The 144,179-nt window shown below is 43.0% G+C and overlaps 1 protein-coding gene across 1 annotated transcript; it reads right to left on the reverse strand.

Moving 5' to 3' along the window:
* Positions 1 to 10,148: 10,148 nt before the first annotated feature.
* On the reverse strand, positions 10,149 to 116,022 carry EPHA4 (EPH receptor A4). Its single transcript, XM_075760988.1, has 18 exons — positions 115,871 to 116,022; positions 114,791 to 114,858; positions 109,676 to 110,339; positions 73,900 to 74,055; positions 58,375 to 58,713; positions 37,727 to 37,851; positions 36,381 to 36,540; positions 35,198 to 35,309; positions 29,856 to 29,914; positions 28,956 to 29,069; positions 28,589 to 28,774; positions 24,486 to 24,547; positions 23,762 to 23,971; positions 21,093 to 21,242; positions 18,463 to 18,656; positions 15,791 to 15,946; positions 14,616 to 15,505; positions 10,149 to 12,648 (listed from the first exon to the last, which is right to left on the reverse strand). The coding sequence occupies exons 1-17, from the start codon at positions 115,959 to 115,961 to the stop codon at positions 15,391 to 15,393; spliced, it is 2,961 nt and encodes a 986-aa protein (XP_075617103.1). The 5' UTR covers positions 115,962 to 116,022; the 3' UTR covers positions 10,149 to 12,648; positions 14,616 to 15,390.
* Between the last annotated feature and the right edge of the window lie 28,157 nt (positions 116,023 to 144,179).

Genomic DNA, 144,179 nt, shown 5'->3' on the forward strand with positions numbered 1-144,179 from the left:
GTTGTTTACCATGACTACATGAAAACATATTATACATTGCCGTGGGTTGGACCTAAACCCAAACTCTTCTTAGGAAACAAGCCAAAACCTGAAGTTCTCACCTGGCTTGGATTTGAAAAATTGGCAACTCAGCAGTTTTGAATAATATCTGTGGAAAAAACATAAACTACTAAAATTAGACAAAAGTTTGTTCAGAAGGTTTTTCACAATTGTTCCAGAAAGCTAGTTCCACATTTCTAGTTCATAAAGCAGTCTGAAACCCATCCCGCCCGCAGGGGAGTGCTGGCTGAGCCAGGTTCTTTCACTGCTAAGAGATTCACTAGGTGATTGAATAAAATAACACACAGGTTAAAGTCTTTTTTCTTTTGAAGACAATGATAAAACTCCCAGTGGGGCTGGGATTTAACTTGAGGATTACAGCTGCTGTGAATCAATCCTCTACCAAGTTTAGAGGAGTTAGGCCAATTAACACCAGCCAAGGGCACAACCCTTTCATTCTACCCAGAAAGCAATAATATCTATTATTGTTTTTCCCAGCCAGAGCTCTGCCATTCTCTTCACCACAATTTCCCCTCCATCTCCCACCTTTTCGCATTTCCCAGTTCTGACACTTGGCTTGCAGAGCCCTCTGAACCCTTAAAAATATTTGCTCTCTAAAAAGTAATAGAAAGAAAAAATGTTTGGATTTTTGCTTTGTCAGGAATCTACTTTACTCATGTCCAATTAAAACAAAGATTACAAGTAATCTCCTCATTTTCAGCAAGGAAGGAGCTGGGGCTTTTAAAATATACAAATCAAGTGAAATAACAGCACAGACTGCTAGCCCCAAATCAGATGTGCGTGGAGGCACGTATGCAATGCATTACAAACACCCGCTCCACATCTCAGCCCACATCCAGGGACGTCTCGGGTCCATTGTCCACCTTCTGAACTCTCCAACGCACAACAGACTTTACGTTCTTAGATTATCTTTTGTTTCGATAATCAGTAAATATATTTATGCATTTTTAATTCACCAGAACAGAGTGAACTGTTAATTTGTGACTTCACTTTTCGTTATGTCAACTGTACAATTGAGCAAGTTCTCCTCTTTGAAAAACTTTGTAACGTGCTCTTTGCTACATTTTTGTGTTCTAAGTGGTTCCTCTGCTCCTTTTCCCCTCCTCTTTCTTGGCTTCCCTTTTGTTTCTCAGCTCTGCCCCAGCCACCTCCTTCTACTTTCAGACAAACTTTTCACAGCCTAGAGGCCAGACTGAAGCGAAGACAACCTCCTAACTCATGGGGGCTGTGCAGATTTACACCTGCTTACGATGCTTGGTCTGAACTAAAGTGCTGTAAGACAAACTACATTACCTCTTCACTCTTTCATGCCAGGAAAACCCCAGCTGACTTCTTAAGCCATCTTTAAGGCTGCTTCGCACTTCTAGAAATCAGGGCCATAGAATATGAACAGTGTTTTTTGGTTGCGTGCATTTTTCTTTTAAATTATGGGTTCTCACTGAGAAAGTTTGATTGATTCAGGCAACAAAAAAATCCCATGCAACTCAGTTGCCCAGTCACACACTGAATTTCAAGTAGTAATGAATCAAAGAGGACAGTTCATGAGCTGAATGCTTGGCTGTGCTCTTCAGCAAATACATTAAAACACTCCGGTTTGGTTTACAAAATGATATATAAACAAAAAGAGCAACATCATATATATCAAATACCTAAAATGAGCACACAGCTGAAATGCAGCTGCTTTAAGTGGGTTTCACTTGAACCAAAGCCCCAGAATGCAATGCTGAGGCTGAAGAGAAAAGAAAAAGCTGCAAAACAAAACAAATGAAGCAACAGAGCTCTGATCCCACGAGTCCAATACTGCCCTAGGTGAATACTCAACTGCACGTCACCTCATCTATGGGGATAAATGCTAGGTTCATGCGGTTACGTATGGAAGAGGCATGCTTTTTTTTTTTTTTTTGCACAGACTCAGACTTTGCAATGAACACAATGTGTTCGTGAGTAAGACCTCCAGTTGCTCAATTTTAGATTCCATATGCTGTTCCTGCCGATAATGAGATATTAAAGACTGAGTTAAACCAACATGTCATTCTGATTCAAAAAGGTAAGCTTGTAAGTCCATGGAAATCCCTTTTTAATACAAGCAGAAAGGTCTTAGCATCAGTATTAGTTTGTTTGACAGTCAACAGAAATTAGAACCAATAAGGAAAAGAGTGGATGAACAAAAGATCTACATTCCAGTAAGAAAATAAGACTTCGTGTTACAAAAATCATCTGGTGACTTGTCCTGTGCTAGGAAGCTGTTTGGGTTACAGGAACACTTGGAATTGCCTGGGCAGCCCTATGCCTGTTGACAATACCACATGCAGCTTCTCAGTCACACACGAGGGGCAAATTCATTCTTAGAACACGGAGCACATGTATAGGAACGCGTGTGATGTTTTACAACTGCTTTCTTTGTGAACAAAGGGAAGAAGCGTTCCAGTACCCAACAGCACATTGTCTTTATTTCCTCAATAATTTAAGTAGAGCTGCTTTTCATTTATTCCTGAAATATGTTTGAATCTGCACTAGATAGTACTGTGATGCTCTCTGGATGTGTGTCGTTACAGTAAGCACAAGCCTCTCCAGTCCTGTAATGAGAGCGGGGCTGCCAGGAAATCACAGGGCATTCAAGACTTGGGAAGATGGAAAATCCTCACCAGGATTTTAATTTGAGAGGGGTGAGGGAGGTTTAATGATAGCAATGGAAAAAAACTGGCATAAATGAGAACCGGAGAATAGAAGATATGAATAATTTGGGGCAAGCATAGGAAGGAAACAATCAAAAAACCCAATAAACCAGGACTTTCAGACAAACTGTGATTTGAGGTTATTTGCATGAAGAATAAGTGCACTGAGGGACCAAAGACCCAAGTACAGGTGAAGAAAGCCAGTACTGGCACCGCTGATATGAGTGTGTGGAGTAATTACCAGCAAATGTAATTTTTCAAATGAAAATATGCATGTTTCTTGAGAGAGAAGCAGAATTTCAAGTAAAACCTGCCAAGTAGACCTGGTGACTCTGCTGACAGTCCAGACAAGGCCCTGGCTTTATTTATTGCTCTATCTGGCTTCTTTGATCAATGCAATACAAATTTGAGCTCAGGCCCAGAACTGGCCGTATGGGCTCCTGGAACACAAACCAATTCTGTTCGGCTTTTCTTCCTCCACTGTGAATAACAAAAGCTTACTTCAGTTGGCTCAGTGTTTGACAACAATTAACTTTGGGAGGAGGGAACAGAGACCATATCATTTTTCAACAAACTGCAAAACTACAATCTAAAAAAACCAGTATGCCCCTACTTCAGTTAAACTGCATACACCCCCAAACTTAGCATGATTTTGCAGGTGTTTCTGATTTAAGCCACACTTGTTTGCTGTTTGCTGCTTTCCCCCATGCCTTTAGTAAGCAAGTGACAAGCTAAAGGCTTCCTATGATACAAAACATACCCACCACAGAAGCACCAGCAAAGGCATCAGATCTGTTGTTCCCCAGCTTCTGAGCCCAGAAACACCATCCCGTGGGGTACCCCAAGACACACAGGGGTCGGGTGCATCCCTGGCTGAGCCTGGACGTGCACTGCGGCCAGGAAGGGCTTGCGCTGCTTCCGCAATTAATTCACAGAGACAACATTTGCATCTCCTGATAGCGTAACAACTCCTGGCGCTGCTACCCAGCCCAAAGAGGAAAAAATGACCTCATATCCTCAGGGAACTGGCTCCTTGTGAGTTCCTTCTCCCCTTCCAAGCAGCAGCTGTAATTGTGGCTTGCAATTAAAAGACATGCCCAGCAGCTGGGATACACCTTGGATAATTTCCACAGCTGGCAAAGGCTAAATACACATTGACCACTGGTGGTTTTATACACCTTGCAGAGGTCATGCTGAAGACAACCAGTTGCATTTACCTCAGATGGAAGCAAAAATAACGTAGCTGAAGTCAGGGTAGCAAAAAGATGCAATGTCAACAGTGTATTTGTCTTTTTCTCCTTAAGTAGACTACTCCTATGCACAGGTTAAAAGTAGCCCCCAAGAAAGAATTTTACCAACCAAATCCCTATCATTTTAATATGTCTCAGTCCCACCCAAACTCTTCAAGTCAAGCTCAGGGACAGATTAGTGTGACTTACTTATGTTCTTTTATAAGAACAAAGAGTTTATTTTTTTATTAAAATGTTCCCAAGATATTTCTTACCTCTGTTAGAGAAAAGAGGCTGAACCAGGAAGAAGTCTGCACTTTACCAGGAAGATGATTGCTCTCAGGGACCCTGATTGCTTGTGGCAAAAATTCCCACAGGTTCAGAAGCATTTTTTTAACATGTTCTCCATCGATCCGACGACAGACCTGGTCCCAGCCCACCACCAGACACCTCTGAGTGATGAGTGAGTCCTGCTGAATGAGGGCTTGTGCCTTTGGATCCGGCTCACCTTCTGACAGGTTGCTCTGTATCGTACCAAAAGCATCCCTGTGTATTATGCGCATTTGTTGCCAGCTGGAGTTGTCTTATTGTGTTGCAAATAAACAATAATGATAATAATGATTTTCCCTAGAACACGCACTGACAGCAGCACTGCTGTGGAAATGGTACTTCAACCCTTGACAGGTTCATTTCCAGTTGTGCAAGTAAAAGTAATGGAACACATTTAAAAACCTGACACGGGTATTACAAAGTGTATCTGAATTGTCTCCCAGGGTTGGTCCTGGGACAGGCGAGCCCATGCAGACCATGTGCTCATGGTTACATCCTCCAGAGCAAGCTCTCGCACACCGGTGCAGTCGGTGTGTCAGTGCAACGTCAAACGTAACTTCAGCAGCTGCCTTAGCAGTCATTCTGCCAGAGACGTGGGTGGACCGGGGTGAGAGCAGAGGTGCGGTGCTCAGCGCTGCACCACGATAGTCAGCCAGAACAAAGCTCCTTGTGTGTATACGAGGCAATTTCGTATACACGTAGATAGATACAGATGGATTTTGTACTACGTTGTTGGGATGAAAGGAGCCTCTTTTTGAAAACTCCATTGCTGGATGATACCAGGCAATATTACAGCAACTTTTTACTAGGAAAAACTCCTCAAACTCTTTTCAAAGGATTCATAAACTTATTCCTCCCACTATTTAATTTGTTACTAAGCAAGAGAAAAAAACCACCCACTCTAATCCAGCTCTTGCACATCCATCTGTATATTTTGCTCATAATACTCAGTACTGTTCAATTCAACCACAGGTTTAATACATAACTTACAAGTTATTCCCAGAATCGAAACAGTTGTGTGGACTTCCTTGGGTTTCAGAATAGAAATGCCACAGTCAATCAATTAAGAAAGCTAAAAGTAATCAGTCACCCACGGTTGATTGGATTTAGCAGTTAGTGAATGCTTTTTGTTCCTGCATCAACTACACCCACTTTTGAAGCTGATTAAAAATTTTTTTATGATCTCTTCCACCTGTCAGGATGATAACCTGGCTCCAAAACTAATCAGCTCTAAAAATAAGCACCTCCAAAACCCTGGGTAAGTCAAAAGTAGTTCTTCACAGGCTGCAGCCTGGTATGAAGACAAAAGCAGGCGAAAAGTGAAGCACCACCAGTTCTTGAGGCCAGTAATGCTTAGGAAAGCTGTATCCTTGGGCACAGGAAGAGCAGAGACGCTGCCTGCAAATGTTCAGTAGCTGCCACTGGCTCAGGCTCTCCTCCCTCCCTCCCCCAGTGCAGTAGGAAGCCACCACAGAATTGCACATGGTGTGAAACGGCCTCAGTGCAGGTGAATCTTCAAAACTTGAAACAACAGAAACTGCACTGCTGGTATTTCTCAAAAAATAACAGCCAGCTTATTAGGTTGCTTTCCCCTTTGTGAGTGATCTGCAAAGTCAGCAAAAGACCCTGAATCCTGGCTCTGCTGTTCCCACGGCTCCTCAGGCAACGCTGAGCTGCTGCTGCCCACCGGGACTGTTGGATGGCTGGGAGCACGTCGCGTCCCTGTGCGCCTGCCCAAGCCTGCAACTCATCTATTGGCGGGGCGGCTGCTTAGTTTTCCTTTTCTTTCCTTCATCTGTGGATACTAGAGATCAAAAGTTGGTGAAAGACACATAGATGGCCTGTCTCTTCAACAACCATAGTGGAGCACCCTAAGAGAGTGCAAAAATGACAAAAAAGGTCTCTGAGGATGTCATGTTGCAGTTCTCACCATTTGGCCAAAAAACCCCCATCTGCCATCATAATATGAACCTGAAAACAAAGCCGACAAAGAGAGGAGTTGCGGGGCTCCACAGGAACCTTGCTGTCTGTTGTTAGATACCACTGTTTTGTATTGTTAAACATGTACTTCAAATATTTGCATGAGTCATGGCCAGATAAAAAAAATGGACTAGAAGACCAACCTGAATGTGGTATCACTACTCAAGTCATTGCCAAAACGTACTTGAAAATACATTGTCTGTTGGAAAATACAACTAAAAATTATCTAAATTTTCATGTAGCTAAAGACTAGATCCTTAAGCTGATGCAAGTCAGGGCAGTCCCAGTGAAATCAGTTCATACCACCTGCGGGATAAGATCAACTCATTTATCCTTATTTTCTTATTACTGTCAGTGTCACCTTTCCTAGGCCTTTCACATTATGCTGCTTCAATCAACTCAGCAGCCTCTTTAAGCGTGGAAGAACATAATCATTGAATTTTAACCTCACATTTTTTTCCAGAAGCATTTTTTTCCAAGGGACTTTTAACTAATTTTTCAAAAAGATGAAAGTAAATGCTCTTTAATCCTTGTCATATATTGCAAATCTGCTGGCTGGAAAGTCCCAGGAAGCTCTCAGACACTGATTAATGAGGTAAGCAGATGAGCCGGGCACTCCCCCACTTCCCCCACTTCTCATGGATTTGTAAGTGTTGAGTTTCCAGGTGATCCCGCTGGCACATGGCAGTGAGATGGCACTGAGCTCCATAGTTCTTCGGAAAATTTGAGGCCAGAGTTTTTAAGGGACTTTTGAATTTAAACCTACTGAAAACTCCAGCTCTGACGCCCACTCAACCTCCCAAATGTTTCCATTTTCAAAGCATGTATGACTTGGCCAGCCACAGTTGCTGAACAGCCGAAATGCTGATGCTGCTGAAAGCTAATGACCTTCAAATGAACAGGAGCCCAGCGAGCATCTCCCAGGACAGGGGACACCCATCCATCCCTCGCTCACTGAAGGACCTTCCTATACCTTTGACCTTGCTCAGGCCAGGTGAGACCTGGTCAGACCACCGGTTGCTGGTGAGGAGGAGACAAGACACCCCCTTTCATGAAAGCCACCATCCCAGTAATACCATGAGAAGGACCAATTGAGAAGGCCGTGAAAGGCAAGGAGGAAGAAGGGCCCACGGGCAGGACCTGCCTTGGGCATGTCTCTTGTGCGCAGGGCAGAATTTGCAGCAGGCTCTGAGGCATGGGAGGCATCAGAGCAGCACAGCAGATCGCTCAATAGCTTTCCAACCTCTCCGAGCTTACGTGGCTTCTTGCTGCGACCATCGGCTTACGAAAAATCCCTTCCCCAGGTGACGGAGACATTTTGGGAGCTTCGTCAGCAAGACACTTAATGCAAGGCTGAAAATCCAACTGGGAAGCGGGAGCTCCTTACGTGAGCTGCTGCACCCCTCAGCTACGCAGCTCCAAAACATCGTTAAAAGTTGGCAGTAGGCACCTCCCTGCACCTGTAACTGCCTTCCAGCCCCAGACTGCCCGGCCCGGCCCCGAGATGTGAGCTACTGACCCCACGGGAGGCAAGGTACCCTGCTAGAAATGGGAGGAGAGCAGGGTTCCTGATGGTGGTTTTGTTCTGCTGACCACCGCTTTTCTTTTTTTTAAAACAGTCTTCAAAAAATAGATACCAAAATGCCTCAGCCCATTTAATTCATTACAAGACTTTATAGAACAGAATCATGAGTAGCTTCAAGAGCGCTATAAAAACAAGGATTTCATTATCTTTTGTTGGTCTGGTTACAGGCTAGTAATCCACAGCAGATTACTGGAATATAATTGCCCTCTATATGTATACGTACAAAAGTAAGTTAGTATAGCATATTCCTGTGGCTACTCTCTCCATCCACCCATGGAGAATACATCTCACTAAGCTGATTGGAATGGAATGCTTTAGGTTTTAGTTTTATTTTTTAAAGAAAACCTCTACATATTCATGTAACTTTCTTGGAGGCTCCTGTAAACAAAGAATTGTGTTCAGGGCCACGCCAGAAATACGATATGTCAGAGGTCTGTAACCCATTCACGGAGAATCAGTCAATGGCCCAAGGGTACTTCCTTGCAAGGGAAAGGGTAAAATAACTGAGGTCAAGGCCTCAAACGCAGCTCTAGTTTTAATCATGTTGTTGATTTAGAGCATAACATGCTGCTTTTTTTTTTTCCTTCCCAATTGTCAAAACCCATTTTATTTTTCTTGACATGTCTAGAACAGCCCCAATGTCTCTAGATAAACCATGTCTGTTCTTCACACTGCTCCATGCTCAGCCCATGGGCAGCTCTGTGCATTGTCACCGAGATGCAAATATATAGGCTTTATATCTCACTAGAATCACCTGCCTCATGCTACCGTATAAATATGTGGAAAGACCAAGGGGCAGAGAGAGAACAAATGTATTTTTGGTAAGGAAATATTTCAATAACATCCATATACTTGGAAGAAAATGAAACCATTGGGGTAAAAAGTTTTGACAGGATGATTTTGTAGATTTGGGAGCTAACAGGGACAAAGCAGAGAATCAGAAAGAGAAGGGAGAGTACCCAAGTCTTCAATCCTCGCTGGACATTTTGACTGTTGTTTCTTAAAAAGATGTAAAGGTTTTGCTTTTGTTTCACAATAAAACTAAATCATTCGTAAAACCTTTTCTTTGTGTGCATGAAATGGAATCTGTTTTTCCAGCCATGACACATTCTCTCTTAGTACAGCGGCTGACCGAATAAAGGCGCCGGAGGAACACGCAGCTGGCTGGCTTGCCCTCTCGAGTACGAAAGGACCCAATGAGCTTGCTTTTACAATACAGAAACCCCCGGCCATCGGCGGGGCTGTCTTGGGACCGACGCTGTATGAAACGGTTCTGCTGGCTTCACTGGAATCTTTACCAAGAAGAATTTGCTTCAAAATATTTTTCAAATAGACAAGTTCAAAAGCTCAAGCAAATTTCCAGAAGAGCCACCACCCTTTCTGCGGTACCTGTGAGCTGTGTACATATGTAATTCAGATAGTTAAAGTGCCAGAAAGCCTGTGTACCCTAAACTAAGCAGCAGCATTGTAAAGAAGCGACGGTTAAGGACATGACACCCTTGGCACGTGCCCATACGTGTGTTACCATTACACAGCAAGATTCTTTACACAATACGCACTCTCTCGGTCTCTGGCTTGGAGCCCTCGTCACAGAAACCGTCCTCTTCCATTTTCTGCTGCTCCCGACACTCTCACGCCTCTGGTTTCCGTTTTGTCCCTCACCTCCCTCCTCTCGCTCCTGCTTCCCCCGCCTTCCCCCTCTCTGGCCACGAGTCTCCAACACGAGCCCACCAACCCACCCAAACATAGCCCACGAGCAGAGCAACAAGTGCAGTAACGCATCAGCAAGGTCACGGTTCCCACATTAGACACGAAACCCTGGCCCAAAGGCAGCTGTGAAAACCGTGGGATTTCTGCCAAGGCGACGTCTGGCCCCAGGCAAGGTCCAGGCAGTGGGAGAGGGGAGGAGGGCTACTCCCAGCCGATCCCAGGCGTGCAGGTGAAACAACATTACGATCCCGCAGCTTCTTCTCAGGCACAGCGCCCATGGATGCTGCCTGGTCTCCGAGGAAAAAGCACTGCGACCGCTAACAAGGTCAGCCTGACTGCAGCATCCTTCCCCCATTACAAATACTCAGCACACCACACAATCCGGGACCGCAACAAGAAAAGGTATGCGCGGGAGTTACGCAGTTTAACTGAACTTCGGGGGTGCGTTCCTGTGAAACCTACCGGAGAGAATTCATCGCTTTGGGGCAAACGCCAGGATTATGACTCTGAGTTCTGTATTTGTATCTGGTGTGGATAAACACTAAATTAAAAAAACATGCAATAAACAGAAATAGTCCATTTCAGGTTTGTACAGCAACTACTTTATTATTTTCAAATGCAAATGTTCGCATTGTTTGCTATTTTACAATTTTACAAACTAGGTATAAAAGACCATAAATAAATGACATAAGTTACATGTACCTAAAATTCATGGAGGGGGAGAAAATTACAAATTAAAACAAAATAGAAAAATCTATATATCTAACCCAGAGATCGTTCAAATGCACAAACCAAGAAATGCTGTTAGATTTTTTCAGGATGAACTAAATTATAATATGCCTCATACATTCTAATTTTAACCACAGTCCTTGCATATTCCAACATACTTGCAGTGATACAAAAAAATAAATGCACTCTCTTTTTATTTGTCTGATTAGTATTACAGGTTTTTTTTCCTTTTTTCTGGTTATGAAAATGTCACAAAAGAAAAATACTGCTTTTTAAGTCCTGTTTACTGGTTACTTACCAGCCTTTTGTATTTTATACATATATATTTTTAATACATAAGATCCATCACAAAATTAGTACAGCAAGAAACCCGGACAAACATCAACCAGTGGTGTGTGAGCAGGACAATTTCCTAACAAACAGAGGCTTATCATGCGAGACAGTCCCGGTGATCACCTCTCCCAAAGGGGAAGCAGCGCCGCGGCACTCGCTTTCCTTTCGCCCCCCGCTCCATCCGGAGCAGCCGCCGCCAGCGGCCCTTGGCACAGCTGGCACCTCCCGGTGCCCCGAGCACGCTGCCCGGGCTCTGCCCGCAGCACGGCTGCCCTCGCTTCCCTGCCACGGACCCGCGGCTGCTCCTCTGCCAGCGCAGGCAGAATTAGGGTTAACGATGAGCTCGGAGGGTCAATGAGGAGGAAGCAGGAGGAACTTTGGGACGCCACTTTACGGCTCTGGTCAAGGCTGTGCTCTCTTTTAACGCAGCGCACCCAGCCCCCCCCAGCTCTGCTGGAGCCCCCCGTCCCGTGGCAGTTTGCTGTGCCGCATGGGGTACCGCGGCAGACGCCAGCCCCCCGCAGCCAGGAAGCAAGTGGGGAGCATCACCTGCCCCCTCCAGATACCCAGCGGCCGTACGTTCCCTGGGCTCTAGCGCACAGCTCCGCTCAGAAACTACCTTACACTACATTAACAGCGAATTCTCCAACCACAGAAAGCTTCTCTAGGTAGTACCAGTAAGTCGCAGCACTGTTCCTCGGGCCACGGAAGAAAGAGTGCCTTCTACTGCACTTCACCAGCTCTTCATCACCCGCACGAGGAACAGGACACATTTCACAACTCTCTTACTAGCTACTGTGACCTTACAGCTCTTGTTGTATTTTTGTTCCTTAACTGTGCTGGGAGCAAATGAAGTGTTTTGATTATTACAAGTTTTCACAGCTTGCACACAGAGCAAGGTGCTTCTGTGAATGGAAGAATTGCATATATTTGTTCGCATTCAACAAGTCTTTAAAATCCCATTTTTGCAGATAAAAAAGGCTACTTAAGAATTCAGTTCAGGGTTACCAGTGGATAGATAGGCAGGTGTTGCCTCCGTCACCTTGCCATTGAGAAACTGGTCGGTCTTGATCATGAACGGGGCATTCGTATGAATAAACGACACTTAGGAAAAACTTTAGCACCCTTATGGATCCCATAATCCCCAACTCCAAAACTATTGTCCCTGTTTCAGGCTGCAGAACACTCATTAAGGTTAGTGTGGCAGCTCAAAAATACACTTACAGATACAGAGATTTAAACATATGTTAATGCCTGTGTTGTTGCTACCATTGCAGACGCAAGCTATTGGCCTGCTCTCGTACGACAGGGGACTCCTGCGCTTCCAGAGGTGTTCTGGACGCATTCACAGGCAGTTCTACACACGAGGTGACTCGCACGCAAACACACGCACACAAGCACACGTACGCACCTTTCAGAGGAGATAATAATCCATTATTCATTCAAGGAAAAAAAATAATGTATTTATATCACTGCAATGGCACATTTTGTGTAAAATGTCACTTCAGCAACGTATATAGGCAGATCACAGGAACTGGGTTCTTTGCTGCGGCACCTGGCCTGGTGTCCATGGTAAGATGTGTAGTGCTCCATCACCTGCGTTCGTCCAGATGCAGCAGTGACAGCCAGGGGATGAAGAGAGAAAATAACAACATATATAAATAAAACCAAAGGTAGGAAGGGAAAGCAGAAGGGGAGGAGAAGAAAAATCCAGAAGTCCGCAGGGCTTTGACACAGTACATTCCTCAAGTGACAACTGGGTGCTGAGTCTGATCGAGTTAGTTATCTCTCAACGAAGAAAAAAATCAGGGTGGGTGGCAAGGAAAAAAAAAAAAGAGACAGTAAAAGTCACACTCTCTTCAGGGACAGATGACTGTTCAGTGTGTGTTTTCCAGAATCAGTGCTAGGGAAGACGCAACTGTGGATCCAGAAGGTTTCACATCTAGTCTGTGTTCCTCCATGGTCAATATGATCAATAGGACGGGCTATGAGGCCGTGAAAGCAAAATCTAATTTCCCTGCAGAAAAAGAAAACAGAAATAGAAAACATGAATCTATTAAACAACACGCAACAAGCCAAACACGCACACCTGCCCGAATACCTCCTCTTAGATTTCCCAGCAGAAGCGCTGCTGTAGGCAGCCAGCCCCTCCTTGGCTGCTCCAATTGCTGATACACATCAAAGGAAAAGACCTGAACTCATCTCTGCCCTGGTGAAGAGGTGACAAGGCAGAGGTGACTGAGCTGCCTTCACAGTTTTCATTCTGTAGGGGCACCCTTTTTCATTTTGTGTGGAAAAAATTGGAGTGTTTTGAATTACCGTTACTAGACTCCAAGAAAGCAATTTTACAAGCTGGCCAGAAAATTGGATGTATTTTGTTTTTACGTAAAAAGACAATCTCAACAGAATGCAACAGATTTACAGCAAGAGGAAACTTTAAGTATCTCTGCACTTAAGTAATAAAAGAATTTTCACTGCTGAAAATACAAGTGTCAGGTCTTTAAAATGAGTAATCACTTCTTATGTTGCCTGGCAAAATGACATTAAAACATGCTGGTTTAAGTAGTTTTTTAAAAGAAATCTTAAATTCCTTGAAATAGAAAAACCTTTATAAGTAATACCGCAGAACAGCTTTTACTAAGCTGTCATGACTTGACACGATCCACATTTAGCACCCCATATTCTGAACAAGTTGTTTTCTGAGAAAGTTGGGGGTGAAGGAGAGTTAGTGGTTAAAATCAGCAAGTTATTGTTAAAAGTGACAAAAAGTGATGTGAGTGACGATAGAGTAAGTGTGACTTGTCCAACTGAGTGAGCTGTTTTGGATTTAGAATAAATGCAATTATGAAAAGAATCTGACATATAAAGCCACTACTTCATTTCTGAATTTGCTGTCAGGTGCGGAGTGGGACCAAAATATTGTAGAGCCAAGCACCAGTCTTAGCACCATCAAAATAATTTATACACTCTGTTCAAAAAGAGCACTGAAAGGTTTAGTATAAACAAAATTCAAGCCTTAACGTCTTCAGAGCTTTACCAGATAAAGGTGTATCCTACGTGACCTCATGAGGACCACTGCATTCCTACAGCAGTCACCTCCACCTAGCAACCCAGGGGACGCTTTCACTCACTGAACTTTCCATCCATTTCTAAGAGGAGCTGGAGGGCAGCTTGTGCTCCACCTCGTTTCCCACCCTTGCAGAGGGGCACTTAGACCTCAGCCATGCAGCTTATGCCTGGCACTCGCACCCACAGTTGCCTTGATAATCCAGCCTATGGGGCTGGTTTCAAAAGTGAATTGGGTTCCCACAGCTGATGAGACTGGACCACAGTGTCTGAAGGGTAAACGCCGCTGCACAACATGGAGCTATCACTGTGGCCAACCCTCAAAGTGTGCAAAATCAGGAAGGCTGCAAGCACAATCCTGTTTACTTCTGCTCCCCCTCCCATAAAACCACTGACGCAGCAACTGAGACTGGTCTTTCTAAAACACAAATATTGGTTCTACTGTTGTTCGTGAGAGGGCAGGAAAAGTTCTTGGTTCTTCATGGTGCATTTATGAGTATCTATACTTTACAAGGTTATTCTTACTTTTGATGAGATCCATATGCGTGGGTTTTTCCACCCAAAAAATAGGGGCATCCCTAATGCTCTCAGTGTGAAGTCAAGCTCTTAGTACTGAATTGAGTGAGACCCAAGACATTCTCCTACACCTTGTCTGCACATCCCAACACGCAACAGCTTGAGAGCAAGACGAGGTTTTGAAACAGTGCAATTTTCACTGTCATCAAATAGAGCAAACAATGGGAAACACTAAGCAATTAGTCTGGGAAGACAGCACAGGTTCACACGAACCAGTTGGGAACCCCAAATAATACATACCACAGCATCTTTTCCCCGCTCCCCCCTCAACGGTGATGAAATCCTAGCACAGTTTACGAAATAGAGCACCACAAACACATTGGACACTGCAGTTCCACTGACCTTCTCCGTGTGGCAAAAGGAATCGCTTCTTGAAAGAGAAAAGAAGTCTGAAAGCTCCACAGCCACGATTGTCACAGCTGACTACTGGCAAGATGTTCACAAATTGTCTTTAAGTGGTAGGCTTCAGCACGGCACAGCAACAGCCAATAATCCCCCCAGAAGTCCAGTTTTGCTCAGTAATCCACGAGGTGGGTCATTTCACGTCTCAAGCCCGCACGTGGGTAGATCACTAATCGGCAGGCACTGATTAGCCAAATGATATTCTCACTGAGGTTTCTGCAAGGTATTAGCGATGCATCAAGTCTGCAAAAAATATCCTAGGGCAGATTCTTCATTCCAGTGAAAGATGCACAATGGTGGTTTCACCCACAAATAAAACACTATGGTTGTAATCCTACGGGTCGGGTCACAGGGAAAAGGAAAGTAATTTTGTTTATGTTTTTTAAGCACAGTATCTGGCAGCAAACATAGCATCAAAACTTGAATGTGACATTATATTTATATAGATACACGTATTTTACATATCGTTGATCAACAGAGAAGTACGTTCCAAGAAACAATTTGTTCCAGGTCTGGTTTAAAATGACGGCTTGTCATTTCTGGAGGCCCCCCTCCCAACACACACGCTCAGTTTCCGCAATCTGTACATCAAGCAATGCTGCAGATCTTTATTTCGACGGGCGAGGAGACGAAGTAAAAAAAGTGCAGTTCTTCAATTAAAGTGCATGGATGAGGTAAACTAATTTCAAGAGTTTTGAGTTTATTCAGTACTGGCTCAGACGGGAACCATCCTGCCGTGCATCTGTTGCATTTGGGTGCGCATTGCTTGAACGCTGCTCAAGATCTTGTTCTGGTGCGCGATGGCAGTGATCCCGATCCTTGCCAGGTCACTGTGGAAAGCAAGAGAAGAAGCAGGGGGCTGAGAACCATGGATCAGATGCTGGTGCAGAGAAAAACATTGAGTCAACCGCAAGCAACATAGCAAAAGCAAGGCAGATGTACAGAAATGTTTAATTAAATAAGTGAAGGCATTCTGGAGGCATTTTAAAGTTATCCTCCATCCAAATGAAAGGCATTCCATTCCTTTAATGAGTGTAATGATATGCAGCACAAAGCAAAAGAGCCCGATTAAATCCAGATTTACCAGTTCTTTTGTTATATTGCTGAGTACTTACTCCTGGTTCATATGCACCACAGCCTCTAGGGTGGTATAGCCAGCAGCTGTGAAGTTATCCTTGTATCGCTCCATTTTAATGGCTTGGAGCCAGTCACTGACAGAAACAACCGCTGAGAACTCGGGGGAGCTGGGATCCAGCAGGGCTGTGCTAGGTCTGGATGCCAAACAGTGAAAGGACAGAGAAATGGTGTCAGCCGGAATGAATCGCAAACCAAAGTCTGGTCTCTGCAACAATTCTCCTCAATGATTAGGGAAAGTAAGGGCAAGACGTTCTGCCCAGTGAGACTGGTGACTCTCTGCACAGCAACGTAGATCAATGCAAGGAACTTAACGAAAGGCAAAGTAATAGGCCAATTCCTGCAAAGAATTAATTTGACCCTAGGTTTCTATTTTTGCTTTCAGATCTACTTTGAACCACAATGCCGTTTACAATTTCCACCTCAGATGCAACCAAGTTGATAGAAAATGCTTTTACTTCAAAAAACAAAGAAGATGGCAATGCTGGAAGGCGTTCAGCCTACTGGGTCTGTATCTCACAGGCAGCAATGCGAGACCTTGCCAATCCTGCATGTGTCAGACCTCAGCTCAGCAGCTATAGAAACACCACTGAGGTATGCGCAAAGGAACTGGGAGCTCGCAACCTGCCAGACTGGTTTGGAGGGCAAAACTCAGGGCGGGTTCAGATAAATCCTGTTTCTAGCCAGGTTTGCAGGCAAGCTCAGTGCATTCAATCAAACTCAGGACAGCAGGGAGTTAATCCCCTCTTTAATCAATCCATTCCTGACTGGCGCGTGTGCCAGGAGTGGCGGGAATCGTGCGAGCTTTGATCTTTGTTTGCACTGTGGAATGTGCTTCTCATTTTCCATTGCACAGACTTGCGAATAATTATTTTTACAAAATTTGCTTCTCTTATTAATATCTAAGTTATTCTTTCATGTATATTGTAAATCACAGTTTCATTAAACCATTATAAATTACTACTATCTATCTAACCAAAACAATTATCATTTAGCAATTTATTTGAAAATGCACATCATCAAAGATTAGGTGTGCAATAGCATAATTATGTCTTGCCTAAGGCACCAAGTACGTGCTGGTAATACTTGGTACAACTCTTTTACTGTACTATCTAACACAAGACCAATGATGGCAACCTAATTATATACAATTACGCTTCACATATAAAGTCATATAATATATTAATAATGTTATATGCATATTTGAAATTCATATTCCAAGGAGAAGAAAAATAAAGATCTATAAATAGCCATGAACATGAAATGACCTTGAATAAGCTATTAACTTACATACACACACACACAGAGAAAATGACCTCGTACAGGCTATTAACTTTTGTAAAATCTATATATTTTCAAGAGCACCTGTAAATTGGAAAGAAAGCAAAATGGAGGAGTTCATACTGTGATTCTCAAATCAAATTATCACAGCAGATCATATTGTGATTCTCACCATGTAAATTATTTAAGCCTCAAGGGTGGATACATTTTTGCCAGGCTACCAAGGCCATTAGGGCAATCTGGAAGATATGTGGTGGTAGTGGCCTCACAGGGTTCATAATCCTTCTTCTGATAATGTACATTGTAAGCAAGAGTCACAAAGGGACCTACAAGTTTAAAAACGGAATAGCTTTTTCCAGGATCTTGTTCTGTTGGAGGCTGAAACAGAACCTCTGTTACTCCTTCACTGATTCAAGACACTTAATTTTGTATTGCCCAATGGATATTTTTGTACCTTCCCTTCTACTGAAAAATATCTTCCCATTATCTTCCCCTTGTTTCTCCTCTTTTAAGCTTTTTTCCATATTTGCCGTAAGCAGATTTACCTGACAAAGCAAAGCCATTTGTTAAAAATAGAACAAGTCTGGTGTAAATTAGTAAAGCTCCTATTACTTCAGCAGTGTTTCACCAGCTTAAACAAACTGCTGATCTGTCCCAGCAAAGATATTTTGGTTTTACCCTACAATTCTGGGAGTTTCCTCCCTACTGCGCTGCTTTTGCACGTACCAGGTATACCATGCTTAGCAAACAAAACACAAATGTAATGCGGGATCGGTGGAGACATGAAACTGGCTTTCCACAAAATTAAATTCAAATTCACATAAAAATTAATCCACACCTTCCCAATGCCTGCAAGGCGTTGGCTGTAATGCCGTAACGCCGTAATTGCAAATCCTACACAAATCTAGGGTTTATAAAACTTGATGATGTACTTTTCCTGCAGAAAACCACATCACTGCTGTTAGCCACACCGCATTGAGGCTATCCCATCAAGCCCTTTCACTAGGGGGGAGAGGGAAAAGACGCAGCAAACTTTGTCTTTGCACAGAGCTTGCCTGCATCAGAACTTTTTCAGGATGTGTGTAAGACTCTGCTCTAAACCTGGTCAGCATCAGCGTGATACAGCAACAGCTCTGCTCTTTTGATTTTCCTTTTCGGAGCTAGGAGAGTCTGGGGTGCCCAGTGGGGCTCAGCAGTGTGCCAGCATGACCCCTCTGCTCTCCTGCATGGTGCAGTGCCTGCTGCGCAGTCTGGCTCTGCAGAGCTACAGAGCACGCTTTAATCCCAGCGCAGAGGTTTAGGGGACTCGCAGCTTTGCCTGTCATCTCCACCGTGCTCCCTCGTACATCACCGTTACAGAAGCACCGCTGACCTGGAGCTCTCGCTGCCCGTCCTCTTCAAGCTGTTGGGGTTGCGGATGAGTTTGTCTAGCATGTTGACGATCTGTCCAAATTTAGGCCTGTCACTGCGTTCCTTCTGCCAGCAGTCTAACATCAGCTGATGGAGAGCAATGGGGCAGTCCATCGGGGGTGGCAGCCGATACCCTTCTTCAATGGCTTTAATAACCTATAAATGGCACAATTAGGAAGGCATTAGAGAACATCAGACACTACTCATATCTACCAGCTGAGTATCATTTATCCTAGGGCGATCCAAAGTGTGGAAACAAATCCACAATTAAGTGCAACAACAGGGAAAATTGCACTCAGACTCAGGCAGTTGGCGGTCTCAGAACTGTCATTTCTCAGCAATTCAAAACTAAAAGGGTACAGCATCCAAAGCAGACATCAGATGCAGCAGGGCAATGTATCACAAAAGAGCACATGGGATACAGGGATGACAAAATAGACCAGGTTAGAATTAAGCAACTATCCATGTTGGACAGAGGGTTGGAGAAGCAACAGGTCTACGCAAATCTTTACTATCTGTCAGTTTTAGGTGTGATATGTTGAAGATGAAATTTCCCCCACCATTTTTAGGCTACAGCAGATCACTCCCTCCTCCCTCTCCTGGGCTAGCTCATCTCTGTCAGCAATACAAGCCTCGTAGAGAAACTGCTGTCTCGCCACTGTATGGTCTGAACCAAGAACTGCAGACATGGGAACCCTTTTGTGCAGCTTTACCAAGAAAGTTACAGAAGCCCCAGTGCAGCAGTGGAAGTATTCATTTCATTCTTAATAGAAACCAGAAAAACTCACAAGCTGAAGCCATTTCAAACCCTTCAAAGAGGGCTCCAGAGTTCAGTACTCTGATGGCTTCTTAGCTCTCTCAGGAGAACAGGATGTGACCAGGACTCAATTCTGACATGACAGGGACATCACCCAGAAGCCTTCAGATCTTAATTAATCGATATGACTTTACTGGCAGGATTCAACATGAGACTAGAGACCAGGAGTGCAGAGAGACTGAATTGCACTAAATTCTCTTGCCCTGGTCTTGTCCAATTAGTGGCTAAAATCCACTGGGAGGACAGGGCGAGGGATACACTTATTAGCAGCTATTCAGTGACCACAAACAAAGTGGCTCTCACTACTCCAGAAAGTATGAAGATCCTTTTGATTTCTCTTGATTCAACAGACACTGGGAATAATTCGAAACCCACTTCTGTTTTGCTGTGAAAAGCACTGCTCTCACCATCGTTAAGGAGAAAAAAACCCCATATGTCTATGCCATGCACTAAAAGGAGGATGCAAAGACAGTAATATTTGCTTTCACTGTCCTGTTCAAGCCAGCTTTGCAACACGGTCTAGCACCGCACACTAGCAGAGTATAGCAGCCTAATATGCTAGCTCTGCGTTTGTTGCACTGAGCTCCACGGTGCTGTGTAGACATGCCTGATATAACTGAGACACATCTGGTGTTTTATTTTCTTGCTAAGTCTTGATGATTTCCTGTTAGCAATGGAAGGCTAGATTGGGTGCCAGAAGAGACATTTCACATCAGAAGGAAATTAAAATTATATCCCCCGTTTAGATTAAATGCCATCCGCATCTAGACACTCTTTGAAAATGTTCAGCTCTACATAAGAAAGCAGATGACTTGTAAAATGACTTAACCACTCCCATGACCATATATTCAGATTAACATTTTCTTCTTCCTTTATATGTTTGTAAATCCCCTGGGAAAAGAATTATGGATAATCTATGCCTCATTTTCACTGGGATTTTTTTTTCTCCATTTAATAAAAATTCTATTAGCAAAAGCTGTTATTAGCATTATTATTAAATACTCTTCTGGAATAGCAGTCATTGTGCATGCTCCCTCTTGGAATACACTGAAGTAGTCCAGATGGTACGGTTAAACAGGACATGCATAATTTAAGAATGGTCATTTAGGAAACCTGCTTTTTAATGTCCTCGGGGGGCAGCTATGCAATTGTCACAAGGATGCTCTGACTGATAGTCAGAATTGGATTTCATACGTGTTGCTTTAGATATCCTGCAAGAAATAAAATCATCTGGAAGAATTACAAGCGTACTGGGGCTTGAAGAATTAACTACTAATAGGAAGCCCCATTAAATTCAAGTGTTTTTTCTTAAAGACTTTCAATAAAGTTGAGATTTAATATCAACATTCAAATCTTCCCTCTCTTGACAGTATTACGATCTGACAGTTTAAATACATTCGTTTTCCTTTACTCCATTCTTCTTTCTTACTTCAATTGCTTATAATATTTTTCAAAAAAAAAAAAAGAAAAAAAAACAAAAAGGAAAAAAGAAAGGAAAATTGATACATGCACAAGTTATAGACCCTAACCTAAGACCCCCCTATTCCCTGATCATAGATCAGGCTTGAAGGATTCAAGGAAGTCTTAGATGAAGAGAGGTTCCCTGAGAAAACAGAAATCTACCACCCATGATGTCCTCTTAAAAACCCGGAGTAAATGCCTTATAACCATATAGCAATTGGCACAGAAACACATCAGCAGACATCTAAGGACAAAGATAAAGGCATGGGGGGAAAGGGAAAGGAAAGGAAGAGGAAGCTCAGAAGGAGACTCACATCTTGATTGGACATATCCCAGTAAGGTCTTTCTCCATAGGACATCACTTCCCACATGACGATGCCATAGCTCCACACATCACTAGCTGATGTAAATTTACGGTAGGCAATTGCCTCTGGTGCAGTCCACCTGATGGGGATCTTGCCACCCTGTCACAAATGAAAAAAACCACAGGCTGGTGAGTCACTGACCCAGTATGTGCGTGGCTGACGCTGTTCTACATTGCCATTAAAAATACAAAAGGTTTTCTGTACGCAATTCCAGAATCCTTCTTAAAAGGCATCTACTTTCTTTTTCTTGCCATAAAACTGTCAGATCCAACCAGGAGGCAATGCTGCCCATCTGTTTTCTTTAGTCACAAGGAAGCGAACCAGTAAATTGTTAAATGTATTTTTATCAGCCCTTTAAGAGATCTCTGCTCAGGGCTATGCTGAAGCATGAGAACAAGCCAGGGGTTTTGCAAAGTATATATTAGAGATTTAGTTGACAAAACAAATAAGTACATGCTGTTAATTACTATTTCCTTGCTTGCCTGTCTGACCTGTTTGGCCTGTTTCAGAAAAATGGGATTATAAACGTTTTGCTTTTCAAAAAGGTAAAATCAGGAGAGGATAAACTGGGAAGATTTATGAATACCGTGGTGTTTCCCATGGGCAATATCCCAACTCCTACCAGAGACGTGAGACGGCAAGCAAGCCTCTGGGCTCTCCCCGTCCCTGTGGGAGGAGTTCATCACCAGACCACGGTACAAGGCTGCTTTTGATACCTGTTGGAGGGAGCTGCCTCTTGTTACAATACTTCTTTTTAAACAAATAAAACCACTGGGGCATCTCATTTGGGCCACTGAGGTTCTGCACTGTTTTAAAAGGAACACATTTCATCCCGTTTAGCTGATTTTGCCTTAGGTGAGTGATCCCAGGCCAGAGATTTCTCCTTTTGTTTATGCTAATATGCAAGGTGTTTTTAATTGAGCTTTTGGTTTCCTCCAGTTCCATCTGGGGAACGACTTAAACTGAACAAAGGTTTCAGGGTTTTTTCATTTGCTTTTATGCTTTTCTGATTAAGCGTATTTTGGTAGGTTTTTTTCTCAGCAATCTTCTAGATAGTTTTTATCCATAAGTGAGTGCAGCGTGTGCATACTTAATCATTTATGGTTCTAATATCTCTCTCAAGTGTTTAACGTGGACTTGTTCCAAAGCCAAGTGAAATCAGAAGGGGTCCTTCTCCTGGCTTCTTTGGCCTTTGCATCAGGCCCTTAGAGAATCAGTTGTAGCAGTATGTGCCTTGTGTGGCTATAGGATGCTCTCACTTTATTGAGTTATACTACTAACAGGGAGCAGAACACACCATTCTCTTAAAAAAGGATGCTTTAAAAATTGCATTCTGTTGCATTGTCTCTGGTTATGAAAAAGCTCTATTCCTCCTTTCAGACACAGATGCACAGACATAGTTTATACATGGTTGTCATTCTAAAAAAATATCAATAAGTTCTTTTTATTTAGCTGCTTGAGTACGGTGGAGTTCATCCAAATTTTCCTGATCCTTCATTACTGATACCAAATGAAGACAATGCACTGTAAAGCAAATGTCAATGATTCCCTGTAGTTTACTCTTGAGAGCAAACATAATACTATATCTCCACTCAATAAATTCAAAGGGAAGCTTTTCAATCATTTCTGTCTTGCCCTTGTGTGTTTGTCTAAACTTTGATTTCCCTGAATACAGCTTTTCAGACCTCTGCTTCTGCTTCTTCCACTTGCCACTCATGAGCGAGAAATACCAAGGCTGGCCAGCATTTAATACTACATGAGTCTATCCTTCCCTGTAATGAACTGTGAATCCATTAAAGGATGAGTGTTGGGATTAAACTGCAAAATCTGAGTGCTGCAAACAAACTCTGCACTAGGGAGAACAGATGGAGAATGGTAGATATTTAAAAACGAAGAAAATAAGCAATTAAAAAAGGAGACTTTATAAACTCTTTTTTTTTTCCTTCGTGCACATGTTATCTACAGAGGTATTGGTACAAAGGATGCTAATGGTCAGGATGTCGTTTTGTGGCCAGAAGTACTTGCATTAGTACTATTCCACATGCAGCATATTAAAATGGCTTTAGCAAAATTAGTTAACAGTAGGATGCTGAACAGGAAAGAAACAAAAAATGGGAATGCAGGCCTCACACTTTTCCCAGTCCAAATTATTTACCCAGTCCAAATTATTTAGGTCAAATTTATGACTAGCTTTGTGATGGGCAAAAGTGGATTTATCTTTTTTTTTTTTTTTTAGGCAACATATCTATACTTGCTGTATCAAACCTCAGTGGGACTAGCCACTTGGAAATCATTATCGTATCTGTAGCTATCAGAAGGAATAGAAGCCCAAACTCTAATTTCTGGCATCAGATTCCTGTCACACACTCTAGCACACTGAAGGAACCAAAGGAATACATGGATCACATCCTCAGAGAAGAAATACTGATGTAGCAATAACACTACATCAATTTATAGTAGCTATGGACTCTGGGCCAATGTTTATTTTTAGGTTGTGATATACGTTTTCATTTGTGACTGAGATTATTTTAAAACAAACCATTGTCACCTCCCACACTCTCAGACAAAACCAATATGTAGGCAAGAAAACCCACTGGACATTTCCTTTCCCTCCTTACCCGTGTGGTATAAGCTGCTTCAGGGTCGTCTTCCAGGACCCGGGACATGCCGAAGTCAGAGACTTTGCAGACCAAGTTGCTGTTGACTAGTATGTTCCGAGCAGCTAGATCCCGATGCACATAGCTCATGTCAGACAGATACTTCATTCCTGAGCCAATGCCACGAAGCATTCCCACCAACTGGATGACTGTAAATCTACCATCATTCTTCTGCATATGGGGAAGGAAGAAAATCATGGAGCATTAAGCTAAAAGCTACATTGCCATTGCTGAAATTGGGAAAAAGCATATCTCTGGATTCCCATCTTCTCTCAAATAAAATGCAATGTTATTTCCTCCCTCTCCTGACTAGTGTCTATAATTCACCAGTAAAGTAAAAACCCAGAGGTTCTGCCACAGCTTCCAGTGATGCAGTATCCAGTTTGCCATGAATCTCATTTTAATGAGTGTATAGCATTGCAATGCTTTCAAAAATAGAGCAAATCAGAACTGTTCCCATTAAACGTGGATTATTTAAGGCCCTGCTATTTTAAACATTACATTTATTCTACATTCTTCCACTTTACTTTTATTCTGGTTTTCGATAGGAGCAACACCAGAAAACACAACTTCCCAAGTATAAACATAGTTTCTTTAAAAATGCTGAATTTTCAGTATCTTTCTGCAAAAAGAACCAGAATGAAAACCAGAAAATGTTTCCCAGTATAAAATCTCCTTAGCTTACCCTGAGGAAGGCATCCAAGGAGCCATTCTCCATGTACTCAGTTATGATCATTACCGGTTTACCTAGAGTTCGCAGAAAGAAAAACACAATTCCTTGATGAACACCGATGTTAATGGGATAAAAATGGGTTGCACATGATTTTACTGCCAAGACACCTGGCTTACACAATCTAATTTAATTTGAAAAGCACCAAGCTTATGCCTCAGCTGTGGGGAGCAAGAGAAGAAATACTATAGGACAGAAACATTTAAAGGGCCCCATCTGGAAGGTTAACCCTTTGGTTGACTCATTGACAAGGTTTTCAACTAAAGTTGCTCCTCTTCTCTAAGGAATATATGAAATGATAATTGTGAGCTAAGAAACAAAGATCTGTTCAAACTTGACAAAAATCTTTAGTGTAATTAAATCGCTTGCAGACCAGAAAGCCTTCCTCTTTCAAAATGGAATCTGTGAATGCTTTGGTGTCTCTGCCTCTTTCGAAAGATCAACGCTTTAGGCAAGTTAGAAGCTGTCAGCAGCTACAAGGTATTCCAAGACAACTGGATTCAAGAATGCAGAATACAAGCTGTTCCTCTCAACTTTCCCTGTCCCGAATTTGTATCCCGTGTCTCTCGTTATTTATAAATGAGCCAAAGCCATTTGCCTCATCAAGTCAACCCCAGGATAAATGATTCAATGAACTGTGTCACATGTGGGGCATAGTGCTTCAGGAGCACTCAGCTTTCCATGCTGCAATACAGAGAGCCAAGGTGGGTAATCTGAAGAGAAATTTAATGTGATGTCAGTGACATGGGGATGCTTTCTAGGCACTCTCCTGCCTAAAACAGCAGCAAATACATAAATAACACTTGATGTCATCTTTAAGAGCTTTACAAAGTCACATGACACTGAAACTGAAAACACTTAGATACATCCAAATAACACTAATTATTTCACAGGGTTAAATCATGCTGGATATTCAGCATCTAGATATTTGCAGAAATAGGTCCAATATCATCTCCGTTCTAAAAGCAAGCAATGGGAAATGTAGACGAGTGACTTATCAAAGGTCAAATGGCAAAGCCTGGTCCCAAGACGAGCACTGTTAAGCCCACCTGAAGTCAAAGGAGCACCTGATGATCAGCACCAGGCTGGCACGGCAACTCTTCCTCCCAGTTATGCTTTAGTTACAGGAACTACTATAGAGTTTCTTCCTAAACAAAAGAGAGTGTCCCACAGAAACTCTGCTTTTGTACTATCTGCAGCAGTTCTGAATAAGGGAACATTCTGGGGAAAGAAGTGTTCAATGGACACGTCATCTAGGCTTTAGACAGCTCAATACTGTCTTGGCATCAGAGGTATCAGAACTACTCAACTGTTCCTTGTTTTTGTCACCAGCAGGTGTCTGCTCCAGAACAACCAGCTATGCAAATTACCCTGCCACGAAGTGCTGCAGCGAAGTTCCCCATATCATTTCTACCTCAGTGTGTTTTTCACCAAGATGCTTTTCTCTTCATTTGTCAGGTATTTCTGTTTATGAAGCAACTTTTCTTTTTTTGTTAGAAAACAATACGCTATGAGGACTGACTGCACTGAAAATTTTCTATCATTTCACTTGGCCGACATATATGTGCAATACATCATTTATTTCACTCATCATTACTCATTTCACCTTTTTCAGTCCCAACTTATCCTATCCTTTGCAGGCCTTTTACTATTCCCACTTCTCCTACCCTTCCGAACTGATATCAAAACTGTTACTGTTTTGGGCCCATGCAAATTGGCACGCCCGTGAAATGTCAGTCTGGCAGCTGAAGCCTTTCTGATTTGCAGGAACACAACAGAAAAGCGATGGTATTGCATAAAGCAAGCTGCTCTGGATGAAGGGCTTAGTGACCTAGGCTGAATACTTGCACCCTTAAGGAAAGGGAAGTGATAAAACATCATTCCCCCGCTAATTCACCTTTGCAAGCATTCTTTGGTAGAAGGAGAAAAAACTCCAACCAAATCTGCATATGTCACTGTTTCATTTATCCTTTGCAACTGTGACCAGAACCCTTCCACTGAACAAATACAGCTAAATGAGTTTTAATTAACCTTCTTCAATCAAAAGATACTATGTCAACGTAGAAAGGAAGAAGGGGAGACTCTTCCAGTGCATTAACATGTAATTTCATTACTCAGGCACTTCTTTAGCAGGAGGGGGATAGAGAGAGGAGAAGTTACCATCAGTGAGTCAATTATTAAAGTACTTGACTAGCAGCCAATAATGTATTCATGGTTTTTTGCCGCCTCTCTCAACCCCCATCTACACCGCTATTTATCTCACATTTTAATTTTCAGTTTATTAAATGTGTTCATTTATCACAGCACTCAGAACACCTATGGAGAAATTGAGATAAATGTCGTCTTAAGTAGCCGTGTTTACCAAACACACCAGCTCTGAGGTAACCAAGCTGGCTCGCTGCAGAAGCATCACTTACTGTGAGTCAGGCAATGAAATGTTCTCGGGTCAGGCTACCACCTTCTCGGTGAAAATTTCAAACCATTTTAATTCAGTGACAACTGCATTATGCAAATGCATACAGTCATTTATAACTGCTAGAGCTGTAATAGCTATGGGGTTTCCAGCCTCCATGGGATTTCAACACAAAGATTCCCCTGTTGCCTTTCTTTTACAGAGGTGCTAGAAAAATCACTGTCTGTAGGTAGAAAAATCACTGTGGCCTGACCACAACCCCCCTGTTACAACAACAACAACAAAAAGAGAAATAGAGAATCAGACCTGCATAACTTAAACAGAGTATTATCTTTTAATTTCAGTTTTGAAGGAGGCTCTCGGTAAACGATGGGCAAAATTAGTCCAACCCCTTGTTTTCCCTAGTGGAATTTGTCTCAAAAAGCAAACAGCAACACACTGCATTAGCCATTTTCAACAACTGTGAGAGAAGGTAGACTAGGAGAGGGATATACAAATGAGCAAGGGTAAGATTTCCAGAAACACAGGTGGTCGAGCAAGCATCCAGCTCCCACTGACTTTCAAGAGGGACAGGGATTTTCAGTGGTATTGATGGATTTGACAACCCTCTATGGGAGACACTTTGTTTTTCTAGCAATATTTTACATTTTAACTTTTCATCCATATCTAATTTTAATTTCTTACACTATTAATACCCTGTATTCATGTTCATCATGCACACCATCAGCTGCAGAAGGTAAGTTCCACAAATTCCACCCTTTAACAGCAGCTCACAAAATGACTGTCTGCTTTCTTTGCTTCGCTGAACATAAACCCCTCCATCTGAAGGGTCTTTCAGGATCAGTGATCAGCACTAGGCTTTGCTAACACGCTACCTAGGGCAGTTGAAGTAGGGACAAGAACTACACCATCGCAGTGGCACCTTATCAAGTCAGACCCAAGCACGTCTGTCTCACAGGTGTATTTTCAGTTCTAGCCTACAATCAGCATCCAGCAAGCCCTGTCATTCTTTTCCTAAGGCAGGGTTCCTGGCACAGTGAATGCTAACAGACTTAAAACAAACCCAAACCAACCAAATGAAAAGATCGGCCAGGTAAATTCTACAGAGTGATAATATCGCACCTGTAAATCAGAGAAAACAAATAAGCAAGTTTCACACTAAAATAGCCTACTTCATTTCAAAGGGTTGCTCTGTACATCTGGGCTTTGTACCTTAAACATATGACTCTGTAGTTTTGTTTTGGTATTTTTCCCCCAACCATTTTAAATTCTTTGCTCACCATCTGCTTTTGCCTATCCTGTAACAATCAGCTCAGTCTAGCAAAGACGTGAAAGATGCCTGCTTGGCATAGCAAGAAGGGGGAGAAAAAAGCCAACCCATGCAGTATTAATTCCCCCTACAAAATCTCGTACAAGCTGCCTACAGATAGAGTATCAGTTGAAACCATAAACCCATTTATAGCTGACAACAAGATTAATGACTTGTCCTGCACTGATTTCCTCCTATTAGCTATCAGTGGATCTGTTCCATCTGTCATTTCACAGCAAAGAGGGTAAAAAGAAAAAAAAAAAACCAGCACACACCAGCAGACTTAATTTCTCAGTGACTTCCAAATTGGCCTTGTCATGAAAATGACCTACTTACATTTAGTAACTACACCTTCCAAGTGGATGATATTGGGGTGGTCAAATTGTCCCATGATGCTGGCCTCACTCAGGAAGTCTCTCCTTTGTTTTTCAGTGTAACCAGCTTTTAGAGTCTTGATAGCAACACAGATCTCTCTTTTTCCTGGTACCTTGAGACGTCCGCTGCATACTTCACCAAATTCCCCTATGGAAAAAGGCACAAGAATCCACGGTCATAAACACAAAGCACGCACTTGTGTTGTCAAACTGTTACGTCAGTTCATTTGAGGGAACTGTCATACAAAAATCATAGGATCTCATGTTTCCTAACAGCAAATTTAAAATTATATTTACAGAAAAAAAAAAGCAAAAGTTCTGGCACTTACCCACACCAATAACTTTTTCAATCTTTATGCAGGAGGCATCAATTTCTTTGGCAAATTCTCTCACAGCTTGGTTTGGATCCTCATATGTAAAAGGATCCACATATGTTCTAACACCTGCAAGGCAGAAATGTTTTATTTGAAGTCACTGATCTACATGCTGCTGAACACAGAACATATGAGACTGAAGCCTTAATGATATACAACAGCAAAGAGAGTATACAATAAAAATGTACTGTAAGCCAGGAATGATTGATGAAGGAAGGAAGGACTTAATGTATTTTCCCCCAATGTGATTTTTTTTAATGTAAACATTTAATATTTCCCAATATCGATGTAAGGAGTCAGGCTTTTGCCAATAAAAGAGCTTCAGAAATCACCCCCATCACTAAGAGGCCAATAGCCTGTCTATGGACCCATGAGACTAAAAAACATTGCATTTCCCTTTTGGGAGCCAAGAAATTCTGAGTGCAGGTCCTAGGTTTGGTACCTGGATGACTGAGATGGAAGTAACAGGAGGATTCAGTCCTGGAAAAAAGGCAGCAAAAGTTCATATTTCCTTCCCTGCAGGATTGCCTCTGGCCCATCCAGAAACTGCCTTAGCAGAGTATTCTGGGGAAAAGTCATGCTATCACTAGCCAAGAACAGACGTCTTGCAGTGGAATGGAACAATGGAAAAAATTGATGAACCTTTCTCCCGTCCATCTCCTCAAAAATTTTTACCCAGATACTTCTATTTTCCCTGTTACTACAGTGCATAGCTTTGAAGGAGGATGTTTGCAAGAGAGGAAAACAGAAACATATTCACCTCAAGAGGAACGTCATCCTTTATTTCCCTAGCATCAGAACACAGGACATGTTTTACGGACCAAATCAAAAAACCCAAGCACCACTGCCTTTTACCTTGGTTCAAGTGTTTCTCCTCATCTGCCTCTTGCTTAGCCTTACTGTACTTACTGCGCCTGTCAGAACAAAGAAAAGCATTACAATTCAAAATAAGTATCTTTCTTTGAGACAAGCTCAGTCGTCTGGACCTGCTGAGACTTGAGCTGTTTGCACCTGCCATGACCTGTGCTCGGCAGCTCCCCTACAACAGCCCCTGACACAACGTACACCTACTAGTGGGGTAGGAGACTCCTCTCCTCAAAGTGCTCTAAGTATCATTGGCATCAACAAAGCATCAAGGGAAACGTAAATCTCTGTATTTGCATCTCGGCATTTAAACAAAGAAAGCTTGCGTTTCGGCTACTTTTTCTTCAAATGTATATTTGAAATTCAGTGCAAAAAGGGGCCAAATTGCTTTTAAAGTCTATCATATATGGATGTAAATGCTACAACAGAGATGTTTTGGTAGATTGATTTGCAAACATAATTAGGCAAATGCCAATACCAACACACTTAGTTAACTGCAAATTTAAAACTGGAAACAGTCTATTTACACAGAAATTAGGATGGCAGCAAGAAAACCCCGACCGTCAAAAAATGCAGATCGCAAGGATTTTGTTTATTGTTTTAATCACTGTATAATTGCAGGGGGCAAAGAACTCCTGACGGCAGAGCTCCTCTACTAACGCTCTGAGTTGGAGACAATAGTGTAGTATAGTATGTTAATTCTATAGATTACTGCCACTACTTCTACACCTACACACACGATACTGTATCCAGTTATGTATTTAATTAGTTCAGCATTAAACTTCAATGGATAAACGGCATTAAGAAAAGTTAATCCAAGAGGTTAGTCTGTTAGGGAAGATATTGAGGGGTCAGCTCAGCCAAGTATTTACTGGGATTTGAAGTTCCCCAGCATCTAATGGTATATAGATACATTTGATTTGGGCTTTTACTCATCATTCATTGAAAGTTCAGAACCAGGCGTAAGAACAGACATTGCGGAAGGGCTTATGATTGCTTACGCCTCGGTTGGCCTGTTCCCATGGAAGTCCAAGTCTCCCGACATGTCAGACCCAGGTTAGCTAACGGGCGAGAGTCTGGGCTGGAGTGAAGAAGAGGGAAGGCAGAAGGAGAAAGCAAGCCAGGAGAACAGGAGGCAAGACTGGCACTGCCTGCAACGTGCAACCCGCTGCCTGGAGTGGGGCAGGAGACGACCAGGTCTGCCACGGACACTGAGGTGAGACTGGGTTAAAAGTCTGAAAATGGTGAATGGGTAGAGGAGGAAAATGGAAGACCTACTGGAAGACAGGATTTAAAATGGGTCAAAAAAATCACAGATAACAGGAAGAAAACACGTGACTGAGAGCCTCGCTGGCAGCAAATCTTCCTGAGTCTCACCATTCCCCTCCCGTCAGCAAAACCCTTCTGCCCATTAGCAAAAAGCATCTCACTTCCCACTCTGCGCCTGGCCTGCGGGGAATGGCAGCTTCTCATCGCTGTCAGCTGAAAGGCCATTTCCCAGCCTTTGTCTCTGCAGTCTTTTAGTGCTGGGTGTTAAACACACTATGCCAATAATAAAAACTATAAATTAAACATGAAACAGAAGGGGGAAAAAAATCCTGTTTGACATGTGAAGACTACCTGATCTTTGAACCAAGCCTCACGGCTCCCAACAACATCAACAGGACTTGTGTTCAGACATAAAAAGCAGGTACACATCCAACCATAAATGGTTCGGAGTCTCTTTTCTTGATGAAAGTCAATTAAACGTAAATGGCTCCAAATCACAAGAGCAGCATTATTAAAAACCACACTGGATCCAAACATCAATTTAAACCATTTATTTGCCTGAGGACTTACAGCACTGGTATAACAGAGCTGAGTTAAATAAAAGGAGTATGTTCTGCTCCCAGTTACTGAACTGAGTAAGGAGGAAGAGGCAACACAAATCTCACCCAGTGCCATACAGGACCAAGTCAGCTACGGAGACTGCAGAGATGGTTTCAGGTGTTATACAACTTCTCTCAAAAGAAATAAGAAAAGAAAAAAAAAATAGGTTCTGAATTTTAAGCAGGACCTCTTCAAATTCATTTTATTAATGTTCAGGCACAGATGGGAAATATGAAACACAAACAGGCTTTGCATGAAAGCATTTTAGGAATGAAAAAATGCTCTTTATCTTATTTTTAAAAGTACAAGCACCCTAACAACAGAATAAAAAATAACCCTCCCCCCACTAAAACCCAAAGACATGCAAAAAGCAAAGGGAAACAAAGGGATTACTGTTCAAGCAATATAATTGCAGCTTATTAACTTTAAATAATACCTTCCAAACTAACTACCTACTTCCACTTCTCCCTGTGTCACCTGTTGACCTCCCCTGCTTGGCTTGGGGCAGGACACTCCTGTCTGCCATTGTCCCCGCCAGCAGCCCGGGAGCCCCACGCCACGGGGCACGCGGGGCTGGGGCTGCCTCTCGGGGCAGCTCACCTGAGTGGCAGAAGGGAGCCTTTGTCACAAGTCTGAACCCCGTAATTACAGGGATTTTGGTGGTGGTGATTAAATAGCCGGCATTCAGGAAAAGAACACAGAAGCTTTCAGAAACTGTAGGGGTCTGAGACACAGGCAGATCTACAGGTGGGGGCTGGCGATGAAGAGGAGGTAACAACGGAGGGTATTAGCGTGCACTGAGGTGAAACAGCAGGGACCCGGCGCCACGCCGCTGCTCCCACCTCCTCCTCCCCAAAGAACGGAGGGCCTGGGGTGCTGCAGTGCTCAGGCACCGGGCTGGCGGAGCACCTGAGCCAACCCCATCAGCAAAAGGTTGGCAAATGCGTTCAGCTGTTTACGGAGCATAAGATAAGTCAATCTATCAATCGTTAGAATTTCTGACAGAAACTTTGAGATGACCAGAGAATTCTGCAGGGCCGTCTTACTCCACTCAAGCGCTTTCAGAAAGTGGCTTTTTCTGTTTTACACTTTCCCAAATCCTTTACAACTCTATTTGACATATTCCAATTTCAATCAGCGTTCCTGCAGGGCAGGGTTTAGAAACACTCACACTACCTCCTGCACTCTGCTCTATGCATATGTTCATCATAACCTCAGTTAAACTAACATTTAGGCAGATTAGTTCTCACGTTAACACAAATGCCGTGGTCACAGGACAGAACCAAACAGCGTGAACTGCCTGAAGGCAAAGTCCTTTGACAAATTCTGTTACAATGATGAATTTTGGGATTTGAGCAATGACTTGAAAAAACGTAACGCAAAATTAGTAGTAATAACCACCCAGGGTTCAAAAGTGGGCACGTACAACGTATGCCCAGTTCCCACATTTAGGTGCAGAGTGGCCATGTCTGCAGGCCAAAGCATGGTTCTGACTGTGCAAATATGACTTTTAGGCCATAGCTAGATTACAAAACCTCCTCATGGGGACTGTATGGACAGAAAAGTTTTTTCTCATCTGAAGTCATTTTGGAACAAAGTGTAATTATTTTGCTATTAACTTCTGCTGATGTAGGAACATCATGAAATATCCCCAAAGCCCACAACTCTAAATGACATTGGTAAAGTAGTTAAAATCATTAGAGTAACAGTGAATATTAAAGTAGATTCTGTTTATTGAGAGCTACTTCCAGAGAGCTATGTATTCAGGAAGGCTATTAATTAGCAAGGCACCATGCATTAGTATGCACAGAGCAGTTTCACTGTCCCAGTATTTCATTCATCTTGCTGTGTCTTTCCCCTGCCACAGCCTCTGTGAGACCTACCAGTGCAGACCCACAGGACATCTCTGAACCCATGGCCACCAGGATACTCTCCCCTCCATTCCCACTAGTGCTTGGACCAGCCTTTTGTACCTTCTGCCCACCTGCTCTTTGTCTCCTCTTTGCCCAAGTTGAAGACTTGTGGGCAGAGACCACTGAACAGACAGCGTGAGCGGTGAGAAGACCTGCCTGAGTGCGCACCCGCATCAGCCAGTCTGTCAGCTACCTGGCTCCAGGCAGGCTTTCCTCTGACAGCTTTATGGCCGACACTAAAGAGAATCAATATGAGGGCAGGGGGTTGACGTTTCATTTTCTAAAAAGTGATCCATTGAGGGCCAATCACCAAGCAGTGTTTATCAGCCTTGGGAAGCGACATTTTTTTATAGGCGGAGGAGGGGAAGGAATCATCTCAAAGCAGCTCGACAGGCTCAATTCTCCAAGGTGGCGACTCATAATTAGAAATCCAATGTATCCTGCTATCAATCCTGCCTTAAATAATAAAGTGATCAATAAAAGCGGAGAGGGGATTAAGTCATCAAGCTCAGTGATGCTATTTTCTGTTGCAATGGCTTTTAATAAACCTGTCTCTCCGCATTACATTTTCATATGTTCTGCTCTTCTTTCTTCTTGCCAGCATGGAGGCTTTGAGTTGAACACCCACAGAAAGCTCTAACAATGCATGTCTACTTTCCAGATATTACAATCATAGTGACTTAGCTGCTCTTTAAGACAATTTAAAGAGAGCAAATCAAGAGGAATTTGTGCACATTTATGGCTGATGCCATTAAACTGATAACAGAGACTGACAAAACGTGCATCGCTCAGTTCCCAGGCTTCAGATGCAGTAATGATACCTCCAGTTTTATCTCAGAATTGCACTGAAGCAAAATCACGTTGATCTTTTAAAATGAGTCTGAACACAAAGATGAAGACAGAAACACTCATGCTGTGTTTCTGCTACACTGTCCTCCCATTTGCAGGATTGCTCCTGATGCCTGGGTTGAATTTGGGAGAACGAGCAGGTACTTGGTAGAAGATTATGGTCCTGCTCTGATGAAATAACCATCGATCCAGTCTGCTGTATTACTGCATATGATGCTGAATGACTGCGGCTTCTGTTTTACAGTCAGACCCACTCACACTGGAAGGACTAACCCAAAAGACTAATGCAGACTCACACAGGCTAACACAAAAATCACAAGCATAGCAGTCTGATGGCTTAGTTCACAACAGTGCAGTTGTTTATTCCCTGTCTATCAGGAGTCAGTCCAAGAAAATCTACTGTACCCATACCCATTAAACTTAACTTCAAATTACACTAACCACAAATCTCTAGCTGGCTTGCTTCTCAATGCCAGTTATTGGACTCAGCTTTGCATTTGAAGGGCAAATAGAGCTGGAACTATTGCCATTACATCACATACTGCTTGGTACTAATGTTGAGAAGATCAAAGCTACATGGGAGAAGGCTTCTAATGCAAATGTCCTGTTTATGATGCTAATCAAAGAATTTAGCTTTGTTTGGAGGAGACAAAAAGCTCCCTCATGAAAGAGAGAGGGGGAGAGAGAAGCTTAAGTTCTTACCTCCTGCTGATGACAAAGGCTGCAACGAGAATGACCACAAGAACAACACTGCCAGCCACTGAAACAAGAAGCACTGTGGGATTGGTACCATCGCCAATGATGGGGGAAGGAACTGGAAACAGAAAAGGGAGCATTAGTGTCAGACACCCTCAAAAAATCGACCTAGGTAGCACTCAATGAGGCTTTCTGGCCTGTGAAGGCAGTTTAGATTAGCACTCAAATCTACTTTCAGGCCTTTATTATATAGTCATTTGACACAATTTTCCAACAGGGCCCTAATTAGCTGAAGACATGATGTTTGATAATGATTTGGGGAACTTGAGTTCACTGGGAACAGGGACTCTCTCCTTCTCCCCTCCAGTGTTGCTCAGAGGGTATAATGGCCATTTTTTTTGCCTTTCTAATTGCATTCCACTCTTCTTTCCTCCTCCTTTCTCTCTCAGTGGGGCCAGATGATCACTCCCCAATTGACACAAAGAGAATAAGTTATTTTAAAATGTCTTCCCTCTTCCTCCTGGATTGATTATTTTCAGCTGTTAACATCGTGAAGGATGTTGCCACTAACTGGCATGACCTTACATTGATTTAAGCAGACCTGTATGTCCAAAATAAAATAGGCTTGGTCACATTGCCTTCCTACGAGAAAGTAAACATTCTGGGGGCTAAATTTGCATGTTTCCTTGAGCAAACTGAAAAGCTTTACTGACAACATAATTCAAACTTTCTGTCTCTACATGACTGTCTAAGGAAAAGAGCAAATATGTGAGCTGATATAGAACACCTAACTGATCTATGTCAATAGCTTGCAAAGGGCAGTAACAGGGCTTTATTCTCCTGCAAATGAAATATTCCAAAAACATGTGCAAACATCTACATTTACAGTAAACAAAACAGGTACATAAATCTCTCAAGCATCAATAGCTTCAGAGTGTTTATAGGGTGCGTGTCTCCTTACGCCGCAGTGAAGTATTTTCATTGTTAGAATCTAGAATATAGCATATCCAAATAGAGGCCTCGGGTCAGATTCATGGCATCATTAACAGTCATGCAGCCATGGAAGAACATTTTCCCAGAACAGACACATCGCAGTCCAAGCAACCAACGGGAACTCCCAACACACAGCTCAGTTACGTTTGCACTCTTTGCTCAAGAAGAAAAAAGAAATCAGTGGGCATGTCATTACCTGTGTTAGTTGTGAACTCAAATGGTCCACTGAAGTCTCCATATCCTGCTGCTGTCCTGGCCCGCACGTGAAATACGTATGAAGTCAGGGGGTTCAAGCCTTTGATGTCAGTGTTCCTGGAGGCTGTCTTCACGATGCGATAGCTGCGCTCGTTTTGGTCCTGACAACAAAAGAACACAGTGGTGATCAAGTAAAAAATGCCTTGCTGCACCGTGAACTGTGGAAACCCACTTCCTTGCCAAAATTGTCATGATGAAAGAAGATGAGTAACAACGATGGAATTCTCAAAATATGTCCAGAGGGCTCCTGCTGTTGGCCTTGCTCAATACTCCTAGCACTGCATGCTGCATGGAGCTCTGAGCACGCCAAAAAAGGATGATGAGGCGCTAGGTATGATGCTCATATATCACTGATTATTTAAGAAATCACATAATGAAATCCTTTGGAAAACAGCCAAGCCTTCAAATAGGATCCTCTTGAAGAACAAGCAACATTTTACTCACACATGCTGACACTTTCTTTTTCTTCCTACCAGCTAGGAGCCATATAAAAAAAAAAAAAGATAAAAATATTTTAAGAAAGAAAATGTCTTCCAGAAAGTGCAATCTTAAAAACTGTTCTATTTTTGACTGCAAAATCCATCAGAAATCGTAATAATCTAGCTTCCCTGCAAATCAGATGCCTTTTTCCGTATGCATTAGGGAAGCAAATAAGTTATTATCTTTATAAAAAAAAACCTTAGAAGTATGGATGTGTGTGTGAGAGAGAGCACACACAAGCAAGAGCAGGTAATTGTTCATTTTTGCAGAGAACCTTCAAAGAAAATAGCTCTTTTCATAGTTCCATACTTAAAAAGTTATTTGTAGGAGTAACATCTCCCTCTAACTTGGAAAGTATGAAGAATGTAATTTTCTTTCCTTATTCTCTATTAAAAGCCATCCAGCCCACACTATCACTCTAAGCAGAAGCTATCGGCAAACAGATCTTATTATTATTACTGTGTTATATACTTCGTTAATATACTTCTGTCTACGAAGTAAAGCTAATGTCTCACTTCTGCCCAACATTATTGATTCTCATTATAAATATGCTTGCTACAAAAGCTCAGTTCCTAGGTAGGGAAAAATAACAAAATAAACTCGTACCATACAGCTGGAACAGCCTATGAGTCTATTCTTTCAAGCAACCATTCAAGTGCATGAAATCCTTAACTGGATTTTATTAAACTGAATCTATTTGGTTTCAAATTATGGAATCCTATCTGGAAATAAACGACAATGGAATGAAGTAAAAAGCCCTCCCCAAACCCAAACAAAAATCCTTGTTTGTCGAGTTTTGAACACTACCTTTTCATAGTATTTGACTTCGTACTCCAGGATGACTCCATTTGGCCTGTCAGGTTCCAGCCAAGCCAAGGCAACGCTATGCCTTGTTATCTCTTTGGCCTGGATCAAAGCAATTGGGGACGGAGCTGCCAGAAGGAAAAAAAAATTACAAGCAATAATTTAGTTGTAATGAGGAACATATATTTTTAATCATAGCTTTCACAATATGAGCACTTTCAGAAACTGTGTTTTTCTTGGGGGGGATGGGTTTAGAAGCATTATCTTTCCTGTTTTCTGTAACACAATTGCATTTAATCCTCTCTAATAAATACAGTTTGTTCTTGGATTCTGGGCAATACTAGATAGGTGGGTTTTTAAGTAACAATACAGTTGTCTAAACACCATAAAGTTCATGATGCTCAGGTGCAAACTTCTGTAAGATGCCACGGTGCTAAAGGATTCTGCCTTCTTTTTGTCCCTTGTTAGGCACAGTGCATAGACTTGTACTTTTGTTTTGGTCCACAGTGATTCTCTTCTTCCATCTCCTAAAATTAACTGATGTTACTTCATTAGCCATTTGCTTTACAGGAACGATGAAATTCCCAAGGGACCAAGCCGATTTTCTCTAAAGCTAGGAAAATATTACCACTGAATTCAGTAAGACCAGAATAAAGCTGAATACACATGAATTTGGACCCTCCCACGAAAAGCAGGAAGCTTGTATTTCAAGAGCCTGACCCAATTTGTGCTTCCTAACTTGGCCTGCTTACGCCCGAGTCTGTGAGCAGTCCCTGGAGAATGGGGAAGCTCAGCGCCCAAGGGCCAGATTCTAGCTTTGATAGCTCCTTCCCAGCCAGAAGATATCAGAGATCGGTCCATTGTGTACCAAACTGGCATCATCTGACCCTGTTCCACATGCCGCTATATTGAGGTGATGAATAGAAAAAGCAAGATTACATTGCCAAGGGTAAGGGCTGCGCGATTTTTGGAAAAACTCTACCTAGCAACAAGCTAAACTCAAAGATCCTTTAAACTGTATCTGTGTGCAGTAATAAGGGCTGCAATGAAGAAGATAATGGAAAACATCTCATTGTGCACCCTCCACTTTCAATAGAGCCCCTGCTAATGCTGAAGTTCAGGTTTTTGACTGGCTGGAGGACAATGCACTCTCCCTTTGACTGTGATAGCAGCAGATTCATGGCTGCGCTGAGGGAACGGGTTTTCTGAAGATTTATGAACCTGGCTGCCCCTTCCTTGCTGTTGTGTTGCTGTGTGGTCGCGTCTCTAGCCAGCTGTTATCAAGCTCTTTTGATGCTGACAATAGTTGGTATAAATGGTGGAGTCTCCAGGGATAAAAAGGGACATTCATGAAATTTTTAATCTTATCTAACAAAGCTGTCCTGTATAACCAGAGATTAGAGGTCTTCCTAAATTGAATATATTTCTTCTTTTGTCCGCTGAAGCTGTATCCATGTTGCTCTTTTTTCCCCCCTTTTCCCTTTCTTTTTGTTTCTTTTTCTACCCTTAACTTTGGGTCGATGATCCACGAAAACATTAGAGAGTAAAAAGTATCCTTGAAAACTACCGAGAAAGACAAATAAATAAAACAGTCACAATAAATGAAAGGAAAATTGAATGTTGAAAGCCTCAAACCTACTTGACCATATCAGACAGTTCTGATGGAAGTGAAAATAACCAGTAGATGCCGCACAGTCACAAAAGGGTGTCTCCTCTTGATGTGAAACCATCAGGGAGCTGCTTCCCAATTCACTATTTGACAGTTTGGCATCTCTGTTAGAAATGCCTCCAGAACCTTTCTCTCATTTTCCTTGTCTGTCTCTCACATGCAAAGGCAAATACCGGATGACAGAGGAGACTATAAACACAGCCAGCAGGGAGGATCCAGGTGTGCTTCATCAAGTTACATCCCTGGCATGACTGAGAACCTGCTTAATAACCGGACAGTTCCTCAACAGAGAATCAGACTTTTTTCTCTTCCCCTCTGCAGTAAGAAATACTGCTCAGCTAATAAATCAGAAATCAGATTTCTTACTCTAAAACACACACACGCACGACATTACTGATAAACCAACCGGAAAGAAATCTGCTTAGTTAATCGCTGCCTCATGCAGGGCAGACAGGCAATTCTTTTTACTGAGAATCTGTCACTTATGCTGGTCTGACCCAAAGAATTGCAGAGAGAAAGTTCACTTTCTTTCCTTTATCCTCTTTTTAACCTTCTTGGTTTCCCATTTCATTTTTGCAGGTGTTTATATTGGAATTTAGTGAGTCCCTCAGTATTGGGCTGGTAAGTGCTGTATGAAAGCACAATTCTTCTCTGTTGTAAAATGGCTATTTGCAGCAGCAGAATATATATAAACTACCCCTTCTTGTGGAAGATGCTTAGCTTTATACAGTTTAAAAACTATTTTTTCATGTCTCTCAGAAATGGACAGCTGATCTTAGGCACTACACCCTCCTGGACAAAAGAACCTTTTCCTGGCCTCCAGGACACAAGAAGGACTTGTACCACCAATTCCTTTGCTACTCCATATGATTACAATTGTAAGAATGGCCCTAGTTATTCCTTCCTGTCCTTTATATGCAAATTCATCCTACTTAACTTGCAATCTATTCTTTTGTCCTGTATCCCACAGATGAGCAATTTGTTTCTGAGTTTTTTGTTTTGACTGTACATCCTGCCTCTCCATACGCTATACAAAAATCCTGAGTGCTGAAGTCCAACTACAGGCTGAAGCACCAGAATTGCAAGAGGCTGCCCAGGAGGTCTTTGACATCTTTGCAGCACCGACCCGTAATGGTCTATGCAATAGGATGGTGTTCCTCTGTGGACCTTGAGGAACTGGGCTCAGTAACCACTGTACAGGAGGTACTACAGCTATCCCACTGCACGGATAAAATCCGCCATTACCAATTCTCTCTTATTTCTGCAAATAGCCCTACAAATCAGGTTTATTTGTTTCCTTGTTTTCCAGGATTCACCAGCTGAGCTGAGCAGTCGAAAGACTGTGCTTCTAGAGGAACAACAGGTCCCGGTCTCCTTGGACATATATTACCAAAAGGGTGTAAGAGACCGGTCAGTGGAGTCCAGGATAAAGAGGACATCACCACTGCCAGCTCATCATGGCAACGCAGGCAGCAGTCACAGCCTTCTGGGTGAGTTTATGCAAAATATTTAAATCCTTTGCTCTTCTGCCTTTTGCCTTTAAATTGCCTCTTCGGGATGATGTAAAGATAAGCATGTAGCAGGCTGTAAACCGATGCTTTGATCATGAGCAGAATAAAAGACAGAATTTTCTCTTCTATGTGCGTGGGCTAACTGTTCATTATACACACACATTCCTACACAAAACATACTGAGGACAGCTTGATCAAAAAGAATAACGTACACAATTAAGATGTTCCCAATAAGATCACATAATACTTTTGGAAGAGTGGGAGATCACTGTTTCCTTCACTTTTTGCACATTCCTCCTCCCCACTCCCTGATATCTGGAAAGGAACACTAAGCAAAAACTTGTTTCTCAATCATCATTGCTTACAACAGCAAGTTTTCCTGTCACACATGCACAGATTGTACATACCAAGCACCAATTCTAGCAGAACAGCCCATTTCACAGGGAAGAATGACGAGATATTTTCATGTCTAAAAAGTGGTCCCCTTGAACAAAAGCACCAAGTGTAACTTTCCCTAGTTCAAAGCTCAGCAGTTCCTCTCCCTTAAAAACCCCACTCCCTACTGATGTGAATGTTGCAATTTTCTTTTATCTACTTCCTCAATAACCTGCCATTAAACACCTACTAGCAGTTTTATTACTGCGGTTCTGAGCTTGTGGCCTACAGAGAAAGAAAGAACTCAGATGTACTACAAAAACTTCACCCAAATGCCATAAAGCCATATCCCAAGGCTAATAAGTGCTGAATTATAACAGTTTTGAGGCACTTTAAAGGATGGCAGAAGCAGAGTGTCAGTTTTTCATTACTGGTTCAAATTAGGGAAGGGGAGTAGAGGAAAAAAACAGGAAATAAATGGATGCAATAAAGGCTCTGGCATGTAGGCATCCATGAGTGAAAACAGCCCTTTATAAAACTACAACACATGAGTACTCGGATATCAAAGATACACAATGCCCAGTGTTGTAGTGAAGATGCCTTAACCACAGCAGGGTTTACTTTCCACTCCCCATGATTTGAATTTAAATGGAACATGTTTACTCAAGGGGTCTTTCACTGATTGAAAAATATACCCACAGTTTGTACATTATCTCAGCTAAATTCAAATAACATATTTAAATTTAATTACTTGAAGCTTAGGGGTTTTCATGCTTTTCTTTTTTCCCTCAATTGCACACAACACCACTTATTTGTTCTTATCAATGGCTATGCGCTTTGTCAAGCATCAAAATTAAATGCTTGAAAGCACTAATGATGTTACTGTGATTAAGGGTTTTTACCTTCCAGGGTAGATACTAAAAGCCTGATCCATTATTAATTACTTAAAAAATTAAACAAAAAAATATTCCTGAGAATCTAACACCGAAGAAAATTCCTCTTAGAAATCAAAACAAAACAATAAAAGATCTTCTCCTACTGGGACAAAACACATTTAAGGGAACTTGGCATGTTTCAGGTTTTCTCTCTGAATATTTACCTTGTAATATTGTGGGTTTCTACATGGGATTTTGTAAATTATATTATCAAATAATCTCACAGCAGGAAAAGGACATACAATGCAAAGAATCAAATATGTTTTTAACAATTTCTAAAGGCAACATACTCCAGGCCAGATTCTGGTAATTTTATTCATGTAAGAGAGCAACTTACTCTACTAGCTGTCGCACTGACTTCAAATCAAGTGGAGGGAGAAGCATCCAGCCCTATTTAGTTAAATGTACCAGAATAAATTAAAAAGAAAGCAGTTCTGCTCTCTCCTAAAATGTTGGTGTTCAGTTCCACTTCCCCTTGGTCTCTTGGGCCTTTTACCCACTCCTCTCTCTTGTCCAGGCAGAAATGCTCCAGGCCCCTCACTTCTGAGGAACACCACCCCCCGTGCTCTGAGCACTCCTGGCAAATGGCTTTGCAAACAAAGGGGAATGCATTTTAGCATGACCAAATTTCCAAACATATGCACAGCATATGTATAAGCCATATATGTGCCTAAGGATAAGCACATGACAGGGTTTTGCATATGTGAACCTATGTGGACACATAGATTATATGTCTGTGCATGTCTGAAGAACTCAGCTAGAGTTTGGCATTCCCGTTCTTTGCTGCCAGTACGACAGCTACACCTTTCTCCTAGGGACCAGTAAGATTCTGTGGGCAGAATGTGCACTTTACAAACTAACCACATGAATCTTTTTCTTTTTTTTTCATTATTCCCTCTGTATAAGTGGAGCAAACATTTGTACTAGTGATGGTTGGGCCAGGTTAGGACTTGGACAAGGATCTAGAGGCCTGATTGCTCAACCGAGCGACTGGAAGCCTCCCAAGACATTCCCAAGTCCTCTGTCTTCCCACCGTCTGCCTCTCCCTCCCCCAGGAATGACGACTGGCAAGGAACACCTTCCAGCTTAGAAAGTGAGACATGCCAAGATTCAGGCCAGCATTTCCAAGCTTTAGCATTCAAAACAAAGACTTTAAATCTACGCCACTGGAGTAAAGCGCCCAAGGTTATCCACCCACACTTGAAAATCCTGGCCAACGTAATGTGAAGCAGTGTGACAGCTGAGCTTGGCCTCTTTCTCTCAATCCCTTCAATCAGCTGTAATACTTCTGAACTAAACTCTCCTCCATTACTAGAAATCATGCTGCTCAGGAAAAGCAACAGCTTGGCCACAGGGTGCTCTCGCAGGACACCTTCATCCCAAATAACACGTACGAGTGATCTTCCCTTTCTTTCTGCAACCCGGTCACTGCCAAGGAGCTCTGAGAAAAACAAGTGACGAGCTCTCCAATGTAGGGACCAGCTCACATCAGTTATGTTTGTAATGATGTGTTCGTAAAGGAAGGGGCTAGAAAATGAGATTTTAAAGACTGTTAACACGGCATTATTATGTTTTAAACATTTCCTCTGTTTTAAACTTTTCATTTCTTGCCTTTCCCAAAAGAACCTGTGCTGCAAATCTTGCCAAACCACAAAAGCTGGCTCTGACTTGCATCAAATCAAAAGCTTGAAGGAAAACCCAGGCTGTTAGCAGCAACAAATAGTAGTAGTTGAGGATTACTAGAGTGCTGTATTTTTACCAACCTACTCCAGCCTCAGTTCCTGGGGACATGCAGTAGCTGCTGAGGATCCGCAAAGAACCGGTGTATTTTCTGGGTTGCATGTTCAGTTTTGTGTCAGTTTTAGCGCAGACCACTTCAGCATACCAGAACTGCTGTAATTTAGATCAAACCAATTACTGGAGCTGAGGTCTGACCACAGTTCCCTGTGGTTTACATCAGGAACTGCAATGAGACGGGAGACAAAGAAGACTTTGCACACCCAGGAGATAGCTCGTTCTGGCTATTAATTTCTGAGCACCAGCTCTTGACAGCAATACATCATTTTCAGGTACTGGCCCTCCAATTCTGAAGGCCAAATCATGATGTCAGCTAATGCAATGCAAGTCTGGAGTAACTCCAAAGATCTGAATCTGCAACCTGCAATCCCAAAGATTGCCTTAAAGCAAAAGACTGTAGAATCTACATAGCATTTAGCAAGAGATCAGTATTACAACTCAAGCATGGGCTCTGTTTAGTCTGAGAACTGCTTGTTTTCTTTCTGCTAGCTTGCTAAGAAATCCTGTTGGCATGTTCTGACAAGGATAACTTAATAGTTGCCAACAGAAACATGGCAGAATACTGTGTATTTCCTGTATGTATGAATGCCAGTTTAAAACAAACAGGAAAACAAGTCTTTCAGTTGGAAGGCAATTTATAAAAATCTGTCTGAACATCACAACCACTTAAACCCAGCACCGAAACATTTCTAAATGCTTAAACTAGAATGATTAACACAAGAAGGGTGAACGTACTTAGCGCTGTGAATTGCTCTAAGAAACTCCAGACCTATAAGCAATTTGTTAAGATGGGGAATTAGTCAGCAGCTGTCTGACCTGAGCATGTTTGGAGCCGCTGGTCACAGAGCAGGTCACGTTGCAGTTACTCTTCCCTCTAGTTGAGGTTAGAAACTGACCCAATATAAACAACAATAAATTTTGTAGCCTAAAGAAGCCAACGCTGATGCTCCACTGCATTATAGTGGCTTGAGAGAAGCAGAGAAAATGAGCCATACAGCCTGGACAAAGAGAGATTGCTGTAACTCCCAGAGCCCTTCCTTTAGGGCCCAGACCAGCCACGCTGAAGAGGCGGGATCCCACGACCCGAATTTGGGTTGAGCACTTCTGGGAAGCACGTGCTGTAATCATCCGCTTACTTCCCAGACGCTGGTCCAGCAAGCACAGACCGCCAGAAACCACTGATGCTGGGACATAACGTATAGCGCCCCAGGGTACAGTGCCTCTGGAAGAACCAGAATGAGAAATTAGGGACCGTAACCTTTAGTTATTAAAACGGATAATAATGTTGGAAACAGAGCATTCCCCAACCGCTCCAAATGAGCGGTCTGGAGCAATCTGACCCACTTAGTGCCACCCCCTCAGGGCAGCTCTACCTCACACCCACTCCCTGCTGTTCCTCCTGGGAAGCCCAAGGTAGCCACCAGAGCTAATTCCTCCCCAGAAACAGCCTGTCCTTCACCTTTGTATTGCTGCACAGGAGGGGGGGTCTGCTGAGCCGACTTTTCAAAACAAACTCCTCCACTACCCCTCCAGTCCCTTCCACAATGAAATCAAAGCTACCCTCAAAGACACATCAGATGCCTCCAAACAATACCCCGTCTCATTCTCCAACCCCTTCCCTCAAGTCAAGCAACCATCCACCTTCTCCTCCTCCCCCTTTTCCCATTTGCCTCCCCATGGTCAGAGGAGTTAAGCTATTTCTGTGTACACTTCATAAGTCAACAGACAAGGGGAGTAGAGCTATTTTTAAATTGTACAGGACCAACAAAATAACCTACTGTATCTGTGCCCTACAGACCACTTCTTGCGTGCAGCTTTCCAACCACTTACAATAGTGTTTCAACAATCAATAAAACAATACCGAAAATATTGGCCCTGCTCTGTTAATATCCCAAAGGGGCACGCTTTTGTCTCACATTGCAAAGGATACCTCTCACCTGATGCCTCATGTTCCTATCTGTTAACAGAAAGACTCATCCCTGCGCCTTGGTCCTTATACTTAGCACCAAGCCACCTGAGCACACCGTTACCCAACAGCTACGGCGTAAAGCTTAATCCGCTGCGGGGTGAAGGCATGGTTTGGTACCCAAGGCAACACACCTTGTAAGGCTGTTGTCCTTGGTTCTCACACAGTTTCTGTTTGTTTACTTGAAACATGGATGTCTAGATGATATATATATGTGCTAAATAACTTCCTTTGTCACTTACTTTCAGCGTTATTAGATTTTGTAAAAAGAGCCTCTTAAAAGCCTTTTTCAAATCCAGACAAACAAAAGCTTCTGCCCTACTCACTTACATGCTTTGGAAATACTGAAGTATCTTCTAAACAAAAATAAATAAACGTTATGACTCATTTTGCAACATTTGCTATTTTAATAAATAGATTTGGCCACATTGTTTCATCCTGGCTTCTGAAATGCTACAGTAATAGCAGAGAGTTAGACTTTGCCATTTGGGTTTCTCAGATCAATCACCTAACATCAGAAATGGCAAGAATCTTGGAGGAAGAAAAGGTAATAAAATTATAAACATTTTACTTCAACTGTGATACACAGAACTGATAGGCTGCAACAGCAATTGCAGGCTGGGTCTCAAACATGCTCTCCTGAGCCTGTGGCACCCAAAAGAATCAAAACCCAGGACTCACCTGACAATAAAAATCACAATTCCCGTCTTAACACTTGAGAGTAATAAATCGTTTTGAAGTCACCAAAGTTAAGGAACTGCACCTTTATTTACTTTAAGCTCCATCACACAGAAGAGGCTGGTGCACAAGGTTTGCATTTACCTATTTACATTTCAGCTGAACAACCTATAAATTTTAATTATAGTTGATATTCTGAGCGGTCAGCTGGAACTCCGGTAAAGCACCTTCTGTACAAAGGTTAGATGGATTCGATACGATACGATCTCTGCCTCTGGGCTATTGAGAAACTCTCGAGATTGAATCAAGGTTTAGGTTTTCTGGGCTCACGTCGGTAGCACTTTGTGAAGGATGCTGGGCTGACAGCACTTGGAGATCCTCAGTTCCTCCAGGATGCTGCAAGACACCCTGCCATACTACCCCATCAACATTTCTCTTCTTTGGGGGAAAAAAGATACTCTGCTTTTGGAAAAGTGCCACGGAGAATTGGACTGCAGTACACCAAACTCTCACGCTTGGAGCTCTTCTACCCGGTCCTCTCACTGGAACTGAATTAAGCCCCCTTTCCTTCATCCCCAACGGGCAGATTTCTTCAGGAAATTAAAAATCATAAATAGACCCAATGAGAGAGAAAATTATATTCTACACCCAGTGTTGCTGCAAAAAGCAAAGCTACCTGAAGTTTGCTGTTTAAAAAAAAAAAAAAAAAAAAGAAGGAAAAAAAAAGTGATGAGGGACAAACTGGGGAAGAGTCTTAAGGTTCCTGAAACACATAAACCTTAAAATTAAAGTCTTAGTTCATGATGTCAGTAACTGATTACATCATAGGTGGCACATAATTAAACTTATAAAGGGGTTTCATTATTTTGGTTTTATGTCGGACGCTGAAAACTAGTGCATTATTCATGTAAAATTGTGTCAATTAGAAAAACCCCAAATGGAATAAGCAATTAAATATTAAAGGTGGCTGCCTCAGTGGAAAACAGTCAGAAAGATAATTGGTAAAGTTTCCTGTGCAATGCAGGTGCCATTACAAAGTCTGAACAATTTCAATTCTAAATAAATAAATGAATAAAAAATTTAAAAATCAACCTCACGAGGTTATGAAGATTTGGAGTTGTACAAAGAAATCAGCCATGTTTATTTCCTTGAGCAGTACTGAGCTTTGGTCTGGCCAAATAAAAGCCCGTGAAAACAATAATCCCAAATTAGCTCAGCAATTGCATAAACGGGTCTGTATTCCGAGCCAGGAGCTTCACTTTCAGTCCCCGATTCAGAGCCGACAGGAGGACACTGAGAGCCCACCCCGACTCCTGATGAGCATCTCTGCGGCAGGTCTCTGCGCCCCTCCAAGGCCAGGGCCCCAAAGGGGCTGGAACTGAGCAGGGCACACGATGGGGACTGCAAGGAAAAATAAAACCTTCATTCTAAACCTGCAATTCAATAATACGCGTGCTTCTTACAACAGCATGCAAAGCATTTTTCAACATTATGTCTCTCCTCCTTGTAAGGTTCATAGTTTTGGTTTTAGTTCAATTTTGTCATCCACAGGTCCAAAAATTTGATTACCTTCTCATTTGATCCAGATCAAGCCGGTAACTTCCATTTAAGGATCAGTCAGACTGAAAATAAGCTAGGAAACTACTGTGCTACAGAGCCCCTCTAACCAGCGATGTTCACAGCTTGTTGGTATAACAAATATAAATAAAAATAGTCTCTGATTAAAGAAAAATGCCACATCTGCAGTGGTGCACAAGAAGCCTCCCTTTGATCCCAGCACACTCTCTTCGAATCAGTTCTTCCCAGTACTCGCATAATTGCGGTTTTAACGGTCAGCACAGGCAGCAGTGAAAGCAAACGGCTGAATCGCTCTTGGAAAGGCACCGCTGGGTCTGCACATCTGAAGTACGATGGAGAGCCCACAAATCTCTGCCGCTCCTACAGGACTCCCCTTGGCCGCCCTGTCCCAGACTGCCCGGGGAGCTTGAAAAACAAGGGATTTAACACTCAGCCACTTCCATATTCCAGGCACTTTCTCTCTTATTTATGTGCATGCACAATATCCTGATAAACCAGAAGGGAGGCTGCAGTCATTCCATCTGTATTCCCTTTTATGCTAAGAAAGATAAATTGAGGCTGATTCAGAGGACAGATTTAAAGAACGCACTATGTTATCGAGACAAGCGCAATCTTCCCAGGGAGCCGTTGCAATGGGCTGTCTTGAGATCATGCCTTTGTTTGTTTGCTAAAATAAATGGACACCATACAAAACTCAATTCATATTTGAGACATCTCTTCCAACCCACTATACCTTCCTACCTTGCTTAGCCAAAATGGTCTCATTCTATTATTTATTGATGGGACCATTTAATGACACATAGAAAATTAAAAATAATAAAAAGCTAATTTAAAACTTCAGTGCTTTCCTTTTGGTTTTCAGTAATCTATGGAACTGAAAGACATTTTTATCCAAAGCACATTACAGTTTAAGGGTTTTTCTGTCCGTAATAATCCATGGATACTTTCAATGGATTTTAATACAGACAAAACGAAAGGGATTTTATGGAACAGTAAAAGTATTTAATAAAAAAAAAATCAGAATCAGTCAATCATTTTTTTAAGACTAGGAGATAGAATTCAGTAGCAGGGATAAAAATCCTAATAAATTCTGCAGGAACAGTTCAGAAGGCTGAGACAAAAGTTGTCATTTCCTTTTAAATTATCAGTAGGACTTTTCCATACGGGATGGTTTGAAATACAAACTACCAGAGAAATAAAATACAAACTACCAGAGAAATAAAATACAAATGCTTGAGCTTCCTACATATCTCTAGACTGTATTTAAAATAAATAAATAAATCCAAACCCGCAATGAACTTTTGTTATTATCAGTTTAAAAAAATCACAACTTTCAGAAACCCTGAATCCGTTCTTGGAGCGCGCTACTAAGAGCTGTGGGACTCTGGTTCTTGAATTTAGTAATGAAGGCAGATTACCTTAATCTAAGGAGACGCCATGAAATCCTTCAAGTAGATGCAGATAGAGGCTACGCGTTTGCCTGCTTTGTTTGGGAGGGGAAGCCCACTGGAGCCCTGCCATAATAATAAAGCGCTCCCTGCACGCCAGTTCACACGTGGGGCTAAATCTGAAGTGACATTTCTCAATGAAAGGAGCCGTATTCACTCGCGTGCTCAGCATTTTGATGTCCACCAAAATCTGGCAAACGTGATTATAGAGATCCGGCAGGCATGCCACAGCTCTATTTAGTCCTCATGGTTCAACGCAATGCTACACAAAAAATAAATAAAAAAATAACAGGCTGCCTTGGGATGGCATTCTGGGAGTATGATTTCATGCATATGGATGGACTCAACACATGTTTTGCAACTCCTCATACAAGGACGGAATATCTGAACCAAAGGGGGCTGCGTTACCCACCCTCGTGGGGTCAGTTCAGCATCCTGTCCTCCAAACTATGAGCCAATGCAGAAACGTTGGGATTCAGGGACTAGCGATGTTTATTTGTGCTACTCTGCATGGCATTTTAATTAGTAACTGTGCGGATTTAAAACCTTTGAATGGACACACAGGGGCAGTTGTGCAGCCTTGCTTTTGTGTTCCCACTCTCTCAAAAAAATCCTGTTTGAGGACATCAGCAGGGGGTTAATGGAAGCTTTGATAAAGTTCTCCGAAGCCTTTTATTGTTGCTCAACTACAGACCGGACTCTGCTGTCTCCCTGGCTGCTTTCCAATTAATTTAGTCAGCTGCAAAAACAACTAGAAAATTTAGAAGCCCATCTAAATATTTGGTAGCCACAAACATTCTTCCCCTTCCATATGAAAGTATTTCCGTGCCAACATTTAAGGGAAGCGCTCAGACCGGACGGCAAGCTTCACGAATGTGAAATGTCAGTACACTGCCAGCGAAAGGAAACGCGCAGTTAAATAGTCCAGAGCAAAGAAAAGCTGCGGGACCGTATCTTCCTCTCTGCCAGTTTGGTACCTATTCATCTGTACCAACATCACTGAAACCAGAACTTGATCAGATTTGATGCCTCCTAAAAGTAAATTTATATAATTTAAATATGGTCAACTCTACCCAGTCCTGAAATTAAATGGTTTTTTCCCCAGGAGGATATGTAACTAACTTCCATTTTCCATAGCAAACCATGAGATCTTTTTAAAAATGTGACCAAATTTTTATTTAAATGCTGCAATTACACTATCTGACATGCAACTTGTCTAAGCTGTTCACTGAACCCTGAAGCTGGTTATTTACTAAGGATCTTTAGAAAGCACTACTTTATTTTTTTTTTTTTTCCTTCCGACCAAGACTTGTATCCTCCACCTTGAATACAAATTCATGGAAATGGGTGGTGCAGATGGCTTTGCCAGCAAGCAGGCAGTTGTTATTTTAATTATTATTTCTTTGTGGAAAGCTGTAGTTACCTTAAAATAATAATTTAATCCCTCCCAACAACAGTTTTCCCGGTTTTGTTTTTAAGACAGGAGCACGTATGCTTATAACTACACATTTATTACAGACCATCAGTTAAAACCTGTGCAAGACCATAGAGCTGTTAATAAGAAACTCCCACTTGCATCTGCCTGCTTGGAGAAGCTCCTTACTCAGACACATTATCTTACACACGTATTTAAACATTCAGTAGAAGACATCTGAAGCAGTCAACACATGACATCTTTGAGGCTTTGAGGAATCTCATGCTAAACACTGAAATTTGCCAATCCAGAAGTATTCCTAAGTGCTTCCATGCAATTTCCAAATTTCTTGTGCTGGGATCACTTATCTTCTTTGTGGATCTCCCACTGCGTTTATATTTGAAAGGTCTGTGGTTTCCCAAAACACATTACTGGGTTTGCTTCAGAAGTCCTTGCGGTAACTCCCTTCGATGTAAATCTTCAGATGGCAAAAGCCAAAACACAACTCCCTCGGAGAGCCAGAGCGAGGGAAGAACAGGGCAGGTCCTTGTCCTGCACAAACTGGCAGGTCACCTCACCAATTACGGCGGGTGAAACCCTACCACAGCTGACAACTTGTCCCAACTCTTCTGCTTGAAAATGTGTGTACGGGGGCGGGGGGGGGGGGGGGGGGGGGGGGGGGCGAGATTGCTGCTTATGTCTAGCAGATAAATGTGAAGCCTTAGAAACCACACTGGTTTCGATTCAAAACGAGAAAGTTGCATACAATTAGCCTCGAATTCTGCAAGATGCTGCAACAAATCACTCGGAGTGTCACGCTCACGGATCACCCCTTTTTCAAGTCCCTGCTTACTAGTTTTGAATCTCTTTCCCTATTGAATTCACGCTTGACACAGCTCCATCTGAGGAACAAGGAGACTGCTGATCCATCATCCTTGGTACAAACACCTTTAAAGCAAAATAAAAACACGCCTCTGCAACTCCCCTTTTCCATTTCCCTGACATTTTGCAGAAAAAAAGAATGCAGCATCTAGAAGTATCACACACCCCCCCATGCTCTGGACATCTGGCACGTATCCAGATGTTTGCCAAGAGATTATTTTCAATCAGGATTGGGGGGAACTGGGCGGCCAGGGCGCTGTGACTGTTAATACACACCCAGCTACGTGCATGAGTTTCCTCCCGGGTTTGTGTGCCTGTAAAAGGACTCCTGGAACAGGCTATTTGTATCCTTTGGCTGCAGGGAACAAGTAACTGGAAAGGGTGGGACTATGCTAGTAGCAAGTACTTTGAAAAAAATAAAAAAAAAATTTAAAAAAAACTGAATCGACTCCTGGATGTCTGGGAAAGCTACAGCCAGGTACTGCTGTGCCCAGCACGTGGAGTGCCAGCCTGCCGCCTGGGCAGAGACAGGGACTCACCCACCTTCACAGCTCCCAGGCTGGGCTGTCCAACTTGCTGCAAACCTCAACACTTTCCAGCTAGTCCAAAACACTCGCCTAGTAACAGCCTGTCCCAGCACCTTAATCCTGCCCTCCGCAACACCCTAAATCTCACCAGCACCACCCCGTCCTCGCACACCCAAGCGAGCCAGGTGGGCAGCTGGACTGGAAAACCCACCAGCTGTGCGGGAGCTGACCTGCCTGAGCCTCCCCGTATCCTCAGCAGGCACCAGGGAAGGTGAAGTCAGAACAGAAAATGAGTTATTTTGCCAGCCTACGCTATTTTAGAGGGTCTGTGAAACTCTGACAGAACTGTATAATGAATCCTGTCTTCAAGTTCACAGAGCTCCTTCCCCGGCTATTTGGAGATGACATCTTCCTTGGGGTTATACGGCCCTTCAAAATTATGTTTCAACACAACAACAAACAGCTCATCACCAGGACTGCATTAAAAAAAAAAAAAAAAAGATTTTTTTTGCAAGATCTGAGCATAAAACTATAGTACTCTGAACAACTACAGCCATTGCTATTTTTGAAAGCAAAATTAACTTCTTCTACCACCTATCAATGAGATTCTCAATAGGCATATAAATATCACCACATACAATATCAAAAAATGTTATGTTCCCTCTCAGTGAACAGAAATCATTTACTGTTATTTCTACTGAAACCAGGAATATACTCGAAGAACATGATGGAGTTTAGAGGATCAGATTATCGATCGATCTTCAGAGTATCTGTTAATTTTATTTTCCAGTAGTAGTTTTAGGGTGTTCATGCAGTCACCTAAAGAAAGCTTGGCAACTGAAATCTGCTTAACAGTGTCTTTTGATGTTTCACTACCAAGCAATTCTTTATAGAAGTTATAAATATCCAGGAAAGTAGCACATTAAAAAGAAAATACTGAAAACCTTAGGTTTCCTGGCCTTGGCATGTTTTGCTTTTGATCTGCCTGAGCAACTATTACTTTGTCGATATGAGGAGTGTACGCTGACCAAGGGCAATGCATGTCCATGAATTTTTACTGACTGCAAATTTAGCTCTGCACAGGCTAAAGCACCCTGGCAGAATGTAAGACCTTATATGCATTTTCTGCGCTGTTCTGTACAACACGTGAGGAATGCTAATCAGCATTTGAAAGGAAACGTGGGCTTTCAAAGATGACCCAACAAAATGCAAAATGGGAATGTATATTCCCCTACCAAAAAGTCCAGTAGAACTTGTGAGTCATCTGGAAGCAAGTAACTCCCACTTCTCCCCCTCTTCTTTCTAACTTAAAATACAAGCATCCTCAAGGGATCGGCATATCTTTTGGATTTTTTTTCCTTTTAGTAATGGAATTAAGAACAGAAACAACAAACAAACCTAAAGGCTAAATAAACCTGAGTAACAGTTGACATCTTCCTTCCCTGCACTGACTGTCAGTATTTCGGGTTCATCACAACTGCAATCTGTCCCAGAAGAATACTCGATTCACGTGGGTCTTCTCGGCAGCGCTCAAGTCCTGGTGGCACCGTGACCCATTTTAGTTCCTGCCTGGAAATGGATAGTGAACGACTGCAGGGCTCTGAGTGACGGTGAGGGACCGGGGAGGCATGCAGAACAGGGGGGGAAGGACTGCAGCACCGCCAGCCACACCGCTCTGCCTCCGAGATGAAGCGGCTTTGAGACAGGCGAACAGACAGCTAGACAGCCAAGGTGTGGGGGATCGCAGAGACAAAGGAGCCAGAGAGAGGAGTGAGAAAAGAAAGAGCGAAAAATGGGACAGAGTGCCTGAGATATTCATAAGAAAGATCAGCTCTTGATCCTGAGCACAGGCAGCTTGAAAACATCCAGCCTGATGCAATAGGAGAAAGAGTAAGTTTATTTATTTATACTGTATTTTCATCCTAATTGGCACATCCTGCCTCCACCTAGCTGTGCTGGTCCACTTAAGGAAATGCTGAGCCCAAGGTAACCTAACAAGGTAACAAATCACCAGGCAGTCTGTTTATTCAGAAATATCAACTGTTTTAACTCCACAAGCAAAGGAGCAAGGAAGGCGCTCATCCCTCATAAAATACAAACAAAGAGAAGGGAACAAAACAAGCATCATAATGAGTTTGGATTTTAAATCTCATTTAGAGCTTGTGTAGGCTCTCTCCCCATCACTGCTCCCCTGCCTTATGAACGCCTTTAGCAGCCGTGCAAAACCTTGTCCTTGCGGCGCTGCCCCCTCGGACATGAACCTGACTGTCAGGTTGGACCTAAACAGCTGTAATCTTTAATAAAAATATAAACTGTTCAGCACCTCTTCAAAAAAACAAAAGCTTCCTGCTTGCTGTGAACAAGGTCTCTTTATTGTGAGATTTACTTTTCATTTTGAACAGCTTCGCAGCATTATCCTTAGCGGGGGAAAAAGAGCCGGGAGATTTCTGAGCTATTCAGTGAACTGCCTGGTAGGGTCTCTCCTTGAAATTAGCTTCTCCTAGCAGCATCGCAGGAGAATTGCTGGTTTGCATCTCTTCCACAAGTCATTTCATGTTTTTAAAGGATGGACAGAGTGCTGATTTCATTTGATCAAAACCAGAAAGCCACAGAAGTCACCACTGCTGGTGGAGACCCTTAATATCAGCATTTCCCTATAATCATTGTGCTAAGGGCGCTGGCTCCAAATTTCAACGGCTCAGTGATTCATTCTTTGCTTTTTTAATTTCTTTTTAATCTTATATGGGAAAAGAGTGACAGTTCCCATCTCAAAAAATAATAACAATTATTATACTAAACATGTAGAATAGTGAGCTGAATTTACTGTTCAAAATTCTTAAAATGTCCCAATATTGAAGTTTCACTAGAAGACAGAAATTTTTACTTGGTTCAAAGCCTGAAATTTAGCTTCTATCTTAAAAAAAAAAAAAAAAAAAGCTATAAAACCCAGGACCTTTTCAAAGGAAGCAGGAAAAATACTTTTTCAAATGCTTTTTGATCCTACTTTAAATGGCAAAAGCTTATTTTCATTTAAATATTTTTCTACTGAAAAGAGTTTCTAAACAAAGGGGGAAGTAAACTGCCTCATTTCATTATCTCCAGGAATAAAACGGTAAAAGCAAACAAAAACCACCTGTGCCTTTTAACTGCACCTTTTATGTCACTGCAACACACTTCTTCAATTTTGTGCTGAATATACCAGTGGCTGATTTCTCATTGCTTTCTGTCCATCTCCAAATGCATACCTTGCTGACACCAATGCAAGCAAACACACAAATATTCGGATTTCTGATTCTGACATCTAAAACTGTGTTCTAAAATTTCTGTATATTTTTTTCAGATTATACTGTTGCAATTTGGAAGCTCAATTTGAGACTGCTGTTAAGAGGGAGAATTTCCTGGTCCCTTGCATACGTATCATCCCTACTGAATTTAACTCAAAGATGCACGTCCTGCAAACAATTCCAGCAAATTCCTCAGAATACAACTCAAAAGCACTGGTCCTATCTAAAGAACCAGGGTAACGAGATTTTTTCCTATCAAATGTTGGAAAGCACAAGCACAGATAGCAAAAACAGTAAAGTCGTTTCCAGATTTTCATTGTTGGTAATTTCATTTTTATTAGCAAAACAGGAAAGAGTGTTATTAAAGGAGGAGCTTGGCTCTAATATGAATTTAGACATTTCTGTAAAGAAACCAAGGTAGCTTTACATTACTGTAAGAAAGGTGCAAGATCAAAACCAAGCCTGTGGCAGTGCTCTAGCGTGACATGATTCCTTTATAATGAAATATAGTGAAAGAAAATGAGTGGCACAAGAATTTTAATGCACCCCAGACACACATTTACAATGATTAAACAGATCAGTACTTGTAAAACCCAAGGGTCCAACTTTACAAACCTTTACTCAAGCAAACAGTTTCACTGAAATCAATGGGATTATTTGCATATGTAAGGACTATTTATCTCAGTTGAGATCTGTAGGTTTAGGACACACATTTCTATTTAGATCTTCTATGCAGCAGAATACACAAAGTCGTATGAAGAACGGGATGGAGTTAATTTTCATTTGTACCAGTACAGTTTTCTCCGGCCCTCTGAAGCATTTGATAGACTGGGCATGTTTCATAATTGGAAATGTTGGCAAAAATACAAATTTCCTGATGTGAAGAACTGCTACTCACGGATAATAAACAAAATCAATTCTTATTTGCATATTCAATCAGATTTTGGTTTGCATATTAAAGCATAAGATGGTGGAATTTTCACACGGTAGATGGATCCCACTCACTTATTCATGCATATATGCATCCACTAATCCTTACACATGCCAAAATCAGCCAGAAATACTCTCTTTGCTAGGCATTCATAGCACAAAAACACTGTCCCTGCTGCTGTTCTCAACCTTCTCTTTTCGTATAACGTATGACAGCATTCTCCTGCAGCTTTCTCCCAAGACTCGGTAATAGTCCCTGTTCTCTATTAGTCGTCTTTTCACTAGGCAAAGTGATGGTTTGAATTTTTGAATCATAATTTCAAAGAGATGCTGTCAACTGTATGTGTAAAGAACAAAAAACACCGGACCAGATTTTCAAAGGAGCTTCAGCGTGGACTTGACAATTTTGCTTGTAACTGTCACTGCAAAATTGAATGTCTCTCTCATTGTTAATATTGAAGTGCAGTGGACCACAGCTAAAATTTGTAGATTTAGACTTTGCATACCTATTGTTCATGCATCTACTGGGAGACAGAATTCAGAATATTTATATAGTCCAGTACTATCAAAATATAAAATATTAATATTGCCCCATACACCATAAGTCTAACGATAAACGATAACCCTGTAAGCTATGCTCTAAGGTGCTGAATGCCTGCAACATCTGCGGGACTTGAAGGCAATCAGCGCTGTGAGCGATTAGATAACAGGTTTGATGGTCCTGTAGCCAGTCTGACAGCCTAGATATCTAATTTGCATATAGAAGTGTCATATTCAACTGTATATAATTTTGTGCATTAAATTAAAAATTCAACTGGAACCCTGTGCTTAAAACCCTAGCTAGCTGCAAACAAGAAATGTTTTCATGTAATTAAAGAAAAAAAAAAATCACACGAATGATCATGAAAAGTAAACTGCAATCTGCTGCAGCAGCCTTTACGATGTCAAGCACAGGGGACTGAAAAAAGTAGAACTGCCTAGGGTATCTGAAATAATCAGTTATAAACAGAAATGGTCTTTCACTCTCCCACATGAGTGAAAAGCAAAAATCAGCCAGCATGAAGATGAAAGCTCCTATAGAATTTCTAAAGTAATGCCAGCTCTGATCAATTGAAATATTGTTAGCAGCAGGTTAAGGAGGTATTTATTTAACAACAGGACAGAATCTAATTGACTTTGCAGGAGAGGAGAGAGAGCAGGCAGGCAAACGAGCATCAATTCATTCTTCTTTTTGAATCTTACACAGCCCTTTTTGGAAGGGGGCAGAAGCACAACCCAGCGGTGCCCCGAGTGCGTATTTTGCCCTCTGCAAACACCAAGGGTACGTTCGTGTCCACGTGCAGTGTCTCCCCAACAAAGGGCCGAACCGCTGGCGGCCCTGGCACTGTTGTCCCGGGCAGCTGGGCTGTTCTGCAGAATGCCTCCCAGTGTCCTCCCAGCCTGCTGCACAGCAGAGCTCTGCTCCCAGCTAAACGAGTCAAATCCTCTGTTTTTCTAGCTCTAACTATCCATATAAATAACCAGAAAATAAGGGTTTGACCCAGTTATGCATCTTAGGGCTCCTTGCATTCGTTTGCTAATGCTAAATGTAATGGAAATCACAGCTTTCCTAAAAAACAGGCAGAAGAGAGAAGAGAATTTGTGTTTAGGTTCCTACCTGCTTGGTTAGTTGTCACAGTGACTGACACAGCTTGGTCCTGGGTGGGATTTTGCTTGGACACTCCATTCACCGCCCAGACTTCAAAGGTGTAGTTAGTGTGTGCCAGGAGGTCAGTAATGGAGACTTTGGTGGTTTTCAAGCCGTTCTGCTGAGGGCTGAAGTGCACGCCGCTGCCACAGGAGCGGCAGCGGCCGAGGTCGCCAGCCCCACACCTCTTGCATACCACATTGTAGGAGATGTCTTCCCGACCACCTTTGTTCTGGGGGGGGCTCCACTCCAAGTTCACCGATGTTTCGTTGACATTGGAAATCAGGTTCTGGGGAGCAGACGGAGGGCCTAGAAAGAAAAAGTCCACGTGTTTTTAGTAACTGGAAAAACCTTATGTAGTATCTTCAGACGTAGTGTCCTGGATGATACTGAGCATGTGCAACTCCCAGTTAAGTCAAGAACAGTGGAGATCACACAGAATTTTACCTCTCTGTGTTCTTAGTGAAGGTGAAAAATTAACTGGTGGGTCAAACTCTGATCTCTTTGTCTGAAGAATTAACAGTATTTTCCTGATCTAAATGAGCCTGAAAGCCCAGTATTGCATTGAACAAGTGTGGGTTTTTTTCACTTTCAGTATTTATACTCATTATGAAAAACTTAAAATTGACGTTTTACATTCATTTTTCCATGATGTCCTGAGCAAAGCATCAAATACACAAACTCCTGCTTCACCTGAGACTTTCAAACCTACAGGCAGACTCTCACTGAAAGTGCTGATCTGCCGATATTTTTTTTCTTAAGAATAGCAGTGCAGTATTTTCCAGAGAAGTTGATGTCAGATCACATTCAGTGAACACTGAAGCCCATCAAGCAGGGACCTGGACATGACACTTTGGGATGCAGGAAGGAGATTCAGGTAGAAAGCCAGACACAGAACTAAGGCTTTGAAGGACAGAAAATAAAGGTTACAACAGGGGAGTGCTGGAGAACGTGGAAGAATTGGGGAGGAAAATACGGTGAGCAACTGAAAGAAGAGCTGATAGAAGAAAACTGGTCAGGAACAAGAGACCATACAGAAAGCTTGGAAATAAGGCTGAATCAGAGACACAAGGTCAGCTCTTGCACCACAGGGACAGGAGGTTTTAAAACCTGTAAACACGCTGCCAAGCAGTTCCCAGCCGGTTCCAGCATGGGAACTATGGGACTGGGGACCGAGCCGAAGGCAGGCTGGGGAGGACCTCCCTGGGCAGGAGAGGGGCAGAGCACCGGGAAGGGGCGGCAGGAGCGGAGCCAACCCGCAGGAGGCAGCTCCCCCCGGCACCTTCAGCAACCCACTGGGACCGCAAGGGTCGGTTCTGCCCGACCGGGCAAGCGGCCTCCAGCAGTGCCCTGCCTTGCTCTGTAACCAGTGCACAGGCAGAAATCTTATTTATATGCTTAAATCCCCACAGGCCCCAAACCTATAAGCACATTGAAAACAGAGAAGAGCTAATCCTGTGACTCTTAATCCCATTTCAATACAGTTGAGGTGAGACACACTTTCTGTACCCTTATATTCAAAAAAGGATGATTCAGAGCAACTCCATGAAACAGATGCATATTTTATACATCACAAAAAGCTCCACTGATCATTGGAAGGCAGCCTATCCTGGGGTAGAGCATGAGGGTGCTCTGACTACACACGCAGGACTTTGGGTCAGGACATAACCTAAATACTGTATCAAACAGAAATGAAACAGTGAGAACAAAACTTGTAAAATGTAATGATCCAAATGGGAATACAATAAAAATACCAGTCCTTAGTAATTATGCATAGTTAGAGTTTTAAATACAAAAATTCTTACCAGAAAAATACTAGAAATAATTTTGTAGAAAGTCACAAATTCAATTTTTATTCTAAACACAGGCAGCCATCAAGGTAAGATGGGAACCTAATACATTATGGTGAAATTCTGCTGAAATTACAAAGTGACTCAAGTGTAGCAGCGAAGAGGTTAAGCCGTTAAGAGGTGACTAGGGTGAAGATTAATTCTGGCTGCCTCAATTCATCAGGTGCATCTAAAAGGAAGCTGGAGACCTGAGCACACTGAGGAGGACAAGGTTTTGAGGGCTGCATCACGTCCTTGGGTCTGTTCTTGAAGCCGCCAGGATGTAACACATGTTCAACAGGAGACAGGACTTTTATTTTAGGAGAGACAGGTAGGTTAAAAAAGAAAAAAAAAAGTCTTAAATTACATAGAGGTCAAATGTATCTACTTATCTTCAGTACCTAAATGAAAGGCCTCTGCTGCAAGAGTAGCTGAGCCAGGATTGTTTCGCTGTGTTCACTTCAGAAATACAAAATTAATATATTCATTTTTAAAAGAGGGAAATCCTCCCTTCCTGCCAAACCTTTGAAACAGCCTCCGAGTTAATCGGGGCTGACAGGTGGAATTACTGCAAGGAGAAGAGAGAGCCCGCGCCAGCCCCTGCGATGGGGAGCCCTCCTGCCTGCTGCACCACTGGGCTCCCATTCATGACTTTTATTTATATGCTGGCAGCATTTAGGATTCCTAAGCACAAAAACCTTTTACTCAAAGATCAGTTACCAAACACAGTAAGAGATGCTTTCTGTTCCAAAAATGCTTAGAAACTAGGAGAGAAAGAAAAAGGAAAGAAATGGTTTTTAATCTCTGTTCACCACATGGAAACTGAGGTAGAGAGAGATGTGGTGAGACAACAAGGGCACACAACATGTGCCTCGCACATCTGGGCATCAGTCACAACTCTCCCAAGTCTCTGCCCAGTGCCTCTGCCCCATAACCAGCTCTCCCTCCCCCAAAAGCTGGGTTTGCCAGCTCCCCTGGGCAGGAGACAGCGCTCTCTGCTTAGCCTGCGAATACACGAGCCTCCTTTTCAAAACTACGCTCCGAGTGCAATGAGGTGGAAGACACTCCTGAAATCATCAACTCAAGCGGCAGCGCCGGAACTGCTGAGCAGGATCTGATCTAAACCCCATCTACCCCAAAACTCCCCGAACCGCCTCACACCAGGGCTCTCTCTGCAGGGCACACGGGTGCACAAGGTGACAACATTTGTCCCTCCACACTGTCCAGGAGGCAGGAGAATAAATAAAAGCCTCTGGAGGAAACCAGCAGCCTCAGGAGACCGCAAGCTGAAGTCCTCGCCGTGCAGCAAAGGTCTGACCTCGCCGGAGCGGCTGCCGGAGCGGGTGGGAGCTGAGGATGTCTGTCCTCCCAGGGGCTGTTCAGCGCCTGGCAGCAGCAAGTCCTGACCAGAAACTGCTCCTGTGGGAGACGGCAAGAGCTTTACAGCGAGAAAAAGCAAAAGGCGTTTTCTTACAGAGCGTTCACTTGCTGCAATTGCACAAGCGAGAGCATCGACTCGGCACGCAGCCAGGAGAGCTGAGATAAGGTGGTGCCAGGGCAAACACCTTCCCTCCCTGAGCAATGCCCGGCTCTGCCAGGGCTGCCCTCCTTTCAGGGGGATATCTGCGAAGCAAAGTGAGGAAGGTTCATCCTGCCACAGTTACCGTCTGAAAGAGGTGCCTTTTAGCTCAGATACAGCAGCCAGTTTGGGGTTAAACTCAGACTTAGTCTGATGGCCATTAAGATATTTTCCAAGGCTCTAGGTCCAGTTTCACGTGGGAAAATGTGCCAGAATCAATCAAGTTCCTCAGAAGCAAAAAGTCAGTAATTAGTATGTGGGACAGGGCATTGCAGTGTCTAAACAGAGACGCAATGAAGCGGAAAACCAGGGAAGCAGATGCTTGCAGGTCACAGAGATGAGTGCACCACCTCCAGCATGAAAAGGAAGATGCGGGGGAGTCTCCAAATGGTGGGCTGACATTACAGTGAGGGGAAAGGCAATTTCTTTTCTTTCTGGAGCACAGTCATCAATGGAGCTGTTGGCACTGGGAGTGGGGAATAGTTTCAGATTGATGGGCCTGGTTTCAGATGTTGAAACACGGGGCGTATCTGCTGCTTCAATGGTGATCAGGATTTGCTTTGTTTCTGACAACAGAGCCACTGTCGCTATATGAGATGAAAACCGCTTCAGGGCCGTGGCAGGCTGGAAGTGCCAGCGCAGTTCCCGCATGAACCCAGCTAGCAGGATCTCACACGAACAGCATCCTGGCCAGACCACCACCCTCACACAAACCCCCTGTCCTCCAGCAGAAAAATCTAGTTGTGGAGCAGATGAGAGGGGAGGCAGGGAGCTGTGCCTCTGAAACATCTCCGATTTTGTCCCGAGTCCAACAATTCACAGCATTTTTCTTAAAACTCCTGCTGATGGCAACATGCTACTGCATGAGCCATTCAGCACTCTGCAAGCATGGAGCTAATACTGCCACACTGCCCGGAAGAGCTTAAAAATGTCACAGTTCCTACAGAAAAAAAATAATCTAGACATTCTTATTTTGAAAACCAACTAATTTTAAAGATCATTTTATGATGGTAGGAAGGCAGGAGCTCTCGCTTTCCCTGCTCAAGACACCAGAACGTAAGGGACAGATCTGCAGAGCCGCTCACACTTCTCCCACTGGGGACCGCAAAGAGGACACGTTTGATCACAGAGCCTGAAAGCCGGATCCCTCACCCAGCCCATTGACCAGCACCATGAGCAGACACGGGGGACTCCTCTGTGGGAACATAGGGGACGGAAGTTTTTAATTTTATACCTTCCTGGGGCTCCATAAATCTCGCTTCACAATAAACCCATCAAAATCAACTGAGCCATGAAGCAAAGGGAAAGGTCCTGGGTGGAGCCGTTCATTGTGTGTGTCAGGGCCGAGGGAAACACTGAGGAGTCTGTTTAGCAACAAATAATCTTTGTCAGGCTAATCTTGCTATCTTCCTCATCCCTCCTATTAGGTTTACTTGAATGTATTGGGCAATGCAGATTGTTTGGCTTTCTCTTGCTGCAATAAGCTATAGCCATTATATCTACCTGTCTCTTTCACCCACAGACAGATCCGTCTGTCTTAAGGGCAATGTTGTATCCTACGTCAAATGAATATGCAGGAAAACTAGAGCTTCTAAGGGGTTAATAGCATGACCATTACTTGTACTAAAAGGACTGATTTATTTTAGCACTCTTATTACAACCTCATGCTGCGTTTTAACTTTTCATCAATATTTCTCTCCCTCCCTTCCTACAAAACACTCAAGTCCCTCTCCAGTCAGAAGCCTCCCGCACGCCACTGCAAGTCTGATAAGAGGCTTGATGAAAACCATGACAAGGATCATATCAACACCTGACCAGCTTCCTCCTACCTTCCAGACCACAGGACATCTCCGTGTGCTACATTACCTGTGTGCCAGCTCTCTGTGGATTATAGGTCTCTGTGGGCATAGTTAAGGAGCCTCTGTGATTCATACCATGGATTAAGTCTGGTCCAAGTGCTGAAGTGACTCACGTACAGCTGCAGTGAAGACCCAGTAATGAACTTGCTGTCCAGGACTGAACTGGCACCTGCAGGGTGCAGATGGCAAGGGGCCACGGCTGTGAAGCAAAGCAGGCTGCAGACTAACACTGGGCATAATGGCATTTCAGTAAACTCTTTATTTGCAAGGAGAGTAATACTTTGCATTTAAATCAGCTGTCCTACACTCTAAGGGTCCCTCAGAGGTTGTTGGCTCAACCATCAACAGGTTGTTTGCCTGTTGTTTGGATACCACCCTGCTGAGGAAGTTATCCCAAAGCCCCTTTCTTCTGGCCACCAGACAGTAGCAGTACAAGTGTAGGAGGTTCAACCTAGTAGAAGTAACAAAATCATTCCGCCAAGGAAAAAAAAAGTCTACCCTGAACACAATGAACAATTTCAAAGGCAAATAGCACAAAGATGATTAACTGCAACTGAGTGAATATTCCGGCTGCCCTCGGGGCTTGGTCACACCCAGCCCTTCATGCACGCCAAAGGGAAAGCACAGACACCAGGACCCTCCGCATGCCCAAGGACGGGGTCTAATCAGGGTGCGCCAGGGCTCCAAGTTCAGCACCACCGTGAAGCCACGAGTCGAAAGCAGAGAGCCTCTCCTCCAACAAACTCCATATACCACAAACCCATGTCAAAGAACATGCTGTAGCTGGGCTCCTGGAGCTGGAGGGACTCCAGCAAGACAGGCAGACAGGCACGATTTGTTGGGTGTGCAGATAGACTCCAACCAAATCAGCCCACCCTTTCTCCCTACAGCTGTAAACCTGACCAATCTACGCAACTGAAAAATACCTCTGGAAACTAACCCTGGGATCTGAAGGTAGAACTGTAAGTGCACTGGGCTGGGGAACTGTATTTAAATAAAGGTTTTAATATCCCTGGTTTTACATCTTCCTTTTTATTACTGATTTGCCCAGCGAGGTGCTTCTCTTAAGTCTCTGTGGGTGTATGCAGTAAATTCAATTACAGTTTTCTACAACTGGACCAGACAGACTTGTTTGACATAAGGAATACTGTCTTCACTAAACCAGTTAATTTAGTTCAGCAACAGTGTATGGTTAGGAGGCCTGGATTAAAGGACAGTGAAAGGAGAAGAGAAAGAAATGATTCCCAGCAAAACAGCTCCCAAGTACCTTTGTTGACCCATAAAATGGCAAGAAATAAGGAGGACCTTGTGGCTTGGTTCTCTGCTGTCCCAGGTTGATAGGATGCCAGAATCCCAGTTTTAGACAACTAGCAGCTCCAAATTTTGGCCAAACAGCTTTTGTTCATGAAAGCTATAAGCAAGTAAAAAATTCTTTTTTCCTTCTCTCAGAGGTCCCGTGGACAAAGCACTGAAGATAATGTTGTGGGCTTTGGTTTGGCCAATTTCATCAGACCCAAGTAGCCATTATATACTATTTTCTTAGGTAGAAAAACAAAAACATTCCAAAACAAGCCAAAAAGCACCTCAGCACAGGGTTCTGACACTTAATGCCTTTAAAGTGAATTTAGCACTTACAAGAACCCGCTCTGATGGCGCCTAAAATAAAGCTCTCTCTAGCCACGAACAGCGCCTGCCCGCGCTCCTACGTCACAGCCTGTCCCCTGGCAGAGGGCTCCTTACCAGGAGCTCCTTTTTTTTTGTGCCAGCTTAGTCCTCAGCCACTAACAATGGTAATGGATTATTTTGGCAGCAACATTACCCATTAAGGACTAAACTGATATTATCAGTATTTGGACTGTAACCACATCTGTTTACTACTAACCTATGGTATGGTTAATATTTATTACCTTGAAAGATCTATCTGTGGGAGGAGATCTATTAAAAACACAAGCTGAAACCCACACGCTCCATGGAAGTGCTAATGGAGATATTTCAAATATATACCCTCAAGAAGGCAAGCCTTCATTATAAGCATCCTGTCAGTCACCAGATCAGTGCATTTAAAATGTACCCTCCTTTAAAAGAAAGATGCTTTCAAAAGATATGTATGTGACTGAGTAACAAGCAGGATGAAGCTTTTGAGCCCTGGAAGGAGAAAATGATTAAAAAAATAATTTACCCAGTTTGTGTGTGCACATGTGTAAAAGCACATTTCTCTATCATGTTACGGATGTGTCTGCAGCCAGAGCGATGGATAATTATTTTCAAGTGGGTTGTCACCCTGCATTCGCTCTGTGTTCCCCTGGCAGTGTGAAATCAGAAGGAAGCTTCATTGGCAATTCCCACCAGACATCAGAAAACCTCAAGCATGTAGAAAAGACTTTAATCTTCTTTAACCATTCCTGCACTCTCCTTGAGGAAAATATCACCTCTTTTTTAAGGCAGAAAAAGTAGACCTTAGCTTGATAAGGATTAAAAATTATTCTAACAAACAGTAAAAATAATCCGATAACCTGCTGCAGTTCAAAGCTTTCTAATTCACCCTCAAACTGAGAAAACCCTGTAAACATACTGTTAAATGCAGCAGAGTGCCAGCTACGGGTGTTTGTTAATCAAAGTCAATCAGGCAGACCAGCAGGCTTCAACAGGCTTTGGACCAGGACTGACAAAAGGATCCTCTTCATGCGCCTGCTCCAGAGATACTGACCCTCTTCATCTCTGGTGATTACAAAGGGAACTCAGGGTATTCAGAAATCTTGAGCTAATTTGCTACATAATAAACAAGATTCATACAACAGGGAAGGTTGCTATGACTCACCATCTTTAAAAGGAGCCTAGTATGAACCAGCCTGTTTTGAATCAGCAACTTGGCCTTGGCTATACTACAGAGGAGCAGTTAAATCTTTGATAAGTTACAGGAGCAGCAGGCACCTGGGAGTAAGCATCCAGCTGTCTAATAGCAAAGAAACTTAACTAGAAATTCTCTGTCAGAAGCAGTGAAAAGTTTAGCACATCTTCTGCTACACAAGATCTGAAAGCCAGCTTTTGTGTACAACACAGCAAGAATAAAGAGAACAAATAAAGAGGTGCAAAAAAGAAAAGATCCATACAATGAACAACTCCAAAGATCCTTGGACCATATCTACAGAGAGCAATGAAATGTCACTGGAAGTACACCACGTACCTTTGAAGGGGCTAGCTAAGAGGCAGTACGACTCTGCTAAGGCTTTTAGTCATGTTGCCAGCCTCACCAGTGTTGCCATACTGCTGCTCTCTCAACAAGGCCTTGTGATGCCGTTATTGTACAGACAGCCTTTAACAATTCTAATCGATACTCTTAAACTTGATCATGACTCTAAAATTCATCTCCCTGGAGGCAGGGCTGAGTGTGAGGGTTTACTGTTTTCAGAGTGGATGCAAAGAAAGTAATTATTAAATAATCAATGTCTTTAAGCTCTAAGTTCCCTCACTAAAATGTCTGGCAAAGTGGTGCCAGGCACAGCCTTCAAGAAAAAGCACTTTGGCCTCTTCTTTCCATCTCATAAAGCTTCATTAAACCTGTACAACTGTGGAGCTGTCAATAATGTTTCAGCATGTGAGCTGTGAAGCCCTTCAGATAAGCCTTTGTTGTTGATCTTTAACCATCTGAAAGACAAGTTATAATGCAGAGTAAACACCTGGGCTGTGTAAGTTTAGGCTTAGAAATGAAGCCCACACTTTCCTGTGACAGTTGTATATGTTGCTGCCACTAATTGCTTCTTTCAGCAGTTGTGGACAGCTCTCCTGTTGCTGTGGGCTAATTTACACAAGCACTGACAGTTCGGACAACCCTCGCTTGTCTGCCTGGCCATTCCTGACCATTTATCATTATAGATTAAGTGTTTTTACAACTGGTGAGACCAAAGTCAACAGCCCGCAAGATGCAGCAGCCACTTGAAATATCAGTCATCTGCTCTATTTCCACCCCCCACCCCCCTTTCCGCGCACGGCTAGCATTACCACTGGGTTTTAATACGACAAGTGATTTGGTAAACAATTCTTAATTTATTTACTCGGGAAGACTCCTTTGACTTCAGTGGGAGTTCTGCCAAGCTACGGATCGTGGACCAGCGCCAATGATAAAATGCCCAGTTTACTGGCATGTACGATTTCCTATTTACTTGCCAAAAGAACCCTGGTCACCAGTTCACAATAGGCTTTGTTCCTTTCACCTGGAGAACAATCCAATCAGTATTTCCTCTTCTCTCCAGGCTAAGGGAGTTAAGTGAAGAGGTCCAGTTACCAATGGCAGAGGTGTGGGAAAACTGATGTTTGCAGGTGCCACCCATGGGCTCTGGATTTCTCTTCCAAAAACCACCACATAAGAACATTTTGCATTGCCAGGTATGCTAAGACATGTTATCGCATCTACTCTAATACGCTGTGCTGCAGACAATATCACCTGTGTTCACTTACTCTTTTGAGATAAAAAGAAGAATTCCACTGCGGATACCAGAAAGTTATCTGACAGTCTGACAGGAAAGACATCCTGACATCCACCCAGAAAAATAAGGTTTTCTGTCATTTGCCCAACTGCTGAATTTCTTATTCTGTTAGCCCTCTAATTTACTTCAACAACTCTACAGAACTGTGTCCTGACTAACCAAATCAAAGTCCCCACTTAATTGAGTAAATGTCTCTGTTAATTTAAGGTTCTGGCCAGAAAATCAGAAGACAGCTAGTAAACAGTTGCTGTATTTAAAGGAGTGATGATTTTAAGTCTACTGATTATAAACACATTGTCAAATTACTCCCGTCTCTTCCAGCCATAACCACTCCCCTTCTTATTCAACATTTTCTCAATTCCTTCAGCCCGTCACCACAGACGAGGTCAGACAGCCTTCTCCTTTGAGATTCCCATCACTCACAAGCCCTTTCTCTCGCTCCAGCAGTGATGCAGCAGTGGATGGTCTATTTTCCCAGCCTGTGTAGAGAAGAAAAATCATTCTCCCCATACTGACTACCCACTGTTACCTCTGCTCTTGCAAGTGCCAGACTGCACCTTAAAAGGCATTTGGACATACTGTTTACATAATGAACAACCTCATATGATGTCTTAAGAACAAAATAATTTACTTAAGGTAAGAACATATATAAAGATGTGGAAGAATTATGTCATAAATTTAACTTCTCAAGATTAGAGGCTGTATTGGCGTATACTTCATATTCTAGAGAAGGGGCTCCAACAGCAGGGGTTAGACTGAAGTAGTGCCAGAACAAGTGTGCAAGCCCTGGGAAGGAAGCATGGCAAAGCCAGTGCAAAGCTGCCTACAACATACTAGCCAGCATGACCGCACATTGTACCCTACCTTCTTATTCTTCTAAAAGCTAGAACAGTGATAATCGGCGTCTGTCTGGAAACTTAAAGAGGCACAAGTTAAGTTGAAGGAAAAAGAACACATTTGTTTATTTAGAAGTCTAAGCAATCATAATAAACATATGCTCAAATAATCAGCTCCTGTGTAATGACTCATTTGCAAGCACAGTTATTAGGTAGGTAAATTCACTCTTTTTTTGAAAATGCAGGTCAAATATTTATCTCTGAGATATATTAAATGCAACACAAGATTGCACTGAGGGCATATATTAGACCATAACATTTACAAAATTGAAGTGTTTAGGCCTTTGAGACCTTTTTTGAAGCCTTGACCTTGGAAACAAATAAGGACAGTGTTATTTTAATGTGCGTTCGAATTTTAACAACACAGTCACACAGCTCTAGTGGAATCCACATTGAGTTTCCACTGTAGATTGCTCATCATTTCATTATGGTTCATTATGCTGATAACTGTCAGAAAGCATTAGGAGCAGAAGCCTTGAGTAATAGCACTGAAATGGTAATTTAAAAACAATATACTTTCTGGAGGAAATACAGCAATGCACTAAATTCAATTAGAAGAGGCGAATGTAAAGACAAGTAAGTGACGTTTGCTCTTTGAAGTCAGGCTCTTCGATTTCTTGATAACCTAAACTGGAGAAAGCCCTTTTACAGCAGGCACTTTTCTCTTGCATCTCACTAAATTTGCTCTCATTATCTCTAAGCTTCTCTGGTATAAACTGTCTTAAATGCAACCATTTCAGAAATATTTCAGGCCACGCCAAAATATCAATCAATCAGTCACTGTTTGGGTGGCACAACGGTCTAAATTATTCAGGGTCATTTACTGAGGCAGATTTCAAGCTGGACAGTCTATGCTGGTAATCTCTCTTTTGTAAAGGGCTCCCAATTAAAAATCATTAATAATCTGAATCGAACAGACAATATAAACAATACAAAACCGTCCTGTTCTCACTCATAATGTGAGCATTGTTTGTTAAGAAACAGTTAGAGAACCCGACTCATTAACGGTGGGGACGCGGGACCAACCAACGCCCATTAACTTGGGTGGGAATTGCACCTGCCCACGCCAGGCAGCGATTCACAGAATATCTCCTTACGGAGAAGGAAATTCAGGGATGATGACCATGAGTGAGATTGGATTGTTTTCCAGCCTCATGGATTTGTGTGTTGGTAAGGCAATTTATTCTCCATTAGATTGCTAACCTTAGAAAGGTCCATCCTCTCAGCAAATGCTGAAATATAATGAAGGTTTGAATAGTTGCCTTAATGTTATTTTTGCAATGCTTCCAAAAGGGAAAGGCATCCCTGTTTTCCACAGCTTGTGCTCAAGCATACAGGTCAATCATACCATCTCCATGCCCAAGCACACAGTTGACAAGCCCACTGTGCTTCAGAGTTGAAAGTCTAAATTCATGAGTTAGGTCAAAGCAGTGGATCCAGAGCAGCTCTGCTCCTCGGTGGTGACAGACACATTGATGATTATCCCCATGAGGCAGGCTTGAGGGAAAGATGCATCGGTTAACACGTGTATGTCAGGGTGTCTATGCCTGGCCTTCTGACATAGCCCACTCCACCATCTCCTACGCTCACATCCTGCCACATTCTTCTCTTACTTGTACAAGGTTTAAGCCAGACATAACTACTCTAGCAGAGCTAAAATAGAACAGAATACTAAAACCAGAGTTTGAGTTATTTGTTTAGATTGGATGCCTGGCTTACCTGAAGGTTAGGCACAGTTTCTACAACTCAACAACGGATGGATATGTCCAACCGGCATTATGGAATGAGAAAACTCTGGAGCCCCTCTCCTGACCACTGCATCAGGAAGTAGGTGTTGCTTTTATTACTTACCATGGGAATTGCAAGAAAGAAAAAGGAAGGGGAATTCTCCAATTCCCTTTCATCCACTAGCACAATCACACTAATGGAAAGTCATAACGGTCTTCCTCCCCCAACCTAGAAGGCGAGATAAGTGACGAGGCCAGCCAGTTTATTACTAAAGGAAATCAATAGCCAAGGGTCAAAGCTTTACAAAAACACATCCTAAGAAGACCGAAGTTCTTCATCTTAAAAAGTGTTTAGAAATAATAAAGAAAGGATCAATCCACAGTCCATTCCAGGTGTTCTCTCCAAATTACCCAATGTTACTTTTATTCACCTGGTCTAATAGTTCTCCAAGTGAACAGAAACCTGATTTTACAAGCCAGTGGAGCAGAGTCTATCTTTTTGCTAGAAGAATGGATCTCAGATACTGTGTTTTATTTCTTCATTAGTGCGCCGTCACACTGAGCGATTACTAAATGCAGGGCTGAATGAGAATACCAGGGTTAAAGAGAGCATAATGAACAAAGAAGGTGCCTGATTATTATGGCTGTCAGCACAAGGGAATTGGGTTTGTCACCTGGTTTAACCAACTGGTAAGAACTGATTAGAGTCTGAATCCGTCTGAAAGAACCTTTGATGTTTACACTCCCTTCTGTCTCCACATCTTGTCAGGAAAGGCAGACAAACAGGGAGCTTCTTCTGGAGGGGCTTCCTTCAGCAGAGACCCTCTAAACGCTGTCACTTGCCTCAAGTGCACGGGCAGAAGGCCATTAAGTGTGGGGGGCATGGCAAACAAACAGCCCCCCAGGAGCCCCTTGCACAACACAGAGGTACACCACACACATGAGGCTGCATTTTGTGTGTGCAGGTACCACCATCGTAGCAACGTTCAAATGCTGCTAAGGCAGACCTCAAAGAGGGAATATTAGCAAGCGCAGCAGTGAGTGATATTAGTGAGCACAGCAAAGCTGCCCCACAAGCAAGCTCAGAAATAACCTCTTTGACTTCCCTCACCTTGGATCACAGAAAAAGCAGCCCTTAAGCTACAGGAAAATTCAAAGCCATGAAACGGGACCTCCAAAGACAGGCCTGTTTTCCAAGACCAGGTGTCTGTGGGGCTGTGGTGTTGGCTTGCCTCTGCATGCTGAATCCTCCTAGACTGCCACAGAGATGATGACCGAGGCCAGCACCATGGCCCTTGCCTTCTCTTCTTTCCTCTTCATATTTTCAGGGCAAAAGACCAAGATCAGGGACTTCAACTTCGACTGACCTCTGAAGAGAGGAATGGGGAAGGGTGCCAGAATGAGGTCCAAGACTTGACAAAAAAGGGCTAAGCTTGCAGGGGTACATTTTGCAATACAAGAAAACATACATATCATTTGCTCACAATTCCTGCATCTGGAAGTGTTTTGCTCTCTCCTCATACTTCACTTACTGCACATGCCTATTTAAATTCAACTAGTTGATTATTAATTTGATTTCAATTTGGTCAGGATATCACTTGCAAGGACCAGGGCTTTATGAGAAACTTTTGCTGCTAGAATGTTATTTAGGGTGTACTTTCTGAATAATATTTTTATTGTTGCAAAAAGACATTTTCCCTATCAAAATGGTCAAGCTTTATCTCTCCTAGTGTAAATTATATTATAAAAAGCATGTTCCTACCCACTTCAGCAAGTTTTCACAACACAGTTAGACCTCCATCCCCAGTCGACACTTAGCAAGGGATATATGGACCTCCAGCTCTCCTACTAAGCAAAAGCAGCTGCTGCTGGCTATGCCCAGGCCTGCTTCACCACCACCCAGCAAAACTCACAGCTGAAAAGGAGGAGATCACTGAAGAAGAGCTGGAATCAAGGGGGTGTGGGGAAAGGATGAGTGCTGGCTTAGTTATGGACAATACTTTGTTTCTGCCTTGTAAGGGAGAAATTAAGATTTAAATAAATGTGAGTCATCTCTCCTAAATGAATTTGGAATATATTAAAATGTTACAAAAGAAGTATCTCAGCCTTCCCTCACTCACAGACACACACACTCTCTCTCTCTCTACATAAATATACAGCTGAACTCCAGAAATCTGGAAGCATTTCCAATAGCTTTGAAGGAAAGCCACACATGGCTATCCCCTGGTAAAATACAGCCCTTTCACTTATTGTTTCAAACTGCTCTGTTCCTAGAGAAGCGAAAACTGAAGAACTAGATGATCACGATTTAATGCCAGGGCATGCCTGGAATCCCAGGTCTTCAGCTGCACGAGCCGTTAACCAACACATAGGACAAGGCGTTGTTCCAGCAACCCCGTGGGTGTGCTCAGGGCTCTACGCCTCTCGCTCTCCCTGCTGAAGGCATTTTGGTGGAACTAAAGCAAATTCCATTTGCTGTACATGATGTATTTACCTATAAAGGCTAAAATAAACCATACTTTGCTTGTGTGTTTCATTAAGATTTAAGATTTATTATTACCACCCCTTTGAGAGGAACAGTTTTATATTCCTAAGGATCACCAGCTATATTTTGAGCAAATTACATATATAATGAGATTATAAATATTACCTATTTACTGTAGCTCATACAATTACAAAAAAAGCTTTCACAATTCCTACAAATATCAATATTTAAAGAGATGAAAGGTGATGTGATCTACTGGACAGGTCCTCAGACTGGAACTTTGATTACTCTAATTTCCAACTCTTTTACTGAGGTGTGCGAGTCACTCCTCTTTTGTGGCTTTGTCTCCTCCCAGTCTCCTGATTTGGTTAGACTGTAAGCTCTCAAGGGTCAATGGAACCATGTCACTGTTAGGAATTCAGGGCTGAGAACTAACACTTTCTCTCCCAGAAATGTGAACCAAAACACAAACGGCATCTGCAAAGGGCTTAAGAGCTACTGAATGCTGCTCTTAGAAGCGGGACACTTCTTAGAGACACAGATCTCCGGGCAGTACTTCCTGCATACACAGCAAAAGAAAGACAGGAGAAGAAATGGATGATAAAAGGGGAAGAGACTGTTCAAAGACCAACTTACGAGTGCAGGGCATGGAGGCAGCATCATTTTCAGCTCGGAAAAAACCCCGATCGCAGGTGCAGGAGGTAGAGCCTTCCCAGATGGAGTAGCTGTGAGGCGGGCATTTGGCGCAAGCCACATCTGTCGAGAGAGCCTTGTAGTATCCGATTTTGCAAGCTAGACGGAGGAACAGGAAGGGAGAGTGTTACTTGCCCAGGCTGTGATCATAAATTGCTGGCTTACTTATTCACAATTGAGGCAGGAGACATTTCAAAGAGATCTAATGATGTCCTTTTAGCCCCAGGTGAAGAATTAACAATCATCATGCTCTTAATGAGTCAGGGGATACTGATTTCTAATTCCAACAAGAGCCATTTTAAAAGCTGGCTTGGAGATGGTAAAAAAAAAAAATAAATTATGCTTTTCTATTGACACTGCCAGAAAATCAGCTGCCTCTTTGTGCTTACTGTGGAGTTGCATGTTGCTTAACCCACGTCCACCTGCATTCACACACACACAGAGCATGACAAAAGGGGTGCAATTGGTTTATTCCATGACCACTTAAGGAATGGCAGCTGACAGTCAGACACTGCCAATTTTTAAGAGGGAGTGGGACAGGAACCCACTGTGATTGGCAGCAAGGCCCTCAGCCTAACATGCCCGGAAATGGCACGTCTCCCTCCTGGCAAGGCAGAATTCATTTGGCTCTTTCTCGCCAAGGGAGGAAATCAGCAATGCTCTCCCCAGCTCGAAGCCAGGAGATAGCTGCCACCAGGTCCCACGTGCAGTTGCCAGGCTTTCGGTGACATCATCTTCATAAATGCAATGCTTACACGAATGGCTACTTTTACACCACTTGGAAAAAACTCATTAGCATCATTAACAACACATTTTAATGGTGGCTAACAGGTATGTCATCCTAGAAATTTCTCCCTCGGCTAAAGATAAAAGCCCACCATCACCACTGGCTTTCAGCACTACAGAGAACAGAGAAAATACCCAGGCACCCGAGCGCATAAAAAGGAAAGGTTGTTCCCAGTATTTACTGCGTGACTCACTCTCACATCTCGTCATTTATCACCTACGCTACCTTTAGGGTTCTCATGCTCTGCACAGGCTCCAGTACACGGGGCGCAGGCACCCACACAGCTGGGGCTCACTCTTTCTCTTTCTCTTTTCTCTTAGTCCCCCTCCTCCTTTCCCTCTTTCTCTTATGAAGCCCTCCAAAGGGAGACAGAGAGGGATTTTAGTAACATGTCTATGAAACAGCAAGTAACTTCACTCTTATTACCCAAATTCAATTTATGGAATTTCCTTAACGAGTCCTATCTTTACGAGGTGCCATGCACCATCCATAAGAGCACTGGGAGATCGGTCCGCTTTCGCTCGCTGTGGCTGTCGCTGGACCAGAGGATCTTACAAAACTACATTGCTCAAGTGACTAAGATTTATGCTTCCAGAGTTTACATGCATCATGTTATTAGATAAGGTTCAACTTGCAAGGTGCTTTTTGGCCATGCTTCAAACAGCCTTGGGGTTTCAATTAAAATCAGAAACCGCAGCTTTGGCAGGAAGAATCACGGGGGTCAAACCCAGCCTCCCCACATCAGAGACAATTAGTCCCTGAACACAAATACAAGCCCACTGGGTATGGTCTATCAGCAAGGCAGTCACAGTACACAAAGGCAACTCATGTAAAACAGCTTATTCTGCTAGTGATGTGAATTGCCCAGAAAAAAAAAAAAAAAGAGAGAAAAAAACAACCCATGGAAAATTACCTTTCATTTTTTTATATGATTTGCAATATCTCGTGAGTTGTACTATCACTACATGTGCTCTTGTGCCTGGTTTAACAACAGCAGCAGTCAAGTGGTAGATGCTGATCTGAGATTATTCCTGGTTTTCACTGTCACAGCTCAGATCAGAAATACACCTAAGCCTGTATATGACCAGGACAGACAACAACAGGCAGAATCTTGCTGCCATATATAAAGACAAGGCATGGAAAAACAGAATACAAGAGGAGACAGCAGGCTGACTGCTCTTATCCATAAAATTCTTTCTAATATTCAAGGTTTTTAAAATAAAACATGTGAACTAACATTACTGTTAATGTGAACTTCATCATTCACAGAAATTATTAAATGAAGAGCTGCCTTTAGCATCTTCTGAGTATTAAAACACCTAGATGATAAACAATCTAGCACAAGGCTGTAGATCCTGCTCGGGCTATAACATGCTGTTGGAAAGGCAAGAAAATGTCACAGGTAAAGATTTTGGAGACCATTCCCCCTCCTCACTGTCTTTTCAGACTCAATGGTTTGAAAGGGAATAGATGGATGCAGTGGGTACCGCAAGGTCAACAGTCAAGGATTTTTTCCCCCTCGTTTCATGCACTGTATTTTGTTTTCTACTATATTAAGCCAAGATCATTAATATTTCAAGACCTGAAGAAAGCTCTTCAAACAAACACAGTGGCTGCTCCTAAAGCACACACAGCCATTTTGCTTCAAAAATCACCTACTCCTGACCACATTAGTTTTCTTCATTTAACGTGCTCAGAGATTCACCACATTTCAGCACGTGGCAGAAAAGGGCATAAGAGAACGTGTGGCATTCAACCAGCAGTTCTTTGCCCCTAAGAGCTCCGTGGTACCATCACTTAAAAACTCAAATCTAATCCTGTAAAAGCCGTTCTTAGCATGAAGTACCGCTGACACACCTATTACAACCAGTGCCTGTTAAGGCTACGGATGGGCTTTTTTTGAAGGTTAATGATTTAGTAGGCAAACAAAAAGCCTGTACAGAACCTGTTCCCTGAAAGTCTTTATTGCATGCTCATGACAAATCTTCATGTGGCTGCTTTTCTAGGAAGGATTTGCTGGGTGAGACCTGGCATGAATGAGGTTCTTACACAGCTTTCGAAAGATACCATTGTAAAAAGATTAGTTCACATGTGCAATGCAAACTTTGAATTCAATTCCTTAGCTTTGCCTTAATTAGTTCTTTCTGTTAGGTTTTCTTTTTTTTTTTTAAGGAAAAAAAAAAGAAAAATCTCTTCTCGCATTCAGATCACCCACAAGCATAACAAGGTTACAATCATCTGCACTAGAGCCAAGGAAAATTCTCAAACAAAAATATTTTCAGCATGAAAAAGCTCACAGTTTTTCCTCAGAACAAATCACATTGATTTTAAATGAACAACAGGTTGAAATAATTATGCTGATATCTTTGAGTTCTAATGGTGAAATCTACTTGGTTTCTATTTCTTTTAAAGTGAGGCAGGATTTGTCCAACCTTGCTGGTCATTACTATATGGGGGGTTGTTTTGTTGTGTTTTTTTTTTTTTTTTTTTTTAAATTTACCAGAGTGATACACATTAAAACCACAAAAACTGCTCTGAAGAATTATGGAGCTTCAGTCAAATCACTAAATTTTCTCAAGCTGTTTTTCAAACTCCATTTTCTCATTAAAACCTGATTTTCAGACTCATGGCTTTCTCAAGAAAAAAAAATAAAACAAGAATACATGTGTGGGCTGGGAAGTCTGCCTGCTTGGTCTCTCCAAATGCTGAATTTTCTATTAGAAAATTTCAGCCAGCAATTTCAGAATTTAAAGCCTGGTGGATGGGGTTCTGGTCACATTCTTTTTAGTCACAGCTACAAAAAAATATATGTATTAAATTGTTTTTAACTTTTTAAATAAGCAATGTCTTTTTCTGATGAGGGAGGAATCTTTTAAAAAATTGCTCTTGCAAATTTAAAGTTGTTAAAAAAAATCCCCCAGTGCTTGCTCTTAAATTACTCCTCTGCCCTTGTTGAAATGGCAATGAGTTTTTCCATCATAGTTTGGAAAAGGCTTGAAATGCTTAATAGTTCTTAAAAAAAAAGTGTAGTGTCTTGCAAAGGTTTGGATAAAGAAACAATCCCAATCTCTTTGCTGACAAGTTCCTACATCATTAAAAATGCAGTGCGTATCTTAAAAAAAAAATCTCAGTGAGCTCCACGTAGAGGCTTTGGTAGTGCCATGGATGCAGGGCTCTGCTCTTCACCCACCAGACAGCTAAGCAGGACTCTGAACCGGGGAGGGAAGAGACCCTGGAGCCAGGCAGGGCTGGCTGAGCTCTGAGAAGATGACGGGCCAGGGAAGGTCAGAGTAAGCCAGCCCTGAGCTGGCACCGCTGGGCAGGAGCTCCGGCAGCAGCCCTGGCAACCAGGGACCAAGGCCAGATGGAAGAGTTTCTACCTGCTGCCTCAGCCTCTGCTGAAGAGAACTCGCAACCGAGAAAAACACTGATTTCCAGATGCTATTAAAGAGAATGGGGTGAATAAACAAGCACAGAAACATGGTTTTGCTCAAGTAAATCTAGTTAAGTCAATGAACTTATATTAGAAGAAAATTTGACATAGATGTTCTGAAGTGCTGACTTGCAGCAGCACCAAAAGGGACTGTGGAGGGGAGGTGTGGAACAGGCACGGGAACACCAGACTGCAGAGCTGTCACCCTGCAGATCCCTGTGCTAAAGGCCACGATCTACAACTGAGTTCTGCAAGGAGAGGGCCCTCAACCAGGACAGGATCGGCAACTGAACACAAGCCACGCTCCCGCTGCACCTCTCCTTCCCAAAAGGGACCAGCGCAACACTGACAACATTTATTATCACAGGCAAGTGAATAATGTAGCTAAAAATTTGTGGACTTAGATGAAATTTCAGAAACTACGCATTTAATAGTTTCCATTTTTTGAAGCAGAAAAATAAATCAGCTACACACTCAGGAAAATTTCAAAATTCCTTGAGATGCAATTTTGAATGCAATCTCCCTCCACACACAACAGAAGAGGGGAAACGAAGTCAATGATTGTAGCCAACTTTAATTACAAGCCCTAAAATAGTATTCTTGGTGAAATGAAGGACAACGCAAATAATTTAAGAAAAGATATTTCAGTATCAGGCTTATAAATTTCAGTGAGAAAAGAAATTTGTGTTTAAAGACTTGAAAAAACACTTTGATAGCATATTTCATGTCTTTCAGCCTGGCTAGTTTTTCTACAGCTCTTCCCTATCTGGCAATATTTTAAGCTTATGTTTTAACTGCTCCCTTAGGAACAAAAAGTTACTTTTATTTTTCCCCTCTAATGTTGTTCTTATTCTTTAAGAGGATGGATTTTCTCTCTCGGATTGTAACAAAACCACATCTGCCACATAAGTAGGCAGCATCTCCTCAGCGCTCTCTTACTGTTATTACCATTTCTGAACAGATTTTTGTGTGTTAATTATAGAACTCAATTGTTTGGATAGTCTCTTTTGATGAGCTTTCTGCCCCGCACCATGAACCCCTCCGTTATTGTACAGCTGTTTTACTTCCAAATGCTCATCAGGGTTTTCTAATTGTCAAGCTGTCCCAGCAACTAGTTCTTTTGACCTAAAAGTCAAAGAAAGGGAGTCACCCTTGTCTCCCCAACACGAATACCACAGGAGTCCCAGTGGCCCCCCTAATACCTACGAGACAATGCCTTTCCAGATCATTGCCACTACAAGCATAATTGGGTTTTGGGTGAAATGAGAAGATTTTAAATAGGATGAATTAATGAGTTTCTTGTAAAATTAAGTCGTTCTCCTGGTCCAATCTAATTACTCACTGTAATGCCCCTGAGGATGATAAATAAGGATTCTTAGAAGCCAGGAGAAAGGGGGGAAAAAAAGAAAAAGCAAAAGCTTTCTTTTGAGCCTTTCTCAAAAGTCAAGTTGTAGAATTTGATGCGATGTACCAAATGCTGTTTCCAAATAATGTCACATTCCTTTTGGTGTCCACATTGTAAGCTCTTTGCCTCTTGCAATAATGACTGTACAGTTGCTACAAATTAAAAGGAGTTCCCCATGTTTAACTCATATCTCTGATAAGAAAAAACAGTATTTCCACACGCTAAACATATATTGCTGTTGCATGAATGACATGAGGAAACACAAACACAACCCCACTGAGAAAAAGCCTAGACCGTTTGACTTCAGAGCACTTTTACTCCATGATTGGGTACAAACCTGGGAAGTTCAAAACAGAAATAAAGGGATCTTTGAGCACAAACATACTATGACATGAAATCCAAACCCTGTTTAAGCCACTGAAACTGTGCACGCGGGTACACTTGCAGGCACACCCGCAGCCCTCCTGCGCAAAGCCACAGCATACACTGAGCAGAGAAGCTTTTCCACACAGCCAATCTGAACAACCTTAAAAAATAAAATATCTTTGGTTACTTTTTTCCCTAATGTAGCAACCTTGGCTACAATCTGCAGCTTGTGCTGTGGTTTGATTTTTTCTAAACGCCAGGGACTGACACTGCGATGACAGGAAAGCTGCAGCCCTGGCAGGAGAGGAGGAAAGCACAGCCGCTTTGGACAGCCCACAGGCAAACTCCTCTGCGGGGCTGTACCAGGCTTCCTCCGACAGTTCCTACAGCGGGGACTGGAGGTCTGGCAGCCAGTCGCTGCAGGTGATGTGACCATGCTGCTGCTCACCGCGCACTCACGTCCCTCCTAGAGCAAGCTGCAAACAGAGCGCAGCCCCCTCTCCCCCACTGCCTCAGACAGCCCTGCGCACCAGGCAGCTTCCGCTGAGCTGCCGAGAGGCTCACCTTCCTCCGTTCCCCAGGCACCCAACACGGTGAGAGGAGAGGGCGACAGGCACCCAGCCCCAGGAGAGCGCAGGATCCCCGGGGGCTGCCTGGAGACAAGGCCACCCACCCCAGCTGGGCTCGTGCTGCCGGAGGTGGCAGCTGTGCAGCCGTGCACCGGGTTGTTCCCTTCCAACCCACGCTGTGCATGACCCTTGCAAGGCCAAAGTCCACATCCTCCAACAGAGACCTTATCTGGCTGGGTTTTTCCCAGTGCAGTAATTCTAAACCTTAGAAGACAGACAGACACCAGGCACGTGGTCTCCAGCTGCACAGCACCGCAGAGGCGACTCTCCATCAGCCACCTGCACCCGCCCGAGCACCTACAGCAGCCACTGCGGGAAGACTCAGCCATTCCAGACCAAACGATGGTAGCTCTACTGCAGATGACTGTGGCTGCCCTTCTGGCCATCAGGAAAGGCTCAGCTGCAGACAGCAGGATGAGGAAGAGGAGGCAGCATCCCAAGGCAGTGGCTGTAGGTAGTCACAGCAGTACTCTAACTGCCTGGTGTGCATCCATGGTGAGGTGATGATCACCTCATTGACAGGTGGCCAGGTTTTTATTTTTATATTTTGGCTCCTAGGAGACAAGAAATTCAACTGCCTATTTCAGTTTCAGAAGTTAAAAGCAGTGAGGAGCAAGAAGCTAAGAGATCTCTGATGTGGAAACGAATCACGATCACCATCCAAGGTCTCCTCTTGAATCCCCAGGAGGGAAAGGGATGAGGCCCACACGTGGGCTTCTTCACCGCCCTCCTCACAAGCAAATTCCTGAACAAGCCAAAATCTGCTCTCCCGAACACCAGGGCTTTAGTTTTTCTTAATATACATGAAGTCCAGTGAAATATAACAGGAGAAATTAAGAAGTCGCTAGCTCGGCAAAGGTCACAAGCACAACGGGACAGGACATCTTATACAGCAATCTGTTCAAGAGAGAGCTACAGGCACAAAGCCACCAGGTGTACGATACAACAACCAGAATGGCCTATTAATCCCAGCCAAGGAGGCCTTGTCTGACCAGGTATCATTTTTCTTGGTACAGCCTTCAGAGCCAATTGCCAGATATTTTTACCGTGCAGCCCCACACTTGGACACCACATAATGCGGGCACAGACCTGCTGGCATCGTTATACTTCCAGATCCTCTCCGTAGGGACAGAGTTTGCATCTTTGGAGTCCCACTCCTAAGCAGTACCAGTTCTGCTGGGTGTTACCCAGAAATGCTGTGCTTGTCTTCTACAGAAACTTTTCAAACCAACTTGTATCTCATACAAAAGAAATATAATTATGCTATAACCCAATCATTTTAATAGCTGAAACCTACTTTATCAGTCACCCTTTTCTAAGGAAACTAGACAGTCAAAAGTATTAAAGAAAAAATTAAATAAATATACAATCCATATGTTAAATAAGTTCAATAGGCACATACATAGAAAAGCCCAAAAATGAAAAATTAGCTTTTATTCTTAAAAACTATTAAGAATTATTCTGAACTTTGCTACACAACTGATAGATCACAACTGCTAAAAAAAAAAACCTCTCAAAAAATACAGAAACTTGAAAATATCATATTTCTATGAATTAACAGCTTATATATGCAAAACCCATCTTTGCTATAGCCGTGGTATTGGGGGGGGGGAATAATTGGGGGTAAGTTTGACATTTTCCACATCACGACTGCACCCGATCTTTGACAGTGCCCTGATCTTGCATTAGCACTGTCAACACTGCCTGCATACGCTGCATCCTGCCCCCTGCTAGGAGGGTCAGCTGAAAAGTCTCATCAAGACATCGTAAAAGGAAAACCAGCCCCTGGACAGAATATTGCTGCATTGGATTTTTGTCTGAAATTAAAACAAAAATTAGAAAGCTAAAAATTCAGGGTCTGGGTGAAACAATTCCTGACTGAAAAGAATCGACCACGAAAACCCCTTTCTCAGTGAGAAGTCAGCACTTTCCACGAGGAATGAAAATCCCAATCTGCTCTGCTCTCTACAGGAAGATATTTGCTAGGACTGGCAATAGCAAGTGAAGAGGCCGGCACTGCACCAGCGGGAAATGGAAAGGACTGTTTGTCCCTGCGATGTCTCCGGGAGGTGTCCCTTCCTTTCCAGGCAGCTGTAGGATCCAATTCAGCAGAGTATTAAAAGCACGCATAGCTTCACATTTAAGTGCTTTAATGAAGAGGGATGTACTGCTGAACTGGGGACTTGGCACCTCAAGGGTTTGCATTTTTGGGGTTTTTTTAAATATTTAAACAATAAACAGATGCCCTGGTACGATAAAGAAAAAAAAAAATTGCTCTCAGAAAGAACAATTGAGCGGCTGTGTCCTTTCTCGGTGCAGAGAGTACTAACACTGCTAGTGCACTTGTGCAAGTGCTAAGAGGATCTTTAAAATATTACTGCCTGAGTCAAGTGTTCGGATGTTCTCCATTCCAGAGTGCTCAAGCTGTCACTGTGCTCGATCACAGACTTCATCTAACTTTGAAAGTTTAATCACCTTTATACAAGCTGTGAGATTTAAGAGATGAGTCAACTAATCAGTTTCAAATAATTACCCAATTAGAAAAACAAGTTGATGGTTTCCCTTGAACAGAGGCAGCACAAAGATAATCACAAAACTCACAGATTTTTAAGCAAACCTAGGAAGTTAAGGGGTTTTAAAATTTAAAAAAAGAAAAATAATTATTTTTGTTCTTTAAGCAAGTAAATTTTACAGAAAAAAAAATCACTACTAAAGTTTTACAATATACTCCAGTGAAAGCTGATTAATCAGCCTGAATCTCCGCATTAACAAGCCCTAATCCTCTTGTCAGGAGACCTGCTTACAAGCTTCTCTCCCCAGTCATGTAAAAGCACTGATGGGAACAGAGATACGTATCTCAAAGCACTGTCCAGCCAGCCTGGGATTATCTCTCATCTCCTACATCTTAACAGCTCTGTAAAAAGGCAATTAAACTTCCAAAGTTAGACAAAGTCTGTGATAGAGCACGGTAGCGGCGTGGAAAGGCCTAACACGTAGCTTCCACATTATTGTTCAAAATGTCTGTTTGCTCCAAACACAAGCATCAGCTGGCATCAGCTGAGCGCCTTGGACTTAGAAAAAGAGTGTACCCGTAAGGTATTGAAGAGCATCTAACATGTTATTTTAAAAGTGCTTGTGTTTTACACGTGCTAATGAGACCTTGCAAGTTGGCTGAAATAATTATTACTTAATACTCTTTAACGAATTGTCTATTGTCAAGAATTTGTGGATTGATCCTGTGCATAAATCCTTTAATGCTGTCTCCTTTGTGCAAGTGGAATTTCCCTCTGCAGCAGAACTCAGCATAGCTGTAATGTTTTCCGCTACTGTTTGAACTTGTATCATGACTGTGATAAAGCCACGTCATCCCAGCAAACTAAAGACTACAGTGTTTTTCTGGGCTTTTTTATTCTTGGGTTAACTGTGAACAGCCCGGACAGAGTTCAAGCTCATATCTCCAGAGCTATAGCAAGATGCCTTAATATGGTTTAATCATCACATCCTCTCTAACTGGCTGTATGACATTATTTAAAAAAAAAAAAAAAAAAAAAAAGCATGCACTATTTTGGTCTCCCCAGAGAATTGCTTGACACAAAGCTTTTGGAAGATGCCTAAATATAGACAGTTCTGGCGAGATCCGGGTCTATGCAAGATAACTCTGCACTATTTTTGACCATTTAACAAAGATGCTGGGAACACAATGGCTTCAAACAAACACTGCTTTGGCTCTCCCCAGCACTACAGAAAATAAATGGAGGTGCTTCCGAGAGACTCCCATCAACATCACTGTAAAAAACTATCAATCCTCTACTAAGTAGAACATCAATCAAAATAGTGGCATGCAAATCATGATCCATTAAGTACTTCACACTTGATTACCCATGACATTTTAGAGAGGGTCATACATTGATGAGTTGCTTCTCTCTTCTTTGCCCTTTCCTATTTGGAGTGCATGACCACTTTTAGTTCATTACCAATGCAAAGTTTAGCACAAAGCTTAATTTCAACACGAGGAAAACAGCTCAATTATTTGTCCTTTTCTCCTTAAATTTGCTCAAACTGTATGTTTCTTTATTCTACACAGGTCACACCTTTTCAGAAGTGTTGGACATGGGGCACGTGCAGGTGCACCCTTGTTTAAACACGGCATTCACTACCAAAGGCATTCTGAAAGTGGGAAAGGAAGACTCAGACCATCCAGGATTTCTCTAGATACCTTCCCCCCCTCCCCGATTTTATCCTAGATGTGAAAATCAGCCTGAAGATTTGCTCCTCATTGGGCTAACTTACACAACCCCAAACATGCAGGGAGGCACCTGGAAGCCATCCTTCTACATTTGTTCTCACTTACTGCCTGATGCCTCCCAACAAGGTGTGATCTCATGGCTACAGGGGAGACCAAGACAGTCACCCAGGTCTAATTCCTGGCTCTGTTGCAGAGGCTGGGGACAGCTTGCCTGACCTTCCTCTAGCATTCATGCACACAGTGTGTATCACAGTATTCAGAGGAAAAAATCATTCATTTCCTTCCTAGCTGGTCTGGCCTCACCTTCTGCTCAGTAACTTCCAGCTCATCTCCCTGTGGATCACGGGAGGTTCCCAGATGTGGATACCACTTTCTCACAGGAGTTAATGGCAAGAAAGAAGCAGGGAGCAGTGGAAGAGAAAGCAGGGCTGTTCCTTTGGGCCACCTAATTTCAAGGGTGTAACTACACAGACACCCAGAGCATAAACTCCAATATCCCTGCCTCAGTTTATCCACTGACAAAGTGGCAATAAAATTCACAATAGATACATCTAAAAGCTGTTGTGAGGTTTAATTAAGCAATAAGCACATACAGAACGCTTGGAGATCTCCAGATAACAACGCACCCATAGAAGAGAGGAGGTGATTACTTCTGATGAAACAAAATCTCAAGGCAACAACCCGGCATACTCAGCAGGGAATATCCAGGGCTGTCTCAACTCTCCTTTTACAGCCTTGGTAGACGAAGCTTGTGGAGATTGTTTACCTGCTCTTTTGCATCACAGGTTTTGGCAGGATGTTTGAGAGGATGCAGAGAAATGCCTGCATGGGCTGAGCACTCAGAGCTGTGAAATACAGTCCCTATTTAAAAATCAAAGAGCAGGGAATCTGCTCCTGTCAACAAGCCTTTCAATAAAGAAGAATAATTTAGCAAGAATAGATGAAATCTCCCACCTTAGGGTGATCTGGGTGGCTGTGAGGAGAAACGCGTTTTGGCAGTTCCCACATTCTTTTGTCAAACTTCTGTTGTCTGGGAAAGAGTGGAGTGCCAGAAGCCCTTGCAGGTGAATACCTTGGCTGTTTCAAGCTCACTTGATTCACAGCGATAGCATGTTTATCTAGATATTTGGAAAGTTATTAATGAGATCAGCAAATCCTTTCCATGTATAAATTATAAATCACCTTCAGCAATGCCATGTAAATTATCAAGTCAAGTGAGAACACGCTTATTTATCTGTGACAGTCTTTTATCACCAATAAATAAAAGAAAGAGAGAGAATTATCTGGGGAGAATCGTATTGCTCGTAGCACTGAAGCACAATCTGTTAGGTCACGAAGGAAAACACCAGTGCAGCAGAACCCCTGTTAAGTTGCACACCACGACATCCTGAAGGAGGTGCCAGCAGTGGCACTGCACCAATCTAGGAGGAGTCCGAAAGCAGCAAATTTGCTGTCCAGGCTGCACTACTGACCCTCTCAAGTGCACCCAGAATGGTTTGCCCCATGCTGGTGCATCAGCACTTGCTCTGTGGAGAGCAGGTATCCCCCCAAGCCTGCACTCAGTGCCTCTTCCCATCACCACACCTCCCTGCAGAGTGAGGGAAAGGCGCTGGATGTACAGAGGCTGGTTTGGGGGACCTGTCTTAGCAGTCCCAGCAAGCAAGAGGTTCAGAAAAAACATAGCCAGAGAGACACCAGTTATGAGTGGCTGCTGCGAGTTCAGTATAAGAAGAATTACAATTTGAACTAGACTTAGTTTTTAAATCCTCTCCTATCCTGAATTCACAAGACATCACACACTAATTCCTCTTAGCTGATGTATGGTATATAACAGCTCTGCCCATCCATCTCTGAGGTCTGGATAACCCACAGATTTACAACACAGCTGCTGCTCCGAGTACAGGATTTGGCCCAGTTGTGCACTGCGCATATCACCTGGTAAAATTTGAAAGTAGGTTTGTTTATGGAGGCAGCCATTTAATGAATGCTTTAAGCCAAGCTTTGCTTCAAGTGCTCTGCAGAAAGTCTCCCTTTGTATGAGAAGGTACATAAAAATATATGAAATTAAATAAAATCCTGGGGAAAATAATTGCAGAAACTGATGTTAGGCGTGAACAAAAATAGTTGCGATAGGTCTCTTCTCCCCTGGCTTAGCCTTTGCAAGGCAACTCCAGGGAGGCTCTCAGCAGACACACTAGTGAGCTTGTGGAAATGATGAATTAGGAGAGGGGTGGCAGGGGCCCTCTGGGGTGCTCCAGGAGAAGCATTCAGAGTATGAATCCATCCATACTGGAGCAAAACAGCACTGGCTGAAAGCTTACCCAGTGGAGGTGCCTATTGCTCCTGTGGGAGATGGGGCTCACACTCTGGGCACTGCAGGAAGCACACAAACCAAGGCATGATAGTGCAGTTTCAAGACAAGACTGACTGCAGCACGAGGAGGAACAAGTCCACAGCTGACCCAATCGCTAAAGCAAATTAAGCCTTCTCAGGTGGTTGGGTTAATGCTAGCCAGCCCTAGTGAGCAAACGACAGGTTTCATCCCACTGTCTATGCAGATCACTGGAGGCCAGTCCCATCCCTGGCATGGGCAGCTGATGAGCCATCCCCAATAGGGCTTTGCCACATCACCCTGAGCCTCCTGCGCCCCTGGCCAGCAGAGCAGGTACCTGGAGGGCACAGCCTACGGGCTGGGATACAGGTCAGGACACAGCCCAGCCTGCAGAGACTTTGCCCCAGCAATGGTGACGCACAACAAGAAAAGCTTCCTTTCAAATTCCTGCTGGATGTCACACAGCTGCTAATTAGGAGAAAGTGACAAAACAAACACAATTTTGCTTCTAATCTGGAAAAGCATCCGTCTCCGACAAAACTATTGGCAAATAAACCTAACAATAACATCCCATTTTGGCTCAGAGGCCCTCGTGGCTGACACGATAAAGCTATTTATTCAAGTATCTACATGATACGTAAATTAGTGCAAGATAATAAACAAAGAAATTAATTGTTGTAACCATGGAGCTATTCAGAAATGGCCAAAAGCACCGCTGACTTCAGTCCAGGCCACAAAAATTTACTCTAGGAAAGAAACCTGGCGGCAAGTCTCATCGAGGCTTCACACGCTCTGGAGCTGGCACGTGACTCGCGTCCGCCTCGATTGCCCCGCGCTCTTCCCACTACAATAACTTATCAGTTCTTATGAGCACTACTTTTATCTACTCTGACTAAACCATATCAAGACTTAATTTTGCCTCAACAATTAACAGAATGCTATCAGCAGCATCAAAATGGCATCTAAGATAGCTTAGGAGAGTGAGGTTTTAAAATATTGTCGACAAGGTGATCTTACACCAGTTAAACAAATATACTCGGATATGCAAGACCATCTATTTTCAGCACATCTTCCACTTTTCAAGAGATCCCAAATTCACACAGACTAACTTTCACTTCCAAACTTCGGCCAAACAGACCTGAGACAGAAACGTTTCCATTTTTCTCTCTTTGCCAATTATTAGTGGATTAATCCAGAATTAGACAAAACCACCCTGCAAAACTTCACTGCCTTCCCGGTGTTCCCATGACTGTCAAGTTTCATACAGTAAGGCACCACACAACTACAGATGGATGATCCTCAAGAGCAGCCCCAGCAGCCATTTAAGGCCACCAGAGACTTCTCCCCTGCGCACGCCCCGCAGAAGGGTTACTTGCACTCTGCCTTTGACCACCAAAACAGAGTTCACTGTGAATTTGTTCAGTTGCCTCAGCCAGAAGTTTTTCAAGGACCATCGTTTGCCTGAGCTTTCAAGCATTTCATCACTTGATTATCAAAATCTTTATTAGCCTACCAAAAAAACACAGAAGAATTTGTTCTTTCAAAAACTAAAGATCAGGTCAGCATATTAGTTTTCCATGTTCCTTACTTGCAATTACTTAACACTTTTTCTTGCCTGCATTCATTCATCAAGAATACATACTCAAATAAATAAACCCAGGATTTTCTAACAGAACCAAAACACAAAATTTGTACATAATTGAAACTTGAGGCAGTTAAGCAGAGCAGGAGGAAAAGTGCTGGCTGCAATGAATTAGTTATGGCGTGTCTGATGTGTCAAGTTTATTTTCTAGATGTATTTTTCCTTTGTGAAGGTGCAGCCGAACAGCAGCCACTAATGGGTCAGTAAATTTGCACTGTGCCAGGCAGAGCCCCAAATACATGAGATCAGCAACCAACCAGGGAAAGAGGGGACATCATTATTCACTGCATTTTATTCTTATACATTCGCTTACACTTTGTCAATGTGTCACTTAGAGCTATTTTTTTAGGCTGTGCCCAACTTGTCATAGGACATAAGCAATCTTTTGAAACACTCATATGAATCACCTTTGTCAACAGTAAGTGGGTTTTGACATTGCAAATGCTTAGTGACTTTATTCTGAAATACGCAAACAGAACTGTTCATCTGCACAGTAATTTTAGGGCTTCAGACGAATACAGGGTCTGAATATTTAACTAAAGGAGAGCAAATTCTAATTAGACGTCCACCGCCCAGATTGCCTTAAAGCAGCAAGGAAAGAAGGAAAGTTGCCCCCACATGGGAGTAATTACACTGGACTCCTCCATGGCCTTAAAAACCATCTCATCAAGACCCCTGGCTGAAGGCCTCCTGGCTCCATGGAGGCAAAACAGGAGTCTCCCTGCTCGGGCTGTGCCCGGCGAGAGGCTGTGGGCAGGAGTCTCGGCAGGGCTCCTGCCCCACTGCGCACGGGACTCATGGACAGGGGCTGAAGAAGGCAGGTCCAGAAGACAGAGCAGCTGCCCTGGTATATTAAAAAGTTTCCCAGAACTGCTGTTAAGGAGCAGCCTCAGCATCCAAATACTTTAATAGTTACCTGAACATTTGCAGAGCTGTGCTGACTCATAAGCCAACTGCACTCAAAATTCTGCATCTGGGGATTAAACGTGCTGCCTCAGAGCTTGTCCGCCTTGTTCCACGCACAGAGCCCATGACAAAAAGCATTTGCAATTCAAAGCACTCACGGATTCAAGGTCAGAGTTTTCCAGTTTCAAGAATTCTTCACATATGCAAAATCTAAAGCACTGATACCAACAGATTGATTTTTTAGCGTCTACCTCAAGAAAGTAAAGATGAAGGCAATCATTATTTCAGCTTCTTGAGGGGGACTTCCCTGTCAGTGTGTGTTAGCAACTTGTTAAACAAAATGTTTTGTAGTAAATCACATGGAAATGTGAACTCAGCAAATGCCAGAGGCAATGACAGGCGGATATAAATGACAATTAGAAAGGTGTGTCCGGATGCTTGAGGTATGAGCCATGATAAAGCGCTTGTGAAATTTCACCTGCCCGGATTGGGACAGAGGTTGTGGCCTTCAGAAAAAAAAAATATATAATCAGATGTGCTAATTAAAAGTAAAACTATATGTCTGAACAGACATCCAAATATTCCAGCCTCAGCAGGGAGTAAAACCTACAGATTGTGGGAATTAGTCTGAATCAGACCTCATTAAATGGTCACAGCCAAGGTTGGAGAAAGACAGTACAAGCCAATGGTTACTGCAAGCACCTCTTCAGCTGGTGAGAAGACTGAATTCTTTTCACATAATCATTCATTTGCACTCATGGGCTTCTAAAATGGATTTAGCAGATCTTTGTTCACCTTCTCTGAGCTGCTTTTGACTTTTTAGAAAATATATGGGACTGATAACAATCCTTGCAAATTTTGACAGACATATACTTTGGCTGATTAAATGTTTAACATTAACAACACCCATTACCATCACCAGCAGCTAGAGATGACTAACAAAGAAGAACATGAAATCACATTACTGCATTCAGCAAACCTTCAGAAAATGCTACTTTTCACAGTCAAAAATAGCATACATACCTTACCAGCCCAGATTTCATCAGCCCATTCTGTCAGCAGTAAAAGCTCTTTTCTAGGCCACGACATTTTCCGTTAATGCAATCTGATTTGCCACTGCATTTTTAGAAAGCTGAGGTGAACGTGTGATACTGAGAGAGAGCGGTCGGTAATCCAGAAATGAAAGTCTAAAACTCCTCATGTAGGGCAAGGTCAAAGAACAGCTGCCTACGGAAAACCCCACACAGAGGGACTTGCGTACCACATTCTAGCCATGTAGTCCCAGAAGCTTTATACTAAGGATACTTTAAATAAACAGTAATATACTTCTCAACAAATGATTTAAAAATGTGGAGATAATGACTTCTTATTTGGCTTTATTACAAGTATGTCACCTGGGTAGTTTTATCTGCCACATTCGTTGATCTTTAACAAGTTCTGATTATTGCTCACATTGTTCTGAGTGTTATATCTGTTCCTAGTAACAGAGAGAAGAAAACAAGCCAAAACAAAACATAATGGTATATTTAAAGCTACAATGTAATAGTTACCTTCCTGTTACCCGCCTTCCTGTTTCTAAGAACTATGGTACTGTACAGAAGTAGTGACGAAAGAGCTCGTGACAATTTTTGATAGAGACAACTATCATTCATAAGCTACCGGTAAACTAAACAAAAATTAACAAGCTCCATAAAGCAATTAAAATCCAAAGTGTAAAGCAGATGTAATGACTCAACGGCCTGATCACTCCTCTCATAAAACCAGTCTAATAACACACGATCTGAGCCTCTTCGCATTGCCATCAACATAAATTTAAGTAGCAAATTGAAATTCTCATCATTAGTGCAGTTTCACCGATACAAAAGTTGTAAGGCAGGAGAAGCAGACCCAAGGGCTGTGCACTGAGAAGACTCACAAGAAACTGCACTAAATCTCAGTGTGGTTAGGGTAAGCGTCACTTCATGGGCCAGAGGCCAGCTATCAGTCCTTTGCTGCATGATCAGCGCAGTACGTGTTGTTTTATCAAAATCTCACTCTCTAAACACAATTAAATGGGCCCTGTCACGCTCATCTTAGAGTCAAAGCACATCCTTCCCGGCAGTGAAAAAAGCCTGGAATGATGACCTAAATATTTTCCATTCGGTTTAAAGAAAAAACAACCAACCCACCCACGTCCAAACCACAAAAGTTAAAGATCAGCATGTAAAGTCCCAGTTTCTGCATTTTAAACCTGTCTCATTACTGGGAGGACAGCCCTCCACCTCCCCTTCTGCAGTAGCAATAGTAATACTGCTTACAACTTGTGATTCAGACTTAGGTGATCATTCTCATTCTAGACTTGTACCCAGCTGAAAAGTTTCAAAGATGTTGTAAGCCTCAATGCAATAAGACAACTGTCCTTGGTCTCCCAGATAAGGCTTTTTTAGTGTTTACAATAATCAGTATGCATTCCATGCATATTTACAGACATCTTTGTATCGTTTCTTTATAAAGACAACTTTGGCCCTCACAAAAGAGGCTGTTCATGGTCTTAGGTAATGCAGAGTATATTAATTGGGCAATATCTCACACTTGTTTTGGAACGCTAACCCGAACAGACCCGGGCTCTCCCTGCACTGCCTGGTGACTTGCTGACTCTCTGGGGGCAGCAGTGAATCAGGAACACAACAGCACATTTGTGAGGTGAAGTTCAAGTATGCTCGAATGTCACAGTACAGCTTGACCAGTACCCACAAACCACAAAGTCTGATGGGTTGAGATTTAACAACCTAGCTTATGTGCCAGATATCATCGATAGTTTGGGATCAGCTTTTAACTTTGGCTGGAGGAAGAAAGTTCAAAAATTAACTAGATACTCCCTGTCAATATACGGGACCAAGCCTCTGACAGGAACGAAGCAGCTATTATTCATTGCTTACGCAGCTCATATCGAAGTTAGCCCTCGAAAGAGTCCATGCTGCATAGTAATTTGGGACACCACCTGCCTTCAGAAAACGCAAGCAGGATGTTTAAGCAAATGGATTGCCATGAATCAGAAACCTCCATAGCTTGGGTTTGAGCAGGAGAGCTCAAAGCAGCCGAGGATTTGCATGAATGCCACTGCACCCTTCCCTCCCGCTCCCCTGAAGCCCTCCCTGAGGACGCGCCCTAGGCAACGCCTGCAGGAGGGCTGTGGATGGAAGTTCAGCGTGGCTTAAACACCACCCTGCGGTGCAAGCAACTGAAGGAAGTGGAGCAGAACCTCTCTGAAGTCGGAGGTTGCTCAAGGAGCCCACGGCTCCAGGATTAAATGAGGCAGCCTCACACTTCTGATGTGTGCTCATTGGCATTGGCTTCTCAGGGCCATAAAACCTACCCAGCCCCTTCCTCCTTTGTTACCCTTAGGACTGCAGGTGTTGACTCAGCAAGGCTGAGGACAGCCTCGTGGGAAGAGGCATGTTTTTATAGCCCTTCCAAATCCACTTTCTAGCAAAGCCTGGTCCAGAGTCCCACTCCTTTTTTCCCCTTCCTTCAGTATTTTCCAAACCAGGACCGAGTGTTAGTCAAATACTTTGCTATCCTTAACGGTTTAAGTACCTCAATTTGTCCAGCTTATTTTGTCCCAGTACAGCCAGCAGCTACGTAATATGGCTTGCAACATTACCTTCCCTCATATATTCGCCCTTACGTTCTTTCTCAAAATGAAACTGTTAAATCACCACAAAGTAAATGCAGATAACCAGAAAGACACTTCTTTCCTTCAAACGCTTTCCACTGACAACAGACAAATATTTTTGGTGACTTAGATTTTTAAGAGTTGAGCAATCACATGTCAGTCTACAAAAGACCACTTTCAGTTTTTGATTACGTCTTTTGCTCTTACACACACACACACACACACACAGACACAGGGAAGCTCAGCCAGCAGCTCCCACTCGATCCGAGCCAACACCTCGCAGGGCGGCGGGCTCCCTGGCGCTGGCCCAGAGGGAGGAGAGGCGGCTCAGGTGCAGGCTGTCGGCACCCGCACCTCCGCTCCTCTGACACATCCTTTCTCACCACTCGCACTGTCACTGTTGACCCCAGCCCTTATTTCCTGCTACTCCCTCCCAGTTGCAATGACCTTCCCAGTAAGGGCTTTGCATAACAGCCTAGGGTACAAAAAAAGTGACTAATTCTTTGCATTTCCAGTCACACATGACGATCTCCTAACAGGCAATGGCACTGACAAGTCCTTCCTGCAACAGCCTATTCAGCAGACTTTTTCTGTGGAAAGGCATTCTTAATCATACCTTAGGGCAATTAGAAACCCAAATAATTTTTCCCCTTTCTCTTCCCAGTCACCAGATGGCTGTGCCCTTGAAGTACAGCCGAGCCAGCCGCCGCGCGGGTAGGGCCAGCTGCCCCAGGGAGCGAGGAAGCAGGACGGCCGAAGGACCTCGGCACAAGTCCCCAGGGGACACGACTTCAGCTGAACCTGCTGGGATTCGGCAGGATTGCCCAGTGAATGAGAGCTCAGGCAGAAATGGCTGGGTCAGAAAAGGATGAAACTAAACAGATAAGCATGAAAGACTGACTTTTAAATGGGGAAGAGCATCCCAGGGGTCAGGGCAGGTGACAACTTGAGATGCCAGTCTGCTGCCCCCAGAAGTGCTCAGTGTTCTTCAGAGTTAACTGGGGAGGTACTAGGGAACAAAGCACCTTCACCCCCCTCACATGATAAAGTGAGGTCCTAATATCAGGTAAACAGGGTCACTAAGCTTGTCATATTTTATTGCTTTGGTATTGCAGAATAACACATTCAGACTCCTGAGAGCACTACAATAGTCTTCATGAGTTAAGAAACTTTAAAATGTTAATACTAAAATCAGTAGGATTTCTCAGCTAAAAAATACACTTCCAGTTTATTAAAAACTAAAACCCTGTGATTTGCTAGCACTCACATAATTCAAAAGAATAATCTTTCTCTGGCACTTCACTAAGCTCAGGAGTTTACACTAGCAAACAAAATGAGCGTTGTAGGTTGAAGTTACTCTTTGATCTGGTAAATAAATCCATAGTGAGTTCAGGTTCAATTACAGCATTTAAATTTATGACATCTACAGTACCGCAACAAGTTAGCGACAAATACTAGTTTCATATAGAAAATATGCATTAACATGCACAAGCTACAAAAAAGAAAAATCAATTGGCTCTATATAGATGTATCAAAACATACTTTGGCAGTTTTATACAATCTTTTACATGTATTTGTCAATACATTTGATTGCAGTTCTAGTTACTATGAACAACCCACTATTACAAAGAAATTTCTAGTTTGACATACTGAAAGTAAATTTCGCTTTACTGATATTTGCGTGTGCGCGCTTACATGCATATTCACAAATGCAGTTGTTGTTACTGCCGAAATTTCATTTGCATGCAAAATACCTCTGGTGCAAATTACCAATAACATAAGGGAGCCCATGAAATGTTAAAGACTTCAAAGGATGAGAGAAAAAACTATTTGCATTTTGGGCATGATCCAAAGCACATTAAAGTCAAGGGGAGTCTTTCCATTGGCCGCAACAGATGTTCTGACTTGAGGAAGTTTTGATGCAAGTTATTGACATAATAGTAGACCAGCAAGACCACAAAATCCACTTTCTGAAGAAACTGAAAGTTAACTCTGCTAAATACTGAGTTACTGCATTTCGTCATGGCCCTGTCTCTCAGCTTCTCCTGGGACAGTCTTTGCTGCCGCTCCTGCTGTCTGCTGCACATCTTTCTGTTCCGATGCCCCACATTCATTCCAGTTTTTACACCTACATGTTCTTCTCTCTTGTTGATGGCTTTTAAATTCTTTCTCACTCTGCAGATCCTCAACATTGCAATAGTGTTATTTATTCTACAAAACTGACTTATGAGACAAGTACCTATAAAGGACAATATAAGAACTGCCAAAATACGTTTTGATAGATTGCTACCTATAGAGCATACAGATATCAACTGCTTTCAGTCTTTGAAAAACTGCTAGTGGTTCTCATAACAGAAGTAAACTGCTAGCTGCTCTCATCTATTTGAGAATAACCAGCTTAATCAATATTGCTTCAGCAACCTCTGTTCTATTCCATCAATGTTTTAGTGCAACTTTTCATTTGGCCTAAACACAATAATGCCTTCTACGCCACAGCAGGAAAAAAAACAAACAAAAAACTCCTCACATAAAGGATGGGAAGCACAATGTGGTAAAAGAAAACAAGTGACTGGACTTGCAACAGTGCAGTATCAGGTAGAGAAATAATAGCAAGCTTATTTAAATAAGCTTGAATAATTTATTCCTTTTGGAAAGGAATATTTTTCATGGCATGACCCAAAAAGAAGTGAACCAGTAAAAGGAGCATTTCTCCAGCACAAATATTATTAACAAATGCCCTATCTATTCTATATGTGTCACCCGTAAGCAAAAATCAAACTCACTGCAATAGAACAGAAAAAATGTACTAGGATGTAGTGTACATTTTTCTTCCTCTCTGTACTTCAAAGTCATAAGCGCTCCTCATATTTCACAGTAAAAGGTTTTATTTCTTGGTTCCCGCAGCTCAGGTAATGATATCGTAACTCAAAGGTGGTGCAAGGCTCGCTATAGCTCTGACCTCGTAAACTATTTTAATATCCCTTCTCCACATCCCAGCAGATATAGGACTGCACCTGAGCAGCCAATATCTCCTCAGTAGGTACCTGTTTATTCCACTTGTAAGTGAGCACATGTGCTGCACATTAAAACCAACCTGGATGCAAATAGAAGGTTTCCGTCTGCATGAGGGAGGCCATCTCTCAACAAGCCGAGATAAATTTGCCAAATACCTGAGGTGCGTGGGAGGGAATGCAAAATTAAGCCAAAACACAGCACAGACTCAAAGCAAGGCACACAACACCGCATCTGCAACACACATCTACTCTGGGCTTCCTGAAGTGTTAGAGACAGCGTGTTGTTTCGGAGCGATGAAAGCAGTACTGCTGCCAACGGCGGCGGAGGAAGGACCCAGACAGAAGCAGCATTTCTGCTTGTCTTTCCGGGCAGGCCAGTAACTGGCAGAGCTCCTCATGGCTGCTCCACCACTTCCCTGCCCTACCGTATCATTACCACGGGCTCAGATAAGGAGCGGTCACTAAGACCAGTAAAATCCAGGTACGAACCTCATGTGTAGAGCCACGAACTTTTGGAAAGGCAGGGCCTGTTCGGTGTCACTCTGGCTCTGCAGGCGACTGGAACAAACCGACACAGAGGTGTCCAAGGTGCCGACAGAGGGTTCTGGTTAGCTGAAATTAGCTGGTTAGTTAACTGGAAAACTGAAATGCAGGAAAAGAACTCTAGTAGCCAAGAGACTTCCTGGGGAGAAGGAGGTCAGGAGACAGCACAATCGAGTCTCTATTTCTAGGTCAGACCGAGAGCTACCCTTCAGCTGTAAGATGATGGTGATCCCATAGCAACCGTGCAAGAGCATTTACCACAAGAGACGAGGCTGGAGACAACCCCAGTTAGCCTATTCCCTTGCCACGCAGGAGGATAACCTGTACTTAAACCATCCTACTAGATGTCTAACTTTTTCTGAAAAACCTCTTTCAGGAACAAATCGAAAAAGTGCTCTCAAAGAAAAACTATTTCTCCCTTATCATGTTTACTTATTTGTTATCAAAGGTCTGCTTGCCAGACTCCTGATGCTGAGCTCAGGGCAATAAAGAAATTACTCTGAGAAATGACATGCAGACTGAATGAAGATATAGGAATTACAAGCTAATACAGAAACAAGATGCAGGTCAAATCAGCACTGGGCTGTCTTGGTAGTATCTCTATAGAGCATCAGTAACGCTTAATAAAATTAATTTTACACGAGGCTTCTGGTTCTTCAGGGTTTTACTAAAAAACAACAACAAAAAAAAGTATCTGGAAGAGAACAGAGGTTATTCTCCAAAAACAGCTGTAAGGTCTGATTTTCTGTTTCTGAATAGGCATGACTCAACCACAGCCTCACAACCATGGCTGACAACTTCCCTGTACAGACTCAATCAGGGCTGTGTCATCAACCAGGTCCAAGTCTCTGGACTGTGGAAAAACTCCTGGGAGACATTAAGAGCCTTTTCCCAATACCTGCCAACACTATGGCAAGGGAGAGGAGGAGCTTTCATCTTTCTCATCGTAAGAAGTGCTGGGTAAGTTGCCAGAGTATCACATTTCCATTTTCGCTTTAGCTTGTTTTATGATGGGCAAATTCTGACCTCTGCTAGACTTTGACAACCCTTACTAATTCTGTTCAAGTGACATAGGTATAATATTTGACCTAATTGCATTTTAAAGCCCAAATAATGTCTTTGCACTCTAAGCTGAGACAGGCAACTTTTTTCTTTACCCTAGCCACAAGTCCCCGTGACACAATACTTCTGACATATTGCAAATTTCTGAAGAGTTATTCCTTCCAAACAAGTGTCTTCCTTGTTATTTAGCTGGGCTGAAGGGCAGTTCACCATCATTTATGACAGAGGTGCAGAGACAAGCGAATAGCAATTACTCAGCATTTGTTAAAACGACGGCCTCACCTTTAATAATTGCACAGTCACATTTCTTTGTGCAGGGTCAACCAGAACTCCGGAAGGGAGACTTGCTGATTGACACAAATATGTTTGTATTTCAAAGGGCAAACTACAAAGTCAAATAAAAGGCAGTGTTTGCACAAGAGTTAACTTAGCCATTTGGCATTCTCAAAGAGCTCAACAATCCCACGGAAAAATGTCTCTCCTTTGCTCTGCTACACTGCATTTTTAACTCAGACTTTAATACAGGTGTACAAAGAGGTCAAATTACCACAATCCCTGCAGAAGGCTAGCTAAAATCCAACCATGAGAGGACTTAGTAGTGACCTTTAAAGCAGCACAGCAATATGGTAGGCAGAGCTCTTTCTCCCCAGTATTCCCACAATGAGCTGGAAGCTGCTAAATACTCAGTGCAAGTTAGAGCTACAGGGTCCTCTGATGGCACAAAAGGACCAACCAATGTCCAACCAAAGAGGAAAGACAGAGGAGACCTCCTTTCTCACACTTTCACGCCCCAATCACAGTTCATCTTGAACTAAAAGGACCGGCACCGCACAGCCACTGTTCCAGCGCAGCCTAACGGGAAGGAGATGCGATAGTTACTAAGGTCACATACTGCTCTGGGACTGCACCATTCTTGTTGACAAGGGCAGTTCCCTGCAGTGCTGGATCAGACCCATGGTGCATCTCCTTCAGCCTCCATCAAAGCTAGCGCTGCTCTTTTGTGGTGGACAAGGTCTCCTGCTCTTTTCTGGAGCCGGCCGGCTGCCCCCCTTGGCAATGTTATGGCCATGCTCAAGCTCCTTTCCTTTCTGCAGTGGCCCCATGGTCTACTGCAAGTGACTAGGTGGATTTTGTTCTCCTTTCTCTCACAAATTAAAGTGCTCTATCTATCCTAAAGCTATAAATGAGTGCCTTCACAGTGCCCACAACCCTTTGAGCTCACTTTCAAGCTATTGGGTGTGTTGAATTCAAGGCTTCCAAGTACATTAATTCTGGGTACATCAAAACTGGATCCCAAGTGCACGTCTTCAAAGAGTCACCAAGAACTTTAAGGTGAATCGACTGAATGGATAAAGGATCTGCATATAGATAGATTCAGCCAAAAAGGATGGAAATAGTCTCATGGGCAATTAGCAATGCACCTTAAGTTATACACACTGACTTCACCTCTTTAGTTGATTCCTTTCAACTTCTCTCCCCAAATAGACAGGCCTTTGAACCTCAAAGCGTTATAAAACAATGTACATTAGCAGCCATGTCTATATGTATGTATGTGTACCCAGCACCCACTAAATTGTCACATCCAGCCTAAAGTATTGGATCCAGTATTTTAATCTTGTATGGAGTTTTGGAAGTCATCCAAATTTGGGTCAGCGTGACAGAACTGTGTCTGAAATTAGCACAGGAGGACAGTTTCTAATGGGAATGACTTCAGCAACAAACTGCAAAGAAAGTTCTTTTGCATCAAGTGTAACTATTGCTACTCTGGAGATTAAATATTACCTGGAAAGTACTCTCATTAACTGCAGAGTCCTTGATTAATGAGCAGGTGGAGTGCGTACAGGGACCTGGTCCTGATTTCAACTGTCTTATTAGCTCAACCCTGGACACTTCTGATCACCACAAAAATAAATGAGGAAATCCAAGGACTAATTATGAGTGGACAAAACGTGTCAACCTAATAACTGTGTTATGTTACTGCAGAGATTAAGGGGAGCTTGGCAGATGTGCAAGATGCAAACACCAAAGCCACTAAAAAGAAACAGCAACAGAATTCAGCTATCTTCTAGCATCTCTGGTGTGTGAGACCACAGGAAGCCTCTCAAAAAATAGTCTCTATTTCAGAATGGCTCCAATGCAATCGACTACTGCAACTGCTTGTTCATTGTTTTAACACTGATGGGTAGAGGAGGAACCTTCAAAGCTCACCCCACTCCCAGGAAGGGGTGGAGGGTCTGTCTCTCCCACCATTGCACAGATATCCAGCACTGCCCAAAGGCCCCGAGGGGCCTTCGTCAGAGCGCAGAAGTTTGGCAACCAGAAAGCCAAGGGCAGGGCAGAGCATCCACCCGCAGCTCCTGGAGGGTGCCACTGCAGGTTTGAAGGCACATAGGCCGGGGCTGCAGACCACGCGCTTGAGAAACCAGAACAATCATCTTCAGTTTGTTGGCAAACACAGTTGTATGTAAGCATCTCCTGCTATTCTACTTATCCAGCAGCCACTGCCCCCAAGCATTTCTGTGAAACAGTAGGGACTACCCACACACCCTCTTTTTAATTTGTGTTTACTCATCTCTTGAAAAAGCCCAAAGAACTCTTTTACACACTCCAGCTAAATACAACAAAACTGAATACACCAGCATCTGAAGAGGAGTTCAGGCAACTTGTGCCCTACAATTGATCTCCTATTTCTCCCTACACTTTCCTTCTAATCTTCTCCATAATTACATGAGCTGCCTGATCTTCTCAAAGCCGTCAATTCCCCCGTATCCATTTTCAAATGGCCATCCTTGAAAGAGCCTGGGCACCGGATCAAGCTGTCTCAGCTTGATGCAACCCGTGCCACTATCGATGGCTCCCCTGAAATGCACGGGTGCAGCTGGCTGGACCCGATCAAGGGCTGCCCGGACTCAGCCCTGGAGGAGAGCTGGCCAGGGAAAGGTATCGATCCGGTCCTTTTAACATGTTAATTTGACCAGTGGCTGCTTCAGTCATTGCCAGGCTGGACACTTCAAAAGGAAACTGTTTTCAAAGCAGCGATGTCTTTTTCAACTGTAGAAAACACTTAAAACTGAAAACAAATTAATTCAAGCACCAAGTTCACAGAAGCACTGGTCGGTATTCTTCAGCTCCCCAGACAGAGATGTTTGATGTATGGAAAGACAGACTTGTTAATTAATGCTATTAAAATGTGGCCTGGCAAGAAGCCTCTGGGATTTAAAATAAGAAAATCCACACCCTTTAAGCGTACGCTTTAATGTAAAGATAGCCTATATTAGTATCAAAAAAATTCAGCCATAACCTCTTGAAATGTTCCACTGATTTCTCCCACCACCACTTCTCAGAAAAGTAAAATGTAGTTAAGATTAAATTTCTGGAATTCAGCATCAACACTGGAGAACATTTTGGCCTTTCTTATCATTGATAATGGGGAAAATAAAGCTGATTGTTCAATCCGTTCAGACAGCTGAGAATGCATGGCAAAGGCCAGACAAAACGCTCAGTGTGACAGAGGCATTATTAAAATATTTCGGAAAGCAGCAGCATTATTGACTAACGCCTTTGCTACCAACACACGATCTTCGATCACTGGCTAAATACGATGTGAGGAATGGATACAATGACAGGATTTAATTAACGGTCTGTGCAAGTACTGAAATATGTTACATACACAAAATTTGCAGACAGAACAGAAATCAATTGAGTATTTTGCAGCCGTTTCTGTGGCTCACATCATGCTTCTAGTAAAACCAGAGACGAGCTGTGAAAACCAGAAGCACTCTCCAAGCTAAGAGAGATAATGAGCTGTAGCTCTGACCCGCAGCATATTAGCCTGCTTTCAAAGATTAAAGAGCAGAAAACTTGGATTTCCCTTCAAGTATGTCTCTATTTCCAAGGCTAAAGTCAGCGCTGGTCGGGAAGCAGAAGAGCTGAACACAGATGAAGGAAGAGCCTCAGCCACCAAGTTCAGCCTGCTCCTCCGGACCCCAGCCCAGGGCAGCTGCGACGCACCAAGCCCAGCCTTGGCTGCACCTGCAGCACCAGCCACCCCCCTCCACGCTCACCTGCCCCCGCGGCAGGAGGGAATTCGGGATGCCGCTGACCTCTAACCCCCGGCCGCAGGGTACAAAAAGCCCATCGGAAGCCATGGGAGAGCTTAGGCAAACGGCGGGGAGCCGATTGTCAACCTGATGCTGGCTCTGGAGCTGGCAGCATCATCGGAGAAAACTTAGTCACAGAAACAAGGCATGAAGAGATAACACCAGAAAATATGAACAAAATGGAACTTGTTTCCTTGCCACTAAATTGTTAGCTTTATGGGACTTCATGCTGAACGGTATGAAAAAAATCCAATTTACTTTGAAGCACATTAGTCTAACATCCTAATTATTGTTTACATTGCCATTTGCCTTCTATTAAGAATTGAATAATTACCCAGCGCTCCATAGTTTAAAAATACAAGCAAACAGGATTATCTGGGTAATTAAGACACTGTACTGCAGCTTTGTACTGTGGCTGTACAAAGTATTCACATATACAAACAGAAGCAATAGTTATCAATTGCCTTAGTTCAAACGATGTTTTAAGGAGTTCCAGCATGCAAGATGGGTAACTCATTAGAGAAAGGCGACCGATGCCGTTTGACAAGCGTGGAAGCGGGGAGAAGCTACCTCACCGCTAGGACGCTAGACTGAGTCTTCTCTCTGGTCTCATCTCAGCCACAGACATCCCGTGCGCCTCTGGGAAAGCCACCTAGTCTTCCTCCCTCCGTCCTCCAGCCGCTGCAGTACAAGAGCATCCCTCCTCCTCCTCCCGCCCAGCCTGCCGAGACCGTAGGCTCTCTGCAGCCTGTGCCGTGCTGCACCAGGCCCCCAGTAAATACAAGGCCTGTTTCTGAGCACACCTCTTTCAGTGGGTTTGTATAGATGATCTGAGTTTTACAGATTCCTTTAGTGAGATTTAAACCCACCCATCTAAAAAAAAAAAAAACAACACCAAACCCAACAAACAAACAAACAAAACAAAACAAAAACCCCCCAAACTGAGTTTACTCTAGGCATCCATGACTAAATGAACCAAAGCAAATACCAACTGTACAGTATAGCTTTTTTCTTTTTTAAACCTCAATAGCCCATCTATATTGTACTTTAAACAGCATGACCTCCCCTTCTGGGTGACTATTAGGACAAAAGCAAAGTTTTTGCATGTTCTTTTGTTGTTTTAAAGAGCCTTTCCTCCATTTAATTACACCACCAGGTTTCACACTGCGCAGTTTACTACCCCTGTGAAATTACCTTCAAGTTAAACACTAATTGGACATCTAACAAAAACGAAAACCCCCCACAACCTTGTTTTTCCTTCTGGTTTCTTATAGGATGTAGCCTCAACACAATCAGGGTCCCAATTTCATACCACTGATTTATAAAGACACAAAATGAAAAACGGTACTTTAAAGAAATACAGTACATTCATGCAGCATGTGTTCTAACTTACATCAATAAACCTTTCAGCAAATCCTTTCTGAACAAGCCTGTGTTTTGGGAGCATTTAATGAGCCTCAGCTTTATTTCAAGCCAAAGGCAATTTTAAGTAAAGTTGAAATAAAGAAAAGTTAAAAAGAAAAGAAAGCCACTAAAACCAAAAATAAAATAAAATATGGGTTCTTGTGTAATCATGAGGCTTAAGAAAACAGAACTTTTCTCACAGATTATTTTCTTTTGATAAATAAAGACAGCAGTTCATTTGTGCACATTTACCCAAGTGCTACCAGCCCCTTTTCCCCTTTGCACCACACTACATCCGTTGGCCAGGCCAATTTCTGCTCCCAGCCCAGCAACGCGAAGGGCACTACACAAGGGCTGCACAGGTCAACTCAACACGTAGAAAGTGCCCTAAGATGTAGTCCTTTTTCACACACGTGCGTGCACGCACTTAAGCGCGGGGGATCCCACCTCCTGAAGATGGTCACTCCCCCAGTTGAGGCTGTAGCTACGGAAGGGCTTCGTGGTCACCAGTGAACATCTAGAGGAGATGAGACCCAAGGGCCTGCAGCCCCACCGGGCATGAGAAATGGCGCTCCCTGCGTCTCCGGCCATCGTTTTACAAATGAGGCCAGGGTTTCAGAGCATAGCGCTTTCCCACATGCCCGCTCGAAGCAAGCAAGTGGGCTGCTAAGATTGGGGAAGGAGTGACAATCAGTCATAATCAAGAGGAGACCTCGAGACACAAGGAGCACACTGTGCAAATATTACACTCTCTCTTAAACAGAGAGATCAAAAAAAAAAATCAAAACAGAATCCATTTGGCATAAAATCCAAATCTTTGAGCTCTGCATAAACAGAAGGAGATTTTGGCTGGCGTTTCCAAAGGAAGCTCTTATCTCCTTTGTGAAATGGGGAAATGGGTGTGCTACTTTGCATGAGGGTGTATACAAAAGATGTAAATGAGGAATTTGCTGCATGCAAAAGGCAAAGCGGCCGACAGCTGCCAATCCCCATTCACAGGGAGAGCTTCCTTAGTCTCCAGCAGGAGGAAAGAGAAGGGAACCAACATGTTTGCTTCCCAGGGAGGTGAAGCAGGCTCTGAATATTCATAAAATGGCCATTTAGTCATGGGAGCGTTAATTGTCTCTGATTCACAAAACTGTGTGACCTCACCTGCTCCCCGCAACATATCAAAAGGATGTGGCATAATGGAACAAAACCAGATAAGATATTTATCTCACAAGTTTGGGGGGCTTTTTGATGCAGTCTCAAAAGACTGAAGTGTACTGCTGCGCATTTCTTTAATCATTTCTCACAAGCGCAATAAAGACTAAGCTCAGCAGAGCATATTATTAGACAGATAATAACCCTTACCCAGCCAAGATCTAAATACTGAAGTCATCACACACAAGATGAGTTGTCTGGAAAGTTTTGTTTTGCCTTTTTTTTTTCTTTTTTTTTTTTAAGAAAAGAACACATACAAACCAGAAGATGTCTATATGTCCCACAAAAGCCTACCCAAACCTTCCATGAAATTCGTACTACTACAACTGCTCATCTGGCTTTGATTCTGAAGACTGTGCTTTTTACTAGTAACACACAGAACAAGGACCAGATATTGCTCCCCTGTGTACCAGTAGAAATTTTGTCAGGAATTCAGAGGGAAGAAATCCCAGCCTTTCTCCAAGAGATCCAACAAAGGGACAATTGCTTGACAACTGGGAGGAGTCAGGAAGGAGGAAAGCAATACAGAGCCTGCAATGACATTTAAATGGAGATTTTGAAATGCACCAGGTGGTACAAAAATCACAGAGGGAGCAACCCTTGGAAGGTCTATTGAGCTACATGAGAACGTAACAACCAAATCACTCCTTCAGCAGAGAAGGGAATCAGCTAAATTTGGTTCAGACAGACTGTGTTTCAGTATCGCTCCCATACCCCTCCTGGTAGCTTCCATCTTCTCAGCTCCTTTTAAAAACGTAACATGTTGAGTCTGTGCATTTTTTCCCCTGCCAAAAATAATCAACCTGAAAAAAAAAATCCTTTTGAAATCTCAAATCTGCACAGTCTTAGTCACCCTTTTGATTACCCTTTTGTGCAGCCAGACTGTTCATCAGTGTTATTCTGACAAAAAAAAAAGTTGTCTATGACTAAAACGGGAAAGTACACACAAATTACTTCACTTCCCCACCCATACAAAACCCACCATCCAAAAATCTTATCACAGGAAAAAAAAAATAATTAGATTGTACCCTTCTGATGTAAACTGAACTGCTGCTTTCAATGATCACAGCCACTCTTCAAAGCCTCCGAGATAAAAAGAATCTTATCATTCAAATTATTACTTCTTAGGGATGCTCTTATCAAAGTTCGAAGGAAAATTCTAAAAACAGCAGTGATATGAAACCAGGACTGAGCCCTATTTTAAATGACACTGGATTTTCTGCCAATTGGCCAATTCGCAACTCAAAAAAGCAAGTGTAGATGAAGACAAAGCTGTTGGCTCTCATAACCTTTACAATATCACAGTAAAAATCTCAACTGTCTCACATATTTATACTAAATGGCAGGTCTGAAATTGAGATTTGTAATTTCACAGCATCAAAATCATCACAGATGGCTACAGTCTATTGCTTCTTTAATCTGTCTTTTCTCCCTTCCTGCTTGTTTTCCCCCTCCTCCTTTGAGTTAAGAAGATGTGTTTTATCATAAGGAAATCATAACTAAATCCAAACCACATTATATTGCTATGTAACAAAATTTACATAACAATGATGCATACAAGTAAGGTTTAAAAATTAGTTTAGGTCTCAACTTTGCCCTAAAGCACTACTTATCTTAGCCTTGAGATGTGGCACTAGTTGGGATAGTCATGTTCCATCAACAATACTCCATGTTTATGCTCTCCTAAACAGATAGTCATTAATGCAGGAAGTTTGGAGGAGATTAAATAATAAGGAAAAAACCCCAGCAAGTTGGGTTGGGTTTTTTTTTAGCATGAAGTTCACAGCTATAAGTTCAGCTGTAAGTAAAGAATCAGTGCTCACCTGATTCTACTACTAATCAGGACCAATTTTGTGGAACTGCTCCTACGACACACCTGTGAAGCTTCCCAAATAAATATGGATTAAATATTTGGCTCCTTTCCCTTACTCTCCTGGGGTTTTTTTGCATATATACTGAACATCCATATGTGTGTGTAAGACAATTATCATCAATAAAGTCAGCTGGGGAAAAAAGCAGTGAGAGGAAGGACAATTTTTTTTGTCATCATATTTAAACACCTCCATATCACCAACACAATTTTTTTAAAATCCTGCTCAAGGTCAGAGAGTCATTAACTCCCACGACAGGAACCACTTTAGATGTGAAGTGGCTTCCCATTATGCTTCCCACACACACATCAGAAATTAAGCAAAAGCAGCTCAAGGAAAATGTATTATTTAAAACTCAGAACATTGAGCGAACTTGAAGCAGCTTTTAGGGCAACCCAAGCTCCAGCTGGTCTGTCCCAGCACTGCAGCAGAGGGCAGGTCCCAGGAGAGGACAGGGAGCTCCGACGTCTCCAACAGATCTCCCAAGTGCAAAGCCCCGATCCACTGGTCTAAACTATTTCTGCCCACCGAGCTTTTGTCAAACATTTAAGATCTTAATCAATCCTAACTCTCACCCTAGGATCACAGGGGAAGATGGATGAGGAAACAGACAACCTCTGACCTTTCCTTGTATTTGTCCTGCCACAGTCAACCTACCGAAAAACAATTGAGGTGGAACCTGCTCACCAGCTCCAGCCCCAGCCGGGCACCCATTGACAGCCTTTCCCAAACTCAAAGTCTCTTCCCCCACCCCCAATCCTCTGTACCAAAACACAGGAATCCTCCTCACTTCATCCTCCTCCTCCCCTCCAAAAACCTGCCAGAGCAGAACATTTGCTGAACTATGAAGTTAAGTGGGGTAAGAAAAGGGGAAGCCTCATTCAGCAGTGTCAAAGGCCAAACTGCTTTAACGGCCTTGCTGGAAACCAGAGAGCAAGCTGCATAATTCTGGTAAACTTCCTGAATTCATGAAGAGGAGCTTCCCAGTAAACTGTTCTGGCTGGAGAATGGCAAACGCGAGAAACAGAAACCACAAATAACCGCTGATGAAATGGGTTTAGCGTTTTCAAATTACATGCTGGCTTGAATCCTCTCAAAATGACTAGTACAGGCCAACTTCACTTTGGAGCACTCATGAGACAGAAAGTTTCTACCTCCTTCGTAAATATGGCATCACCTGATCTTCCTTTTACTTGGGAAACAGAGAATTGGGTTTCCTGAGCCTGAGCTTCCCAGGTATGGCTGAGAACCGGTAGGAAAGCTGACATTCATCCCCAAGGTCTAGTCCACTATCACAAAAATAAATTTAAAAAAAAAAAAAAAGCATTGCACTATCACTACCGCCCACCAGCAAAACCTCAAGAGATTTCCCTTGTAAAACACAGGATTTGTTAGGCAATTAGCTCATCACATCTGGGCCACTGACACTAAAAAAATGGTAGATCTGTGTCAATCAGAGTGACCCAGTACTGACCTAATAGGCCTTCTGGAGAAAGCAGAATAATCTCCGTGCAATAAATTAAGATGCTTTCCCCCCCCATTCACTTCCTCCTCTCACAACCCAGGCTGTAAAGACGCTTCGCTTTGCCCAAAAGTTAGAGCTATTGGAAAGTAACAGCATCTCCCCAGCACCAATGGCTCTCCCCAGCAGCACCCAGTCAGTACCACAGCCACAGGGTCTCATGTTTAACCACACACAGGTTTTCAAGTTTCCATCTCAGGGGGGTCCAAAAAAAAAAAAGAAAGAAAAAAAAAAACCCAGAGTAATTTACCCCAGCCAGGATGCCCTGTCATCATGCTGCTCGCTCATCTTTCAGTTCACTTTACAGCCCACGGCAATTTTATTGCTGATACGGCACACTTAGGCTTTTTCCATATAGCAAAAAAGGCTAGAAGTGAAGGCCAAAGTTTATACTTAGTGCTTCTTTCCTGCCAAAGCTTAATTTCAACACGTAACAATGAACTTCATATTGACTGTAAATTATCATTTAAAAGAAATCAAGTAGGACATTCAAAAGACACTGTTCTCTTAGGAGTCCAGTGGAAAAGCAGTTCAGTTACTTGCTCTGCTATCTTTTTCTCAGTCTCAAGATGAAAAAAATGACCTAGTGAAAAACACACCAAGCAGATGTAAAACAAAGTCATCTGGCTCCAAAGAATATTTTCCAAAAACATGGGTCCAAATCCACTAAGGAGTTAAGCACCTTCCATTCAGCATCCAGCAAAATTAAGCCCACTGAGATCTGTGCAAGAATCCATTTAAGTTTGCTCTTAATTTATGCTTACATGAGCAACAGTTTAGAAGCTGAGGCTAAAGATATTTTATTTCCCTTCTCTCCTTCCCTAACCTTTTACAACTTCTTTTTCCAGAAAGGGGAGGTAAAGAGAACATAGGTTTTGAGGTTTTTTTCTTTTCGGGATAATCTGTCTTTTATACAAACTTTAATCCCTAATTCCACAGCACACAGGATGGTGTGTGTGGGAGTGTGGGGTGGAGACTTTTAGCATTTCTAAGAGTATCCTAGCACCTCTATTATTCAGCTGACAATAGAGACCCTCTGAGAAATGAAAATATTTAACAAAGGCAGCAGTGTCAAATATCAAAGCGTTATTTAGTGCTAAAAATTTGCAACAAGTAAAACACCAAAGACTTCCCCTTCCCAAAGTGGGAAAGTACTCCAGCTAAAACTCCGGCTCCCCCCTCCCCAACTGGTTCTTACCCCACTGCATTACCCAAAGGGGACTTTGTCAGAATTTCCTGTGCTTAACAAAATTCACTTCAGATAAAACCTTAAAGATTTGTCTCTTTAAATAATGGTAGCTCAACTGCACTGTTTTGCAGCCATTCACATTTTGGTGACTATTGTGAGCCAATTCAAATTTAGGCGCCTGCTAGAAAATGTGTTTCGCCTTCTGCCTATTATGGCAGTATCATTTGTTTTGCATTATATAATTCTCAGCCTTGCCACCTGGAGCTATTGGACTTTTTCATTAAACCCCTCTGTCCCACCACATCCCACAGGGGCTGCTAATTACTGGCTTTATTCCATGTGCTCTCATCTCCGATTCAATTATGTATTCAACTAAGCCCTAATGAAGAGTACAATATGGCTCATCCTACCTTGGCATTCACCATTGCGTTCTTCATAGCCAGCATTGCACAAACAGTTGCCAATGGGCACCAGCCATTCGCCATCTGCCCCACAGTACATTTTTGGCACATCCTTCTCTTCCGAGTTGTTGACGCAGGAGCCGCGAACCTCCACCAGAGAGGATGTATCAGCCCCGGTAACGGTGTCTGGAAACTGTGCCAGGTTTCGAACTGTCAACGGGCACTTCTTATAGAAGACACGAACAGACACCAAAGCAATGCAGGCACCGACGTCCTGAAAAGCCAAATAAAACCCTTTCTTGCTGAGTGGTCCCACATCCCGTATCTCTGTGTTCAGCTTCATGATCCTGTCACCAATGTCCACCTGGGTGAAGCTCTCATCAGCAGCAATGGTGTCGATCTTGGCAAACTGGCTTTCTCGAATAAAACGCTCCTTATCATTGTTTGATTCATAGTAATAAAGGTTGAAAGTCTCTTTGCAAGTTCCCATGACACCCGGCAGGCTGTTGCAGTCTCTTAGCGTGAACTTGATTTCAATATATACCCTTTGAGCCCCTTCACGGGGAATCCAATCAGTTCGTAACCAATTATTCTGGCTGGGCTCCATCACATTGCAGACTTGATAGGTGCGGATCGGAGTGTTCTTCTCATCCATAATGCTTACTTCCTCCCACTGCAAAGACGGAAAGGGGAAGAAAAATACATCAGCATTAAAAGAAACAACAGAGCTTCATAGCGAATGTAATCTGCACTTCCACAACTAACATGGAGACTGTATTTTTCCCCACTACAGGAAAACAAACAAAAAAAAAACCAACCAACACCAGCAGACCAAACCACAGCCAGGACCTCAACTACTTGATATTAAAAGAAGAATCTGTTCAGGAGAAACAAGCTCCAAATCAAGTAACACCTCGAGGAGCAAGCCTGCGTTTTACAGGCCCTCTGAACCAATCTAAGAATGCTCTACCGACTCATTACGTTTATTCACGCTGCAGTTCAGCCCACAGGACCCTGCCTAGATCAGGGCTACACACAGCACTTTACAGACTCATAGTATAGCACTGACACTATGGCGGTGCCCCGTGGCAGACAAGGCAGGTAACGCACAGGCTCCACCTTGTACATGGAGAATATCAAACAGTGAGATCGCACGACTTAGTTGCACAAAAAGCACAGGGCAGAGAGTAACACCTGCGTTTCTGGCATCGCGACCACATATTTTAAACTCTTAAGCCACCCCCTATTATTTCTCTAAGCTGCCAACTACTTTCTTGGGCTAGGAATATCCCAGACACACTCAGCAAATAGTCTTTACTTTGGAGCTGGGCAGAAATAGCAGTCTACAGAGAACCCAGTCCTTGACTTGGGTGGCACTCAGAGATGGAAGGACAGGTAAGGAGACATCATCATCAGTCTACCAGCAACACTGCTGTAACTTTGCTATCCAAACAAAGTTTCTTATTAGTGGGAAGGTGGCAAAAGAAGAAACATTACACATCTTGTTCTAGAGGAAATCTCAAGAAATAGCTACATTCATGTTCTCAAAAACCCAAAAAGGTTAGCAGAGAGGGTAAATGCTGAAAGATCAGGGTAGCAGTATGCTTCAAAACTCTTACACCCCTTAAACTGAGTTCAGGCATCTTCAGAAGTGCCAAACTAACAGGCAATGTAATTACAAAACAACAACAATACATGCAATCCAAGGAAAGTATGGAAAGAAGAGACCTGGCCCTAATTCAGTAGTTCAGCATGATGAACTTAGAAAAGGAAAGCACACATAACCAACACTTTCAAAAAACATTGTTTTAACTATTATCATAGAGAGAAAAAAGTTTGTCCCGGTTCTCTCCTGGTAAGGAGAAAGGGGGAAGTCGGGGCATTAGGGAGAGGTTTCTTGACAGCAAAAACCCCACAGCATTCAGTATCAGAAAAATCCTTCTTAAAAAATAATACATTAGATAATGATATACTGTCTGGGTTTGCAGGCGATACAATGAAGCATATAAAATTATCCTTGGAAAATAGTAGTAACTTTAAAGAGACTTCCCAGAAGTGCTTTTCAGAACTACTGAAGCCGTGGCTTTGATAAAGAGAAGCCTTCTTAATGTTAAAGAGCTTCTTGTCTAACATCCTGCATTCTTCTCACAAGGATTGCTCTTATGCAAGTGATTTTTACTTAAAAAGATTCCAGCTTAGCTGAATCCGTTTATAGAACGACAGTAGTTAGCACCATGAGTCACTAGGAGCAGAAAGAATAATATTTTATTTGCTGCCTAGAGATAACTGCAAATTAAAATGAAGGGGGGGGGGGAAATCAATACTCAGCATGTCACTCCTTTTCACAGAAAAGGAAAAAATAAATCTTAAAAAGTCATCTATCAATGTAAAGCACAACATGGTGTTAGTAAGAAGACAGAGTTGTTTAATTTACAGTTGCCACAGAGCTAGTTTACTGTTACAATATTATCTTTATGATCCATCACTTTCCATTCTACTTATCTTCAGACTGTCTACGCTACCTATATTGTGTGTGGTACAACAGAAAGGAAGAAGCAGAGGGAAATAATACTTGTTGATGGGATTTCCTTTAGTACATGTATACAATGGAGGATGCTGGTAGAGGATTCAATAAAGAGACTGCTGAGGTCAACAGACAGACTGCAACTAAATTCAGCAAGTTTCAGGTCAGGCTCTCAACACGCCCCTGTCTCCTGACAAAAACACAAATATATAGACCTGGGTTTCTTATTTCATAAACACACGTACACAAAACAAACCTAAGTGTGTCTTAATGCCAGAGCTGAAAATAACTACAGCCCCAAATTTCCAGCCACTATAAATTATTTGTAACTCTAAGGATGTGGTCAAAGCTGGAACTTTTTGCTTTCAAGCTGAAATTAACTTTTGTAATTCAACTCTTCCCACGGTTTAATGATGCAGAGTAAAACATTCTGGGTGCAAAACCTGCTTTTCAACTGTGAAATGCAAGAGTAAATCATTAATTACATTTATAATGCAATTCATTAATTTCTCCAGGGCTACTATATATTTGATTACTGCTAGTCACTGCTAAACGACTATGTTTATCTCCAGCCCTTCTTATTCACACAACTCTCACACCTCAGGAACTGCATGGTACAGACCTAGAAAAATACCTTTTTTAATACGCAATAAGGTGTACACAGTTAAAAACTAGCAATGAAGGACAGAATCTTCCTGGGAAAATAAAAGAAAGGAGTTCATGTCTGCCGCTTGAAATAAATCTGCAGCATATGAAGTTAAAATAAATGCTTTCCAAGCAGTGTATCTCAGAGACAGCCCGTGTACTCTTAAATTTTTCACTACCGGCTTAAAAATAGAACACACGTATGTAGGTTTAGTGAAACAACTCACATCCACAGTAAGAGCACACATTTCCTTCTCAAGCTTGCATGGCACTTTCAGAGAAAACAAGGGGGAAAAGGGGGAATCCAACAGCCACTAATAATGTGCAGCTGCCCTCTGATCATCAATTCTACTACCGACTTAGTAAAACTGGTATTTTAGGTCCTATTTTAATATACAGCGTAGATATCCCTTGGAGAGAGGTATGAAAGACCCCCTCTCATTAACTGACCTTTCCAGGGTATAGGATTAACAAGGAAGCCCGACTCTCACCGAGATAGAGCTGTACCTTTCCACACTGTCAAAAGATGAGGGCAATTGCCTGCAATCAGCAGTGAATGTGCACCGCCGGCACTGCCAGAGGCCTGCCAATCACTTCCCCGCTCTTTGAAAAACCGAGTTTTGGGGACAGCACAGTATGCTCAGGCAGAGCACAAGCCAGGACTGTAGTCAAGTTCACCCAGAACAACAATGGGGGAGCAAAACAATCCCCCATTCTTCCATGTTATGGTTATTCAGGGCTTATGCATAATGCATCACCAACCAACGCAACCCCAGATTCCTTCCACTCGCTGCTGTTTCCTTAGCTCTGCTTCTTCTAATTACGAGCAGGAATGCACACAAAAAAGTAAATTTGTAGGTTTCTTGAAGAATCCAATGCTTCATTGTGCACAGGTCCTGATCTTTCAGCATTTTTATTTTTCAGTTAGTTTGACTTAGTTACTTCTTCTTAAGCTTACTATGCTGCTTTACTCATTCAATATTATAAGGATTTGATGGGGTTTTATATATATATATGTTTAGTGTGCATTGCTAGCATTTTTCTTAAGTTGTTCACCTTAAGAAAGAAAAAGCCTGTCCAATTGCTTATTTAAAAACTAAAACAAACAAAAAAACCCCAACACCAAAAGATCTCAAAGTACAGTCTTTACCAGGTCCCACCAACTCTAAAGTCCAGCATTCTCAGGAGTTTCCCACAGAGGCCCTGGGCACCCTGCAGGATGGGGTGCAGATGAGGGAGCAGCAAGGTGCTCATCCACTAATATAAAATTAAACTAGTAAAGATTCCTTGCCTGCAGCTCACAAAGGAAAGGGGCTCTAAACCCCAGCAATGAACGTGTGAATCTCTTAATGTCATCGCATCACCATCAGGCAGTAAATTCAAGCAATCTTCTCTTACAATCGTCTCTTTGAAAAGTACATAAAAAGAAACTCCGAGGAATCACTGTGAAGCACTGGGTGCTTCAGTTTATCTGTTCAGACACCAAAACATATGATGTGTACACTCTGAAATAGGACAACTGTCCAGTCACGCCAAAATGTCTATCTTGTATATTGATCCCTACTCCTTCATCCATAAATAGAACAGCAATTGCCCTGAACATCCCCCAGCCGAGACAGCCCATAGATATAATAATTACAGTCAAGAATGCCAGTTCAGTCACCAGATCACATTTCTTGTTGGTATTTCGGTTTTAAATAGGCATCTAAGCCCACGCCTCAACCAATCTCCTCATTCTGAAACCTCTTTTCTGCCCTTTTGGTTTCCACTTCTTCCATGACAGAACTATCCAAAGGGGGTATAGAGTTTCTCCAACAAAGAGTAATTCACTTGGTAAGCCAGGGAAGAAATCTGACCTCCTCACCACAATCAACAATAATCGAGCCATTAGGACTCTCTGAAAGTTACTAATCACCCCCTTTACCCTTTTGATCAGATAGTGGTTTAAAACTTACCCCTCCTTCCAGGGGACTCGCTATCCACCCCAGTTCTCCCTGAACTGATCTGGAATCCAGCAAGGTAACTGCAGAAAGGTACAAATAAAATAGATTAAATTCCAGCTGCCAAAAGGCAGTATTAAATCGTTTACCTGAGCGTTTCCATATGTGTGGAGCACGATCGCATCCACCTTCAACTTGAAACGAAATGTTATTTCCGACTGCGCCAATACCTTAAGCGGATTGGAACTCGCCCTGGTTTCGATCCGAGGGATCGCTCGTTCATTCCTCCGCGCGTTAAAGCCGCTCGCAGGGCGCGGAGCGACCAGCGAATTCCCGCGGCACGTCTGGCAGAGGACACACCAGAGTGCGCCCGCTTCAAAGGGAAGAGCGGTACCGTGCCGGCTGGCCGGGAACGGTGCGCTCCCGCAGCGCTGGGCACGCCGCTTTTAACGCCGCCCGGTACCGGCGCGACTGCACGTCAGCCGCGAGTGGGAAATCGGTGCTTGTCGGGACCTCGGGAGTCGCCCCAACCCGGCCGGGAGCGGGGCCGGGCTCCCAGACACCTCGCGGGGGCTTCTCCGACGGGGCCGGCGCCCCCCCCCCCCCGCCCGACCGCCCCGCGGGACGGCCGCGGGCTTCCCCCCCGCGGAGCCGCCGCCGAACCGTCCCGCAGGACGGGCTGCGGCGCGGCGCCGTCGGGAGCTCCCGGGAGAACCGGTTTAATGAGCCGCCCTCCCGGCTTGGGGCTGCCCCGGTGCGGCGGAGCCGCTCGCGGGAGCGCTGCTCCCCCCGCGGGCCGGACCGGGCCGGCTGAGGGCACCGGCGGCGGCGCAGTGGGACGCGCGGGGAAGGCGGGGGCCGCTCCGCCCGGCGACACCTGTGCCGTCGCCGCACCGGGGCGGCCCCCCAGATCGCCGGGCGGGCGGATCAGCGGCCGCCGGCCGCCCAGCCACCGGCCGGGGCGGCGCGGTCCCGGCGGCGAGGGGAGAAGCGGTGAGGGGGAGCTGCCGCCCGCCCGGGGAACACCGAACTTTCCCCCCGGCGCCCCGCTGAGGGAACGCGGAGCCCGGCCGCGGGACGCGCGCGGCGCCTCACCTTCGTTGGCGGGATAGACCCGAGAGCCGGTGACGGCCCCGCAGACGCCGACGAGGAGCGGAAGGAGGGCGCAGAACGGGACCCCGGCCATGCCGCCGCCGCTCCGGCCGCTCTATCCCAGTGGAATAACTGCCTACATGGGGCGCGCGGCGGGCGATAGACATTGCCAAGGGGGCGGGGCGCCGCCTGCCCGTCAGAGCGCGCCGCCAATCGCCGCCCGCCCCGCGCCGCCCGGCCCCGCCCCGGCCGCTCGGCGGCACGGAGCAGCGCGCGGGGACGGGCGGTGTGCCCCGCGGGCGGCCGGGGGCCGCGCTGCCCTGAGCGGGGAGAGCGCAGCGAGCGGCCGCGGTCCCGCCGGGTAGGCGGGCGCTCCGCGAGGGTTCTTAACGTTAACAATGTCCGAACACAAAAAAATGACAGAAAGAGGGAGAAAAAAAAAAGAAAAAACCGCAAACAGTTAGGAGCAGCCCTCACGCTCTCCCCCGGTGCTGCGGGGCGGCGGAGGGAGCCGCAGGCGCTCCGCGCAGACGGACCTTCCCTGCGCCGAGCCCGGAGCGGCCCCGTGTCCCGGGAGCCTCCCGCCGCCCCGCCCCGGTGCCGCGCGACCGTTGAACAACAGCGCCACCTGGCGGGGGCGGCGCCACCCGCGCGCCCCTCGGTGCCCGGTGCCCCGGGCGGGGGGGGGCGGGGGGCGCTGGGCTCGGCGGGCGGCGGTCACCGCCAGGAAGCGGGTCTTCCAGCAACGCCAGGGGAGAAGCGGGCGGCTCCGGCGGACCCGCAGCAACTCCCGGCGGAGCTTCCCCGGCCACAGCGGCGGAGCACGAGCCCCCCCCGTTTACCGCGGACGTGCAAATCGTTAATGCTTTTATGCACAAGAGCAGCAGCCGCGGGCGGGGGGGCTTAGGAGAAAGCCAGGGCTCGGAGCGAGCCCTTCCGAACGCTGTCATTGGCACTGCCGGGAGCCAGGCGGACGCACAGGCTCATGCATACGCTCCCTATGGAATATACGCGTATAAAGATCCCCCGATTCAAAGCAGCTGCGTGCCAAGTACCACCTGTGTGGGCTGATGGCTTTAAAGCACCGCGGAGGATGTTCCTTTGCACAAGAAGTACGTAGCTGCACCTCTGCTTTGCTTCAAACGCTTTGACAATGAGACTTAAGAAAAAAAAACAAAACCAAGCCAACTCCCTAAATGCGTATTTACAACAAATCCATGGTTTTAAAAGTCCGCTAAGTCCTCGGTGTGCCAGGCAGCGTCAGCGTGGCAAACAGCGTCCTTCGAGCAGTCCCCGGTTACCGAGGTGCCCGGCGGCCGGCTCCCAAAGCAGCAGAGGGGACCGGCGGGGGACGGGGCTCCGGCGGGACGGGCTGCGGAGCCTGACCGCGGCTCGCGGCCCCCGTTGGCGCTACCGTTATCGGTAACGGGGCTAAACCGCCCGCGCTGCCGTTGCTTCACGAGCACCGGTTCGCCAAGCGCCTTCTGCTCCCGGGCACTGCCACCACCCTTGGTTTTCACCTGAGGTACTTGGCGGTGGCCCTGCCTCAGTTTCCCCCAGCTGAGCGGGGCGGTGATAAACCCCTTCGCCTGCGGGTGCGGCTCCCTCCGCCTCTGCTGTGCCCTCGGCTGAGCGCAAAGCCGGGAGCGGTGCGTGTGTGTGCCCGTGTGTGTGTCCCCCCCGCCCCGCGTCGCCTCCCCCGGTAACGCGGATCCTCCCCGGGTTCATTCCGGCACCCCGGGTTCAGGGAATCGCACCCAGACTCACTAAAGATTTTTCTTCTGTCTGGGGTAAAACGAATTATTGCCACATTAACTTTCATTTAAGCACAGAACCCTTGTGGAAGCTGGATTAGTTAGAAGAATATTTTTAATAGATCTTAAATTTTGACTCACAATTTTGTGCAGCAGGAAACGTGTCTGTCGATAACCAGCTGATTTCTCTTTAAATCACTCTGCTTTTCCCCAAATTCAAATATCTGAAAAACATAATGCTTATAAAAACTCTAACTACTACTTTTTGCCTCAGAATATAGAGTATCTTTCACCTGTTTTCATCTTCGGTCAAGATCTAGGTAGGATGCATATTTTGGTTTTTAAAACAGCTTTTAAAAGGTTTACTAACGTGGTATTTACAATGAGGTTTTTGATAGTCTGAGGCTGAGATTGTTTTCCTTTGCCTTGAACATTTATTTTGGAGCACCCACTAGCAGAACCTTAAAGATAACTCTGCAAAGATAGCTGCTGTATTTTTCTCTTTCCGTAGAAAATAAATCTTTTAAGCGGCTGCTTGGATAATGGGAGTTAGAAAACAGTACAGCACAGTCAATGCAACTGTTAAAACTTCTACTTCCTGACTTTAATTATCTACAAGAATTCTTGGCCTAATGAGGAGGAAGAAAAGGATTAGTTCCTTTTTTATTATTCACACAAAAATAAAGGCAGTCCTCAATTAAAGCAATCTGAGTTTTCTTTTTTTCACATCTTTGATGCATCTGACAGATCTACTATAAGTCAGGATAAACTTTATGGGAATAGAGGAGCATCAAAACACTTTTTTTTTTTTTTTAACTGAAGTAATTTTTGTTGCAATGCCAGAAAAGTCAGTTGTCAAAATATTAAATACTTTGAAACCTTAAAAATATTTCTATTATATTAATGCAATTTAATTTGTTAAAAAAATTCACGTAAAATAAACACAGACGATGCAAAAAGCCTTGCAAATGTCATAAACTAAAATGTTCACAATTCTACCAAATCCACTACATTTTGGCTCCAATAAAAGTTGGGGTTTTTTTAAGAAGCCTTGCCAAAATAATCACAATTTCCTTACTTTGTGTCATTTCAACGGATCGTAAAAGCCCAGCTTGGTTTTAACAGATGTCATCAATACTTGGACTAAATTCTGTTCTCTTGTAAGTAACTTCACCTTACAACAAAGTACCTGACATCAAAATTTATTCCTTAAAATTTTGTTACAGCCTTTGGATCTGTTACATTTTTCTTAACTGCCTATTAACTGAGCAGCCTGCGCTGCTGCCAACCTGCCGGCTTATATTATTGTAACTCACTATCAGGAGTGATTCGGCTTTGATGGGAACTAATCGTGTTTGCACCATAATCAAGTTTACACCATTTAAGTGGTCAATTTAATGCAGCTCGAAAAAGCACAGCCAGCGTCTCTTACAGTTGTCTCAGATCCTGTATTTGTCTCAGCTCCTCAGTGAAACTGTACTCACTTGCAGCACACACTGTAATTATTACGAAAATGTGTTAAATGTTTGATCCTGTCTGCTTCATAGAGGTCAACCCCAGCTGAATTATGTAGAGACCTGTTTATAGGACTCGAATGGTATAGACAAACAGGCACGTGAACATACAAACAGAGCTCTTGAGAAACTGTAAATCATCTTGAAATGTAAGGACTGAAGGATTGTTGTATTTCCTACTCATTCACAATTTGTTTTCCTCTTATTTTAGAACACTAAGGGAATATATTAGTATACAAATAGTTGGGCATTGACACATGTGGTTTGTCTTGGATGTATTTCTGTAGTTAATATAATTTATAATAGAGCATTCTGAATGGATATGAAGTGTCTCTCTCACTTATACGTATATGTATACGTTTATATATGTATAGTTGTTTTACATTTCTCCCAACCACAAACACAACATTCATAAGTTAATTACATTACATTCCCCGAAAGGGCTGTGATTTTGGATGAACATTCTGTTCTATTTTTACTTTATCTTTTCATTCTCCATTTTTCTATGTCCACCTACTCGTGCTCGTCCATCTCCCCAGAAGCTTTTTGCTGTCAGTCAAGTGCCAACCCCAGCAGGAAGCTCTGTGTGTTCATGGGCCTCCTGAGGCCCAGCACTACATTTAGATGGGGGGGGGGGGGGAAGAGGAAAAAGAAGAAAGCGGGACAGGAGGAGGAAGCACAAGCTCTTCCTTTAGTATGCAATTCCACAGCCTGAAGGAAAAAATTCACCTAGCTCCTCTGAAAAGCCTTTTCCCACAAAAATGCAATCCCACTTACTCCACTCCCACACAACTTCCACGCTACTTGGCTATTTGCAAAGGAGTGTAAAATAACCCCAGGAAGTTTAACACACACAGAGAGTCTCACTGTCAAAGGGAACAATGCCCCAAAGGTGCACCTTTGTCAGGCTGGGCACCACCGAGTAACTGCCGGCTCCTTCCCAGTGCAAGTGCTCAGATGTGCCCAGCCTTTCCCTCCCTGGATCTACTGATTCTTAATGGACCTGTGAGTATTAAACATTTGCCGATAAATTACTTGACAGAATTTGTTGTTAGCTATTTGAGAATAACAGCTTTTTATTTGATATGAGTAAGATTTCATTCCTCAGGTCATGTTTATGTTAGATGAAGTTGCAGTCTGTAATACAAAAAGCCATAGTGGGAGAACATCTACGTGAAGGTAATATGCATTTCTGCAAACATCTAGCTGGCAGAATGATTTTGTTTCAGCTGGGATTAGCAGGAGTTTCGCTGCTGACCTCAATAAGAAAAGGATCAGGTTTATAGCTCATTTGCAAATCCACTCTGCAAAAAAGTGAGCTTTAGGCACTGCAGATTATTTATACTTCCTTTTCTTAATCGTGATCATCATCACAAGAGTTTCCTATTTACTACTGCCTTGATGCTGATTACAGGACCTGTGATAGTGTCTTTATTCAGACTAGGCACATGCGGCGACTTGACAATACACAGACAGACAGTTGCACAGATTTTTTTTTGCCTTTCCTAACCACCGGTGCTAAGGAAAACTAGATAATCGTAAGTGAAATGTAACAGGATTTTAATGACAATTGAAGAAGTACCTTTTATTGCATTGCTGCTGACAACACAACTCAAATCTCATAGTTAGTCTACAATTTATAATGTGCCATTATCAAGCCCCTGAAAGGAAATCCTATCACCAAAACTATTTACGAAGCCAGGAGTGTTTATGATGCAGTTTTATGCTTCCTAAAATAAACAAACATTAAAGGGCACTGGCAAAAGGTAAAATCTGAAAAGCAGTACAGATGGAGCAAAGGGAAGGGAAATAAATGCACCAGGATGTCTAACCAGGTATTGCTGCTTTTCACCTAATAAGCAGATCAAATGTGATAAATACAAGTGCCCACCTCTGCAACGCAGGTGTCAGCTTGGCTCGTTGCAGTTCTCACCCTCATTAAGGCCAGGGGGCAAACAGGAGCCTGCAGGTTGTTTCATGTGAAAGTGTGGCCAATAAACCAGTGCAAATAACTGTGTAAGGCTGCAGGTTGTTTGCAGTGCTAGCGCAGATGCTTGGCAACCCGGAGAGGAATGCGCCTGCCTATGTTTCATTGAAGGGTTATTTAAAGCTGTGGAGGTTAGCAGACACCTTAATTATTACAAACTGCTTTCGAATATCGCTGGCTTTGTACTGCCAGTCCTTAGCAGCTGTGCTTCTTACTCATTCACGATCATTTGGGAGTAGCGTCAGCTTTCAGAAAATAAAAGTTACTGGGATGAAGATGCAGGGCTGGCGCGCGCTGGCCTGGCAAGCGGCGGTTCGCGGGAGGATTGCCGCTGGCAGCGGCGAGGGCCACCAGCCAGAGCGGAGGCTGCACGGGCAGGTTCCTCCTAGGAACTCCTTGGAGCGGCTGCGAGAGAGCGCGCTCCATTAATAACGAAACAAATGTAAGTGAAATAGCCTCTGCCAAAAATTGTAGGGAATCTGTTTGTAGCAATTTCAGAGGGGCCTTAGTTGAATTTGAAGGGTAAAAGCTAAAGTCTAAGCACAGAGGATTGCAAACTACATCCAGATTTCTTTACAAGCACACACCCTTCTTTCTGCAGTGGGAAGAAATATTTAGTCAGACAGATGTAGTTTTCCTCTTTCAAGCACAGGGTCATAGTTTAAGATTTCTGAACTAGATTCTGGCCTGTACTAAGGTAAAGTTGAATTTTAGTAGCAGCTTAGCTACTAAGCTTTAATAGGTAGGCAGAATTGGGCCCTTCATGTGAAACAGAATAAAACTAAAATTAATATAAATGAAAAAAAAATGTTTCCCAGATTTGTTTGCATACTGGAATTTTAGGCTTTCTACCATAATTTACTGCACATATTATTAAAAAAAAATAAATACAGGATTACTTTTATAGCACCACTAAATGTTCTGTGTAAATAAAGATAATTTTTGTGCAAAGTCTCTGAATTGTCTTTTTGGTAAAATAATCGAAAGAACAGAGTGTCAGAGCTCTAATTAATTTTTATTCTGTGTGTTCAGAGACAGCAATCTTTTCAGAGATTATTTATGCAATGATGGTACCAATCAAACTGTGCCAGAGACAGGTTCCCTACAGAGCACTGAAGATTTCTGGCACTTCTAATAGAGTGTAAATCCTAATTAACTCAGATTAAACCATCCTATCTGAGATAGTCCTCCCATTATTATGAACAAAATATTTGCAACCATACAGAAGAAAACTGTTAGTGTTTAAAGTTAAAAACAAAACCAACACCTCCTGCTTTTTTAATGTCTGGTGGGTTTTTAGTAGTAGGGCAGAGGAAGACTCTTTGTCTTTCTTTAGAATTAACTATTAAATTAACTATTTTAGAACAATAAAATCCTTGCCTTTTGTTTTAAAAAGTAGAAAGCACTTGTGCGGTTTTTTCTGTGCATGCAGGCATGACTGATACATTCACAGGACAGGAGAGAGATTAAGACTGGGAATTTACATCTGGGAGAAGGGGTCTGCTCTGAATTCTGCACAGACTTCCTTGGGGATGTTAAACAGTCACTGCAGCAAAACTTTTGAAGTTGGATGTAGATGATTACCTTAAATGTCCACCTTAAAACAGTGATGCTAAATACCTATCAAGTTGGAGAGATGCGTAGGCATCCAGTGCCTGTTGCTCCACTTTTGCAAAGAATATGGAGATGTACAGTTTCATTTGGTAACGTCTATAAGGCACCGTGGGATGTGTGGTCTATAGGTTGGCCAGCTGTAAAGTAATAATGATGAGCTTCCCTCAGAATCTGAAGCGTTGCCTGTGTTTCTCTGTCCTGATTTCAGAGAAGCTATAGATACCAAAGAATGGTTGTTTATTATCTAATAAATTATTTGTCCTATTCTAGGGGAACCACTAACTGGGGGAAGTGAGCATATGCATGTGTTCTAGCTCAGTATTTGCACTGATTTTATGGCAGAATATTGCAAATTCTGGATTAACTTCATATAAACTAAATAGTAGGCACAGAAATTAAAACCTGCAAGAATGACAATGGGAAAAATCCACCCTTTGCTTTTATGTCAGAAAAGTGGCAGCTATTATTGTCCTCAGTACTCCCACTGATCTCGGACGAGTTCAGAGAATAACGTAGTTTGTTGTGCTGGGCAACACTGCCACTGTATTTCCTTGTTCTCTTTTTATTTACACCCATCTGCTGGGTCTTGTCATGTACTGAGATACTCTTGTTTAGCTTCTAGCACAACCAGATCTCAAATCCACTCTCAGGGATCTGAGCATCACTGTAGCATTAGAACAAAAGATGTGCGCAGGTCTGTACCCGCATCCTGCACTACACGGGCATGAACCTCATTTTAAGAATTCGTTTAATTTATGGCACACAAATTAGTTCCTCTTATTTCGTACGCTGACGGCACCAACAAATTATTTTTCTTTGGTTGCAATCACTCTTTGTCAAGTCCCGTTCCTCCCTGAGTTTTCCTTCAGCAGTAACCATCTCATTCCTCTAATGGAAGTCAGCCCCAAACCCTGAGTGTATTTTCTTGTACGCAGGTCCGTAATAGCAGCAAAGAGCAGGAACACGTCTCTCTGAATTCTACCTTACGGCAAGGGTTCCATTAGAAATGACTCATTGGTATTGCTTTACTGAGACAGTCAATTGTAAGACTTTCCTAACACATATACAGCTGATAATTCCAACAATGGTTTTTTCCCCAACATTTTCTCTTGCAGTATCCTGAGGTAAACAGCAAAAATATAAAGTTCTGGGAGAAATGTGCAACCACAACAGCTTTTATGGGCACAAAAATGCCACCCTTCCCCTCAGCTATCTCCCCCGCCCATCACCCGTACTAATTCTTATTCCCATTACCGCACTGGCTACAGTTTCTAACGCAGACTAAAATTAGTAGTGTAAAACTTGCTTACCCTAATCGAACAATGGGTTCAATTCTAAGGGAGAGTGTGACTAACTATTTGCCTTGACCCGTTGTGATCCCTTGTCCCCCATTTTAAGGGCTTGTACAGCACTAGGAAAACAGAAAAGAGCCATTTGCAGTATGTTGGAAACAAAAGGAAAGGATTGCTGGTCATTTTTTTGTCCACTCCCTTCTGCACAAAGGGAACATGCATAGTGAAATTTATGTTTTTTCTTCCCTTGATTACTATCTGAAACTTTCATCAAAATATATCTTTGAGAGAGATCAAAGTAAAAGACAATGTAGATTTGTTTAAGTTTCCCCCACCATTCCAAAATATCAAATAAAGAGCTGTAAAAGTAAACCAGATTCCCAGTGGTGACATCTGTTAGTATAAGGATTATTCAAACATCTCTAGAGTTTTCCAAAGAAATGCCAGGATGGCTTCCTACCAAAGGCAGCTCAGTCTAATATCCTCCTTGGCTAAATCCACATCGAAACCGTGTTTCTATATTTTGTTGGCACTGAGAAACCCACATGCTTGTCTTGACATGGAAATAAAGAGAGATTCACTGGGAATCTGAAATCTGGGGAACCAGTTTAGGCTGACCTTGGGATTAGAGAAATGTCTTTCTGTGAAGCTGAACACAATTGTCAATGCACAGTTCAGTAACAAATACATTGCTGCCGAAAGCAACTTTACCATTTGGTGCAAGACAGTTTCAATAGAAGAGGATACCCACGTGATCGGGTGGTCTGTAAAGGAATAATTTCTGTCTGTTTTGGATAGAATGACTGGTTTTACCTATGAACACACACACACAGATGCGAACATCTACGAAACCTGAATAAGCCCGCTGCCAGGTACATGGATGGAAGAAAAACCAAGAAGGACCCACTAGAAACCATGCTGTAAACAGAAACAGAGGCCATAAAGCTACTCCAAAGTTGTTCCCAGCCACGTCGTTCTCCACTTTCCTCATACCTCTCAGGTGGCCTATGCAGACCACCCACAAACTCAGCCTCGTGGAGAGCGTTATATACAAGACATGGGTATTATTCCATTTGTATTAGTTTAAGAAGCCAGTTCTCGCCAGTGGAATTGCACCAGTAATGGTATGAGGTTTAACACCAGCAGCTCCACACCCCATGTGGAAATACCATGATGGTTTCATTACACTGGGAATTTCCTAGAGCCCATAAACTGACGAATGAACTTCATCTGAGGATTGCAACAATATTTATGGCATTGAGAACGAATCCGTTAGAACTCGATGTTTTCAAAGCCTGAGCACAGTTACTAAGAAACTTAATTTGGGAGAGATTTACCAATACATCAATGAAATTAAATATAAGATGACAGCATTTACCCTGATTCCAACTCATGATGTTTGTGAGTGATAATGATTTTTTTTCCTTTAATTAAAATTCACTTGAAAGTGTTCTCTAAATAAAACATTGCTTAAAATGTAGCACCTCCTTAAGAGTCTATCGCTCAGACGAAGCTTTCGGAAACAATCATTGTAACTTAAAAGGCACTATAGGATATTTAGACTAGAGTTATCTCACACCATGTTAGCTGGCTGCTTTGTTATTTGAGCCTTAAATGTTAAACATGCGGAAGCAACATAAAAGGATCTTCCCTGTAAAGCACATTTTCCAAATTCTCCCTATCTGTTATTTAGAACCCCGTAAAGATCTCTGTGCATCTACCCATCTGCAGCCACATTTATTTTTACATGTTTTTGAGTGCATATCTCTCAGTGTCATAAGGTCTTCATAAATAAATCAACCTACTTAGATCTGCATGCTTTGAATAACAAGTCAGCCACCAAACCAGCAGATGGATACATTTTTAATTAGGTAAGCAGTCAATGCCTTTTGGTTTGAAAACTCTCCTGTTTCTCTTAAAAAGACAGAAAGTAACCAAATTAAATCCAAAACTGCAGAGGGACAGCATCGTGGCTTTAATCTGCATGTAGCTGCAAATCAGCTCAGAGCCCAGGCTGTGCAACAACTTGGACAAATGCAATATTTTATATCAAGCAAACCTCAAAGTGAAATATTTAAGGATCTTGCAAGAATACGTTGTAAACAATATGTATTTTTCAATAACACATGTGGTTACTTATGCAATCTTCTCACTTGAGCAAGACTCTCTGATCTTAATTCATTTACTGTGTTGCCTTTGCAATCTCTCAAGCAAAATATTTTTAAGCAGCAACTTTTAATTTACATAATCAGACATACTTTCCTGAATAACATGGAAGAAACTCAGAATTAACAACATGTTGGACTGCTTAAATAATCCATGAAAAGAAACTTCAGCAGTTCCAGTTAACTTCTTCCCACAAAAAGGTTTTCGGTTTTGGACTTGGAACAAAATTTAGCATTATAGATACACATCTTATCCGTACTGAGCTTTCCAGACTCCTCTGAACTTCCCCGGCTCCGGAAAGTCCAGGTAAAGATTCCAGAGCACATCAGCCCTGGGGTGAAGCCTGGCCCATGCTGGAGAGCCCCAAAGGAGACCTCCATGTGCCCAGGACTTCCAGGCCACCTTGCTGCCCACAGGAATGGGTCAGCCTGGAGCCATCTCTCCCACTGTCCCCACCTCGCCTCTCCCTGATATGTTTTCCCTATTGGCTCTGGTTAAGCAAAACAAGGCCTTTTGGGTCCATTTAATTCTTTTTCCCATAAGAGTTTGGAAGTTTTCCTGGGGTTTCCCAAGTGGTCTTCTCTCACTCTTCTGAACTAGTGAAATGAATCAAATGAATCATAGAACAGTTTGGGTTGGAAGGGATCTCAAAGATCATCTAGTTCTAACCCCCGGCCATGGGCAGGGACACCCTCCACTAGACCAGGTTGCCCAAAGCCCCATCCAGCCTGGCCTTGAACACTTCCAGGGATGGGGCATCCACAGCCTCTCTGGGCAACCTGTGCCAGTGCCTCACCACCCTCCTTATATCTAATCTAAATCTACCCTCCTCCTTCAGCTTAAATGAAGTAACTAGCAGCCTGGAGAAAGCAGCAGCTCTGGCCATCATGCCTCTTCCTCAGCCAGTGCAACAGGTTGCAGCTTCATGGGATAAGAGGAGACACAGTGGCAACTCTGACTGCCCAGACAACGCTGGCACTCCCACTTCTCCTTTCAAGAAAGAGGAATGACCAAGAGGTAGTTTTATCTAACACAAAATTAAGATTGTTTCAGTATGACCAACTAGTCCAGAAGATTCTCCTTAGAATAAAAAGGCTCCTCTGGCAGCAGGGAAGACATGGCTTCTCCATGAGCAAATGACTGCATTCTACTTGGCTAAAACCACCAGTGCACCACATCTGGTGTGTACCTTCACCCCAATTAGCAGCCTTTTCATGCACAACACCCAAAATTGTCAAAAGAATTTGAGTGCCCAATATGAGGGTCTTATATCAGTACTGAGGCGACAAAATAAGGGGGGTTTTTGATCCTTATTCAGTTTTATGCTCACCAAAAAAAAAAAAAAAAAAAAAAAAAAAAAAGATTTTAAAATTCACAGAGTAGAGAAAAAGTCCAGACATAAAATATGATACTTAAACAAAACAGCTTAAAAATAAATGGACCAGGTTTAATCTTTGATGTCACTTCCTTGGATTTCATGATACAACACCTGAGGTGAATTTTTTCCATTTTACTTCAGCAGGCTCCTTTTCCTGCGTATGCTTATGGTAAAATAATAACCAAGTTTCCCATATGTTAAATAATAAAATTCAGTTCTATCATTTCTTTCTATCCCTTTACAGTTCTTTTCAGTTGACTAAATGGAAAATACTATATCTCTAGAGCTGACTGGAAAAGAAATAAAGGTCTGACTCTCATCCCACTTTTATGGGGTTTGTGCTGATGTAATTGTACTGATTTCAAGGAAATTGCTTCAGATTTGTGCCATTACTTAGATCAGAATCTAGATGTCAGTGGACCCTGAAAATACCCAGCTCTGCTAAAAGGTTCAGGATTACTCTCTGAGTTTTACATCCTGAAGTCTAATTGCACTGTGTAAAATAACATTTATTAAAGATCAGATATGAAGCATAAAGATGGCAATTATTTGAAACTTTAGGATATAATATTTGCCCACTGGTCTACATGGGCCATTATGCTTAAAAAATGTAGTAGTAGAAGAAATAAAATTTCTCTTATATGTGGTACGACTTTATATTCTGATTTGAAATGAAAATACTGTAAGAGGGAGAATATTAGTAGGGCACGCTGAAGCCAACTTGTATTGTCTAGAAATTCTTTTTAGTTGATAGTTACTGTCCTGTGCTACAATTTTCCTTGTGCCTAGTTTGAGATAGGCATTGCAGCTCACAATTGAGAGGGAAGGAAAACGCTGTAATTTCACAGTTGCTGCTGATAAGAACTCACCTGCATTTTTTTTAAAAAGTGGAAAATTACAGTGGGACACACAGTGCCCTGTGCACCCTGAACCTCTGCTCCCACGTGCACCACCAGTGCTGAAAAACTCCAGCACAGCTCCCAGCACTCTGTAGACTGGAAGGTAGGTGCCCCTTGGCAATCTGGGGGGGGTGTGGACTGAAAAAAATGGGATGAAAATGTCCTTGCTGTATTTCAGCTCAGGGTTAGCAAATTACAGCTCAATATGACAAGATGAAGCATAACATAGCTTGGGTCATTTGCATTCAGGTATTTTTGTACTGGGATTTGGAGCCTTGTGCTCAGGCTGCCCTATAGGCCATCCATATGGCATCGCTCTAACTCGGAGGAATAGACTCCGTTAGACAACCGCCACAGTCGTTGCTTTACTACTTTGTACAGTTTCTTGGTAGGAGCTACGCAGCCAGTAGTTCATGTTTCGTTCTATAGGCAACAACAGAAAGGTGGAGCCTTTCTATTGAAACAAAGGGATTTATGATTTGTATTGATCTGATGATCAATATTGGAATAAGTTAAAGGAGTATTATGCTTGCTCCATTTAACAGGACTTCCAGACCAGTGTTTTGAACTGCAAGAAGAATTGGAGTAAATTTTAAAACAATATTGTTTGTGTTTTCCTCCAACGCTGCTCTGACCTCCTCTACTAGATCCTCTTTTAAGTAAAAGTGTATAAGAGCCTGAGGAACCCAATACTATTGCTTAATTTTGTCTGCCTTTCATTAACATTTATATGAGTTTATGCCATGCCTTTTACTGTTTTCCAGCTGATAAATGTTTTTTTAATATTGCGCACATATCATTTTGCTTATAATCAAGGAAGAGAAATTAAGTTTAACATCTGAGAGCTTTAGGCAAAAATGTCAGGCATGGACCAAATGACCACATGAGGGTTGCAGACTCTCTTTGTGCCCCAGATTGGCTGGTATTGTTTTGATGCTGTTGCGCTGGAGCAATAGCACTAACGTAATTATGAGATCAAGCAACATCTGGTGGATTTGGCACCCAGCTCACAATCGATTGTTAGTTCGGGTCAAAGGATGAATGTGCCGTAAGTGCACATTAGGGTGCGCAATCATAAAGCTTGCATTAGTGATGAAGGAGGAATAGCAGCATTCTTGAGTTTCACCACCCAACAAAATTGATGGCCCACAAAAGAGCAGTGGCACAACACACAAAAGTGATGATGCCAGAGAGACTGATGCGCTGCAGGCGGTATTTGACATCTTCTGGCTGTGGGCTGTTGTGTGTTGTGATTTATGTCACCGTAATGATTGATTACTTTCAGATCATTCCCATTCTACCATATCTCTGAGAATTTCCCTCTTCTTCAAACATCTTTTTGTTCCACAAGCCCTAGGCTGCAGATGGCATCAACCCACACATCTCCATTGTTTGAAGCCTACAAGAACTCCACCATTCTTTGGGGCAATGCTCATAGTTGAGTAGCTAGTGTCCAATTAAGTCCTGAAACTGTGGCTGCGGGCACTTTAACCTCTTTATCCCCTTGCTCTTTCAGGAATTTCATTGTGTATAACAGTTGCAACTCAAGGATGCCTAAAAAAAAAGTCATCAAGAAAGAAAATCAGGAGGAGATACATTTTTCAGGTTATGGGAAAGTGCTTCAAGTGATGGCTACAGCTGCATCTGTCGCACCTCCATAAAGGTTCTTCTGATCATGTTTCACGAAATGAATTATCATCTCTGGCATGCAGCATTACAGCAGACTCCGTGTAAAGACAACAGGCTAAAGCTTCTGCATGCTGGGAAGCCAAAAATGCCTCTGGGATGCTTATGCAAATCATCAGTTTTCTCTGATATCTCAACCATTCTGTGTGACACATAAAATATCAATGACTCAATATTCAAATGATGGGAAAAATGAGAATTCAGGGCTCATATCAAGAAAATATTGATTTTTTTAAAATATCTTTTTTATTATTTTGGCAGATCTAACATGGCATGATATCAGGGGAATTAGTATAGTGGGTAGCGAATATCTTAGCTTCTTCAAATCACAACAAGCAACTACAACAGACTTTACTAGTCTCTATTTTCTTCTTATTAGGAAGCAACAACACCAATAAGAACATATTTGCTACTACTTTAGTCACCGACAAGAAGATATCCGAAAGGACTCCGAGTGGACACATTCTACCACACCTATCCCTTTGACTTTCTAGGTTTCCACAAAAGGCTTTTTCTGTCCCTGCGTACATGCAGTACTGCTGCCCAGTGCTCCCTGGAGCTCTGTGTGTTCTCTCTTTCTCTTCCGGAAGCCCTGGGAAGCACAAAGGGATATACCATGAGTCACAGGAAATCCTTCCAGTTGCATGTTCCTCAAGTACCATTATTCAGACATAATATTAAGAAGTACATAAAAAGCTTTGTTTATCTTCCCTCAAAGCACATACTGATTTGTTCTTTAGGTAGGATATGACAAAGTCTACAACAAGTTCATTTATCAACAACATCTGTTCTGAGCCAAATAGGCAGAGGGATTAGCTCCTGTGGAAATCTAGCAAGGATTCAAGATGTAGGGCAGGCTGAGGCCCATCACTGCTGTTCACCTGCCACACAAAGAAGTTTCAGTCTTATCAGGTTCCTGTCTGATCAGAGTCCAGTAAGTGCCACTTTCACTGTAAGTGCACCATGGCGGTGTCTATGGCACAGGCATCAAAAGCCAGTCAAAGCTTCCACCTGGACTCAAGGAGGTCTGGTAATGCCAGACAAAAGACCCAAAGTACAAAGATTGTGCCAAAATTAAAAAAAAAAAAACAACCTGGAGAAAGAGGACAAGATCAATAGGTCAGCTTGTGCTGGCTGAAGTTACAATTGATTGCCCTATCTCTTAAAACCAAAATGATCTTAAATCATGCTATTTAATATTTATATGGATAGAGTTAATTTCTCAGTTCCAGTGCTGCACATCTCTTGCTTTGTTTAATTTTCATACGGGTAACTAGGGATGCACCATATCTATCACTGGCTCCAAGTCTGGATGTCTCCTCAGAATGAAGATTAGAAGCACTGATCTATATTTTTTCTTTTTTTTTTTTTTTTTTTAATAAGTATCTGAAGAGTTCCTGTGAAAGCATTTAATGTAAGTGGGTCACAAAGAATGAAAGCTGTCCTTGGGCAGCCTTTGAACAGGCACAAATATGTTTTCCTCCTTATTTCTTTTTTCAGCAGAATAGAAAACATAAGCCCCTTTCTGTAAGCAGTATTTCATTTTTAACAGGCTCTACAGCTCCTTAGAAATAGTAAACAGTGCTGAATGTAATTCAAATAGTCTTTGATACACACACTCTGGGCCTGATTCTCACTTAAACTAAGGTTTGCATTATTTTTATGTCCACCATAGAACTATTCTCACGGCTGGAATCACAAGGAAGGCTTTAGTCTTAGGGAGAAGACAGTCCAAAATATTTTGAGAGGGGAGGAACATACTTGACTTTGCTAAATCAAATAGGAGATACCATGCTGCAGAAACAACACTGCCACCCACAAAATGAAATGCTTGACCCTAACTTGTATCGAAGCCTTGTATTGACCCTACTGTACCGAAACCCAGCTCTCATTGGATTACTTTACTTAAAAGCCATGGAAGTGTAGAACTTCTCAGATTCAAGTAAAGACAGAGAAAGTGTTTCTGAAAGAAAACAGATGAGCCCGTGCACCCTGCCATAGTCAGTAGTTGCAGTCCTGGCCACCCTTTTGCAGGAGGGGGGAGAAGACCACAGTGTCCCACAACATGCTGTAGCGTCCCAGCTCTTTGGCATAATAATCTTAGTCTTACAATGTAGATAAATTCAATATAACTGGGTTAAATGAGCTAAGAAAAAAGGAGATATGTTTAGAGCATATAGCTATGGCTTTCTTTTGCCATACTGCCTTTTAGCCGCCTTCTGATGCCCTTGTGGCTGTTCACAGTTGCCATGAGCTACAGAAACTCTCAAGTAATAACAAACTGTTCGAACTGACTGAATACTTGCATGGCTGGATGAGGCAATGGAGAGGAGAGCCTTTCTTCAGCTGCTATTGCCCCAGAAAATAGGTTTGATGACTCGCTCTTACCAGCAAAAAGACCAAATAAGCATTTGCTTATTGGGCAAGATGATGTTTGCCCAAAATCCAGTTTACTTCATTGCTAAGCAATGGTGAATTGTGTTTTTAGAGACAAGTCTGCACCCTTCACCAACATGAAGCATCAAAATTTCAAAGACTATGTCAAAGGTAGAGACTTGCATGCAATGTGTGCTCCTCTTCTCTCTGCTGCATAAACTATATGCTCTTCGCAGTACTGTTTTAATGAAAATCATGAGTACGGCTCTTATTCAGTCAAGCACTTAAGCTTAAGTATTCACTATAAAAGCACCTCTCTTGACTTCCTCAGGATTACTTGTGTGCCTGCCTTTGGCATTTAAGCACTTAGTTGAACCAAAGCACATACTATTATCTAATGAAAATAACTAAATATATTAGATGCGTACAAAATTTGTGATCACCATTCCTGTGGAGCTCATTTCGTAGAATGGATCCCATTTATAGAATAAAACAGGATAGAGGTTTCTATTGTTATTTCATCTGAATCAAAACAAAGAGACCGAGGAGTTACAAGTACAGAGTCACAGACCGGCTGAAGCTGGCAGGGACCTCTGGAGCACATCTTATCCAACCACCCTACTCAAGCAGAGTCACCTACAGCAGGCTGCCCAGGACCATGGGCATACTCGAATACTAGCAACACCTTCAACTTAAAAAAAAAAAAAATACAAAAAAAATTTAAAAATATTCATTTTATGAGTGAGTTTACAGATTCCTGAATTCCAAATAGCAATGAAGTCCAAGCAAAGGCTCACAGGAAAACAGAAACTGTAATGGACATCACAGAAGAAACTCTCCCCAGTCTCTAATCTGACAGCACCTGACGATCCTAAGATGATAAGTCATAAATCACTTTGGCCTAAAGACTTGACAGTGTTCTTTTTATGAAGTACTATCTCCTGCAAAAGGACAAAATCTCTCAGTTTAATCTGTATACCTCTATTTCAGAAAGATCGTGGGGACATGACGGAAGAGAGAATTGGGTTTACTCTTCTGAAGAGAATAGGAGCAGCTGTGCAACATTTTTTTCTAAGTAAACTAATTTTTTGATGAAAATTACACATTTTTAGATTTATTGTTATACCATAAAAATTCTACAGTACCTGCAAAATGCTTGTATGCAGCAGAATCATTCCATACGTTTATCACGGAATGAAGAAACGTGCTTTATGCAGAGATGACCCTTTGAAGGTATTATCCAGCGTAGTACTGGACCATGATCCCTACTGTTGATAGGGATTTTGCAATGGAAACAAGTCCATTGTCGTGGAAAGCAGGATTGGCACCACAGGTTGTGCAGTTCCCAGATCAGTATGAGATCTGACACAGACAGCGCTTGTACTTTCAGTGTTTGACTCAAAGTCACAGTCAGCAGAACCTACGGGCTGGGGTGGGCTCTTCCCAAAAACGAAGCAGTGAGAAGAATGGAGTGGAAATATTCATTTCTAGACTGCACATGCTTGCCAGGCTCCTACAGCAGGTGTTTCTATACAAAGATGGAGTAAGCTACTGTTAAAAAAGAAAAAATAAATAAATTCATCTACATGCTAAACACAGTTCCAGCAATGTTTCTGTGAAAATAAGCCAGACAGTAGGCTCAGCATACGTTTGCCTTTTTGTCCCCTCTTCCAAGTGGAAATAAGCCTGACATGTGGACCTGTGCCTGAATTTCTGGTTCATGCCAACAGAACGAAAGAGGTATTAAGATAAAAATCACTCCTAAAACTTCCTGGGTTTCCACACTCCTGTCATGTTTGAGATATTCACGGAGAAGGCACATTGTATCTGGAAGCACAGCAAGGATCTATCAGTGTGTTCTCAGGAAAAGAATAAATCTCCAGTAACTCCACTAAAAATCAAACAATATTCTGGTATACATGACCAGCACATAGCTCATAAAATCTTTCCCTGGGAAGAATCAGCATTTTGCAATTTCAGCTCAGCCACTGTAACTTTCCTAACATACTCTTCTAGACAACATATTTATTTATTTATTCCATTTGCAAGGATGTTCTGTTAGGGCCTGCAGACACCTGTACATAACAGCCATAAAAATCACAAATACATTCGCAATCCCTGACTGAACAGAGTTATTGAAAAGAAATTCTTCATGTTCTGTACAATTCCTCTATGCGTTAAGCTACTTTAACAGAAGCAATTGTTTTTCTTCCAGCTGCACCTGGAACACAATCACTACATTTACCCTTGAAAATGTCTGCCTGAAAACTACACGTCTCCCAGGGTTAAAGAGCTGGATTTGGGTTTGGGGTTTTTTTCCCCCCAGATCAGAATCTTTTTTAACATAAAAGCTTCGGAGGTTTTCTTTGAGCTATTTGGATGGCTGCAGCCCTGCACGGGGTCAGCCAGCAACAAGCAACCCTGCCGTAATGGTGGGCTTTCCGCTATTGCCCCTCCACTGCAGCCTGAACGCCCTTTCCTCACTCTGTGGAGCGCGCGACTTCCCACAGACTGGTTTATTTCTGCAGAATTCTCCAGGCGCACAAACCATTCTGTTCTGGTGAGCTCTGCACGTCTTATTCATGGTAATTACGCTCACATCTTTGATCTCAGATGAGATCTCTTGTGCATATTTTGTTCTATTTATGTCTTTGATCTTGTTACTTGTTTTCCCCCCCCTTTTTTTCCAGTCGCCTATCTTTTAATTTGAAAGACATTCATCCTACAGCACTTTAAAGACAAAGGTGAAACACTGGCACATGTATCCTGAGTAACCTTGCAGAATATACAGTAGTACCGAGCAATTTTTTGAGCAGAGCGCATCTGGGTTTTGTCTCCCAGTTTAAACAAGCAGTAGCACATCATGCTGCTGCTGTCAAGAATGCACCTAGGCAGCAGAAAGTAATATGTGGCGCTGAGAAGAGTATATTAAAAAAAAAAAAAAAAAAAAAAGGGTGGTTATTGTGATGACCGCAGTGACAGCAGATTACCCCGGCAGAGAGGAGACGCACGGGACCCACTAGTGTGCATGACAAAATCCGCTCTCCATGGCAACAGGCAAGTGGCAGGGGGAGAGCGCGGCAGGAGCCCTGTGCCGAGCGGGGGCACGCCGTCCCGCAGCCCTCCCCACCACCCCGGCCAGGCTTCGCAGCTGTGTCTGTGGGGGAAAGCTTCAGCCTCCAAAGCACCTTTACAGTAGATTTGCCCCACAACAGGCATTTATAAATAAATGAAAGGAAGCAATAAATATTTGTGACTCCTCAGGTGCTTGTATTGTTAATACTAAAATACTCAAAGCATCACAGCTGTCCTCCGCCAGCCACCGGCATCCTGCGCAGCACTGGCTCTGGTGCTTAGCAAGGAGCTCCTCAGTGGGCCCGGAAGCATGTGCCAGCTCTGACACTTTAAGTCAACGGGATTTGGATTTACGGTCGAGAATGAAAATGCAATACTGTTTTGCTAAAGCTGGTTCTTCACGAGGTATCAAAGCAGAACAGAGGAGTAAAATTTCCAGGGCTCAGAATCACTATAGTAAGATGACCTAAATTTACTACAGTGTTTCATGGGGATTAAGCTGAGGGATCTCCAGTTATGAGAGAAAAAGCATCGGTAGGTAAGAGCCACAAAAAACAACTGCCTCCAACCCCACATTCAGTCGAGACTCACAAACACTTCTTTACTGTGAAACAATTGGCATTTATCATTCCCCCCCAAGGTGCTGGCTTGGCTAAAACTGCAGAGGACTGACAGCAGATCTACGTGACAGAACCATGACGAGTATCCTCTGCTCTCTTTATCGCCTCACAGGCAAAATCTTATATCAATAATAAATACAGAATCATCACAGGAGGCTACAGGGCTGGATAAGGATGAATGACAGTTTCCATCTCAGAATTTATACAGATTAATCAACACTTTTGCACTAGAATTTATCAAGCTTTGGGAAACACGTGGATGAGGGGCAGAAGAGTTCATTGGGAAAGTTGTTTCTAAATGCCAAAGCCTTTTACCAAATCTCAGTGCAATTCTTAAGCAGCCACATATGTTCATACTATGTTCTAGCACTGAAAAGCTCATAAATCCCTGTTTGGCTTCCTCTGAAGCGCATGGAAGTTGTGGGAAAGCTGCTATATTATGGTAACATAAAGCCACTAGTTCCATAGTCTCTGCTTGCAATGTACATGTAATTAATTTCTCTGAGATCTCAATTACCTCTCTACTCATCCTGTCATGAAAGTGGCGTTATTATCTCAGCAGGGAATATAGTGTCACATTGCTTACTTTGCACAGGTTCCTCTCCATGTGACTAATCCTTCACCCATGGCTATAAAGGCGCAGGGTTTGGTTGCTAAAAGCCCTATGAAAACAGCAGGCGGAAACTGTAACTCCCAGGTCATCCCTAAGCTGATACAGTTGTCACAAAAAGTATGAGTAAAATCTGTTCTTCAGGTTTTTTTAATTATGCATAAACAGCAATTCATTAAAAGATGTAGACGGTGGACAAAAATTTCTTAAGGATAGAGCTAAGAAGATACAATGTTGTTAGATTATTACTATTTTGAAAAAGAGAAGACAGAAGCGTCAAGCAATCTCCGTCTCTATTTGATTGCCTCAGTTGCAGCAGCACAGAGCAAGTGCTCGTTTCCTTTGCGCTGGAATTCATTCTGACCTCCTCGGAAGCAGTGCTCATTTTTCCTCCTGCCTTCCAAAAGCGTATCAGAAATCTCACTTTCTTATTGTGGACGAGCATTTTCCAGACTACTCTCATCTTTTTTTTAAAGCAGAAGCAGTGAATACTTTGCAACCAGCACCTTTCTGCTGGCAGGATCCCTCCCCCTGCAATCGATGTGCCTTCTCAACCTGAGCTGCAAATTGCGCAGCAATTATATCATTCACTGTCTTTGATGATGTGCAGACATCCAGGTCCTTTGCAACCCAACATGATACTATATGGGAAAATCCTTTAAAATAAATGGAAAGAAACCTCCATGTGTGTAATCCCATTTAAAAAATAATTCTATGGCATGGGAGCCCGTAAATCCTTGTTTGATTTGAAATTAAAAACCAAATAGAACAAAGATGTTTTAAATCTTTCCATACATGTTCTTCCATGATCCCAGTAACATGGGTTGCACTACCACCTTTCAGAAACTATTCTATACTCAGTCATTGCTTGGTCAGACAGGTTTCCCCAAATCCATTCCTCCTGTCCCGTTTTAGTCACTGAATCATTAAAATAAATAGGACAAACAGGATCTCAAGAGGTCTAAATTCAGACCCCTGTCCCAAAGCAGGATACCATTCCAGATAGACGTTTGCTACCTATTCTCAAGATCTGCAGCACCGCAGTGAAGTGCTGGCTTAGCACCGCAGTGAAGTGCTGGCTTAGCACCGCTGCCATTTCCTCTCCCCTCAGTACCGACACCTGCCCATCGCACGGGGGTCCGTATTCTCCACCTGGCCCTTGTCCCACACCTCCTTTCCTGAGCAGCTGGGGAAACTCACCCCCCAGCTCCATACAAGCTTTCCTCACGTTTCTACAGACCCCGCTCGTTTATCGGGGCTTTGACGATAACCAGAGAGAAGCGGAGCAGCTGCCTCCCCCGCGCAGGGTCCCGGTCCCCGGGTGCCCCCAGCTCCCCGCAGGCTGAGTGGGGCTGCCAGCGCTGGGGACCCTCTTTAGCCTGGGGTGCTGAGCCTAAACCCCTCTTTTAATCTGCCCTTGGCAGCTTCAATAATTACAGTTAGAGAGAGGGCTCAGAGAGTACAATCAGGCCATAAAACTCCCAGCTACAACATTTCCTGAAGTCAGTAGCATTCGATGTGAAAAATGAGGCGGTTTGTGTCTAGTAGTGGAAATAACACAGCACTGCGTCCGTGCCTGGGTCGCGCCGCGGGAGAAGCGATGCCAATGGGAGTTCCTGGCGCCGAGGGCAGGGAACAGTGGGCGGCTTCAGGAGGGTACGGGGGTCGGAGCGTGGAAGCACAGATAAGAGTGGCTGGGAGCGTGGAAAACTGCCAGGAACGCTCTCGACTGCATAACGTTTCTGCCATTTGGGGAAATTACATAAAACACAAATTTTTTTTATTTTTTACTTTTTTGTGTGTGTGAAGAACACCACATTCTCCCAGTGGAACATATTTTCTCTTTTAACCATTGTTTGTCTGTGCTCAGGGAATATATAGATTACTCTTATATATTAAAATATCTATTTGTCTGTACAATATAGATTAATCTGTATTCTATATTCAGCTACATATTCTATATTCACCTATAAAATATCGATGAATACACTGTCATAACTTGCAAGTACTTTAACGTAATTTTAGATCGGTGCCATAGGAGAATATTAGCAAGAAACTGAACTCATTCAAACGAAAGAGAAAATTTAAGTGAAGCAGCTATACTTCTTTTCTCCCCAGGAAGAGCTGTGGTCATTTTAGACAAGATTAGAAAGTTCAAACTTCTCAATACCAAATTTTGTGATTTTTTTTTTTTCCTCCTTTGCAGAAATATTCAGTCAAAACATTTTGGCTGCAACGAAAGGGGTTAACAACTGTTAATGCCTTTCAACTGCAAAGATTTACATCATGATCATTTCTTCACTATGCGAATTTCATGTCTTAGAAAAGTATCTTAATTTCAGATTGAATACAATGGTTCAGCACTATAATTACCCCCCCTTTCCTTCTCTTATGGAAATAAAATTCATAATTCTTCCTGTCATTTTTACATATTATATTCATGTCATCAGTAGTTTTAAAGTTTCTTTTTTTTAAGGTAGTTACTGGTGGTATAATAAAAGAGAGAAAATTAATTTCCTGTAGTTTGAATCAAAGTGCCCCAGTGTCTCAAGATGCAATGTTATAGTAAAACTGCAAAGTTAATGGAATATTAAAATCTGTCAGTCGAGCTTCTCAGGGAAAAATAGTTCCTCGTCTGAGGATTGAGAGCGTGATGGTAAAAGGGGCTATGTAAATCACCAATTAACTGCTCAGAATTAAAATGCAAGAGGACCTGTCCTTTCTGTTTACAGAAATGAGAGCTGTACTGCAACAATCAAAAGCTCCTTCTAATTTTTAGGTAAATAACAATTACTGATTCCTTTTAAATATCATATGGCAATAACAGTGCTCCAAACACAAACAGTTTTTCCGTGCCTTTGCTGGAGTGATTAAAATGTTGAAGGCATCACAGCGAGTCCCCGAGCTCCTTGACAGCTGTCATTGCTATTGAACACAACTATAACAGCCAGAGAGAGCTTTATTGGTAAACTGTTCTGCGTTGCCACAAAGGCAATCTCACCATTTCACACAGGCATCTGTTGCCATATTTTGGAGCTTTATTCCTTCCCTCTCAGACGGAGCCAGTGATTTGGTGCCATGTGCAGTCTCTCCCTCTTTATCAATACCATTTGGTGAGGTTTGTGCCACCAGGGCTCGGAAGGTTTTGTTTCCAGGAAAATGAGCAAGGAAAATACATTTTTGCAGAGTATAATGGTCTCTTTCTGCGCTAGTCATGTGCAACAATGGAGCCGAGGGCTTTTCAATAGGGAGTGGTGTGACTTCAGTGTTTAAATATAAATGCACAGAGTTTTTATGAGAAGTGCTGTACCCTTCCAATTTACATCTTTTTTATGGTAGGAACAGGAGAAAGCTTCACCACAATGAGCTGTAGCTTCAATAAAGACAGATCAGACAGCCCCCACGTCTGGCTGTGCATTGCCGCACAGTCGCAGCCAGGGCAGCACCGGAGCCCTCTGCCAAAGGCAGCCCCTTCTTCCTCCCCTCCTCGAGCTGCGCTGCCCATCACGCCGTGGCACCCGTATCGCGCTCATCCTCGCAAACGCCCTGGGGCAGAGCGAGACAAGTTTGCTCTACTTTCTATACCTTACAGACAGTAAACTGAGGCAGATTGAAATAAGACTACCTGCTCAAAATCACCCAGAAAATCTGTGACAGGGCTGGGAGCTGAACCTCAGCTTCCCAAATCCCTTGCTTAATGGTGGGGAGGTGTTCCTGGCCTCTCTGCCTGCCTGCCCCAGCATCTCAGCTGCGCCCCAGGCAGGCCAAACGTTGGAAATCCCCGGTCAGTGGTGGGTAACGCTGTCCTACACGCTGTACCCAGCTGAGCCACCTTCTGCAGGTCCCCACATCCCCCAGGTCCCTTACTAGCACATCCCCAGTACACAGCAGCAGCTCCCTAGACTTTTCCAGCACCTACCCCAGGTACACTTAACACCTCTTCCTCCTTTCGCCACACCTCCACATTTGGAGAGTAGTGTGGCTGCCGGGCTGTACCCACAGAAGGTAGCCTTGGGTAGCAGGAGGGACACAGTGTCCCAGGGAGCAGAAGGAGAGGGGCTGGGGCAAGACCTGGGATTAAGCTGCACTGAATATTCTTGGCAGGGAAGAAGTGATGGAGCCCAGATGTGTAAAAAACATTTGGATGTTTGTGCTGGATGCTCCTGGAATGATAACCAGGTTGTAGGGTACAGGTTTCATCTGCTAACAGCTGCAACACTTCTTGGCTTACCCCCTCAGTGGAAATGGGAAATCAGGAAAGAGTGATGTCAATCATGAAGACAAGGACTACTGCAATATCTAAAATATATATACATCTTCAGGTGCTGAAAGCAGTTAATAGCAACTTGTATTTATACAGCTCTAATAACCCAAAAAGAAATCTTAAGAACAGCATGATTCGAACAGACATAAAAGTAATTTTTATTCTCTCAGTCCAGATAATGCACTCCTTCAAATCTCTTTCCACAAAGCAATAAGCAATTCCCTTTTCTGAAGAAATCATTGCCTGAAGAACATTTTTAAGTCAGAGAATTATGATGTCTTTTCTATGTTCTGCACCTTTAAATCTGTCAGACTACTACTATCCATTTTAGACTTACTGTGTTCATTCATGTGTGCAGACACACACATTGTGTCATGGAGACTGCAGCACGTTCTTTCCTGTTTGCTGTTTTTAAATATAAGATAAAAGTTATTCAGACTGCAACGATCTGTTTATTCTTTATGGAAATATATAAAGCTTTATCCACCACTGCAATGCATTCGTGTTTGAGGTGCAGCGTGAGAGCTGCTCAGCAGCACAAAGGAATACCAGAACTAGAGCTGGTTAGAAAATAGATTTTCTGTCCTGCAAAACAGTCCAGGATTTCTTCTCCTTTGTTGTTGCTGTTCTGAATCAGACCAAAAGCTACATTTCTAAATGTTTTCACATGGTGCTATTCTAGGGGAGGGAAATTATTTTTTGTTTGATATATCAATCCTCTTCATTTTTATGTAAAATGCACATTTGAAACCAAAAGCATTTTATAGCTACATATTTGCACTTCAGAAATGACAAAACCCAGTAAACTTGGACTCCCACTAAGTTCCCATTCCCTTTTTCCTCGTCCAGTCCCCATTTTGTGAAAGGCCATTTTGTCAAAGTACTATTTTCTACATAGGAGCTGTTTTTTTCAAAAGAGGAAAAAAAGAGGCCAGATTCAGGTAAACAGAGGAGTCTCTGAACAGTTAAAATTGCCCATCTGCACAATTAAATTGCAAGCATAGGGCCTTAACAGTCGCTCTTCCCTATTTGACAAGTATGGACAGTAACTTCTTACAACCTTCAGAGCTATCTCCATATTTTGAGGTGTTCCCAAGAGATGCCCTAACCCCAACTTTCAGATCGGTTCCTTTCCCTGTTATGAAGCATCATCTTAAATTTCAGACTATCTCAAACAGCTCTAGGAAATTCAACACCATTCCAAAGAATCATCCCCACACTGGGTTAAAAAAAGAAAGTGAACAGAAGTACTGTTGCATTAAAATAAATGGCTAGCAAGTGGTCCACATAAAGCATTGCTATCTGATGCCTGAAAACAGATTTGACTGAAAAGGTATGCTTTCAGACTAAGAAAGCAGAAAAAACTAATTAGACAAGAAGCAACCGTGAACAAACATGTTAGCAGAATCAATAACTGGAACTGATCAGCTATTTCTTTAATTGTGCCAGCTGGGCTCTAGCGATGTGCTTAGAGGAGCATAATTACCCGTTTCGGTTGTACAGCAGAGTTCTTTTTCTTTTCCTCTCCTTTTATTCACCCTCCTTTCTTTTCTTTTACATTAGGAGCTGGTCATATGCCATTAGAGAAAGAAAAACAGGGTTGAGAAATTAGTGGAAAATGGGCCATCCTCATACGTAAGATGATATTATACGAATAATTAGAAGTAGCCCTGAACAGTTATGCCAAATGTGACCTAATAAGAAAGTGAACCATCAAGGAAATGTAACTAATTTCTTAATGTAAAGGGACATTGTGTGTGCTGTGTGCAAAGCAGCACTGTAAAATAAAATAAAATAAAAAGAAATAGGGACCATTCTCTTTCATATTTCAACATGCGTACCAGGGATTGTTCTAATTTGTAAGGCTGTGACTGATCCAGGCACAGAGTTCTGCTACTAAAGCAGTGAAGTCTACGCTGTACAGCTGCCTGCTACCATTAGAAAGAAACCAGGACAGACATAAAATAAAGCACAGAAAGGAGAGGGAAAGCAGGGAAGAAAGAGAGAAGGGGCTCACTGATTAATTACCAAACCAAAAAAAGCCAGCCCACCCTTTCTTGACTGATGTTTACCCGTCTTTAATTGACAGCAAAACAAAAGGATTTAATAACTTCAAGGCTCTTATGGGCAGCTCCATGGAAAATCCATAGCGGTGCAGAGGAAGCTTGGCTTTTTTGATCTATAGCAATGGCTAAATGGGTCTCCATTAGAGCAATGGCTACCCCAAAAAGTGAAAATTAAAAAGTGAAATATACATTTAACCAGCAACAGGCTAATATATCAAAAGAGTCAGCCTATCCCAACAAGGGGCCTGATTCAAAACACATTGACGTGAGTAGAAAAAAGATTCATGCCCCACAAAAGCTTAAGCTCAGAAACTTGTCCAAAGCTGATCTAAACCCTTTATACAGCTGAAAGCCGCAAAAAACCAAGACTGGTCCTATTTTCTGGTTGCAGGCAGGTCACCCCCCCATCACAGGAGCAGTCCTAATTGGTGACACGACCTGGAGAAGCCCAGCGCTGTGCCGGGGGAGGCTGAGCTGCACCCTGAGCCTGGAAGGGCTCTGCGGGCAGCTTGCTCCGGCACCCAGGCTCCTCTGACTGTGGCACCACCTCTGAACACTGACCGCTTCTGCTTTCTTCCTCTCTTTTGCGTGCACCTTCTCTGAAGCTATAGACTGCAGCCTACAAAACTGCAGGGAAAACCCCTTCAGGAGCCCGGTAGGAAGCTGAAGGGAACTAGAGGGAAGTAGAAAAGTAGTGAGATGCTTTGGGATTGAGATGTAAGAATAGGCAGCGGTAGCAGCCAGCAGCCTTAACCCACAACCTCCATAGGCCAGAAAGCAAATCAGGGCTATTTTCCCAGCACAGCCACGGAGGGATGCTGCACCCCAGGGTGCTACAGCTGGGGTTCATCCTCAAAAGCCAGCAGAACGCATTCAAGCGCCAGCAGTCCGGGTCTGGCTTGCGTATGCCAGGGAGGCTTGCGTAGGTTGGTATTTTGTCTGAGGCAGCATTTCTATGCTTAATTTCATTTTTCTAGCTGAAGCGATTTAGCTTTATTGTGTGGCACATAT

Source organism: Balearica regulorum, chromosome 9 (genome assembly GCF_011004875.1).
Source record: "Balearica regulorum gibbericeps isolate bBalReg1 chromosome 9, bBalReg1.pri, whole genome shotgun sequence".
Taxonomy (NCBI): Eukaryota; Metazoa; Chordata; class Aves; order Gruiformes; family Gruidae; genus Balearica; species Balearica regulorum.

Bases quoted from the DNA above. Each gene is read 5' to 3' on its own strand.
- EPHA4 (XM_075760988.1), bottom strand. From the start codon at position 115,961: ATGGCCGGGGTCCCGTTCTGCGCCCTCCTTCCGCTCCTCGTCGGCGTC. The intron at 35,310-36,380 runs GTAATGACATGC...TTCTGTTTCCAG, and splicing joins TGAGTTCACAACTAACACAG to TTCCTTCCCCCATCATTGGC. The intron at 24,548-28,588 runs GTAAGTAGGTCA...TGCGAACTCTAG, and splicing joins GGAAGGTGTAGTTACTAAAT to GTAAACCGGTAATGATCATA.